General features: G+C 41.1%; 2 protein-coding genes across 2 annotated transcripts; both read left to right on the forward strand.

The window, feature by feature from the left end:
* The first annotated feature begins 11175 nt into the window (after nucleotides 1-11175).
* Nucleotides 11176-57799, forward strand: LOC117707204 (mitochondrial adenyl nucleotide antiporter SLC25A24-like). Its single transcript, XM_034500622.2, has 10 exons — nucleotides 11176-11486; nucleotides 16844-16970; nucleotides 25542-25629; nucleotides 35423-35534; nucleotides 42968-43126; nucleotides 47512-47664; nucleotides 50914-51021; nucleotides 51877-52044; nucleotides 52657-52804; nucleotides 56135-57799. Exons 1-10 carry the CDS (start codon nucleotides 11304-11306, stop codon nucleotides 56308-56310), a joined length of 1422 nt encoding a protein of 473 aa, XP_034356513.1. The 5' UTR covers nucleotides 11176-11303; the 3' UTR covers nucleotides 56311-57799.
* Nucleotides 57800-61652: 3853 nt separating this feature from the next.
* LOC117707566 (mitochondrial adenyl nucleotide antiporter SLC25A24) lies at nucleotides 61653-98158 on the forward strand. The gene is made up of 10 exons (XM_034500968.2): nucleotides 61653-61949; nucleotides 74316-74442; nucleotides 76979-77066; nucleotides 81873-81984; nucleotides 84014-84172; nucleotides 85733-85879; nucleotides 87551-87658; nucleotides 89373-89540; nucleotides 93685-93835; nucleotides 96314-98158. The coding sequence occupies exons 1-10, from the start codon at nucleotides 61767-61769 to the stop codon at nucleotides 96496-96498; spliced, it is 1428 nt and encodes a 475-aa protein (XP_034356859.1). The 5' UTR covers nucleotides 61653-61766; the 3' UTR covers nucleotides 96499-98158.
* The last annotated feature ends 23738 nt before the right edge of the window (nucleotides 98159-121896 follow it).

Genomic DNA, 121896 nt, shown 5'->3' on the forward strand with positions numbered 1-121896 from the left:
TATTTTCTCTTTTTGTTCATTCATTAATTAGTTAATTCATATTGTATCCTTATTGTACCCCCTCCCTCCCCTCCTCCCAGTCTCCCTTCCTTCCTCTCCCCCCCCCCCCCCCCCCCCCCCCCCCCCCCCCCCCCCCCCCCCCGACACCAGCCAGCCCAACCGGGCACATCAGGTGGCATCAGAGCTAAGCACATCCTCTCCCACTGAGGCTTGACAAGGCAGACCAACTAGGGGAAAGGATCCGAAGGCAGGCAACACAGTCTGAGTCAGACAGTCTCCGTTCCAATGTTAGGGACACACATGAAGACCCAGCCACACATCTACTACATATGTGTAGGGGACCTAGGTCAATCCCATGCACGGTTTTTGGCTGGTTGTTCAGTCTATGTGAACCCCAATGGGCCCAGGTTATTTGACTCTGTAGGTCTTCTTGTGGTGTCCTTGTCCTTTCTGGCTCCCTCAGTCCTTCCCCCTACTCGTCCACAAGACTCCTGAGCTCCACCTAATGTATGGCTGTGGGTCTCTGCATCTGTTTCCATCAGCTGCTGAATGAAGCTTCTCAGATGGCAGTTGTACTGGACTCCTGTCTGCAAGCACAGCAGAGTATCAATAATAGTGTCAGGGTTGGCTCTTTCCCACAGGTTGGATCTCAAGTTGGGCCAGTCATTGGTTGGCCATTCCCTAAATCTCTGCTCCATCTTTATCCCTGTGTATCTTGTAGGCAGAGCAGATTTGGGGTTGAAAGTTTTGTGGGTGGTTTGATGTTCCCCTCCCTCCACTGGAAGTCTTCCTTGGCTATAGGAGGTGGCCACTTCAGGCTGCATATCTCCTGCTGCTGGGAGTCTTACTTAGGGCCACCAGTTAGGATTATTTTCAACTCAGTGTATGATATAAATGGTAATTACCGGTCTATTTTTGTCATAGCTTATAAAACAAAGTAAAACATGCATTTGCTGGAAGACTTCTTGAGGCGTTCCCTGCCAGCCGTTTAATCAGGTAACGGTGAATTTTTATAGATGCAACTTTTTGAACTCTGCTTATTGAAAGGATTTTGCTGTATCTTCCTTTCTAACTGAGTCATTATTCCCCAGAGCTAATATAAAATATGCACTATTTGCAGACAATGAATAGCAATCATTTTATATTGTACACAACATATTAATTATTTTGTAAGATACTTGAGAACTTCTGAAGAACAGGCAACAAATAATATAAGCATAAGAGTTTGAAATAAAATTGAGTCTGAATGAGTGTGGTGGCAAATGGCTTTTATTCCATCACTTGGGGGCAGAGACAGGAAGAACTCTATGAATTTAGGGCCAGCCTGGACTAAACAGTGAGTTTAAGGTCAGCTAGGGATACACAGTGAAGTCCTTGTCTCAATAAGTAAATACATAAATAAAAATAAAAAAAATCCACTTATTTGAGTCTATGTTGCATCTATTCTGAAAATAAAACACTCAGGTGTCCATATTATTTCCATCAAGGACAGCATTAGTTTTCTCTTTTATTATTTCTTCAAAGGGATATAAAATAGTCTTACTTCTTGTGCTGGGCTAAATAAATAATGAGTTCCATCAATATTCATGTCTACCTGAAACCTTAGGATTTAATCTTACCTGAAAATAAAGCCTTGAAGGCATAATTGGTTAGGAGGAGGTGACGTGGATTCAAGGGAGCCTTAAATCCAGCAATGAGAGCGTGTGGAAGTCTTCTGAGGACAGCGACACACACAGGGTTAGCACCAGGGGTGATGAAGCAAAGGCTAGATAGAGTTAGGCAGCTATAACCCAAGGACAGCAGCATTTACGACAACCGTGGGAAACCAGGAAAACGTCTAGGGCTACAGTCTCCCTCAGAGATTCTAGCAGGAACTGATTCTGATTGCTTTGATTTTTTTCAATAACTTATTTTCCAAATTCGCTTTACATCCCAATCACAGCTCCCCCTCGCCCCCAGTCCCACCCTTACAAGTCCCTCTCCCCCATACCTCTACTACCTTGATTTTGATCTTCTGGCCTCCTGAACTCTGAGAGTAAATTTCTGTTGTTTTAAATCACCCATTTCTGGCAATTTACTGTAGCAACCTGAGAAAACTGCCCTAACTCAAACTTAAACACCCCCCCCCCCAAAACCACACAAAATCCAACTCTTTCTCTGAATATCCATAAACTCAGAGTCAACTGGGTGCACCACCAATGCCTGCAGTCGATGCACTTCCAAAGTGAAGGAGAGCAGGACTGGGGTTTCCACAAGTTTAAACAACAGGTGCTGATAAGGAAAGCTTCCTTTCTTCTCTCTGAATACAATAGTTTAACATAAAGCTGATGCAGCTGCATTTTGAAACTTTATGACCATGTGTATATCATCTGTATGAAAGGCCATCAAAGAAACTGATATAAATAAATAAGGCTTATCAATTTCCAAGCTGCAGAGATACACTGCTCACAGAGTAATAACATGGGGATTTTATTCTTTCAACAGCCGTAGTTGGCTTGGTGTTCCTAACACTGGGTTTTAACTTGATCATTAACTTGGAATGATAGTAGTAAAACTGACAAGCTACAACACTTGTGAGAAAACTGATCAATGAATTTCCTTGGTTGATCAATTTTCATGATATTATAACATAGAGGGAAAATATTAAAAAAGAATAATAAAACAGTAATAAATATTACTTTAAAAATGCACTTTGGCAAATCGTGAATGCATTTTAATCAGAACAGCTTTACATACGTTCCATAGTTATAACTAAGCTATGCCATTGATTCTGAGGGAAAGTCATTGAATGAACTATAGAAAAAAAGTCTGTGAGGTGGTCCACAAAGGAATCCTTAAGTTATCGTTCTGTTGCTTTGGTGCTCTCTAGTGTCCATAGTGCAAAATTACACCTAGTCTACCCTACCCTAAGTTGTTTCTAAAAGACAATAAAATTAAAAAACAAGATTGTTTATTTGCTAAATCTATAGAATCTGTTCACAAACAAAATAAATAATACTGCAACTAAGCATACACAAAATAGTGTCTCTGTGGTCTCTATAATGTTAGGGGCCTCTTGTTTATTCTTCATATCTCTATCAACAGCATTCTGCTTATAGTGTTTTATTTTTTAAGCCAGATTAATGAAATTGAGGCAATTTCTTCAACTGATTGTTCTCATTTTCCATCAAAAGCTGTTTATGCATTCTATGCGTTCATAAAAGTCAATGAAACATATTTTTAATAAATTGATTCCATTAAAAACACTACTGTTAATTTAGCAGTTTCAAATTCGTAATTCACAGTCATTTTGACTGTAATCTAACTTTTGTGATTCTCTGTTATTCTGGAGAGGTGTGCATTAATATTGGAGATTTTTCTTGGTTGGAATTGGGTTCATCCATGGGGGACAGAAAATACCAGGGGTTTAAAGTCTGAGCCTATCTGTCATACGTGCATGTGTTCAGTCTAGGGCTGAAGTGAGGCTTCCCTTGTCACCATGGTCCTCTGTCTTTCTGATGTACTGTTCCATAACATGAACTAAGTAGAATAAATAGGTGCAGAGCCTCCATGGAGTAGTTAGGGTGAGCGTGTGGAGCCGGCACTTGCATTTCTGACAGAAGGTCCTGATGTAGTGATCCATTACCACTATAGACTGATGGGTACATGTCCAAATCTGAGCTGCATCACGTTCTGAAAACTGATGTCCCATCAGTCCATTGCCACAAATTAGTATTCCTGGTGGCTGGTCATTTACCTGATTTCTTTTGTACCACAGCCTTCTCACTCTGCATAGTAACAGCCTCTGGGTCCTTCTGTCTTCAAACTTCTGGTCCTTGATTGCCATCCTTCTGATGCTCTGGGTTTTTTTTTTTTTTTTTTCTTTATTCTTCTCTGAAGACACAGAAGCCAATGGAATCGTCCTGTCTTCTACCATATTTACAAGCTCTTACTGGACCTTGCACCTGCTTCCTGGTTGTGTTGGAAGAGTGTCTATAGCTAATGACAATGGATTCTCAATAAATATGGAGAACCGAAGGTATGGTTTTGTCAAATGAGTAAAGAGATGGGAGAAGGGTCATGGAGTGAAGGGATGTGTAAGGCATTGATGAAGATGATGAAGGTAATACAGTGCAGAAGGGAGGGAGGAGGAATAAATAACACTAGAGAGGTTTGAAAATATGGTAGAGGATCATATTATTTTATGTTTACCCCAAAACTATATACATGTAAGTGTATGCGTATCTCATCTGCTGTAAAGCTGTGTCTTCCACGTATGACAGAAGCTGCACCCATAAACTTTCAACAATAGTGCAGTCTAGATGAGCTTTGAATGACATGGCCAGTTGACATGCAACGATGGCTGATGGAAATCCCAGCTCCTAGAGGAAGATTTGGAGGCAATTAATGACAGCTAAGAGGGAAGAGACAGCCTTCTCTGAGGATGAGCTCCTGATTGATTATCCAATACTAAGTGCTTGGCTCTAAAAATTGTGTCCATATAAGCAACACTAAATGGACTATTAATATAGCTCATTCTATATATGTAATAATAATAATAGTGAAAGAGAGGGAATGAACCTGGAACGGAGTCAAGGGGATTAGGAGGAAATGATGTGAACACTGTGTACTTATATGAAATTCAAGCTAAATGTTAGGATATTTGTCATGTTTCTCTACTTTTCTGTTAAATTGTGACACTTATAATTATATTCAGGTAGTTGGTAGGCAGAATTGTATAAAAAGTAACATTCATTAAATACTAATATATAGAAAAAGATGGGTCTTAGTGTCTTAGTTAGGGTTTCATTACTGTGAAGAGACACCATGACCAAGGCAACTCTTATAAAGGAAAGCATTTAATTGGGGCTGGCTTACAGTTTCAGAGGTTCAGTCCATTACCATCATGGCAGGAAGCTTGACAGTGTGTGGGCGGACATGGTGCTGGAGGAGCTGAGGGTTCTAGAGCTTTTATTCTTTTTAAATTCACTTTACATCTCTATTAATGCCCCCTCCCAATCACCCCCTCCCACGATCCTCTCCTTCTCCTCCTCCCCATCGCCTCCTCTGAGAGGATAGAGTCCTTCCCCCTCCCCTGCACATCAAGTCTCTGTGGGGCTAGGCAATCCTCTCCCTCTGAGGCCAGACAGGGCAGCCCAGCTAGAAGCACATACCCCATAGACAGGCAACAGCTTTTGGGATAGGCCCACTCTAGTTTGGGACTCGCATGAAGACCAAGCTGCACATCTGCTACATATGTGCTGGGGGCCCTAGGTCCAGCTGTGTATGCTCTTTGGTTGGTGGTCCAGTCTCTGAGAGCTCCAAAGATCCAGGTTAGTTGACCCTGTTGGTCTTCCTTTGGAGTTCCTATCTCCTTTGGGGCGCTCAGTCCTTCCCCTAACTCTTTCATAAGAATCCCCAAGCTCCATCCGTTGTTTGGCTGTGGGTCTCTGTCCTTCTGAGTCAGTGATTGGGTGGAGCCTCTCAAAGGACAGCCATGCTAAACTCATGTCTGCAAATGTAACAGAGTATCATTAATAGTGTCAGAAATTGATGCTTGCCCGTGGGATGGGTCTCTAGTTGGGCACGATACTTGGACATTCCCTCGGTCTCTGCTCATCTGCCATCCCTATATTTCTTGTAGACCAGATAAATTTTGAATTTAAAGTTTTGTGGGTGGGTTGGGGTTTTTATTGCTCCACTGGGGTTCCTGTCTCCCACAGGAGGTGGCCTCTTCAGGTTTCATATCCCCAATGCTGTGAGTCACAGCTGAGGTCACCCCCATTGATTCTTGGGCACTTCCCCTATCTCCAGATCTCTGTCATGTCCTTGGGATGGCCCCTCCCCACCTTACCACTCCAACCAGTTGCAGATTTCCATTCATTCTCATGGCCATCTGGCTCTCTCTCCTGTCCATCACCACACCTGATCCTGAATCCCCCTATCCCCTTCCTCATCCCTTCTCCCACCCAGTTTCCTCCCTCCATCTGCTTCTTATGACTATTTTATTCCCCCTTCTATGTGAAATTCAAGCATTCTCACTTGGGCCTTCCTTATTTAGCTTCTTTGGGTCTGTGGAGTGTGTGTGAGTATCCTATATTTTATAGGTGATATCCACTTATATTTGAGTATATGGCATGCATATTCTTTTGGGTCTGGGTTACCTCACTCAGGGTGATATTCTTAAATGCCATTCATTTGTCTGCAAAATTAGTGTTGTCTTTGTTTTTAATAGCTAAATAGTATTCCATTGTGTAGATGTACCACATTTTCTTTATCCATTCTTCAGTTGGGGGACATCTAGGTTGTTTCAAGTTTCTGGCTATTATGAGTAAAGCTGCTGTGGACATAGTTGAGCAGGTGTCTTTGTGGGATGGTGGAGCATCTTTTGAGTATATGCCCAGGGGTGGTAGAGCTGAGTCTTGAGGTAGAACTATTCCCAGTTTTCTGAGAAATTGCCAAATTGATTTCCAAAGTGGTTATACAAGTTTGTACTCTCACCAGCAATGGAGGAGTGTTCCTCTGGCTCCATATCCTCACCAGTATGTGCTGTGATTTGAGTTTTTGAGATTAGCCAAAATCTGATGGATGTGAGATGGAACCTTAGAGTTGTTTGGATTTCCATTTCCCTGCTAACTAAGGATTTTGAACATTTCTTTAAATGCTTCTCAGACATTCAAGAGTCATGTGTTGAAAATTCTCTGTTTGGCTCTGTACCCCACTTTTAAATTGTTTTTTTTTTGGGGGGGGGTTGTCGGTGTCTAACTTCTTAAGTTCTTTGTAAATTTTGGATATTAGCCTTCTGTCAGATGTAGGGTTGGTGAAGAGCCTTCCAAATCTGTGGGCTGATGTTTTGTCCTATTGGCAAGAACTTCAAGTAACTCAAGAAATGAATTGAGGAAGACCTCAGAAGTTGGGAAGATCTCTCATGCTCATGGATTGGTAGGATTAACAGTGAAAATGGCCATCTTACCAAAAGCAATCTACAGATTCTATGCAATTCCCATCAAAATTCCAAATCAATTCTTTACAGACATTGACAGAGCAATTCTCAACTTCATATGGAAAAACAAAACAACCCAGAATAGCTAAAACAACCCTAAACAATAAAAGAACTTTTGAAGATATCACTACCCCTGACCTCAAGCTGTACTACAGAGAAATAGTAATAAAAACTGTGTAGTATTGGAAACAGACAGGTGGCTCAATGGAATTGAATTGAAGACCCTGAAATAAACACACACACACACACCTACGGACACTTGATTCTTGACAAAGGAGGATAAAAAGTCATACAATGGAAAAAAGAAAACATCTTCAACAAATGGTGCTGGTCTAACTGGATGTCTGCATATAGGAAAATGCAAATAGATCCACATCTATCACCCTGTACAAAACTCAAGTCCAAGTGGATCAAAGATCTCAATATAAAACCAGATACACTAAACCTAATAGAACAGAAAGTGGGGAATAGACTTGGACTCATTGGTACAGAAGACAAGTCCCTGAACAGAACACCAATGGCTATAAGATCAACAATTGATGAATGGGACCTCATGAAACTGAGACCTCTACATCGTGTTCTGCTGGCAGCAGGCAGCAGGCAGCAGGCAGCAGGCAGCAAGGAGACCGCTTCACACTGGACGGAGCTTGAGCATAGGAGACCTCAAAGCCCACCCGCATGGAGACACCTTCCTCCAACAAAGCCACACCTACCTTAAAAAGGTCACACCTCCTAATAGTGCCACTCCCCATGGGCCAAACATATTCAAACACATGAATCTATGGGGGCCATACCTATTCAAGCCATCAAACTTAGGGATTTTAGTACAAGGCCCTCAGTTCAGTCCTAGGCACTAAGAAAAATTAAGTAGATGCTGGATCCTGTTAAGAAAGTTGGAGCAAAGTGTTTCCCTGAGGACATGATGGACTGAGCACTGTGGCTATATAGAAATATTAATTTGTAGGATATGTGGGTCCCTATTCAGATTGTTTACTTATTAGATCACTTGTCTTTTTCTTACTAACCTACAGAACTCTTTATGCTTTTGAAACACTCTACTATTTGTTATGTGTAAGGTCTGTAACTTTCATTTTGTTTGTGGCTTTTATCATTATCATCACCATCATCATCTTTTGCCTTACAGAAGCTTTCAGTTTCATGAGGTCTTGTTTATTAATTTTTGTTTTGTTTTTCGAGACAGGGTTTCTCTGTGTAGCCCTGGCTGTCCTGGAACTCACTCTGTAGACCAGGCTGGCCTCGAACTCAGAAATCCACCTGCCTCTGCCTCCCAAGTGCTGGGATTAAAGGCGTGCGCCACCACTGTTAGTGCCTGAGCTATTGGTGTTCTGTTCAGGGAGTTGTCTCCTTTGCCAATACATTCATGGATATTCTCCACTGATGTTTCATGCTTTCCTGACTTTTAGGGCTGCCATGGAAGACTGAATGTTATTCTGATGTGTTTGCTTTAGTAGGTGGAGTTCACTTTTCTCTTTAAGATTTCTGAATATTTTATAAATTACTCTCTGATTTCAAATTCTTAGTATGGCATTCAAAATCATATTATTTAATTTGCCCATATTTTGGTATTTCTATCTTTTTGTGATCAATCTCTAATGTAATTAATTCTATTGGAATCAGAGAGCATGCTCTGTGTAAGTTCAGTCATTTAAATGTATTCTCTTGTTTCATGTACCATTCATTATATGATCACAGTGATGTAAAAATATACACATATGAGTGTTTTCCCTGCATGTGTGTCTACACACTCTGTATATTCCCGGTGCCTGAGGAGGCCAGAAAAAAGTGTTAGATCCTCTGAAGCTGGAGTTATAGATGTTCAACTACCATGTGCTGGGAATCAAACCTGGAACCTCTGGAAGAGCAGCCAGTCCCTCTTAACCACCGAGGCGTTTTCTAGCCCCCATATAGTGTGACTTTTACATGTGTAACTGAAAGAAAAAATAGACATTCTGCTGTTGTTGCATGCAGTGATCTAGAAATCTTAATTGACTGATATTGTTATTGAAGTTTCCTATTTTCTTCTCCTTTTCTTCTTCCTCCTTCTTCCCTAGCCCCTCTCTGTTTTGACTGAATCTTAGAATTTCACTATGTAGCCCAGGCCACTCCTGAACTCATGGTCCTGCTCAGCCTCTTGATTTCTAGGATTAAAAGCGAGCCACCACACTAACTTATGTATTTTGAAAATACATACCACTTTGCATATAATGCAGAGTTTTTAGCCATATATGTTCACATTTTCCTTTACAACCTTTAATTGCTGCCATACATTTAGTTCTGACATGTTATAAACTACACAGTATGTTATTTATTTCTTACAATATCTTTTAAGGGAAAATTGTCTTTAATAATTATAAATGCCCACCACTTACATTTTGTATTGTTGACTTATGAATTTATCCAAGGAAATAATACGAATACACATTTTATGACATTTGGTTACATATTTATTATAGCACTTAGGATGCATTTCACTCTAAAGTGTATTAGATGTTGACTGTCTATGAGTGCTGTTTCAATGTTATGTTAGACTTTTAGCATTTAGAAAAACATACGGTAAAAACATGTATGAAATAAGTAACATAATAAAATACAGGTAAAATAGTGCTATTTTAAGAAATAAATGGCCGGGCAGTGGTGGCGCACGCCTTTAATCCTAGCACTTGGGAGGCAGAGGCAGGTGGATTTCTGAGTTCGAGGCTAGCCTGGTCTACCGAGTGAGTTCCAGGACAGCCAGGACTACACAGAGAAACCTTGTCTTTAAAAAAAAAAAAAAAAAAAAAAAAAAGAGCTTTATGATGTAAGATTTAGGCTTGAATGAGAAAAAAATAATTTATTTAAAAACACACGTGTCAACTCCCCCCACCCCCCCACCCCCGCAAACATGTCAGGGGTTGGAAAATGTATCCAGTTCTGGGTGCTCCCACATTATCTTCTGGCATGTGCTGGCATGCATGCGCGCACGCGCACACACACACACACACACACACACTAAACTTACACAGACAGTTACATATAAAAAGATAAAACTTTAAAAACAACCGGGGCCATTATACTCTGCTGCTAGCTCTCAAAGAACATGATCAAGAGTGCACAAAGCTTCACAGAAATAATAACTGAGCTATCTTTCTGTCCTAAAGTGTATCTGCAGCCATTCTGCAAGGCCTCGTGTTTAGAAGATCTTGGGCTCACAACGGAGCCAGGGTGTAAGAGAGAGAAAGAGAAGAGGCAGAAGTTCGTAGTATCCCAGAAGACAAAGGAGATGATGTCTCAGGATGAAGAGCATGGACAACAGCATGCAGTGAAGACCTGGGTAAATAAATCAAAGTATATTAAAGTACCCATTGAGTTTTGTGATATTCGGCGGTTCAATAGGCAGGTGGTGGTGGTAATGCATGAGCTCCCCCCTGCCCCCAAGGTTTCTCTGTGTAGCCCTGGCTGTCCTGGAACTAGCTCTGTAGACAAGGTTGGCCCTGAAGTCAGAGCTATGCCTGCCTCTGAGACTGCATTCTTTTAAGAAGAAAGTGAGAGACAAGGAAGAGGAAATGGGTTAGCTGCAAACCATTACTTCGAGACAGGTACAAGGACAAGCTCCTCCCTTCCTTCGTGGGACCAGGTAGGAGGTGTCTCCGATTGGTCCAGAAGCCTACATGCTGCTCTTCCTTGGCGTGAGGGGTGGCCTTAGGGCACTAGATACTAAAGGGAAAAGGTTCCATTTACTCACCCCTCCAGGCCTCAGAATGAGGCATAGATATTTCACTCAAGACCTAAGTGTGAGGAAACAGTAAACAGAGAACACAGTAACAATCATTCCCAGGGCCAAGCAGCAGCTACGGCACTGCAGATAATAGTTATTTTGAAAGAGTTGCCAATCTGTTTCACTGGGCTGTATTAAGGTGTAAAAGGTTGGGAGGAGAACCCCACCCTTTGACCTTTGTGAAGCTTCTCGGAAATTATGTGAGGAGATTCTGGAGGCCCATTTGCGCTTTCCATGCTTCCTGAGCAATGTGCTCTCCTTAGCTGTACTTCACAGGATTTGATACTCACTCGCTCTTCTGAGGATGCCTCTACCGTCTGGGTGGTCATAGTCTCAGGTGTCCCCGGAGTCCAACTTCCGGTGAGGGAGGCCAGGCTCGTGGCGCAGGGTGCCAGGTTTCCTCCCCGTAGTGTTCCCTGTTCTCAAGGTTCCACTGGGGAACCAAGGGGCTCGTGTCTCAGGCGGTTGGGGCTGGCAGACCTGTGGCCCTGAACATAAGTGGTGTGGGCCTCTAGGGTTGTGGTGGCCGCCATCTCCTGCTGGGTGATGCTACGCTGGCTGCAGGACTTCCTGCTGCCCTCCGAGGCCTGCCAGGGTGATTATGACCGCCTGGCCTATGAGATCCTCTTCGAAGACCTGGACCGTAATGGAGATGGCGTGGTGGATATCTCGGAGCTTAGGGATGGGCTGAAACACTGGAGTTCCTCATTTGGTGTAGACCCGGAGCAGGTGAGCCACTGAGAGAATGTGGCCCTGAGAATGTTGGAAAGAAGTTGCACAGATGCACAGAGCTCAGAGCCAACCTGCCGACCTGGCCCTTCCAGAAATTTCCAGAGCTTTTGGAGTAGGTGTGAAATTTCTTTCTGTAGGGTTCTTCATGCAGAATAACATAACCCAGTGAAATGCATTGTCAACACATTTATAGTTACGTTATAGTTACAGATACATAGTTATAGATAATGGCACAAAATAGTCATTATCTGTAGTGACAAGATCGTCTGGGCTTTTGCAGAAGATTCTGAGGTTCTGAACATTTCCTGTCCATAAGGGTCAGGACTGTGTTAACCTTTGTCTAAAGTAAACCTGCTTTTCCCAAGAGGCTTTCAGCCTAGGGAAAACTTGCCTCAAGATCTTCTACACACTATCTGGAGATGAGTATCCCAGAATTGGCATCTTTCTACTTAACAGTATACAAATCTATGGTGAGCCAACAGACTTACATTTTACTAATGTCTTTCATAATCTAGTATTGTCTTCCTTTTCTAGAATGGCCGCCACCCCAATGGCCTCTTTCTAGTTCCCTGGTCTATAGGTACTCCAAGTTAAACACACAAATGTAAAGATTTGCAGCTCTGATCCACATGTGTGAGAATGATCTTTCTGGTCTGGGTTAACAAAGTGTAATTTTATTTTAAAGTTCGGTCTATTTACCTGTGTAGTTCATGAGTTCACTCTTTATGGCCAAATAAAATTCAGTTGTGTATATATACTACATCTTCATTTTCCATTCATCAGTTGATGGACATTGAGGCTGTTTTCATTTTGTAGTTATTTTGAACAGAGAGCCAATGAACATGGCCAAACAAATATCTCTGTGGTTTAAGGATATACAGTCCTTTGTGGATATATACCTGTTAGTAGTATCACATGGTAGATCTGTTTCTAGCTTTTTGAAGTCCCCTCCCATGATACTGATTTGCATCCTGGTTCCTTCAGTTCCCACTCTTACAAATAACAAGTGAGGGCTCTCTTTTCTCTCACCGCCCACCGCCAGCAATTGTTACTTGCTTTCTCGATGACAAGTCATTCTGACTAGGGTACAATGAAATCTCAATGTCCTTTTAATTTCCATTTACTTGATAGATAAAGATGTTTAACATGAATGATTCCCTAGCTATGCACATTTCTTCTTTTAAGAACTCTCTGTTCAGTTCATTAGCCTATTTTTAAAGGGTTTGTTTGGTTTCTTGAGTTCTTCATGTATTATAGACACCAACCTATCAGATGTATAACTGGCAATGGTGGTTTTTCTTCTTTCTTTCGTGTAGGCTGCTTCTTTAGTTAACAGTTTGCAGTTCAATTTCATGAAGTCCTATTTGTCAGTCGATGGTCCAGTTTCCTTCATGAGAGATCCTATTCAGAAAGTCTGACTCTAGCCTATAGCCTTAGGTATGCTCCCAACTGTGTCTTCTAGAAGTTTCAGCTTCATATCTAACATTGAGATCTTTGATTCATTTGGAACTGCTTTGTGTGCGAGGTAAGAGATAAGGATCAAATTAAATTCTTCAGATAGATATTTATTGGAAGTACTGCTTCCTGAAGCAGGAAAGCCTGGTTCTGCGGAGTTTAAAACCAAGTAAGCAGTAGATATCCTCCTACAGGCCTTGTAAACTGACCAAGTATCTTAGTATCCTGATGTCAGCTTCTAACAACGTAGTCTTTTGCACATTGGCCCTAGAGCCTGCTGCCAGAAACACACCCAAGCCTGCAATCTACTGCGTGTCAGAACATGCTGGGCTGTTCCTCTTCCCACTCAGTTATCTGAAATTGAGCGAAGTGCTCTTATTCAAGGAAGTTACATCATGTCGAAGCAATGAGCAATTGAATCCTTCATATGATTTTAACCTAAAAGCTGTTAAGGTCTTCTACTTGGTATTTCCTAAATATCTGATCAAGGCATTAACTTACAACATTTTACTGTAATAATGCATTTCAGGATAATTTTGCATGCTTGGATAGCTGTTGACTCAATAGCATTGGACCCATGACTGTACAGAAATCACAGAGCCCCAAGGGAAACAGAATGGAGACCCTAGACTGGCACTGTGTGGTTTTCTGCTTGCTACTAGAATGTACAATGAGTGCCTGGTCCCCAATTCTTCATAATCCTTAATTCCTTGTATTGTGTGCTTGAGGAGGGAGTCCATTCATCTGGCCTTGTATTTTGTTGTGGTTATACACCTGCTGTTTAGTTTAGCTATGACTCTGGAATGACCAAGTGATGATTTGGTAAGTAGGGCTTTTTGCATGGTCTCTGCTAATTGTCTGTCTAATTGTTGCTAACTTTGTTCAGATGCTGGGTAGTGCTTCTAGAGTGGCTTCTAGTCTGATTGCCTATATATATACATATATATATATTATAGAATATAATATATATTATAGAATATATATTTAGGGAACATAATCTCTGGTCTCACCTGTCCCAAGAAGTGACTCATCCTAAGAGAACAGTCTAAGATTGTCCAATTCATCAAATTTCTTTTCTGGAGAATGCATACATACACACACACACACGCACACATATATGCATATACATTTATGTGTGTGTATGTATATACACATATACATCATGTATACATCTATACATCATATATACATGTGTACATCATATATACATATAACATATACACATACACACATATATGTATATACACACACAACATATATACATATATATGTATATATACAAAATTATAGTTATGAAGTAACTGTAATTTTATAGTTTGGGGCCACCACAACATGAGGAACTGAATTAAAGGATCATGGTAGGGAGGGTTGAGAACCACTGATGTAGAGTCAAATTAAGTTAAGCTTCATACTGTGTTTCTGAGGGCAGCCAGCTCAGTTTTACAAGTGGCCATAAAGTTGGCTAATGTCTCTGATTGGGTACCAAGCTTGGCGGGAGCAAAGAGATAATATCAAGATTTATGTATCAATCACTATACTCCTTGACCTATTTGCCCTTCTGGTTTCTGTCTGACTGCAAGGAGTGAACTGTATTGCTACTCCCAGTGGTCTGTGTGCAGTAAGACTTGGCTCGGCCTCTCAGCAACTGTGTTAGAATATTAGGGAGGCTGGCCTCTAGTTGTCTTTCGTCTTGTAGGAGCTTGGGCCTGAAGAGAGTCTATCTGGCCTTGTACTGACTTCAGAGAGTAGGGAGAGGCATCATGCTTTAAGTGAGACTGTTGTTCTCACTTTTATTATTCTGTTCTGCCAATTATAAAGGTGGTTTCAGGGTTGATTTTACATCTTAGGGATCTCAAAAGATGTTCTGTTCTTTGTATGATCACTATGCTTTCTGGTATGTGTGCCTCTGGTGGAGGGGAGCTTAAGACTTTTTATTTTGTGATATTGTTAATATCATTCCAAAAAAATGAAACATATATCTCTGCCATAGGTGGAAATCCAGTAGATTATAAATAACCGTAAAATGGGCATTTTAAAAGTTAATATTGTAAAACTCTGTTTAAATACTATATTATCTGGTAAAGTTGAGTCTTCCACTCCGATGTGTTTTTCTTTAAGAAGTTGGCAAGTTTTGAGGCATGTTAGAACACTACAGACATTCCCACGATATAATCAGGAACAAATGATGCTTGAAACAAAGGCTCATTTTCTCAAACTGTGATTTAATGTTGTTTGATGCTGCTTTCATGTGAGGACTGTATGTGTCCTACTCATTGGGAAGCAACCATTTGAACCATTAATTTGAGATAGTTTTTGCAGCATATAAATCTCCTCAGGATTTCTCTCCTCTTTAACTCATCTTCCATTTTCCTTTCATGCACTTTTGTCTTCAGCAAATCAGATAAAGATGAAATGAACTTAGATCCATAACTTGCTTAGAACTAAGCATCCAGGAAGTCTTGATTGTTATTATCACCATTTTTATTGCTGTATTTTTATAACACCTGTTCTACTTCCATGCAGACATTTCACATATTATTGAAATGCCCACTCTTGTTTTTCTGTCTAGCACATGTTTTTCCTTGTGAATCCAGGCTCAAGCAGTCTTCCTTTATGAAGCCTCTCTTGATTCTTTCTGCATTTTTACCTCACTTATTATCTGAAAGCTTACTTTCAGATAGAAAGGAATTACCTTGAATTAATAGCATTATTCCACCTAAAATATTGCCTTTGGTATATGTACTATCTCCAGTAGTTTATAATTTGCTTCATATTAGAGACTTTTAGCTTTTTTAGTTCCAACAGTGTGTGGTGTGTAGTTTGTGATGTACAGTGTGTGTTATGTAGTATGCAGTGTATGGTGTGTACCATGCACAGTGTGTGTGATGTGCACTGTGCAGTGTTCAGTGTGCAGTATGTGGTGTTTGCAGTGCTATGCAGTGTGCAGTGTGCAGTGTGTGGTGTGTGCCATGTAGTGCATGGTATGCAGTGTGGTGTGTGCTATGCAGTATGTTGTGTCTGGTGTGTGTTGTGCAGTGTGGTGTGTGCTATGCAGTGTATAGTGGGTGGTGTGCTATGCAGTGAGTGGTGTGTACAGTGTGGTGTGTGTTATGCAGTGTGCAGTGCGTGGTGTGTGCTATGCAGTGTGCAGTGCGTGGTGTGTGCTATGCAGTGTGCAGTCTATGGTGTGTGCAGTGTTCAGTGTGTGCTATGCAGTGTGATCCAGTTTTTAGCTCATAACATTTATTTTCAAACTCAATAAATACTAAGTATGAATTATCTAGTCTATTAAAGGCCTCTATATTTCATATTTTATGCTAGATATTGATGGTACAAAAATGAATAATATATAGCTAATGAGGTAAGAGTCTTCTGGGCTGGGAACATACAACATATTTTTACATATGCTTTTGAAATATTTATTTATTTTTACATGCATAAGTATTTCGCCTCACTTATATAAGTGCACTGGGCTTGTGTCTAGTGCCTGTGAAGTCCAAGGAGGGTCCTAGATCCGTTTAAACTGGAGCAACAGGTAGCTGAAAGCTGCCATGTGGGTGCTGGGAACTGAACCCAGATTTCCTGAAAGAGCAGCACGTGTTCTTAACTGCTGAGCTATCTTTCCACACCTATAGTGTTAATTTTTTTATCTTAAAAAAGCTTAAGGACTTAGTGAGACTTGAACATACATGATTACTTCACAAGGCTAGGTCTCAAAGCATTAATCTGGGGAATATATTAGAATTCTATGTTTATCACATTTAGTGGACAGATTTTTGTCTCTGACAGAAGAGGCTATATATCTTAGTATCTTTAAGCCCTAATGTTAACATGTACTAAGGTTAGCATGACATAGTGGCTCTACATATGACCGTTGCAATGAGTTTCTTCTCTTGTAGAAAATTTTGAAGGATGCAGATGCCAATGCTGACTCAGGACTGGACTTTGAAGAATTTGTGCAGTACCTTCAAGACCACGAGAAGAAAATGAAACTGGCATTCAAGAGTCTGGACAAAAATGATGATGGTGTGTGTATGTTTCATCCACAGCTTGATGTGACTAAGTGCTGGCACTGACGAGTACTTTTTCTGTCTGTCATGTGCTCCTGCTGTCAGATCCAATTTATTATCTAGAATAATCTTTAAATTACTAAGAATAATAGAATAGATGTCCTTGGGTCTCTATTGTGATGATGAAACATAACCAAAAGCAACTTGGGGAGCAAAGAGTTTATTTCTTCTTATGCTAGTAGGTAACAGTTGATCACTGAGGAAGTCTGGGCAGGAACGGAAGCAGAGGCCACAGAAGAGCACTGCTTACTGGCTTGATCCCCTGGCTTGTTCTGTTTGCTTTCTTATATACCCCAGGATGGCCAGCCCACAGATGGTGCTGCCTACCGTAGGCTTGTCCCTTCCACATCAATAATTAGTCAAGAAAATATCCCACAGGCTTGTTGTCTACAGGCATATATTGTGGGGGCATTTTCTCAATTGAGGTTTTCTTTTCTCAGAAGTCTCTGGCTTGTGTCAAGTTGACAAAAAACTAGCCAGCAATAGGTATTATAATTTCCCTAAATCATATGTGTGTATATACATGGTTTGTTTGTTTGCTCTGAGACTTAGGCTTACACTAATGACTAAACCCTATGTACCGGACAGTTATGGAAGCTATAATTACTAGTGAAATGTGCCAGGGCTAGCATGGCATGGTGGCTTTGCATATGATTATTGTGATGAGTTCCTTCACTTCTCTAGGAAATTCTTGATGCTGCAAATCGCACTTTGTAGCCCTGGCTGGCCTGGAACTTGCTATGTAGACCAAGCTGGCCTCAAACTCACAGAGATCTACCTGCCTCAGCTTCCTGAGTACTGGGATAAAGGTATGCACCATCATGTCTAGCACATTAAAACACACACACACACACACACACACACACACACACACACACACACACACACACACAATGAGTGTTTTGCCTGAATTGTATGTCTGTGTATCACATGTGTGTCAGGTGCTCATGGAAGCCAGAAGAGGTCATTGGATTCCCCAGGACTGGATTTATAACCAGTTATGAGCTGCCACAAGGGTGCAGGAATTCTGGGTCCTTTGGAAGAGCAGCCAGTGCTCTTAACCACTGAGTCATCTCTCCAGCCCAGTGGTTCTCAACCTTCCTTATGTTGCAACTCTTTAATACAGTTTCTTACGTTGTGGTGACCCCCAACGATAAAATTACTTTCATTGCTACTTCATAGCTATAATTTTGCTACTGTTATGATTCACAGTGTAAAAGTCTGTGTTTTTCAGTGATCTTAGGCGACCCCTGTGAAAAGGTTGTCTGAGCCCTAAAGGGGTTGTGACCCACGTGTTGAGAACCATTGCTCTAGCCCCTCTCTTAAAATTTAATTATTTACGTTTTAAGACAGAGTCTCACTGTGTAGCCCTAGCTGGCCTCGAACTCACTCTGCAGACAGTCTGGCCTCAAACTTACAGAGATCCATCTGCCTCTGCTTCTTGAATGCTGGGATTAAAGGCATGTACCACCACATCTGATACCTTATATTTTTAATAAAAATCAGTTTTGCAGGGGTCTCCTCTGAATTTAAAGCTTTGTGTATTGGGTAGTCTTTTTTTTTTTTTTTTTTTTTTTTTTTTTTGTAATAAATGGAAAGTGGGAGTTTAAAATTTGACATTTGTGGGCTGGCAGCATGGCTTTGTGGGTAGAAGTACTTTTCCACAAGCCAGGTAGTCCGAATTGATCTCTGAAACTAATATAACGGTACAAGGAGAGAGCCACTCTTGAAAGTTTTCCTTGGACCTTCACAAGTGTCCTATGACACATGTGCCTGACATCTCACCTCTCTCTCTCTCTCTCTCTCTCTCTCTCTCTCTCTGTCTCAAACATGACAATCTTGATGATTTTGAAAATATATTTGTTTCAGGAAATTTGGTTAATGCAAACTTCTGGAAGGAAATAAAAACTGCTTAGAATCCACTCTTAGTATTTTCTCATTGCTGAGATGAAATGCTTTGACAAAGCGAGGCCAGGGAGCCACCCGCCCTCACATCCGAACTGCTGCCGTTGCTCTTGTCTACCAGAAATGGGTGGTAAGAGTATTGCTAAAGACACGCCACGTTTTGGTCACAGAACATGGAGAAATCAAGCTGGTATTGACCTGGGAACATACCCCCTCCTGGCTAGCTTTTATAGTATAAGAAGGTATGCTGCAGGCTTCTGGGGGAGAAAAACCAACTCAGCTGTGACCTTTGAGAGCTACAGTAATGATTGGTCAGGCAAGATACATACATTGATGCAATAATATCATGAATGTTACAGGGTTAACTGCTTCCTGGTTGGATTTTTAGGTCTGCTGCAAAGGAGAGAAACCATGTTTGGTACTATAAACCTGTTCAAGAGCTGGTGGCCGGGAGATCATAGGGTCTCACGGGGAACCCATTATAGTTTTCCTAAGTCAACACGTGGTCATCCTGCTTTCTAAATACACGTTTACATCCAAAGATTAGTGCTGCTCTCCGCCTTTGTCAGAGAAGTTTTTCTTATTGCAGTAGGCAGTGGCTAATGCAGACTCATTGCCAAGAATAAGGGCTGGTGTAATGCTTGGCTGTTAGTAGGCCCTGTATATTATCTGCTCCAAGACTCAAGGGAACATTGTGGGAGACATAAGCAGAAAGAATGGAAAAGCTGGAGGAATTGGGAGATTTGTAGAATGACATTGTCATTACACTCATGAACTCACAATCGCTGTGGTTACCTGCACAAGAGCTGCACTTGATTGGGCCTGCCGACCTTCATCACGAGGCCCCACCCTCTTTAGGGACGAACTATGAGCAGTTGATGGTGGTGAAGGGAAGGTGTCACTGTTTTAAGTAATTTCTGACAAGCTGCCCATGCTCCAGAAAGTAACCTCTGACTCAGTCTCACAAAAAAAAAAAATAAATAAATAAAAAAAAAAAAAATTAAGAAGATGTAGAAATAGCGGAGGAAGTTTGGGGAAGGTAAAGGTTTCACTGGGAGATGGGGGATTAGAGAGGGTATAATGAGGTGTCAAAGTTACTAAAGTGTATTATGTGCATATAGAAAAGAGAACCGACCAGACCAAAGCAACTGAAGGGATAAAAGGCTTATTGTGATTCAGGGTTCAAAGGAGCAGCTCATCCTGGTGGGGAACTCAAAGTGGCGGGAGCTTGAAGCAGCTGGGTGACACAGAGAGATGATCTTTGAATGTGATCTCTTGCCAGAGCAGTGTTGCCAGTGTTGCTGGATTAAAATTCCTCTACATACAATGTTTCTAGTATCCCTGTTGTAGTGATTAATCTTGGTTATCAACTGGAATCAATTTGTAGTCTACTAAGAGATACACCTCTGGGCAAGTCTGTGAGGGTAGTTTTTGGAAGGATTAACTGAGGGTGGGGTGGGGGAAATGGGTGTGTGGTGTGTGGGGCGGGTTGGTGTGTGAGTAGACAGACTAGGGTAGGGAGACACTCCCCCAGCATGGAGAGCATTCTTCCGCAATGTCCTAATTAAATAGAGGTCTGAGGTAAAAGTAGTTCTATTTTTGCCTGCCAACTTTTACTCCTTACTTGTGAGTTCATCTACTCTTGTCACTGCTACGGCTATTGCCATTCTTTGCTGACACTGGAACCTAACTTCTTTGGCCTTTGAGTTGGTTTGAATGCAAATGGCTCCTATAAGGCTCATATGTGTAAATACTTGGTCCCCAGTTGGTGGAAGTGTTTGGGAAGGATTTGGAGGTGTGGTCTGGTTGGAGAAGGTGTGTTAGTGGTTATGAGCTTGAGGTTTCACAAGACTTGAGGCCTCATTCCCAGTGTGCTTTCTGGCTCTTACTTGTGGATCAAGATGTGAGCTCACAGCCATTCCTGCTGCCACACCTTTGCTCTACCATCATGGACTCTAACCCTCTGAAGTCATAAGCCTTATTAAACACTGTCTTTTGTAAGTTGCTATGGACAAAGTGTTTTATTACAGCAACAGAAAAGTAAGACAACCTTCAAAACTGAACCGAAGACCAATGACTGCAAGAATCAACAAGGCCTTTGGCTCTAAGATGGGACTTATGGGCTATTCAGCCTCATAGACTACGCATCTCTGAAGTTTTCAGCCTCTCCAGCATACAGACAACCTGTTTGACTACTCAGTCCATGTAGCGTGAAATATTAAAAAAGCAATCCACACTAAGCTGGCAGTGCACCGACGGGCTGTTCTCATCTCGTGGAGACTCTAACCTGGAGCTCTGAAATCTCTCCACCCATGTTAAGTTCCCACTGGCAGGTCGCTGCCACACCAGTCCCACTCTTCCAAATTCCCAAGACCTTTTGGGGTGCACTTCTTGCAAGCCCATGCTTTGCCTTCGTTGAGTTGCTGAGTGAAGGAAAACACTGCACAAACTTAGTTCAGAATCAACAGGTAACTCAATCCCTAGGCACAGCAACTAGCATCCTAATTTTGTAAGTTATACTAAATATAACTCCTCTGGTGGTGAGGCTTGGTGGACCCACCATCTAAACTGGGGGCCTCTTGTTAGCTACATTTTGGCCTCCACTTGTCTCCTGTCCAAAAGCCTGTATCTCTCTCTTCCTTCCCCTCTTCCTTTCTTTGACCTGGAAGTCCTGCCTACTCCTTTCCCAGTGATTGGTTCCCTGGAATCTTTATTCATTAGGAGAAGGTTCTGACACAAGCCCATATTGTGTAAACCAATGTAATCGATCCCTTTTGTAATATATGTTCATCCCATCAGCTTTGTTCCCTTATAGAACCTTAAGTAATATATCTATTAATACACCTTGGTAGTAGAAAAATGCTCCTGAGGTAAATATGTTTCACATGAAGGAGAAATCCTCAAGTTGATATATTAGTATCATACTAGGTCTTGATAAGTCAAGCTGGAATATTAACGCTCAGCCTCAGCCTTCAGAAATATCATTCTAGGAGCATTGCCATTTGTCTTCTACTGGCTTCGTTGCTTTGAGTAACCAGGTTGCAGCAGAAGATATAATTAGCATCAGGGATACTACCTACCATGCAGAGTTGCCCAGGCCCTGGCAAGCCATCGAAGGTGCTGCCTTGGTTGAGCTGCCTGCTTTTGTTGCCATCTTACTCCCTGTTACTGTGCATGTCGTGGTCATTCCCTTTGTGTAGAGTTTGACCAGGGTAGTTGAAGGTGAGAAAGAGAATACTGCACTTGTTATGGGCTGAGTTGTGTTCTTTACAATACTTCATTTTTATTCTGCTTATAACCCTTCAGGTAACATACATTTAGCACAATGTAATATACTTTATAGAAGTAGCAAGTGATAACTGGAGTTCCTAATATAAAATATTTTAAAACTATGAATACTTTCATACAAAATTGCCAAGTCCTTTGGGAGTTTATCAGCCTTTGAACTAGATTATATTTAGCATAGAGATTGTGCTGGGTAATATGCCAAGTTGACACAAGCTAAAGTCATCTGAGGAGGAACCTCAACTGAGAACATTCATTGATAAGATGGGGCTGCAATCAGGTTTGCAGGGCATTTTCTTAATTAGTGATTGATAGGAAAGGATCCAGCCCATGGTGGGTGGTGCCATCCATGGACTGGTGGTCTTGGGTTCTGTAAGAAAGGAGGCTGAACAAACCATGAGGAGCAAGTCAGTAAACAAGGCTTCTTTATGGCCTCTGCATCAGCTCTTGACTCCAGGTTCCTGCTCAGCTTGGGTTCCTGCCCTCACTGCTTTTGATGGTGAACTATGACATGGAACTGTGAGTGAAATAAACCCTTTCCTCCTCAAGTTGCTTTTGATCATGGTGCTTCGTCACAGCAGCAATAACCCTAGTGAAGATAGTGATTTACATAGCAGATTAACTATTTAAAATGACTGAACTTCACAGATGAGCAGCTGTTAAGTAAAGAGGTGTCATTTGGAGAAACATTGGTTCACAGGCTAGTGCACTCCCTTGTCTGGAGCCTGGGACACCTGAGTCATAAAAAATGTGACTCTGTATGAAAAAGTGCCTTTGTTGATGGAGTAATACCTCACATGTACATAGTTTCTCACACATAATTTCTATAAATGGTTTATGCAAATGAAAAGTATGACTAAATTTATGGTAACATTTTGATGGATTTTTAAGTTAGGAGACACTGAAGTTGATATAAAGAATGACATATATATATCAGGAATTATCAGGGCCAGTAAGATGGCTCAATGGGGAAAGGTGCTTGCTCTGCAAGTCTGACAACTTGAGTTTGATCCTTGATTCTACAGTGAAAGAATAGAACTGACTCTTGAAACTTATCTTTTTACTGTGGCAATTGGGTGTGCCTATGAACTCCAGCAATGACCAGCATGGCACAGTAACCTTAAGGGTACAATAGTGACACATACACCTTGGCGGTAAGCAATAACTCTCTTATTGGACTTAAGACCTGCTCCAAAAAAAAAAAAAAAAAAAAAAAAAAAAAAAAAAAAAAAAAAAAAAAAAAAAAAAGAGCAATCATGATTGGCACTGGAAACCTAGCCAACTGCCAAAGGCTAGTGAAGTCATGTATTCTGGAGAAGACCTGCAACTGCAACTTTACTAACTAGCATGATCCCTAGTTATATTCTAAATATTTGTCCTTACACTCACAGATAAGTGTAGTCCTTACTCCTCATCAAGGAAATTTCTCTTTGTAGCAGATGGAGACCATTACAGAAGATCACATGCAGAGCTGTGGAGCCAAGTCGCAACTGACAACTGCAACACAACTCCTGCACCTAAGATTCAGGGGGTCATTATTGAAGAGAGGGCAGAAAGTTATACCTATGAAGTCTCACCAACATGGCTGCCTAAACAAGGATAACACCAATACGCATACTAACGTGGAAGGAGGAAAAACAGTCTCAGGAAACCTCAACCTTAGACAAAGAGTGACAGGCGTCCAAGGAATCCTGAAAGCTAGATAAATAGTCTTCCACAGGGAAGAGCATACCAATTGGTTATCCAGTACCAAATAGTTAGTCTTAAAACATATACACACAAGTAATATTTCATGAACTTCTCAGGTTGTATTTATATATTTAAGAACATATACATATAAATAAGTAAACACTCAACACATCACAGCAATTAAAAAGAGGCCATGTAGTTGGGAGAAGGGGAAGTGTATAGGAAGGGTTGGAGGGAAGAAAAGGAAGGGTGAAATGATATAATTATATTACAATCATAAAAAATAGAAAAAGAGGGGGCTGAACAGTTGATTCAGTGGTTTAAAGCTGCTCTTGCAAAGGACCCAGGTTCAACTCCCAGCATCCATATGGTGGCTCTCAACTGCCTATAACTTCAGTTTCAGAGGGTCTGACACCCTTACACAGACAAATATGCAGGCAAGACACTAATGCATATAAAAATAAGAATAAATAATTAAAATGAAAAAATAGAAAAATATACAATTAAAGTAAAAAGAATCAATTTTTTTTTTTAATTTGGAAAATGATGTGTTACAGTTGTGTTTTAGAGTTTGATAAGAATATGGAATTTTAAATTTTTTCTTCACAACATTGAGTAATGTGTAAGTGAACTACATAGTAGGTATATGTCTTAGGGTTTCATTGTTGTGAAGAGTCACTATGACCAAGATAACTCTTATAAAAGAAGACATTTAGTTGGGGCTGGCTTACAGTTTCAGACATGGTTCAGGAGGATGAGATGTGAGTTCTACATATTGTTCTGAAGGCAGCCAGGAGGAGACTTGCTAGTTCCCTGGATGGACCTTAAGCATAGGACCTCAACGCCTACACCCACAGTGACACACTTTCTCCAACAAGGCTACACCTCCTAATAGTGCCACTTTCTATGGGCCAAGCATATTCAAACCACCACAGCACCCCCCCCACCCCCCCCACATACATAATATATACATATATGACACACATACCTTAGTGAAAACCAACAGCTCTTTTATTGGACTTAAGACCTACACACACATACACACACACACACACACACACACACACACACACACACACACACGTGTGTGTGTGTGTGTGTGTGTGTGTGTGTTATTTAATATAGTACATGTTTCTGTTAAAAGAGCTTGAGCTTGGTTGTATAAGGGTTTTGGATCTTTTACTTTATAAACACAATCCTTTATTCTTGTGCCCCTGAATCAGATTTTCAGCACTAACTTTTTCAACTCTTTTCAAATAGGACAATGGTCAAATGTGTTATAATCTATAGTCCTCAGGGCCAGTTGTTGTTTGAAATTTAGAATTTAGTTTATAGAAATGCAGTGTGCCTGTGATTTGTAATATTTCAAGTGATGTTTGAGTCATGAGCTATTCATAAATATTTTTGTCCTGAAACATGAATGTTCACGCCTGGACAAATAACTAGGTAAAGCAGTTCTTGTTTCAGTTTAAAGAGACTTCACTACCAAATGTGAACTTGGTGCCAACATTTCAGAGTTTTTAGGCTTTGAGTTTGGGAGCAAAGACCCACCAAACACAGACTTTTCAATCTAGTATAATCACATTCTAAGTGTATTTTGCTTTGTCATCTTTTCAGATTCTTAACTTGATATTTTCATGTTTTAAAGGTAAGATAGATGCTTCAGAAATAGCTGCTGCTGTGAGATCACTGGGAATCCACATTTCTCTCTCTCAGGCCAAGGACATATTAAAAAGGTCAGCCTGTGCTCTTGTCTTTGATAGCTTTGAGTCTTATAGTCTATGTCAGGAATTAACTGCGATACATGTGGCATTTCAGGTGCCATCTCTCTTTTTGTAGAGAGATTTAAAAAATTCAGAAAAATGTACATTTATGAGATGATTGAACATGTATTTCTTTAGTCTGTTATGTATTACCCATTTTTTCTTTATTAATTCATCTGTATTCCTTCCTGTGGCATTAACATTAACATTTTTTTCTCTTGGGGGTCTGGGGAAGATGGCTCAGTGGGTGACGTGCTTGTCGTGAAGCATTTGGACTTGAGCTGGGTTCCCAGGACCAAGCCCCATGTCCTGCTGTGTGTGTATGTGTGTGTGTGTGTGTGTGTGTGCACTCGCGAGCGCGTGTGTACACATGACACAAGCTAAAGTCAGCAGGAACCTCAACCGAGAAAATCCGTCCATTAGATTTCTTCTAGGCAGGTCACTGGGGGCATTTTCTTCATTAATGACTGATGAAGGTGGGCTCAGCCTCCTCAGGGGTGCAACCCTGGGCAGGTGGTCCTGAGTTGTAGAAGAAACTAATGTTCGAGCCACGCATGAGAACAAGCCACTAAGCAGTGTTTCCCCGTGGCCTCTGCTTCAGTTCTTGTCTCCAAGCTCCTGTCCTGAGCTCCTGCCTAAACCTCTTTACATGTATCTTCTTTGTAAAACACAAAATAGAAGTGGATTATTATCCTAGTGATGTCTCCTGTTGCTGGGATAAAATACCTTGACAAAACCAACTTGAGGGAGAAAAGGTTTATCTGACTCACAATTCCGGTGACAGTCCATCGCTGTGGGACGTCAAGGCGGTGGAGGTGAAGCGGCTGGGCACATCACATTCCCCCGTCAAGAGCAGAGCACAGGAACCAGTGCATGCTTGCTACTGCTCAGCTCACCCTTCACTCTCACAGTACAGCCCAGGCGTGACGCTACACACAGTGGGCGGGGCCTCCCACCTCAACCAACACCATCAAGATAATCCCCCAGAGACAATCACAGAGCCTAACTTTAGGCTAACCTTAGACAGTCCCTCAAGCTGTGGCTGGAGCCTTGTCTCTTAGGTGTTCATTTGACAATACCAATCATTACAGTTATCTGTTTCTTAAGGGCTTAAAAGAACTTACATAAAACTAGCCGAGTTTCCTGAGTCCTGTGTGTGAGGATTCTAACTAAATTTCATTAACAGTTATAGAACCACTCATGCCTTCAAGTCCTTAAGTCAGTTTTAAAAAGATGCGTTTTTAAAGCTGTGTGTGTGTGAGTGTGTGTGTTTTATGAAAAACAATCTACAGATTCAGTCCAATATTGTCAAAATTCTAACACTATTATCCATAGAAACAACAACAACAACAACAACAACAAAAACAACAGAACTTTATCTAGAAGCATAAAAGACCCTGTGTAGCCAAGGCAATATGGATTAAAAGAACAGTGCTGGAGGTATCACTGCCCGATTTCAAATTACACTACAGAGCTGTAGTAATAAAAACAGCTTGGTACTTGCACACAGAGAGATAAACAGAGCAGAATAGAGAACCCAGGTACCAGTCAGGCAACTACAGCCACCTGACTTTTGACAAAGATACCAAAACTACCACATTGGAGAAAACAGCCTCTTACTGCATTAGAAAACTGGATGTGCAGAGGTACAAACTGTGCATTCATTCAGAAGTAAATCCTTATCTTTTTTTAATTGGATATTTTCTTTATTTACATTTCAAATGTTATCCCCTTTCCTGGTCCCCCCTTCACTCCATCTTCCTCCCCTGCTTCTATGAGGGTGTTCCCACCCTTCACCCACTCCTGCCTCCCTGCCCTGAAATCCCCCTACACTGGGGCATCAAGCCTTCACAGGACCAAGGGTCTCTCCTCCCATTGATGCCCGGCAAGGCCATCCTCTTCTACACATGTGGCTGGAGCCATGGATCCCTCCATGTGTACTCCTTGGTTAATGGTTTAGAACCTGGGAGCTCTGGTTTGTTGGTTGATATTGTTGTTCTTCCTATGGGGTTGCCAACCCCTTCAGCTCTTTCAGTCCTTTCTCTAACTCCTACATTGTGGACCCCATGCTCAGTCTAGTGGTTGGCTGCAAGCATCTGCCTCTGTATTTGTCAGCCTCTGGCAGAACCTCTCAGGAGACAGCTATATCAGGCTCCTGTCAGCATGCACTTCTTGGCATCCACAATAGTGTCTGGGTTTGTTGACTGTATATGGAATGGATCCCCAGGTGGGGCAGTCTTTGGATGGCCTTTCCTTCAGTCTCTGCTCCACACTTTGCCTCTGTATTTGCTCCCATGAGTATTTTGTTCCCCCTTCTAAGAAGGACAGAGGCATCCACACTTTGGTCTTCCTTCTTCTTGAGCTTCATGTGGTCTGTGAAATGTATCTTGGGTATTCCAAGCATTTGGGCTAATATTCACTTATCAGTGAGTGTATACAATGTGTGTTCTTTTGTGATTGGGTTACCTCACTCAGGGTGATGTTTTCTAGTTCTATTCATTTGCCTAAGAATTTTATGAATTCATTGTTTTTAATAGCTTTTGGCAAAATGGCCATTTTTACTATATTAATCCTGCCAATCCATGAGCATGGGAGACCTTTCCATTTTCTGAAGTCATCTTCGATTTCTTTCTTCAGAGACTTGAAGTTTTTGTCATACAGATCTTTCACTTGCTTGGTTAGAGTCACACTAAAAAATTTTATATTATTTGTGACTATTATGAAGGGTGTCACTTCCCTAATTTCTTTTTCAGCCTGTTTATCATTTGAGTAGAGGAAGACTACTGATTTGTTAGACTTAGATTTATATCCAGCCACTTTGCTGAAGTTGTTTATCAGGTTTAGGAGTTCTCTGGTGGATTTTTTGGGGTCACTTAAGTATACTATTATATCATCTGCAAATAGTGTTATTTTGACTTCTTCCTTTCCAATTTGTATCCCTCTGACCTCCTTTTGTTGCCTAATTACTCTAGTTAGCACTTCAAGTACTATATTGAATAGATAGGGAGAGAGTAGGCAGCCTTGTCTAGTCCCTGTTTTTAATGGGATTACTTCAAGTTTCTCTCCATTTAGTTTGATGTTGGCTACTGGTTTGCTGTATATTGCTTTTACTATGTTTAGGTATGAAGCTTGAATTCCTGATCTTTCCAAGACTTTTAACGTGAAGGGATGTTGAATTTTGTCAAATGCTTTTTCAACATCTAATGAAATGATCATGTGTTTTTTTTTTCTTATATAGTGGATTACATTGATGGATTTCTGTAAATTGAACCATCCCTGCATCCCTGGGATGAAGCCTACTTGATCATGGTGAATGATTGTTTTGATGTGTTCTTGGATTTGGTTTGTGAGATTTTATTGAGTATTTTTGCATTGATGTTCATAAGGGAAATTGGTCTAAAGTTCACTTTCTTTGTTGGGTCTTTGTGTGGTATAAGTATAAGCGTAATTGTGGCTTCATAGAACAAATTGGGTAGTGTTCCTTCTGTTTCTATTTTGTGGAATAGTTTGAAGAGTATTGGTATTAGGTCTTTGAAGGTCTGATAGAATTCTGCACTAAACCCATCTGGTCCTGGTTTTTTTTTGGAGAGAGGTTTTTTTTTGGAGAGTTGGGAGACTTTTAATGACTGCTTCTATTTCTTTAGTGGTTATGAGACTGTTTAAATGGTTTATATGATCTTGATTTAACTTTGGCACCAGAATCTGTCTAGAAAATTGTCCATTTCATCCAAATTTTCCAATTTGGTTGAGTATAGGCTTTTGTAGTAGAATCTGATTTTTAAAAATTTTTCTCAATATCCCTTGTTATGTCTCCCTTTTCATTTCTGATTTTATTAATTTGGATATTGTCTCTGTGCCCTCTGGTTTGTTTAGCTACGGGTTTATCTATCTTGTTGATTTTCTCAAAGGAACAGCTCCTGGTTTTGTTGATTCTTTGTATAGCTCTTTTTGTTTCTACTTGGTTGATTTCAGCCCTGAGTTTGATTATTTCCTGCTTCTACTCCTCTTGGGTGTATTTACTTCTTTTTGTTCTAGAGCTTTCAGGTGTGTTGTCAAGCGGCTAGTGTATGCTTTCTCTAGTTTCTTTTTGAAGGAACTTAGAGCTATGCATTTTCCTCTTAGCACTGCTTTCATTGTGTCCCATACATTTTGGTATAATGTGTGCCTTCATTTTCATTAAATTATAAAAAGTCTTTAATTTCTTTTATTATTTTTTCCTTGACTAAGTTATCATTGAGTAGAGTGTTGTTCAGCTTTTGTATGTATGTGGACTTTCTGTTGTTTTTGTTGTTATTGAAGCCCAGCCTTAGTCTGTGGTGATCTGATAGCATGCAAGGGATTATTTCAGTCTTTTTGTATCTGTTGAGGCCTGTTTTGTGACCAATTATATGGTCAATTTTGGAGAAGGTGCTGAGAAGGAGGTATATTCTTTTGTTTTAGGATGACGTGTTCTATAAATATCTGTTAAATCCATTTGGCTCATAATTTCTGTTAGTTTCACTGTGTTTCTGTTTAGTTTCTGTTTCCATGAACTGTTCATTTCTGAGAGTGGGGTGTTGAAGTCTCCCACTATTATTGTGTGAGGTTTGTGTGCAATATGTGTTTTGAGCTTTAGTAAAGTTTCTTTTATGAATGTGGGTGTCCTTGCACTTGGAGCATAGATGTTCAGAATTGAGAGTTTATCTTGGTAAACTTTTCCTTTGATGTATATGAAGTGTCCTCCCTTATCTTTTTTGATAACTTTTGGTTGAAAGTCAATTTTATTCCATATTAGAATGGCTACTCCAGCTTGTTTCTTGGGATCTATTGCTTGGAAGATTTTTTTTTTTCCAGCCTTGTACTTTGAGGTAGTGTCTGTCTTTGTCACTGAGGTGCATTTCCTGCATGCAGCAAAATTCTGGGTCCTGTTTATGTATTCAGTCCGTTAGTCTATGTCTTTTTATTGGGGGAATTGAGTCCACTGATGTTAAGAGGTATTAAGGAAAAGTGATTGCTGCTTCCTGTTATTTTTGTTGTTAGAGGTGGAATTATGCTTGTGTGGCTATCTTCTTTTGGGTTTGTTGATAGAAGATTACTTTCTTGCTTTTTCTAGGGTGTAGTTTCCCTCTTTGTGTTGGGGTTTTCCATCTGTTATCCTTTGTATGGCTGGATTTGTGGAAAGATATTGTGTAAATTTCATTTTGTCATGGAATATCTTGGTTTCTCCATTTATGGTAATTGAGAGTTTTGCTGGGTATAGTAGCCTGGGCTGGCATTTGTGTTCTCTTAGGATATGTATGACATCTGTCCATAATCTTCTGGCTTTTATAGTTTCTGGTGAGAAGTTTTGTTTAATTTTGATAGATCTGCCTTTGTATGTTACTTGACCTTTTCCCTTTACTGCTTTTACTATTTTTTCTTGGTTTTGTGTATTTGGTGTTTTGATTATTATGTGACAGGAGGAATTTCTTTTCTGGTCCAGTCTGTTTGGAGTTCTGTAGGCTTCATGTACATTCATGGGCATCTCTTTCTTTAGGTTAGGGAAGTTTTCTTATAATTTTGTTGAAGCTATTTACTGGCCCTTTAAGTTGGGAATCTTCTCTCTCTTCTATGCCTATTATCCTTAGGTTTTGTCTTTTCATTGCGTCCTGAATTTCCTGGATGTTTTGATTTAGGAGCTTTTTGCTTTTTGCATTTTCTTGGACTGTTGTGTCAATGTTTTCTTTCTATGGTATCTCTACACCTGGGATTCTCTCTTCTATCTCTTGTATTCTATTGGTGATGCTTGCATCTATGACTCCTGATCTCTTTCCTAGGTTTTCAATATTCAGGGTTGTCTCCCTTTTGTGATTTAATTTTTGTTTCTATTTCCACTTTTAGATCCTGGATGGTCTTGTTCAATTTCTTCTCCTGTTTGGTTGTGTTTTCCTGTAATTCTTTAAGGGATTTTTGTGTTTCCTCTTTAAGGGCTTCTACCTGTTTACCTGTGTTCTCCTGTATTTTTTAAAGGAAGTTACTTATGTCCTTAAAGTCCTCTATCATCATCATTAGAAGTGATTTTAAATCTGAATCTCGCTTTTCCGGTGTGATGGGGTGTGTCCAGGACTTGCTATGGTGGGAGAACTGGGTTCTGATGATGCCAAGTAACCTTAACTTCTGTTGCTTATGTTCTTGTGCTTGCCTCTCACCATCTGGTTATCTCTAGTGCTACCTTCCCTTGCTGTCTCTGACTGAAGCCTATCCCTCCTGTGATCCTGGTTGTGTCAAAACTCCTCAGAGTTTAGCTGTCCCTGTAATCCTGTTATTCTGGGATCCTGTGATCCTGAGATCCTGGGAGTTAAGCTGCCTCTGGGATCCTGAAATCGTGGTGTGACCAAGCTTCTGAGATCCTGTGATCCTGGGTGTGTTAGAGCACCGTGGATTTGAGCTTCTTCTGGATGTTGTGGGACTAGGTGCAGAGCTAGTGTCCAAGGTCTGCTCAAGGCACTGGCTCAGACTGGAAGGAGATCCTTATCTTTTACCTGGGACAATAATAAACTTCAAGTGGATCAAAGACCTCGTGAGATGGCTGGAGCAAAAAGTGGAGAAAACACTCCAAGATATAGGTGTAGATAAAAACTTTCTAAATAGGACTCCAGTTGCTCCGTGAATAAGTGCAGCTATTTACAGATGAGACCACATGGAGTTAAAAAGCAGAGAGAATAGATAAGCCAGTGGAAAGTTGGAAAAAATCTTTACCAGCTGTATTTGACAGAGGGTTAATAGTCAAAATCTTTAAAGAGCTTAAAAGAAATGAAACAACACACAAAGAACTGAATCAAACACTGTCTGTGGGACTGGGGAAATGGCTCAGTGGGAAAAGCGCCAGCTCTATGGGCATAAAGACCAAATCTGTCCTCAGAACTCACATACAGCCGGCAGAATGGCTCATGCCTGTAACCCAACTGTGGAGGCAGAGACAGTCAGCTCTTGGGTGTTTGCTACCTGATAATCTAGCTGAAACACTGAAACACCTTGTCAGGGGCAGGTTTGCCCTATAGCTTTGCTGAGCAGCCCTTGGGCTCCACCTTCATGCTGACCTTTCTCTTGGTGGTCCTGCTGGTGCTAGGTAGGAGGCACATGTGATGTCTGTCATACAGCTGTGAAGTGGTAAGCCTCCACCACACTAACTGCTGCAACCTGCCATGTGACCTGGCACTGGGGTGGTGGGAGCAGTTCATCATAGTCTTATTATCTCTTTACTTCCCTTCAAATTGATACTTATTATTTTTTTTAACCGCAGTTTGTGTGCCTTTTGGGAAGAACATTTTGTCTGAAAAAATTTCAGACTTTATTTTAAAATTTTTACTATTTTTGTTTGTGTGTATACATATGTATGTATGTGGGTGGGTGGCACATGTCCAGTACCTGTGTTTGTAGAGGTCAAAAGAAAACCTGCAAGAGTTGTCTCTGTTGTATTTATGAAGTTGTATTATGTTGTATTTCTTTTGCTTAGTTTATTATTATTATAAGTTAAATTTGTTTAAAATATGTGTCCTTTATTTGTGTTTACAATTGTTATTACTAAATTGCTAAATTACACAATTAGTTCATCAATTTTCAGATTTCTGTTAGAAGTGAGAATAGAATTTTGGGTCTGGTGGTGGTACTGGGCATTGAACCTATGACCTCACACACACTGGGCAAGTTCTCTACCACTTACTTATAACCTCAGTAACAATAGTAGTGTTGCGAGTGCTTTTTATATGTTCTACAAGAGTTGGTGTGTAAATTGGTATTTTCCTTATTCCCTCTTCCTTCCTAACAGCTCAGCTACAGACTTTCCATTAAGTACACAGACCTTTAGTACTCTCTTTTGCTTTGTCTTTTGTTTGCTTGTTTGAGACAAAGTCTGGTAGCCAGCCTGTCCTAGAACTCACTCACTTTGTAGCTCATGATACCTTGAATTCACTGCTCTGTCTCAGCCTCCAGAATGCTGGAAATGCAAGTGTGAGCCAGCACATCCATAGTCATTTTATGGTGGGGGCTGATGAATCCTTTGTAACTTAGTATTTGACTGGTGCCACTTAAATACAGAATTTAACCATGAGTCCCTGCTCTCCAGAGTTGCACATCTGTTTTGCTCTCTGCTTAGGCTCCCACTTCCACATGCTACTGTTTGGAAACTATTCCCAGCTAGACTTCAGCATGGAAGGGAGCTTGGCTCATTTGTCAATCTTCTCCACACACGTCATGCTTCTGTTCACAGTGCCTCCGGACACTCATGTCCTGCATTTTGTCAGTTCATGGATGTTCACATGTTTCCCTGGTGTTCTGAACTGTACTAGGCTGCCTGTCAGGAGAATGCATTTTGTTTCACAAAGTTTTCGTTTAGAAAAATACTCTTAGAAATTCCCCCACTCACTTTACCTTTTACCTTGACATGAAGAGACATTTTTAAGGTGAGATTTTAATTTTTATTGGTGTGTGTGTGTGTGCAGGTGCATGTGTCATGTGTGAAAGGTGAAAGACAATGTTTAGGAGTCCATTCTCTCCTTCCGCTGTGGGTTTCAGGAATTGAACTCAGGTCATTAGACTTGTGCAGCAAGCCCTTTGACCCGCTCAGCCATCTTCTCTGGGGATGTTTGAAGGCAGAGTTAACACTCAGTTCTGCATGGTGAAATGGAACTTTAGTTATTAAAAAATGGAGTTTATGTATAAAAAGTTACATTAAAATTCATTTGAAAGCTGTAAACAAGGAAAAGAGAGTCAAAGGCAACAAGAATGCTAGAAGACCCACAAGATAGAAGGTCAGATTTACTGACTTAGTCATTCAATGCTGACTTACTGCTCAGTGCTAGAGAGATGCACACCAGTTTAAAATATTTTCTCTTCAAGAAATAATATAAAACTGTGAGGATTACATCAAATAAACAATTAAAGAAGCAACATGTAATAGATTTCAGTGGAGGGGCAGTCTACCAAACATCTGATGAGTACTCCAGTGTGTGTGTGTGTGTGTGTGTGTGTGTGTGTGTGTCCTCGTGCTTATGTATACTTGTGTATGTGGAGACCAGAGGACAAGCTCAAGTGTTGTTCCACAGGTTCCATCTACTGGTTTGTTTGATCGCTTTCTTTTGTTGGTGTCTCCCAGAGGCTAGAATGTCCAGTGTATGCTAAGTTGGCTGGCTAGTGAGCAGAGGGCCTGCAAGTTTTCATCTCCTTGTTTCTGCGTGGGTTCTGGGAACTGAACTCAGATCCCTGTGGTTGCAAGGCAAACATTTTACATGCTGGGCTGTCTCCCCAGCCCCTGGTCATCAGTACTCTTTGGAAATGTCAATATTGTTCAAAATAAGAAAAGTCTGAAAACTATTGTAGTTAGGAGGGCTTTAGGGAGACACGATAACAGAACAGAATGTCATATCTCAGTGTGATGCTGAAGAGAAAAAGAACATTAGTTTAAAATGAAGGACGGCTGAGTAAAGTATAAAATGTAGCTATGAATAATACGTCAACCATTAGTCAGGAGTTGTTACAAATAAACCACAATCATGTAAGATGTAACCAACATGAGAGCATAGGTGTGGGGATATATAAGAGTTGTCTATATGTTGTTGTCATCTCAACTTCTCTTGAAGTGTGATATTGATCTGAAAGTTCATTCTTTAAAAGGGGGACTGGAAACTACAATTATGCCCATGAAGTCAAAAGAAATGGCTTCAATAACAAATACTCCTTAAGTGTTTGAGTAATGTGAATAATGATGGTGTTATAAGTGTAATAAACACCATTTAAAATTTCATTTCAGCATGGATTCTGATGGGTCGATGACAATAGACTGGGATGAATGGAGAGACTTCTTTTTCTTCCACCCTGCAAAAAACGTTACTGACATTGTTCGTTTCTGGAAGCATTCTACTGTAAGGTTATTCTGCATTTAACTGCTTTTATTTTTTAATTTATTTTTTGTTATTGTGAATATCATTACATAGTTCTAGCCCCAGTGGCTAAGAATGTATTATTTCCTTTTAACAATATTCTACTAATTTCTGGAAGGAGAGGTAGTATTTTATATGAAAACATAGACACCTTAATTTGTTTTGTTAACACCTACATCTTACAACAGGTACCTACTAAAATGAACCACTCTATGTTATAAAGAATCATGTTGTTATGCATAGTTGGATGGTCCTAGAAAAGGGAAAAAAAGTGTTTTCCTTTCTTTTTTTTACATATGTGTCCTATGACTGAGAGGATCTTTAGGCATCAGAAATATAAAATTACATATTAAGATTTCAGAATTTAGAGTGAAAAAGCAACAAACGTACAAGCTATCTGCTCTTTTAATTTTTAGCTCCCGACCTAATGTTGTAAGGAGTTGTGGCTGTACCCGAATATCGTTACTCAAATCTACTGCACTGCCAGCGGTGGCAGTGGTGCTCCTCGATGCAGCTTTTAATATTTCATTGTTCTGTACAGGTGCCGTCAGGAGTTTCTCTTTTGGGCCAATCTGTTTGGTATTTTGTATGCTTCTTGTACCTTGATAGGTGCCTCTTTCCTTAGGTTAGGGACATTTTCATGTATCATTTTGTTGGAAATATTGTCTATGCCTTTGACACGCGTTTCTTTTTCCTTCCTCCATTCCCATAATTCTTAGTTTTGGTCTTTTCATAGTGTCTCAGAGATCTTGGATGTCTGTGCCCGGGTTTTAGATATAACATTTTCTTTGACTAGTGCATCCATTTCTTCTATCATGTCTTCAATACCTGAGAATCTCTCTTCTGTCTTTTGTATTCTATTGGTAAGGCTTGCCTCTGAGGTTTCTGCTTGAATTCCTAAATTTTTATTTTCCAATTGTCCCTCAGTTTGTGTTTTCTTTATTTAATTTTTTCTTGTAAGTCTTGAACTATTTTCTTCATTTTATTCCACAGTTTGTGTTTTCATAGGTATCATTAATAGATATATTCATATCTTTTAAGGGACCTCTAACATATTCAAAAAGGTTATTTGGAGTCATTGTCTTATAATTCATCTATATTGCATTTCTCAGTGCCTACCATAGTAGAGTTTCTAGGCCCCAGTGGAGACATATTGTCCTGCCTATTACTTATTGTGTTTTTATGCTGGTGCTTAGGAATTTGAGTTTGGGATGATTGCAGTTCTAGGTGCTATTATCTGATCTTGTCTTTACTGGATGGGTGTTCCATTCCATGAACTTTCAGAAGTTCAGGTAGGCTGCATCCTCCACTCACTCAATGCCCTCCCTCACCTTGTTCTCAGGACCCAACCTCCCAACTCAGTTGGAGACAACCTGCTCAACTATAGGCCCACTATGTTCATAGCAGCCTTATTTATAATAGTCAGAATCTGGAAAGAGCCCATATGTCCCTCAACAGAGGAATGGATACAAAAAATGTGGTACATTTACACAATGGAGTATTACTCAGCTATTAAAAATAATGAATTCAAGAAATTCTTTAGGTAAATGGATGGAACTAGAAAATATCATCCTGAGTGAGGTAACCCAATCACAAAAGAACACACATGGTAATCACTCACTGATAAGTGGATATTAGCCCAAAAGCTTGGAATAGTGAAGACTCAACTCACAGACCACATGAAGCTCATGAAGAAGGAAGACCAAGTGTGGGTGCTTCGGTCCTTCTTAGAAGGAGTAACAAAAATACTCAAGGGTGCAGTAATGTTTAATCATCTATTAACAAAGTTTAAACAAGCCAAGTCTATAGTAGCAAATTTTTCCCTACGATTGGTTGACAACAACTTATACTTACTAAGGAGCAACTCACCATTCTTACATCTTATTTTTGAAGTTCTAATTGGCTAACCTGGCTAGTCATCTGTTTTCTGTTCTTATATTAATAATTAAATCATTTGCTCTTTATTATAACCTTATTATTTCTTGGTATACATCAAAAACCTGTTACCTCATCTGTCTTAGTCAGTGTTTCTATTCCTGCACAAACATTATGACCAAGAAGCAAGTTGGGGAGGAAAGGGTTTATTCAGCTTACACTTCCACATTGCTGTTCATCACCAGAGGAAGTCAGGACTGGAACTTAAGCAGTTTAGGAAGCAGGAGCTGATGCAGAGGCCATGGAGGGATGTTACCACTGGCTTGCTTCCTCTGCCTTGCTCAGCTTGCTTTCTTATAGAGCCTAAGACTACCAGCCCAGGGATGGCACCACCCACAATGGGCCCTTCTCCCTTGATCCTTACAGCTGGATCTCATGGAGGCATTTCCTCAACTGAAGCTTCTTTCTCCGTGATAACTCCGGCTTGTGTCAAGTTGGCACACAAAACAAGCCAATATACTCATCCTAATATACATAATATCGAAGAAGTCAGGCCCAACCCAGAACGTACGCTTACTTTGACAATTAGCTTATCCTAAGCCGATTCTTCTTACCACTACAATTCTGTGTTTGTACTGCATGAATGCTCCCTGTACTTCTTTCTCTCACTTAAGCAGCCTTTGCCATCCCACCAGGAAAAGGCACACTTTATTCCTAATTCTAACCTAAAGCTTCTATTAACTGTCCTAATTTTCTAACTTTAAGTTTTTTATCAGCTACCCAAACTTCCCAAAATTATTTAAGTCAAACTAACCTTTTAAAAAAATACTTAAATCAACTCAGAAATAACATAAAATAATTAACTTATCTAGACAACATTATCTTATGAATTTTCATCTTCACGTTGATCTGCAAAAAGCTTGCCCAACAGAATGGCCCGTCACCCAGGAAGTAATTACACCAAATGATAGGCAAGGAGGGTCTCTTGGTGTCCACTTACACCAAGCTAAATGAATGAGGAGTGTGGCAATGACAAACATGAGAAAATACATCAGTAGCAAGAAGCAATCCTGGACAAAGTCTCTGGGGCCATGCTATACCAGAGCCCACCCATCAAAGCTGAGCAGGATGGTGGGCCATCTCAAAGTATCTCACTTGTCCATTGCAGCTCTTCTTGTATGGCATCTGACACAAACCTATGAATAATAGGGATATAGGGAGAAGATTCCCACCTCAAAGGCACAGAAAATATTTTAACAAAATCATAGAAGAAAATTTCCTAACTTAAAGAAGAACATGCCTATAAAGGTACAAGAAGCTTACATAACACCAAATAGAAAAGAAAGTCACACAACAATCAAAATACTAAACATCCAGAACAAAGAAAGAATAGTAAAAGCTGCAGGGGAAAAATACCAAGTAACATATAAGGACAGACTTATTAGAATTAAACCTGACTTCTTAATGGAGACTCTAAAAGCCTGAAGGGCCTGGACAAATATACTACAGACTCTAAGAGACCATGGATGCCAACTGAGACAACTATACCCAATAAAACTTTGATCACCATAGGAGAAAACAAGCTATTTTGTGAACTGACCCAAAAATTCCACCAGGGAATTCCTATAGCTGATAGACACTTTTAGTGTCTGGATACAAGATTAACTTAAAAATAAAAGTAGCCCTTCTACATACAAACAATTAATGGGTTCAGAAAGAAATCAGGTAACAACACCCTCCAAAATTCGACAAATAATATAAAAAATAATATAAATATAAAATAACCAAGCAAGTTAAAGACCTATATGATAAAATCTTCAAGTCTTTGAAGAAAGAAATTGAAGAGGTAACAGAAGATGGAAAAACCTCCCATGCTTATGGATCAGTAGGAGCAGCGTAGTAAAAATGGCCATCCTACCAAAAGGAATTGTGTTCAATGCACTCACCTTCAAAATCCCAACACAATTCTTTATAGAACTTGAAAGGACAAAACTTAACATCATATGGAAAACAAACATACATAAAAACATACATACATACATACATACATACATACATACATACAAAAACCAAGCAAACAACTCAGGTTAGCCAAACAATCCTGAACAATAAAAGAGCTACTGTTGGTAACCATCCTTGATTTCAAGATGTACCACAGAGCTATAGTACTGAAGGCCACATGATACTGGCATAAAAACAGACAAGTGGACCAGTGGAGTTGAAGCAAAGACTCAGACATAAATCCACACGCCTATGGATACCTGATTTTTGATAAAGAAGTCAGAAAGACTCAGCTGGCAACTCATGGGCTCAGATGCAGCCATCCAGCTGTTTTACAGCTTATTGATTAATTTTGATTTGAAGTCAATTTTGTTAGATATTAGGGTGACAACACCAGATCTTTTTACAGGTTGAGCATTATACATAGGCACTATGAAAGCAAAACCTGCCCTATCCTGCTCATGCAAGGTGATAGTAAAAGCGCAGTCTTTTAAGTCAATTTCTGTCATAGGCCATGCCTTAGGTAATAAAGAAGGTAAAGGAATCCCAGGCTGCAACCCATTGATTGAATTACTCTATTTGCCACTCTTAAGTCTGTTGACACTTTCCACTTTTCTGATTTCTTTTTATGACAAATACAGAGGAATTCCATGGGCTGATAGACTTTTCTATATGCTCAGTCTCCACCTGCTGTTGCACCAGCTGCTCAAGGGCCTGTAATTTTTCCCTTGAAATCTTCATTTATAATCCCCGGATGCACAGTAAAACCTTGGAAAGTCAATCCATTCCTTCCTAAGATCATCCCTACTGTCCCCAAGGGCAAAGGACCATAGCTCCAGTAGTTACTTTATAACATTGAGTTTTGGAGCATAAAATATTTATCTGTGGCCAAGTCTAGAGCAGTACTGCCTGCTATAGCATGCATTAAATCTCCAGTGCTGAGTGGAGCATTTATTTTCAGTCTGCCATGTTCCTTCATGACTGAAACTGCTCTTAATTTTTGTGGCAGGGCCCTGAGCCAGGCCTCACAGGCCATTTCCCAATAGTAAGAAATTACTTTGAATATCTCTTTTCCAATGACAGCCTTTGCCGTGTCACATACACAGCCTGGAAAACCTAGGTGTTCTTTCTGTTTGAGATGTAACATCAACCAGCTTTTGTTTTAGTGCCCTGAGTATCATAGAACCTTGGTATCATAAAAATAGCTTGCAAGTACTGGGAAGATATCACTCATTTTAAAAACCACAAGATCATATGTAGGCACAGAAAGACATGTTTAAAAAAAAAATAAAAGGGCAAACAAAAGTCAGTGAGATGACACTGCAGAATAAGGCAATGGCTGCCAAACCTGGCAACCTGAGTTCACTTTCCAGAACTTACACAGTGCAAAGAGAAAACTGGCTCTGGCCAGTGTCCTGCCACCTCCACCTGCACAATACTTACACTAGGTTTAATCTCTTTTTTAAAGGATTTATGTAATATTGGTTAGAAATCAGAAAGATTTATTCTTGAGGCCCTTACCTTTTAAATCTAGTTATGTCTTAGTGGATCCCCAACTCCACATAATCACCACCCTGTTATTGGTATTAAAGTTTATAAAATTGTGGGGGGAGGCCCCAATATCCATCCCATTGTGCTCTGCTCCTTGTTAAAAATTTCACATTGTTACATGCAAAATAAATTCCATTCTTTCTACAGCCTCTTTTTATAACTTGTTCCAGTATCAACTTAAAAGCCCAAGATAAGCCTTATCTCAACATCACTCAACCTGGGCACAGCTGTGAGTGAGTCTAGTTCATACTGCTGCCAGTTCCCAGGCATCCATCAGAGGGCAGCTCTTCTGTTTGCCTTATATGTTGCTTAAAACTACAGGAACTTCACAGGTAAATCAGAGTTTTCTGGTTTCTCTGGGAACATTAGAAGAACATATAGCCTCAGTGGACATTCCCACATAAGAACAATGATATAAAACTGGCTAAAATGAAGAGACAAATGTGTTCATTTCCTGGGGGCTTTCTCTGGATGCTGCATGAGACTTCTTGCCTAGCCTATAAAAGCACTTACATCTGTGGACCTTGGTTTATTATTTTGACTCCTTTGTTTTTCTCTCTTTCAGTCACCTCTGACTTTCATTTCCTTTCTAATTAGCTGATCTGTGATATCAGGTCATATTTAGACTGATCAACTTGATTTTGCACATGGAATTAAGCAATATAAACTCAAAACTTGATATTACTCCTTTGTTCTTAATAACCAACCTAGCAAAACAGTAACCATTTCAAACTCTTGATATGATTACTCTAGAATCTTTCTGATTTCTAACCAATATTACATAAATCCTTTAAAAAAGAGATTAAACCTAGTGTAAGTATTGTGCAGGTGGAGGTGGCAGGACACTGGCCAGAGCCAGTTTTCTCTTTGCACTGTGTAAGTTCTGGAAAGTGAACTCAGGTTGCCAGGTTTGGCAGCCATTGCCTTATTCTGCAGTGTCATCTCACTGACTTTTGTTTGCCCTTTTATTTTTTTTTAAACATGTCTTTCTGTGCCTACATATGATCTTGTGGTTTTTAAAATGAGTGATATCTTCAAGCATATCATTTTCATTGCTTATATATTTCATTGCTTATATGATTGGTGGTCTCTGAAGTCATGATGCCTGGATTCAAGCTGGGGCTTTGAGGCTTCTAAGATACTTTAACTATAAAACATTTACTTCTCTCTATACAGTAAATCTCACTTTCTTTTAAAGTTATTTTTAAATTTACAAGTTTTATTTCTAAAATATTATTTTTTTATTAGTTCTTTGAGATTTTGTGCAATGTGCTTAATGGAACGAGGGAAGCTAAGAGCAGTATCCTGCCTACCACATTGACAGTAATAAATAGAACCCTAGTCTTCAAGTCTAGTTTGACACACTTCACTGAAACATAATGCTTTAACACTTCAAAAATAGTCTTCAGAAAACAAAATATGATTGCTAAAGGTGAAATCACTACATATAAACTCATTGTAATACATATTTTAAAGAGAAAATTAGTCAACAGAAGATCACTGTGAAAATATCGAATTGAATTAAAAAAAAGATCACTGTGAGTAGTAAGTTGGAGCATATAAGATGCTGTTCTTGACTCCTGACTTAAGTTATATCTAAGAATTTGGGAAAAAGTGTGGGAATTTATTCAGTATTTATTCCTCACCCACTGTGTGGCAGATTTCATGTCAAGTGGTGTGTTACCTGCTCTCAGGTTTACATTGTTTTCATGGAAGAGATTATACAAATGGTTTGAGAATTATTTTAAAATAATACCAAATTTAATGAGTATTTTTAGTTTTAAAATCTTCATGTGAATGTATTATTCAAAATCATTCAAGTATAAGAACTGTGTACTAAGTAAATTGTCTATCTTCAGTATCAGCGGTGATCTGAAAAAGAAATGTTGAAGTTTTTGGTCTGTGTGAAAAGTGTTTCTTGATTTTTGTAGAAAGTTATGCTCTTACTGTTTACACTTCACTGTCTAATTATTTTTTGTTTCTATCAGATAATTGATATAGGAGAGAGTATAAGTATTCCGGATGAATTTACAGAACAAGAGAAGAGGTCCGGGGAATGGTGGAAGCGGTTAGTCGCAGCTGGAATAGCAAGTGCGATCACACGGACGTGCACAGCGCCATTGGACCGCTTGAAAATCATGATTCAGGTAGTCTGTACGCCTTACCCACTCCTGAATCAGGTAGTCTGTACGCCTTACCCACTCCTGAATCAGGTAGTCTGTACGCCTTACCCACTCCTGAAGAGCTGAGGTAACATGAAGAGTCCTTCATAAGTATAACACTGATTTTAAGTGCCTGGCAGATTTCTTAGTACCTTCTCATTGAAACATCAATGAAGTAAAAAATTGTAATTACAAATCAATACTTGCTAGTACTTTTAAAAATAAGAATATAAGAATCAAGAAAAATGTTCTGGAATTCATTATTTCTAATAGCTGAGTAATACTCCATTGTGTAAATGTACTACATTTTTTTGTATCCATTCCTCTGTTGAGGGACATCTTGGTTCTTTCCAGCTTCTGGCTATTATAAATAAGGCTGCTATGAACATAGTGGAGCATGTGTCCTTGTTATATGTTGGAGCATCTTCTGGGTATATGCCCAGGAGTGCTATAGCTGGATCCTCAGCTAATGCTATGTCCAGTTTTCTGAGGAACCACCAGACTGATTTCCAGAGTGGTTGTACCAGCTTGCAATCCCAACAACAATGGAGTAGTGTTCCTCTTTCTCCACATCCTCGCCAGCATCTACTATCACCTGAGTTTTTGATCTTAGCCATTCTGACTGGTGTGAGGTGGTATCTCAGGGTTGTTTTGATTTGCATTGCCCTGATGACTAAGGATATTGAAGTGCATGCTGACAAGAACATGATATAGCTGTCTCCTTAGAGGTCTGCCAGAAACTGACACATTCAGAGGATGATGCTCACTGTTAACCACTGACCTGATCAAGGGTTTCCCAATGGAGAACTTAGAGAGAAGACTGAAGGAGCAGAAAGGGTTTGTGACCCCATGAGGAGAGCAACAATACCAAACAACCAGAGCCCCCCAGGGTCTAAACCACCAGCCTGGGAGCACATAGGGAGGGACCCATGACTCCAGCGGTATATGTAGGGGAGGATGGCTTTTTTGGGCATAGGTGGCAGAGGAGATTCTTGGTCCCATGAAGGACGAACACAGAATGGGGGGGGGGAATGTGAGGGTGGGGAGGGTGGAGTGGGGGTGAGGGGGGTAGGTGGGGGCACAGCTTCATAGAAGCATGAGGAGTGGGGATGGGATAGGAGGTTTCTGGGTGGTGGGGGGAAGTGGGGTAAGGGGATAAAATCTGAAATGTAAATATAATACCCAATAAAAGAAGAAAAATGTTCTGAATTAAAATTTGTAATATTGTAAAAAACATATGATTGTTTTATTGTCCTTTGTTGTTTTGGTGATATTGGTAGCCTTTGGTGCTAAATTAAGAATGGTTATAATATAGCATGATAATTGTGTAAAACTATAATGTTACCTAATTAAGAACTTTGTAAATTATCTGTAATTATTCTTTGTTCTTTCAAAACCTGTAACTCTGCTTAGATATTGAATTTATATGGCATTTTAAGAAAGTACCATATGTTAAAAGGATTAAGAGAGCTTCATTTATTCATTCCATACATATTTAGCAGGTATGTTATGCATTAGGTACTACAGTGGGTTAGACACACATTTGCCATTAGAGGAATTTCATACATCAGGGAAAATAATTAGATAATAAATATTAAAACACCATTATATAGCCAGACAAAAACCACACTAGTGCTGTGGGAATACCAAGAAAGAATATATACCATTTATTTCTCCTGTAGATATATAATGATATCTTAGTTAATTTATCTAATGGAAATAAAGGCTTTAGTTTAATAATCTAAATATAGAGAATATACATTAGTATATTACATTACATTATACATTAGTATATGGTAATGGGACAACTAACCCATTTCCTTCTTGTTTAACTCCATATGTGACCCATATTCTATTCAACCAGGAAGCGAAATGTGGACCATTGTTAGAAAAGGAAAGTTGAAAATATTCTGGAGCACAATTGAGGACTCAGTTTCCCAAGTAACTGGACCTGTAAGACAATATAAAAATTACATGTAAAAGAAAAACATATGGACATGTACAGCAGTACACAAGTGGATTCATGTACAGTGTCATACAGATGGAGACATGTGCAGTAATACACTGATGGACACATGTGCGGCAGTACACAGATGGACACATGTGCAGTAATACACAGATGGACACGTGCAGCAGTACACAGATGGACACATGTGCAGTAATACACAGATGGACACATGTGCAGCTCTATACAGGTGGACAAGTGTGGCAGTACATAGATGGACAAGTGTGGCAGTACACAGATGGACAAGTGTGGCAGTACATAGATGGACACATGTGCAGCAGCAGACCAATAGAAAATCAGGCCAGCTAAAATTCCAGCATGGACATTGGAGGCTCTTTCATGAATTTCTCCAAGGATGTGAGCCCCGAGAGGCTGCCTGTGCTGCAGGAAATGATCCCACAGCCACCCGCACGCATGCAGCATCAAGTAGACATAAAAAGTACATGAAACGGAGTGGGAAAAGTGATGGAGGGGTCAGGAGAGGAGATGGAGGGGAGGAAACAGGCAGATCTGATCAAAACACAATATATATGAAATTATCAAATAATAAAGAAATCTTAAAACTATGGACCAAATGTAGGGTAATAAAAAGAATGAAAAGCAGAAAGGAATAAAGCAGATAGACTAGGAAAAGGATGTGAAAGAGAGAAGGAAACTTTAGAAAAAAAAAGTTGAGAATAAAGAGGGATAGTAAATGTGAAGTGAATTAAAGCCAGGTGTGGTCACACATTTCTGTAACATCAGCACTGAGGAAGCGGAGGCAGGAGGTCAGCGGTCTATGATCATCCTCAGTCACATACCAGGTATTAAGCCAGTCCCTCCCTCCCTCCCTCCCTCCCTCCCTCCCTCCCTCCCTCCCTCCCTCCCTTCCTTCCTCCCTCCCTCTCTTCTTCCATCCCTCCCTCCCTTCTCCCACTTCCCCCCTCCCTCCCTCCCTCCCTCCCTCTCCCTCTCCCTCTCCCGCTCCCTCTCCCTCTCCCTCTCCCTCTCCCTCTCCCTCTCCCTCTCACACTCCCACTCTATCTCTCTTTCACTATAACACAACGCGCAAGCGCACACACACACACACACACACACACACACACACACACACTTCTTTTTACAAAAGACACAAAAGACGAAAAGACATAAAAACACAAGAAACACAGAAGAGCACAGAGGAAGACATTTACAGATATTACAGTGCTAGAGCCTGCAGACCAATCAAGTACCCAGCAGGGCTGGCTCCTCTGACATCACTTAGGGGGTCTGCTCTGGGTGTCTCTCCTTGACTTGGATATGGCCATCTCCCCTGTCACTTCTCATTGCCTTCCTTTAGGTCTCAGTGTCCAAATTTCCTTTTATAAAAATAAAGGTCATATCAGTTTAACTTTATTTTATCTACAAAGACCCTATTTAAATAAGACCATACCACGAGGGCTGTGGACTTGTAAGTTAGGACTTCAACAAATGCATTTTGAGAGCTGCAATTCAAGCCACAATACCTTGAAACCTCAATATATTCACCATTGAAAGATTCATATATTTACATCTAATTCTGTTTTCAGGGCATATTTCAATGTGCTCTTTAATAATCTTTGGGTATTATTGCTAAAACTTTCTGATAATTGCATTATTTCTAACTTTCATAACTTGTCTTTATTTTTCTTTGATGTTTTAGGAAAATTTCCCATTAGTTAACTTATACTATAGATAATAATAAACCTTAGACTACTGTATTTTATCATATACATACATACATACACATGATAAAATTTAATTTATAAATTAAGCATAATAAGAGATTACCAACAGTAATACTAAGGTAGTACAGTCATGAACATAGACTCTAATGCACGTTACATGGTTTCATCCTGTCTGTTAAGGAAGCACTTTGTCACCTCTGGCATATGCACATTGTAAATATCACTACTGCTGAGCTTTGGGGCCTTAATGAAATGAAATGAGGAATCCTGGAACATAAGTCCTGTGGTAACACTGGAGTAGTAGATCTGAGAACTGAGGTGGCTCCTAATGGATTATTGGGTAGGTAGCCTTTACAGCATAGCTACAGTGCACAGAAAGGCAAAGTGGAGTTAGAGTGTAGGTGACTTCACCATCTATGCCGAGTAGCATGCAAGGTCAAACATGGAATGTTTATTTCTGTGATTCAACTTTATATCAAAAACAATGGATAGAGGGAAGATTACTTGATTTTTATGTGTAACTGGGGGCAAGAAAAATACTAACATTGATTTTATATGACTGAAGGAAAATGAAACTGCTGTTGAAACCTACGAGGTATATAGTATAATTGTTTCACCAGCGATGAAATTATTTTATATTACTGGCAAAATAGATTGATGAATTTGCTGGTTCCTTCTAGGTTCAAAGTTTAAAAGTGAGTAAAATGGGATTGGTTCATGTGTTCAAGCAGATGGTAAAGGAAGGAGGCTTTTTTTCTCTTTGGCGAGGAAATGGTGTAAATATTTTTAAAATTGCACCAGAGACAGCAATCAAGATTGGGGCCTATGAACAGGTGAGGTGTTGACTTAATCATGCTTTAAACTTAATTTTTAAAAGTTTAGACTTTTGCAAAAGAGAACACACATATGTATAAGCAGTAGTTGTCGGTGTAAACATTACTGCGTTTGTTTGCATCTGGTTTCTTGTGCTTTTTTATGATAAGTGTGCCTCTATAGGTTACATTGTAGTATTACCACAGGTCTGTGAGTAGTTCTCTTCATTGTTAGAGCATACGAGGTGTCCACAAAGCACTTTTTTCCTAGAACCATTTGAGTGTTTTTTTCAGATGCCTCTGCCTCTGCCCCTGCCCCTGCCCCTGCCCCTGCCCCTGCCCCTGCCCCTGCCCCTGCCCCTGCCCCTGCCCCTGCCCCTGCCCCTGCCCCTGCCCCTGCCCCTGCCCCTGCCCCTGCCCCTGCCCCTGCCCCTGCCCCTGCCCCTGCCCCTGCCCCTGCCCCTGCCCCTGCCCCTGCCCCTGCCCCTGCCCCTGCCTCCCAAGTGCTGAGATGAAAGATGTGTGACACCAATGCTGGGCCTGATTAGAACTCTTAATAGGACCTTGAGCAGAAATGATAAGAGTGAGAGTTTTTGTCTTAACCTGGGTCTTGGAGAACACTTTCACTTTTCCCCATTGACTGTAAGGTTTCTTTTAGTCTATCTACACCCATCTTATGCTTCTATAACAGCTGTGAGACACTCAGTAATTTATAAAGAAAAAAGGTACGTGTCTAAGGGTTCTAGAGGCTGTGAAGTTCAGGTCTACTAACTCTTTGAGAGTCTTCAAGCTACACAATCATATGGTGGAAGATGGGAGGTCAAAAGAATGCATGTAAAAGAGTAAGAGGCAAGAAGGGCTAGCTGGTTTCATTATACTCCTGTAGCAGTAAGCTTTGATCTCTTCCTGTGAGAATTAGGTCATCACACCACTGAAAAGAGAGGGGGCCCTGTTGCCTAATCACTTCATAACGGTCCTACTTGTTAATAATGCTACTGTGTGTGATGGTTATTTATGATACATGGTGTGATGGTTAATTTTCTAGGGCAATTTGCCACAAGTTAGAATCATCTCAATTGTGAAGAAAGTCTCAGCAAGAGAGTGTATAGGTTGCGTGGTCTCTGGGCATTTCTATGGAGGATTCTCTTCATTACCTTAATCAATTTGGGAAGACTCAGCTTGAAAATGGGCGGCAACATTCCTTGGTTTGGGGCCCCGTATTAAGAGTAGAGAAAGCTAGCTGCATACTAAGCACGAATGCATTTCCCCCCCTCTTTCTGATCTTTCCTGTGGATGTTACTGGCTGCTGCTACAAGCTCCTGCTATTTTGACTTCCCTACTATGAGGGACTGTACCCTTGAAAAATGAGCTCAAATACACTTTCTCCACTCAGTTGCTTCTTCTCACAGCAATAGAAATGAAACTAGAACAAATAGCAACTAAATTCCATCATGAGTGGATAAGGGAGGGACCACTCCAGCCACCGTGTTGGGAGGGTGTTTCTGGTTTGACCTTTACCGAGTGGAGATAAGTTCCTTCAATACGCATTTGAAAAAAATTCCCCAGGGCTTTAATCATGAATGAATGTTGGCTTTTTCTGTCTATTTAGATGATAATGTCTTTTTCCTTGTATCCAAGTGTTGTCCCACATTGATGTTTGTGAGGATGCTGAGCCTTTATCTTTGATAAAGATCCTCAGGCCTACTATCTGATCTTTTAAGTGTGCTGTTAAGTTTGGTTTGCTAGTGTTCTCTTGGGGATTTTTCCAAATATATCCATTGAAGATACTGTTTTGTCTTATTGTGTCTTTGACTTAGAGTAAGTGTGATGCTGGCCTCCTAGTAGGAGTGTTCTTTTCATTCTTAAAAAAGTTGAGAGTGACATCAGTTCTATAAACTAAAGCAATCTGATCATTGATTTCCTTTTGTTTGGAGATTTTTGGTTGGCGATCCTGTCTCCTTATTTGTTAATGGTCTGTTCAGGCTTTCTTTTTCTCCTTAATGAAGGTAGTGACTATTTTTTGGGGGAAAGGTTATGCAGGTTATTGGCATATAGCTCTTCATACTAGGCTCTTATAATCATGTATACTTCTCTAATACAACTGCAATATCCCCTTTTTCTAATTTTAGTTTTTAAAAAGACTTTTACCCCCCCTTCCCATTTTTTAAAAAACTGAGATACAGTCTTGCTATGTTTTGAGGCTGCCCCAGCACCTCAGCAGCTGGGGTTATCAGCACACACCATGGCATTTACCTACATGGCTCCTTTTTAATGGCACTGATCTTTAAGTAACTTTGCCATGTGCCCCCTTTTTATAGACAGTATGTAGATCTTTTAAATCTTTCTGCTCTGCTCAGACCCTACTCTCTGCCCCTTTTCTCATGATATATCTGGCTAAAAGTGGCCAACACATGCTGCAGCTTGGATGCTTTACTGCTTTGAAATTTTTCCTGCCAAATAAACCATTCTGTCACCTTTAAAATCCCAGGGCACAAACAACATGCGTCCTAAGGCTTTTACACATGTATGCATGTTTTGTCTGCAAGCATGTATGTGCATTCTGTGTATGTGCCTACTGCCTGCAGAAGTCAGAAGAGAGTGTACTAGATCCCCTGGAACTGGAGTTGAGAGTGGTTGTAGGCCTCCAAGTAGGTGCTGGGATCTGAACTAAGGTCCTCTGCAAGAGCAGCAAATGCTCTTAATCACTGAACCATCTCTTCATTTCTTTTATATTTAATTCTCTTTACACCCTAATTCTTTTATACAGTTAACAAGGGTTGCCTGTAGGTTAATTCCCAGTAGAGTCCCCATAAGCTTTACTGTCGTGATACTCTTTACCATATTCCTAGTAACAGAGTCTGTCCTGTTACGTTTGTAACTATCTGTCATTGATCATGTTGTCTTCCATGTGTAAAGCAGGATGCTAAAAAGAGATCAAAATACAACTTTTGTTTATATTATTTGCATGCTCCTTATGATGATGTAACAGATTCAAGAATAGACTTAAGTAATTTAACATTGCAATTGAATTATTCCACAGGAAAAAAAATAAAAGAAAAAAGCAGAATAGAAATCTTTAAATCATCTATTACATAGAAACTAAAATTTAGTATTATATTAGGTATTTAGTATTATATTAGGTTGTGCTAATTTTAGGCACCTGATATAAATTTTAGTATTATATAATTTTGCACTATTAGTTACTGTTATAAAACTTGAGAGGCATATATTTCAGTAATATTATGCATTTCAATATTTTTATTTATACAGTATAAGAGACTTCTTAGTTTTGATGATGCTCATTTAGGGGTTCTTCAAAGATTTATAGCTGGTTCCATGGCTGGTGTAACTTCCCAAACCTGTGTTTATCCCCTGGAGGTATGTATTGTAACATTTTAATTAAAATTATGCTATTAAGGCAACTAACAATCCGAAATGATTTCTAGATCGCTATAACAACTTTGTAAAGATTTTAACCTTGTATAAAGTGTCAATCTCAATAGACTATTGTTGTTTTAGACAAATGATATTGTAGATAGACCAAGAAAATACAGTTATTTATTTAGTCACTTGTTAGGCAAATATGGATTGTATGCATGCAAAGTTTAAGGCACTTTGCTAGGTATCATGTGGGATCCAAGGGAGACTCAGATGGAGATTTTGGTCACCATGTATTCCATGATCTAGAAGGGAAAATAAAAAAAAAAACTACAATGATATTAATGATCCAAAATTTAAAAGAGTTCTAGAAGATAGCTTAATATATAGTGCTGTGGAAACTCAAAGGGGAACATTTATTTATGTCTAGTTAAGAACTCCATGAAAGATATGAATACAGGGCGTAGGCTTTGAACATAAGGGATTATGAAAAAGACATTTTAGGGGAAAATAACCAGTTGAACAAGTGTAGTTTAATAAGTAGACATTTAATATAAGACTTTTTTGTGTTTTTATTGCTGTTGTTTGTGGGGTATTTTTTTTTTTTTTTTTTGAGACAGTGTCTTGCTCTGTAGCCCATGTAGGCCTGGAAGTCACTATTCAGCCCAGGCTGACATCGGGAGTGTAGGAATCCTCTTGCCTGGTCTTCCAGGTGTTGAGACTACAGGTGTAAGCAAACCACCAGGAATTTTATGATTTCTAATATATATATATATTAGATATAGCAGACCTAGATTGGGACATGCGTTAGGCAAATCTAATCAATATGTTTTTATTCCATTCGTTCGCACCTAGGTGCTAAAGACCAGGCTGAATTTAGGTAAAACTGGAGAGTATTCTGGGATTATTGATTGTGGCAGGAAACTTCTGAAGAGAGAGGGTATTCAGGCCTTCAGCAAAGGTTATGTTCCCAACCTGTTGGGCATCATACCATATGCAGGCTTAGATCTCACCATCTTTGAGGTGAGTTCATTCTCAGAAGTCCAACATTATGCATTATATTTGAAAAGGGGGCACAATATTTCTGTTGTAAAATATAGATATGGCTTTGCATAGAATAGCTTTTGATCAAGAATCAAACTGAGTATTTTTATTTGCCTTTCACTTAGACATCTGTAATCTAGTAATTTTGTTGTTGTTTTTTTTTTAAAACTCACTTCTTGACCATGATGATTATAGACATAACTTCTCATAAAATAGTAGTTTTCAGCCCTGGATATGCATCAGAATCACCCACTTGTAGATCTTTAAAAGAATAGATTCTCTTAGCCACATCCTGAGGTATTCTGATGGTGTGATGTTATCAGTTAAGGTCTTGGCATTTCATGGTCATGACCATGTTATCTGTCTCAGGACAGATTTGATGTTGGCATAAAAATGGTATTGAGTTAATTCCTGTGAGACTATCCAGAGTTTTTGCTCTGGTCTTTAAACCCAAAACAATAAAAGAAAAACAAAAAGCAAAGCCAGGCAAAGAGAACATAAGATAAACCTACAAACACAGACTGTGAACTCAGTTGCTAAACTTTATTCTACTTACTGTTGCAAGATCAAAGGTCCTTTCTTCTCTACCAGCTTCTGAAGAATTACTGGCTAGAACACTATGCAGAAAACTCTGTGAATCCTGGGATAGCAATTGTGCTGGGTTGTAGCACACTGTCACACACTGTCGGCCAGTTAGCCAGTTTCCCAATGAACCTTCTTAGAACTCGCATGCAGGCTGGTGAGTTTTTATTATTATTATTATTATTATTATTATTATTATTATTATTATTATTATTTTAGTTTAATGAAGTCATCACTGAGGTAAGAAATATGTTTTAAATAAGTATGAATTGATAATTTTAAAGGCATAAAACTCATACAATTGAAAACTGAAGCTAACCAATTTAAAGCACTTTTAAGGATTTATTTAAGTGTATGAAAGGGTTGCTTGCATGTATCTACATGTACTACATACAAGCAGTGCCCGAAGTAGCCAGAAGAGGGCAGGAGATCCCCAGGAACTGCAGTTATAGATGGTCATGTGCCTCCACATGGGTGCTGGGAACTGAACCTGGGTCCTCTGAAAGAACAATAAGTGCTCTTAACCACTGAGCCATCTCTCTTACAACTTTTTGTAAGTTTCAGTTTTCTTCTTCCACAGTTCTGTCTGGGGCCCTCCACATTTGCTTCAGTTATTTCTTTAAGGAGATTTTAATTAGGAAGGGTCATAGAGAACAAAAGAAAAAAATTGCATTCTTTAAATCAAATCAATAGCTAATGCACACCATCTTTGGTTTTGTTGTCACTGCAGTAAGCTGCTTCAGGATTCTCGCTCTTCAGTCTGTTCAGGGAGGTAATGGCAAACACTATGTGTTCTGTTTATCTGGGTGAAATGTTAGGAACTTAAATTTTAACAGTTTTTTTTTTTAATCACTTTTTAAAGATGAAAAAAGCAGCACAATGCTATTGTCTTCCCGAGTAAATCAAGGGTCTCACGGTGGGTAATATGCGTTTACTCTCTCCCACTCTTTCTCAATTAGGCTTTGGGTTTAATTTACACTACACTTGAGATGGAGAATTTCTCTCTCCACTATCATTCATAACTTATATTAAACTACCCTTCAGTCTTACTTCCAATGCCTCTGTGAAGTCTCTCATGAAAGACTTGTAAGTTGTTCCAAGGAACTTTCTGTAGAAACGGAAATCATTTATATCTGTTCTCCCTTGTATAGTAGCCACACATGGTATCCACACATATCAGGCATTTGAAATGTACTAGTATTACTGAGGAGTGAAAATTCAATTTAATTTAAATTAAATTTAAATAGCCACGTCTATAGTCACTACATGCGGTGATTTGAATAAAACATCCATCATAGACCCATAGGAAATGGCACTATTAGGAAGTGTGGCTTGATTGGAGTAGGTGTGGCTTGATTGGAGTAGGTGTGGCTTTGTCGGAGGAAGTGTATAACAAGTGGGTGGGGTTTGAGGTCTCAGAAGTGCATGCCAGGTCTAGTAGATCACAATCTCTTCCTGTTGCCTGTGGATCCAGATGTAGAACTGCTCCTTCTCCAGCACTGTGTTTGCTTGCATTCACCATGCTTTCCATCATGACCATAATAGACTAAATCTATGAAATATAAGACAGCTCTAATTGTTTTTCTTTGTAAGAGTTTCTGTGATCATGTTGTCTCACAGAGATAGAAATCCTAAGACAGAAGTTGGTACCAGGAGTGGGGTATTGCTGTGATAGGCCTGACCTTTTGTTTGGAGGAATGTGTACTTTTATTATTTATTTATTTATTTTTTTACACTCCAGATTTTATTCCCCTCCCCCTGTCCACCCTCCAACTATTCTACATCCCATACCTCCAACTCACCGTCTGTCTCCACGATGCTGTCCCTACACCCTACCTCCCACCCCAACTGACCTCTAAACTCCCTGGGGCCTCCAGTCTCTTGAGGGTTAGGTGCATCAGCTCTGATTGAACACAGACCCAGCAGTCCTCTGCTGTATATGTGTTGGGGTACTCATATCAGCTGGTGTATGCTGCTGTTTTGGTGGTCCAGTGTTTGAGAGATCTCAGGGATTCAGATAGGAATGTATACTTTTGATTTGAAAAGCAGTCGAACACTTTAAATGGGCCTTAATGGGCCATACTAGTAGGAACATGGAAACCAGTGGTGCTGATGTTGATTTGAACCACGGGAGCCTGACTCAAGAGGTTTCAGAGAAGAATGTTACTATGTGGCCTAAAGATGCTTGTGATATTTTGGTGAAGAATGTGGCTGCTTTCTGCCCTTGTCAAAAAAAATTATATGCGGGCAGTGTCATCTGGCCATTAGTGGCCACACTTGTGCAAATCTATAATGAAAAAGAGCAGACTGAACAAGGAAAGGTACAAAAATGTACAATTTGAGGAGAAAGAGGGCATCAAGAAGTGGAATGGAGCTAAGTCCTGTGTTCAAGGAGGTAAACAGATTAAAGAAAATTCTGATGTTTAATGGAAAAAAGGCAGTGGTGACTTCAGAGCAAGAGCCCACCCAGCTAAGCTTTCAATTGTGAAAAGGAATTAAAGAAGAGATTAGAGCTTCGATGTGGTGTTGCAATGCCTGTAATCTCAGTACTCTAGAGGCAGGCACTGGCAGATCTCTTGAGTTTGAGGCCAGCCTACTCTACAGATTGAGTTTCAGGACAGCCAAGCTTAGGTAGTGAAGGAAACCATTGAAAGCACAAAGCTGGTGAAGATAGAATTGAACAAGGAGGCCATGTCGCAGCCCCAGTGAGCAGCAGAACTTGGCAGCTTTGGCCATGTGGTTCTGTCTTTAGAGTCAAGGATAGAAGAAAGGGGTTATGGAATCTTCCTCTGAGACTAAGAAAAACAAACCAGGCATGTGTCAGGCATGTTCCTTTATGGAGGCCCAGAGAGGCCACTGTGTGATGCTGTGAAGATGTAGCCTGGGTTGCCTTGGAGACTCCAAGATGCTGGAGAAGCCAGGGCTGTGGGATACCTGCTGAGGAAGCTGCTAACAGGGAGTGGAGCCAGCCCAAGAGAAAGGGTGTGTTGCAGACAGTATACATGAAAGGAGCTGGAGATCTGAAGACCGTTTTGACATCTGACATGGAGATGCAGAGTTTGGAGTCTGGCCAGCTGGTTTTCGTCAGTACTCCCTCACTGTGTTCCCTTTTGGAATTGAACTGTGTATCTTGGGCCTGGAAGTATGTGATGCCTTTTGATTTTGATGTTATTTTTTATAGGAGATTACAGTTAAGAGATTGTATGAATTTCCAAAGAGACTTTGAACTTTGGACTTTTAAACAATTTTGCCGTTGTTATAAACTATGGGGACTTTTTGAAGTTGTACTAAATGCCTTTTACATTATGATACGGCTACAAACCTATGGGGGCAGGGAGTGGACTGTGGACATTACCCTATTGATGTATAGCTTATATATGAGTATCCTGTGAAATGATTTTAATTTCTATAAGTTCTTATTATCTTTGGGCTAGATTATATGTAAATATTAAATACTGAGCTATACTGTTTCTTTTTAAATTTATAGACAAGCTGGAAAAGAAAACAGTCCGAATGATACAGCTCATCCGGGAGATACACACTAAGGAAGGGAAGAAGGGGTTTTACAGGGGTCTCACCCCTAGTTTCCTCAAGCTGCTTCCTGCCGTGGGCATTGGCTGTGTAGCTCACGAGCTGGTGAAGGTGATTTTTGGATTAACCTAGAAGTGGAATACCAAACTGTCATCATTGTCATAATCACTGAGGTATAAGATAATATCTGGGTTATAAGGAGATCTTACTTCTTTCTAAAAAGGAAGAAACATCAACTACTTGTACAAAATTACTTTGTCTTTATTTATTATAAAATACACAAATTAAATGGTAGTTTTGGTAAAAAATTATTCAATAACTTAAAATCCCTTATTATCCACAGGAGTCTTATTGTACATTTCCTGTTACCTTTTCCAAAATCCTAAAACTAGTTTTTGATTGGATGATAAAACATTTGCTAAGCTACACAAGAGTTCCTGTTAGAAATTCTCTTTAAGTTAAGCTTGAACGTGTTTTATATAGTAAAGCAAAAATCAGTGCACTTAAACTTAACGTTACAGTTAATTTCTTCAGCAAAATAAGCAAGCCACTTAATAATTCCATTTAGAGTGTTATGAGTCAGTTCCCTTGCTAGCCCTGGGTCCCCTTCAGTTTCTGCACATTGGATCCCCCTCACCCCATGAAGACGGTTTTATCTTTCTAGGCATCTTTGTAGACAAGAGCTGCCTCCCTTCCCTCACCTGGGGTAACTCCTGTATACAGTTTTCACAGACGCTGGAGTGCTTCACTCAGGGTAACAGCTTCTCTTTCCCTCCATTATGAGAAAGGCTGGCTATCATTTCTTAATTCTTTCTGTTTGTGCACCTATCTCAGCCCTCTTAGGTAATCTGACTGAAACTGGCTGGTGGAGCTGGAGGTGGGGCAGCTTCAGGTGTGTGACTCAGAGCTGTAGGTTATCTCTAAAGCTCGTCTTCCGAGTCATTACTTTTTATTTGCAGTGTGAATGGGAGCCGCAGGAGTCATGAAACTGACTGAGCAGTAATGCTGTTATAGCCTAAGATCCCACTGTTACAATGACATGACTGTTGTCGGAACTCTGCTAATAGTTCTGTATTAACTTTTTTACTTCATTAGCAAATATGAACTGTACAAGATGAACATTTCCTCCGTGTCATTTTCATACATTATACTATTCATTGTGATCACATTCAACAACAAACTCTGGTTTAAAGTGAGCAAAGGATTTGGATAGACATTTCCCCAAAGAGAATGTACAAGCGACACAGATAAGCAAAGAAAACCTGCTTGGCATTCCTGGTCACAGGGAAAAGCAACTTCAAACCTCAAGGACGTCCCATCTCACACCGCTGTGAAGGCTGTCATTAAGAAACCAGCCAGTGTTGGTGAGGACTCGGAGAAACTGGAACCCTGTGTGTGGTTGACGGAGCACAGTGTCATGGAGAAGTGTTCCTCAGCAGACCTCACACAACCAAAGTAGAATGTATGACCCAGCACTTACACTATTTCAGAAACAATTCAGAGTAGGCTCTCAAGGAGCAGTGTGCTCATCTATGCTCATATCAGCATTGCTTGCAAGAACCAAAATGTGTGAGCAACCTGGATGTCCATTTACATGTGAATAAACTGTGGTATATGCATACATCGGAATGCTGTTTCTCCTTTGAAAGAAATCCTGATGCATATTACATATGGATGAACCTGGACGGTGTTACCTTAAGGGAAGTGAACTGGTCACAAAGGATAAACATATGAGGTGCCCTAGTGTGGTTAGACTCATAGAGGCAGGTAGAAGGGTGGTTGCCAGAGGCTTGGGAGGGAGAGGTGGCAACTGGAGGTACAGATGGTTGTGAGCTGCCATGTAGGTGCTGGATACAAACCCGGGTCCTCTGGAAGAGCAGACAGAGCTCTTCACTGCTAAGTCATACCTCCAGCCCCCATCCCAAATTTCTTATAGTGTTAGAACCCTTAAGAAACCGTTATGTTGTTTTCTGTCTCCCTGGACTGGAAGATAGGCTCCATGAACACAGGGCTTCAGGTCATTTTCTTCCTTGTTGTCTTTGCTATTTGGAGGTCTTTAGGTGACACATAGCAGGCACTCAATGAATATTAAATATTAAAACATGTATGGGAAGGAACATCTGTTTACCCTTGTTTTGTATTTGGTAGAGGGCAAGGTTTTTTTTTCCCCCCACCTCTTGTTACCAGTCTTTTTTCAACCTTAATTCTGGCCTTTTCTTATCAGAATGTTGAATATTACAATATAGTACCTAACTCTAAGATAATTCAGGGAGAGCCTCTGTATAAAATAATGATATTGTAGCTTTCCTGCCACCTTTTGTGTATTTGTGTGTGTGTGTTCATATGAGTGGGTGTGCAGGTGGAGCCAGGAGGTTGACATCAGGCATCTTTCTTAATCTCTCCCTACCTCTCATACACAAGCAAGTGCTAAGGCATGCGCATGGAGGTCAGAAGTCAGTTGCTGGGGGTCAGTTCTTTCTCACCCTGTGGGTCCCAAAGGTTGAACTCAGGTCAATAGGATTAACTACAGGTATCTTTACTTCCTGAGCCATCCCTGTAGCCCTCCACCTTATTTATTTATTTATTTATTTATTTATTTATTTATTTATTTTTGATACAGGGTCTCTTGTAACCCTGGAGCTTCCCTATTCAGTCAAGATTGGTTGGGTAGCAAAGATCTAGAGATGCCCCATCCTGGCTTTTCCAGCGCTAGGATTCTAGGTGTGCACTGCCACGTTCACTTTGTTGTTTTAGATGTAGGTACTAGGGTCTCGACTCTGGTCCTCATGCTTACAAAGCACTTTACTGACTGAGACATCTTTCCAGCTCTCTCCACGCCTAACCCTGTATTGCATTATAACTTAATGTGCTTTTAATTTACCTTCTAAAACAATGAACCTTCCTAGGAACTCTGTTTTCAGTAGCTTAACACGTGTCACTCTCCTGTGCTGTAATAAACCTCTAGCTAAGAGTTTTGTTTTCCTCTAGCCTGTGGTCACTTCTATCATTGAGCCTGGTGTAAACGTCCCAATGGCCCTCTGAACTGTATTTACTTTGAACTTTCTCTCCTGCTGGAAGTGTATTTACTTTGAACTTTCCCTCCTGCAGGAAGGTAGGAAAGCAAGCAGAAGGAAGGTAGGAAAGAGTTAGGATGGTAAACAAAGTGAATGAAGATCAGGTTGCAGTGCAGTACATTGGCAGCCCTGAGAATGCCATCCTCTTACATGATTGCTGTGGGCCCTGTGTTGCAAAGAGAAAAGCAGCCAAGCTTTGTCACATACAGGGTATCTTAAAGAGAATTATTTTATACTGGGCAAGTTTTGAACCTGTGTGAACTTATTCAGTAGAACATATTCTGCAGGTAAGAAAAAAATTAATTATTATGTGTCTTTTGTGTACATCATGACTTGCCTTCAATACTTGTGTGAAGTATCTCCAACATAAAAATGGAGAAATGTATTTGTTTATTTTATCCTCATGTTTAGTTTATCCTCATGGCTGATAGAAGATTCATGAAGGTTAAAATATATGGAGGCTTAGTGAAACCTCTCACCTTGTGAAGATGGTCGCATGAACACCCTCAGCATGCATTTCCTTTACCCTGATAGACCTCTGGGTGTGTAGACCAACCTCCGCCTTCACTCACCTCTTCATGCTAGCTAGCTTCCTAGCCAAATCCCAACCTCCCATCTCTGATGCCACAAACATTGTAGGAGAACGCAGGCAGGTAAGTTCTCGGCTGTAGCCTCAATGCTGGCGGTCAAACCAAGCACCAGCGACTGTGTTTCTTCCACCATCATATGGATGGCTTTTACTTTACTGCACTGCCCATCTGTGAAGGAGGGGCACGTTTGTTTGTTTGTTTGTTTGTTTGAAGAGTATCAGGGCTTTGCTCACTCCAAAAGCCAGTTCACAGAATTTGCAAGCCCACGCAACATGGAAAAGTAGCAGCTGATGTGTGCTCACTCACAGATTCCAGCCGAGCTTTGCCTACTCTCCAGAGTGGCGATATCCTTTCAGGTCACTCGCTGAACTTCGCTTACTTCCTGCCTTCTTCAACCAAAACATTGTTTCAACCATTCCTCCACTTTCATTATCTTTACAAATGTAAAGGTTACAGACGGTGGAAGATTCTGTTTTGGTGTATCTGACAGTTCGCCATAGTTACACTTGTGCTTCTGGTTTTCTCCTCTGGGGAACTCCTCGCTCATCAGTCAGCGCAGGGCTCCACCACCTTTCCTTTCTACTACACAGCTTGTCTTACTCAGACCTGCCTGGTGGCTTTAACTGTAAGGAAGATAGGAAAGAAAAAAGAAGGAGAGGTGCGGGGAGGGAAAGAGGGATGTTAAGAAGAAAGCATGGAGGGTTAGAGATGGCGAGGAGGAGGGGCTAACGGAAGGAGAGAGGAAGAAGGAAGGGGAGAGAAACTCCCAGTGTTTTATATATAAAATAGAAATATACAATATTGATCAATTCCCTATGATTACTGTTATTAAAAATGATTCAATTTTTTACACTCAAATATAGTTTTCAGGACGCAACTTAAATAAATGTTGGAACACTGAAGGTTTTTTTTCCCATTAATTAATTTATTTATTCACTGTACATCCAAATCACAACTCCCCTCTCCTCCCAGGCCCTCCTGACACGGCCCATCCACCCAGATACACTGAAGTCTTAACAGAGCTTTTAAATAGTTTCCATTTTAAATACCCGAAGGCAACAACAGGACATTACCACAGTTTCTGCTAAGCAGCAGTGATTGAATTGAGAATATTCCAGAGAAGGACATTTCCCCTGATGGCAAAGCAGCTGTTCACATTCTACTTTACTGATAGAAGGCTATCCAGGAATTACATATCCGAAGGATCAGGTATCGAAGTCTCTGTAGTTCCAATGTTCCTTCAGTTATCCCAGAAACTGCGTCTCACCTTAACTATAAACCGCAAACCTCAGGACCACACTTTTCTTGAAGGGAAGGAGCTGAAGTTTCTTTGCGTGCTGTGGGAAGGCACCCACTGTGCTCCATCTCCCCTCTAGGGTCTCCCGGGTGGCTGATGCTGTTCTCAGAAAAAGGTCCCAGGCCCCTTTTCTCTCCCTTTGGTCTGGCATCCCTTTCCACATTTGACTCGCAGTCCCGGGTACTCACCCACTGCTGTCTTTCTGGTGAACTCAAACAGCAATTGTCTAAGTCTTCCAGCCCAACGGGCCTTTGAGGTTGAGCTGCCCGTCAAACTACCTCTGCACCTCAAGGTTTAATCTGTCCGTGAGGCTTCCGGCTTTGGACAGCAGAAACCCTCCCTGGGTCCCTAGCACTCTATCCTACCTGCCTGCAGGTTCTGGAGGCTGGAAGCTGGAGGCTGGCTCATCCCCTCCCAGCCGCCAGCCCAGGCCTGGGCCAGCTCCGCCCCGAGCAGCTGCTGGGCGGCCACACCCTTTGCCGAGCCCGGTTCCTGTGAGCCAGAAGCCTCGCCCCCCCTCCCCCCCACCGACGACACTCCAGACGCCCTACCGCCGCCGCCCTACCCCTCCAGGCCTTAGCACTCGGATCGCGCCCGGCCAGTTCACCGTGACTTCTCCCCGGGACCATGCTGCGCTGGCTGCGGGCTTTCGTGCTGCCCACCGTGGCCTGCCAGGACGCCGAGCCGCCCACGCGCTACGAGACGCTCTTCCGGGCGCTGGACCGCAATGGGGACGGCGTGGTGGACATTGGAGAGCTGCAGCAGGGGTTGCAGAGCCTGGGCATCCCTCTGGGCCAGGACGCCGAGGAGGTGGGTCGCTGTGGGGTGCTGGAGTGGCCGCAGGCGCTGCAGGGACACTGCCAGGTCCTGGGAGGGCGGTGGCCTGAGGCCAGGCAAGAAGGCAGGAGGAACTATGCCGGCCAGCCCGCTGGAAGAGCTCCAGAGAATTGGATCTGGAAGGCTGCGGGTATTTTCCCCAGATAAATTAGTGTTGCACACTTAAAACTGTCAACGCTTTCGTTCTTAGAGCATCTCTGGTTCTTGGTTTATCATCTGTCTGGTCCTTTGCAAACTTCTCATGATTGTCCTGCTGTAGACTTTAGTGAGTCTCAACTTGAATCAGCTTTGTTACAACTAGAGTTTATTGTTTCTAAAAGGGGTTAAAACTGGCCTTGCTCCCAGCTGTTGGTTGAGGTAGAAAGGCCACATTCCGTTTTTATGACATTCTAAGTTAGTGCCGAGAGTGCACACATTGATCTGAAGGGTTGACCTGTTGCAAAGCAATTGGACTTTCTCTGAGTCATATGAATTGTGCCCCTGACATCCAGGCCCCTTAGCAGGGTGGGGACACTAGATCTGGAACTTGTCCAGCCCGCTGTCTTACAAGAGGACGCTGGCTTTTCTATCTTAAGAGGAACGTGCTTGAGTTACTGAGTGGGCCACCAACTGTTCTGTACCTATATTTAAAACTCCTCTTTCAGTCACTGTCAGTGTCATTAATAGAGGCCTCTTCACTTTAGTCTGTCCTCTTAGTAAGTTACAACTTTATTTTTTTTTTTTGGAAACTACCAATTTTGCCCCAGGGCATTATTATGTATAACTTTACAGAACTTCTGTCTCTTCAGGGTCCCCTTTTCATTCCTGATCTTAGTTCTTCTCCCATCTTTGCTCTGGCTGTAGATTTGCCTATTCAATACACTTTTCGAAAGAACCAAGTTTGAGTGCGTCTCTTCTACTTGCTCTGGGGTGATTCATTTCCTCCCATTTCTTGAATCAAAGGCCTGCCTGGCTACTTCTGAATGATAGCATCTCTTCAGGCACCCCATGGCTGCATCTCAAAGGCATGTTTCTGGTTATTTGTTGTTTTTATTATTCTCTTCCAAGTGTTTTCTAATCACTGACACCATTTCTTTAACTCATGTATCATTAAATATACTAGTACATTTTTGTTCTTTGAAAATATGAATGAAGTAGACAACGCATCTGGTGCATGCCTACAATCCCAGGGCTCTGGGAGCTGAGGCTGGGGAACTGTCACAAGTTACAGGTCAGCTTGGGCTCTGTCCTCTCCTTATCTAAGTCAAACTGTAGTGAACAGAAACAAAGAGCAACAACAGACCTCAAGACCCCCAACCCCACAATAACAACAACCCCACAATAACAACAACCCCCAGACAACTCAGAGTCAGAGGGAAAGTTTGTAATTTAAAATATTACTTATAAAATGAATTATGTAAAAAATATGTATATAAACATATAGAACAGAGCAGTTCTATATGTTCATGTTCATCACTAATAAATATATATATTTTGCATGTGCATGCACATGTGCACACGTACGCACATGTGCACACACAGACATATATAATATTTTGTTCAGATGTGTAGCGTCACTACTGGCATGATCAACTATTCTCAACATTAACACATTCTTCTACAGAAGGTTAGTAATGCTTACTTCTCAATGGTAAGAGTTTTTGTACTTTTTTCTTTACAACATTTGTAGTACAATTAAGGGAAAGTTTTGACTGACAGTCACCTCCTCTGTGGTATGTCTTCCTAGACTATCTTCTAGAGATGAGCTAACTGCATACTGCCGTGGGTGGCTTCCTCACCTCATATGTCACTACTGTTAGAATTCTTGAGTGATATTACTTATTTAATCATTGTGCCCTCCAATAAGATCACACTCATTGGATCAACATGATACGAAAGGATTTAGAGCAAGCACATGAAATACACTGACACGGCAGTGACTTGTCCTTTAATAATAATAATAATAATAATAATAATAATAATAATAATAATAATAATAGAACTTTAAATCAGTTGTGTTACCTTTACACACTTGTTTATTTGTGTATGTGTGTGTTTGTGTACATGTGTGCATGCGTGCACACATGCATGCATGGGAGCCATCGTGTGTGGAGGTCAGAGGACAAGTCACACAGTCACTTCTCTCCTTTTACAGGTGAGCACCAGGATGGATCTCAGGCTTTGGTGGCAAGCGCCTTTACCCTCTGAGTTGCCCTGTAGGCCCAGTTGTTAGTGCTTCTGTTTTCATTGGAAGTAGGACAAGCTAGCCAAAACCATGCTGGGGGAAATTGGGTAAACATGTGGTATGTGATATGACAGGGAATTCCTTGGGCATGGGCCAACTTGTACATCATATTATCTGTCATCTGGACATATATTTCCTGCCTATGTTTCCACTTCAGGCCATTTCTCCTCACATAAGCAGTGAATCCCCCGTCCCCCAACACATTCTAGAAAGATTTTTTTTTTTTTTTGTCTTCTCTTCGCTTTCCCAAGGCTGGAATATGGCAGCTCAAACACCCAGTGATCCTTAGTTAACCAAGCTCCAGCTTTTCCTCCTCATTTGTGCAGGAGTGGGATTTGAAAGAAAGAGCTTCATACAACACAGAAGTTCCTAGAAAGTCTAGGCCAGTCCCATAGGGAATTAGCCAAATGGTATTGACAAGGGGACACTTGTGTTGGGGAGGAGTGGCCTAGCTTGAAGCTTGAGCTCCCCACAGACTCCAGTCATTGCCTGGAACAACCCAGGGAAAAGATGGCCTTGCAGTATAACGGAAGGTGCCGTGGCTGGAGGCCAGAGGATAGTCAGCTGTGCCCCTGTGTAGGGTTCCTTGAAAAGAAATAATTCCACCCTCCCTGGGCCATCATTTTCACAATACACAAAAACTTTCTTCAAGATTCTAAAAGGACCTTGAGACCAGAGAGGCTGTTAATCCCTGCCACACGGTATTTTGAATGATTGTATGAAATGTATGACATCATGTTTATAATATATCACCAATACCCTGATTGCCATTAGCTTATCAATAGTTTCAAAATAAGGTAATTACAACATTTCTCCCCTTCCCCCTTCCTGTTCAGTCCTCCTTGCTTGCCTATAAATTCAAGGGCACTTTCTTCATTGTTACACACACACACACACACACACACACACACACACACACACGCGCGCGCGCGGCTCTGAGCAGTCTGTCTACTGCTACTTGTATGCATGGTTTCAGGATTGACTATTTGGTATTGGACAACTAATTTTGTGCTGTTCCCTGGGGAAGACAGTCTCTCCCACTTTGAGCATTCCTTATTGGCTTGTGTAGGGCTGAGGCCTCATGAGATTTTCTCCATCCAGTTTGGCACATCTATTGGTGTGATCCTTGTTCAGCTCACGTTTGGGCAGTCATTATGACTTCAGGGATGAGATTTTGGTTAGACTCTATGGATGTTGTTTCTGACATTACTAGGAGACACGGTCTCACAGTAGACTCCCCTATCCTTTGGCTCTTATAATCTCCCCATCTTGTCTACAATGTTCCCTGAACCATAGGTTTGGGAGTGTATTGTAGATGTGTCCATAAAGACTGGGTTCCACAACTCTGCATTTTGATTGATTTTGTCTGTTGCAAAGAGAAGTTTCCTTGATGAGGGGTGAACACCACCCCTATCTGTAGGTATATCTTAGTCAGGGTTCCTATTCCTCTAGAAAATATCACTACTGAGAAGCACGTTGGGGAGGAAAGGGTTTATTCAGCTTACACTTCCACATTACTGTTCATCACCAAAGGAAGTCAGGACAGGAACTCACACAGGCTAGGAACCTGGAGGCAGGAGCTGGTGGAGAGGCCATGGAGGAATGCTGCTTACTGACTTGTTTCCCCTGGCTTGCTCAGCTTGTCTTCTTATAAAACCCAGGACTACCAGCCCAGGGATGGTACCACTTACAAGGGGGCTTCCCCTCTTGATCACTAATTGAGAAAATGCCTTACAGCTGGATCTCATGGAGGCATTTCCTCAATGAAGGCTCCTTTCTCTGTAATAACTTTAACTTGTGTCAAGTTAAAGAAATCAGGCAGTACAAGGTATAAGGATGAATGTTTAGATTGTTAGTAGGGATTATGCTGATTTAGTAAATTAGTGGCTACAGATTGTCCTCTAATAGCCATGGCTTCACTAGCGCTGGTAGTTAGCTAGGTTTCCTGTGCCAGATATGTTTTCCCTCTTGTTGAGAGGGTCTTAAATTTACTTTGAGAGTGGTTGGTTACCACCAATATGTGTGAAACTACTGAACCCTTTAGGTTGTTCTGCCATTCTGGTTGTTATTGTGGTTCCTCTGTGTTATGGCTAGATCAGGTCAGTTCTAGCTCAGGGGCCTCCCGGCTCTGTTTCTGAAGTACCTGGGCAACCAAGGGCAACACAATAGGTTGTACAGCTTGGAAGTCTTTTTGATGGCACTGGCCAACAACTCAAAAGAGGGCTTCTCGGGTCTGCTTAGGTAGTTTTTGGTTCTTTGAGGGAGCATTGCATCCCAGATGAGAAATGTTCATTAAAGCTATAAATGCATATTTACACACAGAATTACGTGTATTAGAGTTATTTTTAGGTAAATAATTAATAGTATGATGGCCTTTGCAGGCATCTTTACTGTTAATTTACCGTCTTTGTCCCTCTGTATTTACCTTTTCCTGCCTCCGCCTCCCAATCCCTTTCACATATCCTCATCAGATCACATGTATCCTAAAATTTCTCTTTATCTCTTCCCTCCTTCTCCTGTGTTTACCTCTCTCCTCCTCCCTAATGAACACCCTTCCCCCCTCCCCCAGACCACTAGCACCCTGGTATCCATCCCCCTTCCATTGCTCCTCAATACCTCTCTCCTGGCAACGGTCCTGATTTCCTCTCCTAGTTTCTGTTGTTATTCCAGGCTATGTACTCATATCTGAAGATTTGGAAGTAGGAGCCCCCGAGGAGAGGAAACATGGATGCTGGTCTTTCTGGGTCTGATTGTTTCCAGTCCATTTACCTGCAAACTCTGTGATTTTACTCTCCCTTACAGATGAACAGTATTGCATGGTGCATGTGCACTACATTTTCATTGTCATAGGATGGATACATTTTGAGAAATGGAAATTATGAAGTCTGAGGATTATGCATATAAATTCAGTTGTGTATTTCTTTGAAGAAACTTGGTTTTCCCTGCACTCTGTGCTGACTGACAGTATGCACGTTTCCAATCCCATCCACTTGGAATGCCAGCTTTTATAATGTTCTCATTCTGAGAGATAAATTCCTTTATAGTTTTACTTTCTTGTTCTGTTCTGTGGACTGGCATATGCCTTCACACACAGTCTATTGGTTCTAATGCTAATCTCTTCCAAAATTACTTACAGACACATCCAAGAATGTCTTTATTGGCTACCTGGATATCGTTTTTTATACTAATCAAGTTAGTCCATAAAGCTCACCATTATATCTGGGAAACTGGGGCCAATAAAATGCTTCAATTTGATGACTCAGTCAAAAGATATTGACCAAGGCATGGTCAAGCGTTGTTACATTGTCAAGGACTGAAGAGATGGTTTATTCGAGGGGTAAGAACTATGGATGACTTCAAGTTCCAAGATAATAGTTTGCCCCTAAGACAGATGTTTACCTTGAAGGGAAATCCCTGTAGATTTTCACCTAATTTTACCTCTTCCTCAAATTTCCAAGCTTTTAGAATAAATTTAGTACATAGAAGACAGCAAATGACTTTTTAAGTTTTTTGGATTTTATACTTTTTTTTTACATTTATTTATTATGTATACAAACCTGTATTCCATGGTGCACTGGTGGAGATCAGAGGACAACTTGTAGGAGGCAGTTCTCTCTCTGGGGAGGGAACCCAGGTTGTGAGGATTGGTGGCAAGTACCTTTACTGTCTTGCCTGCTCTAGTGTCTTTATATTTTGGTAAAATATATAACAAAAAATGCCTGAGTAGAATGTAGAAAGCTGACATAAAGTGCACAGCAGTGAACCATTGGTAGGCATCCCAGAATTACTAGTGGAAGAGAAAAGACTATGGCAGGCAGTCCTGAGACAAAATCAGGAGCCCGCCTGCTATGAAGTTGCTGCGCTACACTTTTGATGCTATGACCTCTGCTTTCTCTTTTTAAAAATTTATTCTTTGAAAATTTCATACATGGATACGATGCATCTTAGCCATATCCACCTCCGCTTCCTCTCTTCTACTTTCCTTAGCCTCCGCCCCCTTCAGCTTCCTCTTTTGTTTAATTAATTAACAAACACAGCCCATATGTGAATGACTGTGGGGTCATCCACTGGCATGGACAACATCCCGGTGGCCACCCCACTAAAGACAGCAGCTATCAAAAGCTCCTCAGCTAGGGGTGGAGTGTCAGGAGCACGTCCCACTCTGTGCACATGTGTTTTAAACTGGCTTGGTGTTACATAGGCTTTGTGCAGCTAATCACAGCTGCTGTGAGTTTATGTGTGCAACAAACACATCATGTCTGGAGGATGGAATTTCTCAGCACTCCTTGCTACCTCTGGCCCTTACAGTGTTCTTTGTGCCCCTGCTTCCCTGATGTGTCTTTAACCCTTTACTATGATGTTAAGAGGGAAAATTCATATAAGTTCTCCTAGTACTCAGGCTTATGAACTCAGGTCTCCTGCAAAAGCAACTAGTAACTCTTAACTTCTGAGCCATCTCTCGAGCCCCACAAAAGAGGGCTTTATCGCTCATGGAGAACAGTTTAAGTATACGGCAGAGGATGTGGAGTCACACCTGACATGTTCAAGTAGAGAATACACCTCTATAGGTGGTACCCCCGTGACCACACAGAAAAGACCCAAGTTATGACCAAGATAATGAGGAAAGCCAGCTGATAGCATTTTCAAGATTGATAGGGAAGAATGAACCGCAAGGCTGATAGTATCGGGCTATAATATGCAAGTATTTTATCAAACTTCACTTTTCACTTCTGGAAATTGCCCTGATCATTGTTTGCTTATTGATTTTTATGTACCAAACTAATGAATACACAGCAACAGTTCCTTTTGACCTTGTGCACTGCTGTACCTCCAGCTTAATGAACATTGTCTTACACTGTTCAGTGACTGCAGCTAAATAAAATTTTTTACACTGTTTGGGGGATTTTTCTGATCATTGACTCTTTATATTTGAAGCCTCTAAGAATTAAATAACTTGACCAAGACTCTGAATCTAGCAACTAGTATTTGAACCCTCATCTGGCTCCATAGCCCATAATATACCACGAGGAGCTAATGCATCTGAGACGACGAGCTACACTTACAGTGAACATCATTCAACTTCTGACAGCAAACCCTTTTGCTGTTTTCCTAAATCCAATCAGAGAATTCTACTTCACTGTTTAGAAAGTCAAATTTCTGAACTCAGAGTGAACAAGGGAGGTTAAGTAGCATCTTACAGAATGTTGCTTTGTGGAAGCTTACTTATCGATATGTGTAATAACTAGGAAAAAATTATAAATAGATAATTCTGGATTGGTTAGGGCAAAAGAGAGGAGGTCCTTCATGCAACAATCATAGTAATTTGCCTGGAAGAATGGGAGAAATCCGAGGCAGAGAAAATGAAATGAAGAGATAAACATAGAGGTAAAGAGAGAAACTTGCTGTAGCAAGGTCAGGGGACTCAGGCTGCATCCTCACGGAGGCTAAGTGATACACACATCCTCTCCATACAGTGATCTTCTCAAGCTTCAGAGGAAGACCGGGAAATCATGGCAAACAACTTCATCTTAAAAATTCCTGGAACTTCTTACGATAACTGAGTGCATTTCTTAAATCTCTGGCCCTGAACCTGAGTTAGAGAACATTTTACTCTCTCTTGCCCCATTCCCTCTTTCTCTTCCATACACTTATAAAATATTGCCACAGAGTAAGTGTGGACTAAAGAAAGCCCTCCTTCCCCCAAATGTAAATTCATCCTGGTGTACTCCCCCTTTTAACTGTCATTGCTTTGTTTGTAAGTCCAAATTTCGGAAGTAGACGAGTACTGTGCTTCTCAGTCTTCTAAGCGAAACCATGAACAAGCACACGTCCACCTAACTCTTCTTTCATCAGTATTGCACTATGTTCCTCAAAACCTCTATGTCAAAACACGAACTTTCAGATGATTTCCTACATCTCCAGTGTCTTGTGACTATTGTTTTCATCAGATAATACGTAAATATTGGGGCCCTCTCTTAAAAAATTCTAGTATAACCTTTGACTTAAAAACAAAACAAAAACACCAGAAAGAGGTTGCAGAAGAGGGCAGAGGAGAATACAGTGACATTAAATGTGGCAGAGATGAGAGGTTTATGGGAAATGAATAGTCACAAAACACTGTCCCCTGTTCCTCAGACCACCATGGCCCACGGTTGTCTATAACACCAATTCCAGGGGACCCTATACCCTTTACTGACCTCCTTCAGCACCAGCATGCATGAAACGCACATGAATACATGTGCAGGCAAAACACTCTCAAACATACACACACAAAATAAAAGCTTCTAAATTAAAATAAAATCCTTTTTTGTGGGATAATTCATTCATGATTGGGCCACAAAAGGTTTTGTGAAAGAGTTTTACATGTTAGCCCCTGCTCAACAGCTCTTGGGAAAGTGTCTATTGCGTAGTTTACAGCAGTACCTATGCCTGGCTGTGGTGCAATCTCCTCCTTGAGGGGCTCTGCCCAGGACATGTGATGGTCTTTGTCCAGCTCTTTGTATTTAGTGTGATGAAGAATAGAGCCAAAGTTAACACAGAATGGCAGAATTAACATTACTTTTGTGATTTTTAATATCTAATTCAAATGTTTATTTATTCATTTATTTTTGAGTGAAGGTCTCATTATTGCTTTAGCTTGCATTGGCCCAAGCACCTTGGGATCCTCCTAGCTGATCCTCAAGTGTTAGGTGTGTGCTATCTCACTGGTCGATATTCAACTTTTCTTTTTTCACTATTAAAAGTATTCAGTTTGAAAAATAAGTTACATAAAAGCAGGGAGTTTTCCTGTGAAACCGAATTTGCATATTTTTACTGGAGCAGGAAGGATAAGGGGCCACAGATAAACAAATAAGGGGTTCAGGGCATCCCATGGCTCTGGAGGGTGAGGATTAAAATAAAAACCACAGATATTAATACTTATATCTCCTGCCATCTCCTTGGAGTCCAGCTGCCCTAATTTCTGGCCATTTGGGGATTATCCTCTCGGTGCCTCTCAGCAGGTGCCTGGACAGAGCAGTTTGCCCTCAGAGTCACTATAGATTTTGGGTGAAAATAAAAGATAAGAAAAACTGGGTGTAAGAGGTAGAGATGGAGGGAACACAGAAGAAAAGGCCCATCCAGGCTATTTCTCTCTCTGTTTTTAGTCTTTATGATGGTCACTCTGTGAGCCTCACCCCGAGAAGAGCATCCCTGGGCAGGTGTAACCTTCCTATTGACTCAGACCTGCAGCTTAGCTGTGGAGTGATTAGTGATTTTCCAGCATGTGCATGTTTTAACATTCCTTCCCCAGCACCACAGGAAACAACAATAACAACAAGCCACAAAACACACCCAATCTTCCAAAAGTCGTCTGGCAACTTCTACTACTGTTAGCGGCTTACAGCGCAGTAGCTGAAACTCTACTAATGCATTTTTCAAAACCAAGACAAAACACAAGCATCCTTTTTTGGATGAAAAAAAAAAAAAAAAAGGCAGAAGAGAAGGGTAGGGGAGCTGGGCATGGCTGGCTCTGTCTTGCTCTTGTGGAGTCTCTGGTGGAGGCAGGACCTCTGTGGACTGGTGGGCAGAATCCCTCTCCCTGAGTAGCCCACTGGTTCTTGTGCCCCCTGCATTCCCAGAACAGTTAGGATGAGAGCTCCTTCAGGTACAATGACCCCTGCAGGTGCTTTGCCTTTGGCCCTTCTTCCTCCTCATGGGCATTTGGTCCCATCCCTGGGACTTCTGTCTCCAGGGAACTCAGAAGGCCACAGCAGGGGTTATTCTGGCCACAGGAGACATCACAGATAGACAGCCTTTACGTTTTTTGGTATCTGGACCACGATGAAAGATGGAACTGTGGACATCATTGAGCTTAGGAATGCCTGACAGATTTAAGGGTTCATCCAGCCTCTGGAGGATGACCAGGTGAGCTTCATAAAGCTCAGATTGGTGTCGGGCCTAGGACCTCTAGAGAGGCCTCCTGAAGCCCATTGAGGCCAAATCTATGTGTTCGTAAACTTGATCCAGGCTTTTTGAGTTGTTGCTTGTTTAGCACTGCTTTTGTTTGTTACGAATAATCCAGGGGCTACTGATGTCACTAGTCAATAGAGTATTCGATTAAGCCACCAGAACCACTTATACCATTGTGGTGGTGCAGGCCTTTAATCCGAGCAGGGAGAATGTGGAGGCAGAAGGTCATCCTCATAGCTAACTTCCTCAAGAATACTTCTGAGTTTTCTTCATGGCTATGACAAAATTTCTGATTGCTTTTGCTCTTGGCTATAATTTTGTGCTTTGGAAATTGCATGAGCTTTTGAAACCTTAAAGCCCATGAAGGCAACACTTCCTAATTATTCCCAAACAGTGTGGACCCAGCATTCAAACACATGAGCCTATGGGGGCCATTCGTATTCAAACCGACATAGGCTCTGGGCCCAAGATATGCCACGTATTTAGAGATCTGGAACACTTACCCCACATGCGTTTGGAGCTCAGTAGTAGTTGGGAACAGTTATGTTTTGCTTCTGCTTTTAAGGGGGTGGAGTTAGTAAGTCATCCACACACTCATCCTCTTTGCTGTGTAGACTGTAGAGGCTCTGAGTTTCTGCTTGTTTGTTGACCAGTTGTCTTTAAAGTTGATTGCATATGTCAAGCACTGCCCTGTTGTTTCTTTGCCTTTTGCTATGGTTGGGATAAAGGTTTCTCAAAGGTGGTCCTTTTAATGACATGGCACCCAGCTCCAGATCTATTGTGAGGTGGTGGTGGAACTCCTCAGAGATGTGTTTTAAAGAGTTGGGAATCTTCCATTTGGAGGTGGATGCTGGGACCCTGGTCTCTCTTCTCTCATATATGATGTGCATTCTTCCACTTGGAGGTGGATACTGGGACCCTGGTCTCTTCTCTCACATATGATGTGCATTTGCTTATTTGAGATCCGTTAGCCTTGCAGAAGGAATCCTGGACTTTGTCATAAACAAGTTAAGTCTTCTGAAACCCACTTATTCCTTTTCAAGGTTTTATTTTCCTGAAAATCTTCTTGGCAAAAGGCATGAGGTTTTGCATATCCATTGATTGTGGATGAGGGGGTCAATTGTCAAAACTAAGAGGGAGCCATTCGCACAGGGCTCTGTACCAACCACACGGAACATTTTAAAAGAACTCCTGGGCCTTTCCTCACATAAAGATCACATCTCCTAAGCAATTCTGTTGGGTCGGTTCTCATATGTCTGTAGCAGAAATTTCATTCATGTGGACCTAGAATTCAATTAATTTTCTAAAGTAGAAGTTAACCTTGTATAACATGGTACAAAAGATATCTTTTTATTATGAAAAATGATACATTTTAAGTAATGGTTTGTATTGTTATTCTATAAATTGGAGAGACTGAATACACAAAGAGATAATGGCCAGGCCATAAATTAAAATAGATGTTGACTCAGCTCCTCCAGCCAGGAAACCTGGTCTTCAGAAATGACAAGCTTGGAGGGACATAGTTGATGTTTCTAGTGACAATACAGGAAATGACATACTAGCTCCTGTAAGAATCCCCCCCCCCCAAGTGGCTAGGACTTGATTAATCAATACTTCTTAAGTTAACACTAACAGTTCTCCTAATTTTTGTCTCCATTTTCAATTTTGGATTAACTAAAGACAGCTATGTCTCCCCACCTCTCCTCATACAACCACACTGGATCCTCTGTTCCCAGTTAGCTAGACTGTGCTCACCTGTTCTCATGACAAACCTCCTCTTTTCTACTACAAGGCTTCCTGTACTCTGCCCATCTTTGGGTCTATATCAGAACATAGATGACAGCAGTAAGCTCACAAGAAATGGCCCTTGTTTTGCCTTTATTTCCACAGAGGGAATTATAAGACAATTCAAAAGAGAAGTCTTAGCCTTCATATAAGTGTTAAGTTGGCACCATCCACAGCTTGTGAAACTCAGGGAGTATTTTCTTACCACAGGAAAGGCTGTAGATCTATGTCATAATGCAAAGTAACACATTTAGTCCAAACTAGTATTATAGTGTGAAAGAAAAGCAGCTAGTCTACTTCCGGTATATACACAGTTAGTTCAGTACTTTAGCCTATGCTAACAATAAAATATCTTCAATTTGTTTTTTTTTTTCTTGTAGAAAATTTTCACCACTGGTGATGTCAACAAAGATGGGAAGCTGGATTTTGAAGAATTTATGAAATACCTGAAAGACCATGAGAAGAAAATGAAATTGGCATTTAAAAGTTTGGACAAGAATAACGATGGTGTGTCCTATATCAGTTCTTATGAAAAGCCCTCTTTATGCTTTCGAGGCTAAGATAATTCTAGGTGATTGTTATTTGTGCCAATTGCTACTTATTTATTAATGTGATTGAGAGTTTATATTTTCATTCATCTATTTTTTAAGACTTTATTTTATTTTTAGGTGTTTGTGTGTGTGTGTGTGTGTGTGTGGTTATGAGCACATGAGTATAGGTGTCTACAGAGACTGTAAGAGGGCATCAGATCCCTTGGAGCTGGAGTTGTATGTGGTCTGTGATCTGTGAATCAGATCTGTGAATCAGATTCTGTGACACTTGATTCACCCAGCATGGGTTCTAGGACCATAGCTTGGGGCCTCCGTGAGACACTGAGACATCTCTCCAGCCTTAAGAGTTCATAGTGAAGAAAATCTATAGGTAGCTTTGTCTGCTGGATTAAAAATCTATAGGTAGCTTTGTCTACTGAATTACAAATTGCCACAAAATGTTAACTATTGAGATTATGCTGATCCTACTTATAGTCATGGCTTAAACAATAATTACTTTCTTGTTTTTACAATAGGAGGTATTATTTTTTTTCATATATGGGCATGACTATTGTATATTGTAAAATTCAAAAGATTCATATCTTATACTTGGCAATCTTTTTGAAGGATTAATTTAGAAAAAAAATAGTCTCTGGTCCTTAAAAGGATAATAGCACAGTGTGAGTCTGTACCTTCTGGCTGGGGTGGCATTTTCTCCGTTTAAAGTAGCAGCTTGGGAATGGAGTCCCCGTTAAATAGGAAGAAAATCAGCAATGGCCACGAGGAAAAGTACTAGACCCTGTGTCCAGAGGCAACCGCTGGCAGGAAGAATGAATTGATAAAGATTGTAACACAGTGCTAGCTACACCTTTCCTGACTTAATGTCACTCACTCACAGAGTTGCTATTCAAGAAAGAAGTTGAACAATAGATTGAAAAAAAAAAACATTGATCTTTTCAAGGGTTGGTTTGCAAGTTTTTAATAAAAAAATCTAGATAGTAAACATTTTTTTTTTTTAAAAATCATATTATTATTTTATTTATTTATTTTTGAATTATTTATTTACTTTAGGTACGAGTACACTGTAGTTGTCCTCAGACACACCAGAAGAGGGCATCAGATACATTTACAGGTGGTCGGAGCCATCATGGGGTTGCTGGGAATTGAACTCAGGACTTCAGGAAGAGCAGTCAGTGCTCTTAGCCTCTGAGCCGTCTCTCCAGCCCCGAGAGTAAACATTTTAACATGCAGACCATGTAGTCTGAGTTGTGGCTGTATCTCAGCTAAAGAGTGTATGTAGGCAAATTGTATGGATGTGTTCAAATAAAGTCAACAGGCCTTATTTGGAGAGACAGTTATAGTGTATTAGCTACTGATTTAGGCTGAACCCTAACTTAAGAGATTAAATTCCTTCATATAACCAAACTTTTTGGATGGTTTCATTGATGGTTCAGAACAGCAAAGAGCTGAGCGTGTGGTGGAGGCAGAGGTGCGAACACCAGTAAACTTCACATGATTCGTCAAGTCTAACTTGAGTCCAATCCTCAGGCAAAATTCGGTTTTTAAAATTAACTTTCCTTCCTCCACACAAAGTTTTGGTGGTTTTGTGGTTGCTAATTCAGTATCTATGGTAACCTCACAGAATGTGGCTGCTTCACATAATAAGAGTGGATGACTAAGTCTTTGAGTGTGGCCCAGGAGAATTCTGGGAGGCATCCAAAGTGCTTCACTGCCTAAGATAACACCACCACCCCCTATCCCCACCACATTCTCCAGATTCTCTGCTATTTTCCTATCTCCCCACACCATCATTTCTTTAGGTCTGTCTCTCAGAGGACATCATCTTCCCTTCCTCTTGTCCTTTGTATGGTGTTCCCCCTCCCCCATCCCTGTCCCCCTCTCCCAGGATGTGAGCCACTTGGGGAAGAGCAGGCATGTTTGTGCTATGTGTGCAGTCTGTTTCCACTCTCTCCTTTTCTCCTGATTTGTTCCCTCGGCCATGTGTTCAGATTTTCCTCCTATTACGTTTTTCTCTCCCATTGTTTTTCTGCTACTACTGTATATTTTTACTGCCAGATTTCTCAGAGGATCCTGTTCTCTTTGGCTCAATTTCTTCATTTCTTACTCCCTTTCGCCTGGTCACATGACTCCACGCATAGTAAATGGCCCTTTACTTAGGAAGATGTGGATGTGAGTATTTTTAAATGAGTGGCCCTAGCTAGCAGGTTTAGAGCTGTCTCCCGTTGCTTCTTACTCTCGCTGCTTAACAAGGCCATGGGAGCTTTTGGACTCCTATGTGGAGAAATATCACTGTATATCTACTGTGCTTCATGATTACCTAATCAAACAATACATGTACATTTGTTTAAGGAATTGTGAAAATTTTGAGTATTAACGCTGCAGTATGTGTTTAAGCTAATCGCTGCCTTACCTAAATGCTTAGCTTCACCTTAGTCATTCAGAAGTGTTCTCAGAGTCTGAGCCTGACCTTATGCTGTTTTCATTGTCTGAAGGGAAAATCGAGCCTTCTGAAATTGTCCAGTCTCTCCAGATGCTGGGTTTACATATTTCCGAAAAGCAAGCAGAGTTGATTCTTCAAAGGTAAGCCCTCCATCAAATGGACAAACTACTTTTGAATTTTACAGTTATATCTTGTTTTCAATGGTGGTTTCTACGTGCCACTTTAAAATGGCTCCTTCCATCTCAGCGTACCTCATTGCACCTGCCTGCTATGGTTCCTCCTTTCCTTTTTTCCCTCCTATGTCTACATGAACACACATTATCCACAGTGCAGGGGTGGGAGAGGGATGCTCAAGCCAGTCTAGTTGTTTGTCAAAAGTCCTCAGGGGCACTAGGGCAGCAGCCTGTCACGGTCTAGAGATAGGGGCTAAGGGTTTCAGTGTTACTTCAAACATTTACTTTATTTTGTGTGTAAGGGGTGTTTTGTGTGTTTATACGTCCATGCTTCACTTGCATGCTTGGTGCCTGTGGAACACAGAAGGGTATGAGGTCCCCTGGAACTGGAGTTACATATGGTTGTGAACCATCATGTATGTGCTGGGACCCGAACCCAGGTCCCCTGCAAGAGTACTTGGTGCTTTTAGTCTCTGAGTCATCTCTCCAGCTCCTGGCTATTACTATTTAAATCAACTTGTTTTCTTCCTTGTTTTAAATCAAGCACTAGCACGAGTTAACTCTTTAAGGTAAGCTATGACATTTCCCTGGAACGTACCAGTCACATTCACCTCTCCAACAAACCCTCATCTCGTTTCCTTCCTGATGGCCTCCGTCACCCAAAAAGTTCCCCTTCAAGTTACATCTTTAAAATTTATCTTGATTCTACATGAGAGAAAACATGTAATATTTGTTTTTCTTATTGTGATTATTTCCAGTTCTATCCATTTCCCTATAGATAACATAATTCCTCGCTTCTTTATAGTGGCCAATTCTCTGATCTCTCTCTCTCTCTCTCTGTATATGTATATGAGTATGTATGTGTGTATGTGTGTGTATATATATATATATATATGTGTGTGTGTGTATGTATAATATACATACACACACACACACACACATATATATTGCAGCTATTGAGAATGAGACTGTTCTGTTCTTACTATGCTTGCTATTGGTATATAGAAAGGCTACTGGATTCTATATGTTACTTTTATACCTCACAACTCTACAGAAAGTGTCACCAGATCATAGTGTCTTCTGGTAGAATCTTTAGGGTCTTTTAAATGTGGGATCATATTATCTGGAAATAAGGGTAATTTCTCTTGTTCCCTTTGTATTTGTATCTCTTTGATTTCCTTGCCTTATTATTCTTGGCAATGCTTCAGACACTGTACTAAATAGTGGAAATACTGAACACCGTAGCCTTGATCTTAGAGGTAATTCTTTCATTTTACACTATTCAATATAAAGTTGTGTAAAGGTTTGTCACAGGTAGCTTTTATTGGGTTGAGATATGATCCTTCTGCTCCTAGCTTTTTGGGACTTTTATCGTAGCGAGATGAAAAATTTTGTCAAATGTTTTTTTCTATTGAGACAATCATGTGATTTCTGTCCTTGGCTCTACTATGAGCTATATTTACTTTATTGGCTTGTGTATGTTGAACCATTTAAATATTTTATGTGTATGAATGTTTGGCTGGTAAGTGTGTGTGTGTGTGTGTGTGTGTGTGTGTGTGTGTGTACCACGTGCATGCAGTACCCACAGAGGTGAGAACAGGGTGTCAGATCCTTTTGAACTGCAGTTATAGACAGTCTAAGCTACCATGTAGTGTCCGGCTGTGAGTCTGTCTTGCAGTTGAGGTGCTTGAGTGCCTGTCGGCAAGCCACTCAGGGGAGGCAGAACACAGTCTAAAATAGGGGTTTCAGCCTGTGTTCTTCCTGTTGCGAAACAGTGGGATCTGGAATGGATGCTGTGGTTCCCGAACTCCGGTGTATCCAGATGCTGCTGGGGACCTCTGGGAGTTGGGAACTGGGGTGTACCAGACAGGAAGAGGATAATTGAGCCCAGGACCAGGGTGGAATCTGGTTTGGTTCTGAGTGAGTGCAGTACAGAGCGCCTGGAAGAGAGAAGGGAAATATAGGAGGGGCTCCTTATGACAAAGGCCTACCTCCACTCTCTCCTTGATGAAGGAGAGGGTCCTTGCTTGTCCAAATTGCTTTATTTGATGATGGATGTGTGTTGAAGTAGTATTTAAAATGGCGGCACCCGATCTGGCTTGTAGTTACGAAACCGCCATCATCCCAACTAGGCAAGGCCTGAGGCCACGAGCTTGGTATGTTCTCCTTGGTGGCTCAAGCCGCTGGCTCAGGTGGGCCAGAAGCCAAGCTCTCCACAGCTGGAAGTGGCCAGAGGCCACGGGCATGCCACAGCTAGAAACGGCCAGCCAGAAACACCAGCGCTATACCCATGAGCAGCCAGAGTGTGAGATGGCTCTGCCAATCTTACATACTGCCTCCACAAGGCTGGGCTAAGCCCAGACCATCTACACGGTAGCCGGTAGAAATGAGACTCTAATGTTTAAAGATTAACCAAAAAGCTTTATAAGTTTGGTAATGCTCAAATTAACAATATGTCCACACAATTGGAGGTGCTACCCAATTAACTAATCTAGATATAAGTTGTTATCCAGGACTGCTCTCGGTACATGCGTGGTCATCCACGGCGCCTACATCTGTCTCCTTTGATCCTCCTCTTTCTTCCCCTTCTTCTTCTCTTTACTCCTCTTCCTCTTCTTACTCCTCCCACCTTAGCTTCTCCCAACTTGCTTGTGGGAAAATATGCTGCTACAGATGTGAAAACATACACTTTACTCAGAGTGAACCAGGAATTAAACACCTTTTGTGGGAAGGAATGCCCAGGAAGAGAAAGAAGCTCACTGGCTGAACACTTGGGGCCTTTCTAGATACCTCATTAGCATGGAGAACTCTAGATTTTTATGCTATACTGACTGGTTGCCATGGTCCTCTCAGTGGAGTGATGTGGTTATGTGTTCTACATCAGGTAGGTTGGCAGGGAGCTGGCCTCAGCCTACTGTTCTCAATTCTGAGACATCCCAGGGTTTAGGCTGGCTCAGTTTTACCAGTTCTGTCTAGTGGCATGGTCCACTTGCCCCATGATGTAGGTGCTGGATTGAACCCAGATCCTCTGGAGGAGCAGCTAGTGCTCTAGCTCCTGAGCTTCTCTCCAGTCCCTGTTTCTTACATCCTTGGAATGAAACAGTCTTGATATAAAATCTTTTCAATGTCCTATTGTCTTCAGTTTATGTGCAAATATTTTATTAAGAATTTTTTGTGTCATAATGAGACAAAGGGTTAGTTCTTTGAAAAAGCAAAGATTGACAAACCCTTAGATGGACAGAGTACGTGTTTCCCCTCCTGTCTTGTTTAAGGCCAGAAATCATTTTCTCTTACTTCCTTTAACAGCATTAGGAATAAAGCAAATTCTAACTCCGGGCTTTACAAGAGATCTAGTGCATTACCAGTCAGCATGTGTGCTGCATAACCAACACCCAGATGGACACATGCTTCCCCACGACATGGGCCAGAGTAGAAACTCAGCCATATTTTGACTGGAAAATAGTAAAGTTATGGGATATTTTGCAGGTAACATTTGCCTATTAGAACATACTCATGAAAGGGAAGTTGGGATTAGGTGCTAAATCATTGCACAGAGACAGAAAATACTGATAAAATCAAAGCTGCTAATACTGCAACCCAGAATACATTTTAAGCACAGCAATGAGTGGGATTCTCAGCACATCGGAGTGTCAACACCCTTGCATTAGGACAAGTAAAAGCTGAACTATAACTTCGTATATAAGCACATCAAAACAGAAAACTGCACTGAAAGCATAATAATAAGTATCTGAAAATTTCATTTTTGTATGCCGCCTGCATGTGTCACTGTCATATAAACTATAGAATAAAATGTGGGGAAACACCAAAACATTTTTTTACCAGACATTTTAATTCAGTATATAACCAACCTCCTTGAGCATGTCTGGTATGATTTTGCATTGTTTATAGGAAAATCTTATAGAATGGGCTTTCTGTCATGAAGCTTGTTAAAACAACAACAACAATAACGCCCAGAGTTTGTTACCACTTACACCTGTAAGATGAGAGCATGATAAGTTTAGAATTGAAAATGAGGATTTCAAAACATCAGGCATTTAGAATTAGATTTTTAGAATCACTGCTTATTTTATTTCCTTTAAAAAAAATCATCTGTCTGTCTGTCTATCCATCCATCTATCCACCCACCTACCTACTTATCTAGTTTTGTTTTTTGTGTTTTTTTGTTGTTGTTTGTTTTTTTTTTGTTGTTTGTTTTTTGTTGTTGTTTTTTTTTTTTTTAAATTTTTTTGAGACAGGATTTCTTTGTATCCCTGGCTGTCCTGGAATTCACTTCATATACCAGGCTAGCCTCAAACTCAGACATCTGCCTGCCTCTGCCTCCTAAGTGCTGGGATTAGAGATATGTGCCGCCATGCTCAGTATGCTAATTTTCTGTCATTGATAAAAGTTGGAGAAGAAAATTGATTGTCTTTTAGCCTAGTGACTTTGAGTTTAACAGAATGCTAAAGGTAATCTGCAGTGGGCTCTCTGTAATATTTGGATCCAGTTTTCTCCAAATAGTGAAAATGACTGGAAAAAACCATAATACATAGATTCTACTTCTAGCAATGTATAATTGCAAGTAGTGTATTTTTCTTGAAGATGGAATCCAGGGCCTCATACCTGCTAACAAAACGCCCTGTCACTGAACCTCTTAAAACTGCCAAAGGTTTTTAAAATTCAGTATGAATGTTAAGTTGGAAAGCAGATTTTCCTCCTATAAAGTGGGCAATAGTGTTATCTTGTTCTTTAATCATCTTTTTAAACTTTCAGCATTGACTCTGACGGGACGATGACCGTGGACTGGAATGAATGGAGGGATTACTTTTTATTTAACCCTGTGACAGACATTGAGGAAATTATCCGTTTCTGGAAACACTCTACTGTAAGTCAGCTTTATGTATCTGCAGCTCTGAGCCACAGGTATAGTGTGGATGCAGGAGACACAGCTCTCGCCTTAAGGGAGACAGAGAGAATTTATTCTATATCTAAATGAGGGACCCTGGCCTGGGAACATAGATTCGGGTTACCCTAAATTCAGTGTTCTAACAAGGAAATAGTTCCATGAGGTTTTGTTTTTGTTTTGTTTATTAGTAACAGGGCGAGGAAAATCATAAATCAGGACACTTTTCAAATACATTGGTAGAAGCATCAGATCGATGGCTTACAACAAAGTAGGGAAATTTCTACTGTGGACCTCAGATGCTGTGTAATGAGATGTTCTCAGGCCTTGTGTTGGTGGAATCTAGGGGTCATTCATTTCTTCCAAAGTGTTTACCTAATAGTCACAAGGATGTTAGGTCACATACAAAGGTGGGGAATAAATAAAAATTAAGGGAGATAAAGACAGTTAAGATAAGTTGGCTCTAGACTTGCAACATAGCAACCTTTCCACATCACGGAAGTTCTGATCAGGCTGTTAGTCTTCACAGTCTCTTATCCCTTCATGGAACTCTGGTTCACCCAAGAGCACCATAACATCCTTGGAAGGGGGCCAAGTCTCAAGAGAGTCCCAGAATATATTTGATTTCTACAGTTCTGTTTATTCTGTTAGGCACAGATTTTTAGAGTATCTTTAAGGCCCCCCAAGATGGCATAAATACAGCTTTTCTCAAAACTTGGAGGAAGTCCCACTTTGATGAACAAGCTGTCTGGGTCTCATTGGCATGTGCTGCTTCTGTCACAGGGATGTCTGGTAGTCAGAAGATATTTATTACTGAAATCATCCCTGTGCTTCCAGATTGCTAAAGATGATGTGGCCTTGAGTCCCTCCTGAACCTCTGCTTATTTAGGCAGGCTGCCTAGATTTATTGCTGTCATAAGCTATTGCATTACTCATTGAATGCTAGGGAATAACTTTGACTCATGTGGTTGGCATTTCCTACCAGTTTATACTTCACAAAATTTTATTGTGATTGTTTCATTTTAACAATCTGCTAAAATATATTGGTATAAATTCAGTTTGTCATGCCGTCTGTTCCTTGAAGCACTTGGGGACTTTTTACAGGATCTCCCAACCCTCAACCTGTGAATTTGTCTTCTATACTTGGAGAGAAGTACCTTTGACTCTCATTCAATACTCTGAGGGTTCATGTTGTCACTAGTAACAATGTCTAAGTTTGCACAGAACATCATAAAGTCAATTATGACTGTATATTTTACACTGTGAACTTTGTATTATATCTTTGGGGATCGTTGATAACATTTGGTGTTATAATCATAAATTCATTTTATTGGGAACAAATGGAAGAAGAGAGCATTACTACCAGTGTGGTTTATTACCTTTCATTCTTGCCCATAAAGTTTATGCCAAGGTCATTTTTCGTGTGTGGTGCATGCTAGGAAATGCTCTATGACTTAGGTATACCCACCACAGCATTCAGATAATTAGGTTGCAAAAATAAATATTATAGTGATAAAACTGTTCTCAACTGTATAGAAGATGAGGAGTATAGAACTACTGAGGTACATGCTTTAGTTTTTAAATTTTTATATATATATCTCATGGCATGGAGTATAATGGGCCATAACTACTATGACAGAGTGTCTGAAGTACTGGCTAAGTAGTTTGTCAAAGCTGTCACAAACCGTGTGGTTTCTAGCATTGTGAAAAGGGATTCATGAGGATTCACTATATGTGGTAAACCTTACCCTTTCAATAACAGTCACCCAACTTGGAAAAAGGAGAAAGCTGTGACCGTGGCCCTGGGACTTTGTAACTGACTGTTCCCAGTCTTGTCTGATGATTCCGTGTTGCGTTCAGTGTGACTAGACTCTTACTGATGTGCACTCAGCTTGTTTTGCTGTCAATCCCAAGGAAGAACCTCGGTCCTAACAGCTCCGACACAAAAAGAAAGTTTTGGGCTCATCTGTTTGTGACTGAAGAACTGTGGGATCTCTTTCCATTTTACCAGGGTATTGACATAGGGGATAGTTTAACTATTCCGGATGAATTCACAGAAGATGAGAAAAAATCAGGACAGTGGTGGAGGCAGCTCCTGGCAGGAGGCGTGGCGGGTGCGGTCTCTAGAACGAGCACCGCTCCTTTGGATCGACTCAAGGTCATGATGCAGGTGAGCCTCGTGTTGCATGTCTCCTTTATATCTTAGAAAATTGTATTCTTCTACCATTAAGCCGCAGAGTAGGCACGGGTCTAAGTATTTGGTGCTTTCCCACTAACCTGTAAATTGTTAATACTTGTATGCAATGAAATATTAGTCTTTGGTATTCCACGACTTTAAATGTTTAATTAAAAAAAACCCTTCACTGTTATTATAGGGTTCTCATTATATTACTTATATTTTCTTTGATGTTTATGACTTGAGAAAGCAGAGGATTTCTCAAGTCTAGAATCTTGGTGACAAGAATGTAATTTCTAAAGTGATTCTAGAGCTAAAATTCTCAGAAAAAGCCTGGGTTTCTAGACAGACTTGGCTACTTACAGTCATTGGGCTGGCCATGTGGAGAGAAGAGAAAAGACAGGCTATCCATTTGTGCACAAGATGGGCACCCATTTAATATTCACGGCAGCTGGCAGGGCAGGTGGTATGGCTTCATTTTACATCTGAGGAAACTGAGGGTGTAAGAATTAAAACTGCCTTTACGAACAAGAGTAGATGAAGCATGACAGAGCTTAAAGGACAGAGCCTCGATTCCTGATCTGCACTTGACCTCTGAGATCTCATGTTTCCTCCATCCCACAGTGAGCACAGTGTCTAACAAGGATGGCTCTAATGTTTAGCTTATATAAGCACCAGCATGTGTCCTAGAAGAACACAGTGGCTGCCTAAGAATGTTTTTCTTTCATTTTATGTGTATGGGCATTTATCCCAGACGTATGTATGTGCACCACATGCATGCAATGCCTATGGATCCCCTGATACTGGAGCTACAGAGGGTTGTAAGATGCTGTGAGCATGCTGGGAACCAAACCTGTTTCCTGGAAAAGCAGCTCATACTCTTAACCACTGGACCACCCTACAGTTCCCTAAAGTGTTTTTTAAGGCTGTGCTTGTCAGACCTACAGGTGGCACTCTTTTTATTTTTAAATTGTTTGAACAAAGTACTTCTGACAGTATTTCTAATGTATCCAATTCCAAAATGTATTTAGGGATAAGTGCTTTATAAAGAATGGGAAGATTTTGATAAAGGCTGTTTCCTTTAGTAAACTGACTTCGAGAAAGCGCACATTTTCCTTTGTCATATGTTATCATGAAGTTTATTATTTAAAATAAAATGGATCTATTAGGATTGTAATTTCTACACATCTGAAGGCCTGTCAAAAGGCTCCTTCAGGTTTAATACTTCACTAGATGGCCTTATAAAAATACAGACTCATGGTCTTGGTTTATTACCAGGAAGAAATAAGGATTCAAATCAGTCAAGGATAGGAAGCCCAGGGGCGGAATCCAGGAAAGTACCAAGTGCAGGACTGCTTTTGTCTATGCCTAGTGCAGCACTAGTGCCTTTCTTTCCTGGTGTTGACAGAGTATCAGGACACTGCAGCCCATCAGAGACACTCACTGTAGGCCTTAGCATCCAGTACCCCATGTTTGTATTTGGCTCAGACCTACTTTAGGAATAGTACCAACAATATGCAGAACTATCCCATGACACTTTGCTTTCACTTTTAGGTTCATGGTTCCAAATCAATGAATATATTTGGAGGCTTCCGGCAGATGGTAAAGGAAGGAGGAATCCGTTCCCTTTGGAGAGGAAATGGCACTAATGTCATTAAGATAGCTCCCGAAACAGCTGTGAAGTTTTGGGCTTATGAACAGGTAATTGTTATCATCCGTGGAAATGACTAACAAAAGGAGCTAGCTAACTAACTCAGTAAAGATCAGCATGCAGTGCCTTCATTCCTAATACTTCACAAAGAAATTCCTTTTGGGAGCCTAGAATTAGATAAACTCAGTGACTCACACAGCTGAATTCTGGGATTTTGGATGCTGTAATACCATTTATAGAGGGAGGCTTTCCCTTAGCCCCTTTTCTAAGTAGGTCTTCAAGGCATGATCTTAGGTGACTCATCTTGACTTCCTAGTGGACAGTGAACTTAATCTAAGCTTTACAATAGTACCTCTGGAAAGAAAATTGTTCAGATGAATTCCTCTGTGTGAATGAAATAGTGTTTAGTTTAAAAATAATTCCGAGAAAGCAGGGGTCTGGCTTCTCCCTGCACGTCAGTGCCCAGGCAGAGGACAGGACAGTTGAAGTACTGTTTGTTGAGCGAATGAATTAGATAGTAAATGAGGCATTTGCCTTCCTGTCAGCATCCCTGTTGACAAGATTAAAACACAGGCGTGGGTTTGGAGGTTGGGTTCCCCTACAGTTATTCGAAGAACCACTGGAGCTCCTGTAAAGTTAATTTCTGTCTTTTCTTCCATTATTGTTTATCATGGTTTATATGAGCCTCAAAACTTCAACTCCACACTGTAGTTTCTTATTCGAGTAAGTATAATGTTATTTTGGAGAGTTTGTATTGGAGAAGTACAATTCTTTTGCGATGACCAGGGTTAATGGTGTCCATTCCTTGATTTGGAAAAGAGAGAAGCAAAGAGCAGCTGGCCTCAGTCTTCACATGGAGACCATTCTGGGGGAAATAAATTTTCCTGATGCAAATGCCAGAACATTCAACTTATGACTGATTTTATGGTAGGAATGCCAGCGCCTAAGACACATGTTGAAAAATAATGATTTTTTTTCCTGTTATTTCAATATGAGGAAATTCAGTATGTCTTAAAGCTCACCCACAGCACACTTTTGCGGTTTGTCAGATTCTTATCCTGGCTACTCCAACAGCCTTCCTCCCTTTCTCCCCTTCCACCCCCCTTTTAAATGATGCTGGAATCTGAACTTAAGGTACTACATGTGCCAGGCAAGAGCTCTACCATTGAGCTCTACTGCCAGTCCCATGGAAACCCAATTTGAAAACCTACTGCCCAAGAGACGCAGTCAGCGTAAGCCCCACTTTTCTGCTAGGACTATTAAGGTAGAGGGTACATCTTGAGGCATCTTATCCCACCGTAAGCGAACAGATTCCAAGGATCTGATTCGTGTTTTGCCACCACAAAATACCACTGAAGGTGTGGTTTAAACAATAGAAATTTTTATCTCACAGTTCTCAAGCTTAAGGAGAGTCCGATCAAGGGACCAGGCAGGGGAGACCCTTCTCCTGGCTTCCTCCTCTACAGTCATATGGCCTTGGTGCATGATTTGGCAGAGTGTAAGCAGGGTATATCTTCTGATAGGATGCTAGCTCTATCCTGAGGCCTCAGTACCTCTTCTAAGCATTATTGTCTCCAAAGACGTCATCTCCTAACACCATAGCAATGGTGGTTAGGGTTTAACATAAGAATTTGGGAGGAGCACAATTACCCTAAAGTAGATATTAATATGCATCTTCAATTCTCTCTTCCTCTCTCTCTTCTTCCTTTTTTTTTTTTCAGTACAAGAAGTTGCTTACCGAGGAAGGACAAAAATTAGGCACCTTTGAGAGGTTTATCTCTGGTTCCATGGCTGGAGCAACTGCACAGACTTTTATTTATCCCATGGAGGCAAGTACCATTACAGTCTGACTGCTGTATGATGGTGGTGTATGAACCTGCTAGTTGTATTTGTGTACTGATGTTGACCCAAACTCAACAGTTTAATCAAGTCTTTACCATCTCACAGTTTGGCAACGGGGAGTCTGGGTTTCCCTGGCTCCAGGTTTTTGACCACCTCAGCGTGTCAGCCAGGGCTGCCGTTCTCTAGAGGCTAACCCCTGGCGTGGCTCTGCTTTCATGCTCACTCTTATGCCAGGCCTCACTGGCTGTTGGCTGGAAACTCGTGCAAGCCTTTGTAGATGGTCTGTGTGTCTTCACAGCCTGGTCCTTCCTTCCTTTATAGTCAGCACTATGAGCAGAAGAGAGAAAGATGGCAAGGGATGAAAACTGCTGTCTGTTGTCACTTCCACTGTACCCTGCTGTCTACACAGACTAACCCTGGTACTGGTACCGTATGGGAGAGGACTGTGCAAAGCAGAGCATCCCTGGAGACAGGACCCGCAGGGGACATCTCAGAGGCTGGCTGTCACAGTGCTGATACAGAATATTATTCTCATTCCTCTCCAGGGAGCTTTTGTACCCCAGTAATGGGAGGACAGTAATCCCAACTAGTCACCATTGCAGTGAAGCATGGGCTGGCTAGCAAATCGCGGGCCACTTGAGGACTGCTGCGTACAGCCTCGGCTGTTGCTACTACTGAAGGAGTCAGGGAGAAAGCAAAAGAAAAGCAAACGATGTAACAGACCTTACATTTGAGTCTTACAAAGACTGAAATAGTTACTACTTTGCCTTTACAGAAAGTGTTCACCAATTCCTGCTTTAGAGCAAAACTAACACTGTAGATGTGGATACTTTTATGGATACAACTAGCACTTTGTAATAACTGATTAAGACCTAAGCAACATATACCCTTAACTTGAACCTCTTTGTCATGTGTGTATATGTGTGTGTACATGTGTGTATATGTGTGTGCATGTGTGTATATGTGTGTGCATGTGTGTATATGTATGTGTGCATGTGTGTGTGTGTGCATGTGTACATGTTTGTGTGGGTGCACATGCACGTGCATGTGCCTGTGGAGGCCAGAGGTCAACCCAGGTGTCATTCATCAGGAGACACTGTGTACCTTGTTTTTGAGACTGGGTGTCTCATTGGCCTAAGCTCAGTGTTACAGTCTCGGTTGATTGGCTCAGAGATGTGCCTGTCTTACCTCCCCAGGGATCTCATCCATTCCCACGCCTGGCTTCTTATGTGGGTTTTGCGAGTCAAACTCAAGTCCTCATGTTGGTGTTGTAGTGCTTTGTAGACTGAGCTACCCCCGAGTCTCTAGAGATTACTCCACACACCCTTCATTTCAACTAAAACTTCCCACCTCTCCACCTTCTGTCCTGTGCTTCAAGCTGAAGTCACCAGAATTGTCCCTAATGCTACCATTCACCATCCTTGCCAACTAATTTTATTAATGACAAGAAAATGATTATCTGGGCCACATTGATTATTTTATTTTTTGGCAAAGCCCTCCTTCAGACTCTCTATGAAATAATTGGCCCTTCCTGGCTCTAATTTTAGCTTCTCAGTAGAAATAATACCCGAGGGAGAGTCTATCAGCAGGCTAGACATTCTCTTGAGAGATAGAATTTGCTAGTGCTTTATAAAAATCAATATTTTCAAATTGTTTGATGTTAAGTGAGAATGAGATTGTGTTGCATTCTTTGGTATCTAGGTTTTGAAAACCCGGCTAGCTGTAGCCAAAACTGGACAATACTCTGGAATATATGGTTGTGCCAAGAAGATTTTGAAACACGAAGGCTTTGGCGCTTTTTACAAAGGCTACGTTCCCAATTTACTAGGCATTATTCCCTACGCAGGCATTGATCTCGCAGTGTACGAGGTGAGTGAGGGGACAGCCATGCTTCAGTGTGCACGGTAGGTGGGTAGCTGGTTGCCATGGACTCTGACTTTGTGTCAAGGCTGGGAGAGTGGAGAAGAAGGATTGGGGGCTGGACTGTCCGTGAGCAGGTGTGTTCTTTGATCTCTCCAGCCCCCTGATTGGGAGACCACCAATGTATTAAGTGGTCTTTGTATTAGATTTGCTAGCATAGTTATTTTTGTTCAGCATGAATATGAATTCAAATTCAGCCTGGAAGCTGGCATGAGGAACAGGACGGTGCACAGAAAAAAATGAGCAGACGTTTATTAGAATCACTAAAACTTGCACTGCTAAAGCCAAGTGGGTGATGTCATCTAGCAGTCTCCAGGGCTGGGGGCGGGGCATGGAGAATGCAGTTCGACCTGTGAAGTGCAGCACACGCAGGGAGATTTGAGTTCAGACAACTCAGAACACGAACCACGGATCCCTCCTGCCCCTCACTCAGGTCAACAAACTATGGGTCACCCCTGCCACACAGGTCACTTAATAAACATAGGAATCTGACAGACATTTATTGAACACACACTCTATTCAAACCATTGCATTAGATACTGGAGTGAAAGAAGGGCTCAGGGCTTTTAAGAACCCCAGGTTCTGGTGGGGAGATGGGTAAGGCCACAGACGACGCTAAGCCTTGTTAGTAGTGCCGTGGCAGATGCGAGCCAGCACACACAGCAGGAGGGGCTGAGCCTTTGCTCCAGAGGGAAGATGTGTATGGTACAAAATTTACTTTGATTTCACATTTAGGGTTTTCTTTGGTACGAGCTTCTTATTGACATAAAAATGAGATGAATATTGATACTCTCATAGGCATTGTGCCTATATAACACATTTAGGAATACAAGGCCTAGACCTAGTCCTTCTTTAACTTTTTCAACTGATTTGAGATAGTTAGCCTGTGAGTTAAGGGACTATAGCAAATTCATGGCTTGGAGTTTATTGTTAGGGTGTTTTCTATATTTTATTTAGAAATAGCTGAGTGGAGTTAACAGACAGCAGTCCAGATTACCTTACATGGATAATTGGTTTTCAAAACATCAGAAGTCCACAGAATTGATGTTACAAACATTTCTGTATTAACGTTAATTTTGATTAGAGACCTGTCTGCTCCTGACAGCTTCCTGTCTTGGATTCTAAGAAGAAATTGAGCATCTTTGGAGTTACTCCACTTGTGGTGAGACAGCCACTAGGCAAGAATTGCCTCTTTCCATCTACGGACACATTACTGTCCAGAAAAGGACACACTTACAGAATAGTTGACTGATTATATCTGCCTAGACAGAGTAATCAGCCCTTAATAATTCTGCAGCACTAAGGTCTGTCAGATGCTCCAGAAGGCTGAAGATCAGATGCTCCAACGTTTTGTAGTATAGGGAGTGTCCAGGTGTTCAGCAGTCTCTATAAATTGGCAAAGTTTTAGAAGCTATGCTTTGTGCTTCCCATAATTTCAGTTAACTCAGTCATTCTGGATTTCTGACGGGGTTGAAAACTTATAGTCTCATAGCCAATCCTGGCTATTTACTTTGAGAGAAAAGATTTGAGTGGATGGTTTTCAGCTGACATTCATTCTAAAACCAAGAAAAAAGCCAGGTTCAGAACTAAGTGTTTTAGTTAGGAGAGATGACAGAGGTTCTGGTTAGTCAACAAAATGATGGACTGGGTATTAGGACTATCTTGTACCTCACTGGTACAAATTGGCATAATTATGCTCTAATTGTATTTTGAGAGAAAAGTTTTTTTTTTTTAAACCGGAAGGGTGATATGTAGGAGGAGCTAAGGTGGGAGGAGTACCGAGAGAAAGAGAAGGAGTAAGGAGAGGAGGAGAAGGAGAGGAGAAGCTAAGTGATGAGAGAGAGAAAGAGAGAGAAAGAGAGGGAGGGATATGGAGGCAGTTGTTCACGTGTCTCCACCAGTCAAAGATAGTTGATATATCTAGGTTGGTATTAGGTTACACTTCTGATTGAGCATTACCAAACTTATAAAGCCTTTGATTAACATTTTAAAAAAGTGTATAAATGCAAAAAGGAAAAGGAGGCATGGGATAGGGGTTTTCTGGGGGGGGGGGGGCAGAATGGGGAAAGGGGATGGCATCTGAAATGTAAATAAAATATCCAAAAAAATGTTTGTGTAAGAGTTAAAAAAAGAGAAAGCAACCCAGAAGGTTTCCTTTATTATATATTCATATTATCCTTAGCTTTACTTTTCTATAGATCCCCTCCATAATAACTTCATTTTAGTTTGAACAGTTTTATTGAGATACAATTCCCACATCATGAATTTTACCCACTTAAAATGTACAATTTAAAGACGTTTGGACTATCACATTGTTAACTTTGGAAATTATGAGAAAACAGAACTGAAAACTCCCTTTTTAAACTATGAAATTCAGTAATGTTAGTTATATTTGCTCTAGTGTGAAGCCATCACTACTGTAAATCTCTAACTATTTTTTTATCAACCCAAACTATTATGCAGTAACCCTCTACCTCATCTTCCCCTCAACCCCAGAACCTCTAATTTACCCCCGTCTCTATGAATGTATGTATCTTAGGTGTTTCATTAGTGGAGTGAGACATATTATGTGAGTCTGACTTACCTCACTTAACATAATGCCTTCAAGGTTCATCCATGCCTCATTCTCTACTCTTCTTACTGGTTCAATAATAATCCATCACATAAGATGTGCAATCATGTGCCACATAATAATGTTTGGGCCAATGAGAGGCCACTTATATATGATGCGGTCGCTGCAGATTATAACGGAGCTGAAAAATAGGTGTTACTTGGTGATATTTAAACATCAGGAGCTCAAGGCATGGTGATGATGTCGGTGTAAAGAAACCGACTATGAAGCCTGTTGAAGACTGACAGTCACGTGCATGAGACTGCAACAGTGATCAACAATTGCTGCTGATTCCTTATTCTCTGGATTGAACTTTTCATATAAAATTTATTTTAAAAAGTAGGAACAGAGGTAGCATTCCCAAATGCCGCCTACTAAATCAGCATCCCTCCAATATAAAAGTCTTGATATTGTAACAATCTATGTCAAGTCAACTACAATTACATATAAAGCCCACTCTGTCACACCTCTGGGTACCCCTGTCCTGTTTTGATGATGAGCAGAATGTCTTTTACAGTGTGTCCCCTAACATGGGTTTACAATGAATTCTCGGCCTTTTGAAAACTATACTAGATTTCAAAGCTATTTACATACCCACATTACAATATCATAAGGCTGTCATTTTCTTTTTATTCACTTTCACGGTAGACTTTCTGTGTTTTCTTCTGCTGCCCATTGCCGTTCTGTTTCAGACTGAAGGATGCCTTTGTCATCTCTTGCAGGTCTGGTACATTCTTCAGATTTGTCCGCGGAGATCTTAATTTCTTCTTTCTATTCAGAAGACAGTTTTGTCTATGTACTGTATTTGGTTGCCAGCATCCTTTGTTGTTTAAACTTAGCACTTTGATTATAACACCCTGACTCCTTCCAACCCACAAGGTTTCCATTGAGAAATACAATACTATCAAACAAACAAACAAGTAAAAAAAAAAAAAAACTTAAAATATTTAAACTTAAAAAGGTATTGGTTATATATTTTTTTCATAGATGTTCTGGCAAGATGCCACAACCGAGGAACTTATGAGAAAGTGTTTATTTGGGGCTTACATTTTCAGAGTGTGAGTCTATGTCCATCATGGCAGGGAACATGGCAGCAGCCAGGCAGGCAGACATGGCACTGGAGCAGTAGCTGAGAGCTTACATCCTTAGCCACAAGTAAGAGTCAGAGAGATCGAGCTAGCTGGGAGTGGGTGGGTTTGTAAGCCTCAAAGCCTGCAGTGACATACTTCCTCCCAGACAATTCTACTAACTGGGGGCCAAGTCTTCAAACCTATGAGCCTATGGGGACCATTCTCATTCAAACCACTACAAATGTGTGTGTGTGTGTGTGTGTCTGTGTTTGTATATATTAGCATATATTTTTATGCTCAAAAATTGACTTTTAAAGAGTTGACTGATTACACGAAACAGCCTCGAAGATGTTCACGTTAGCCCAGTGGCTGAATGTCTCCTTTGTTGATTTCGTCTTTGTTTCTGGTGCAGCTTTTGAAGTCTTATTGGCTGGACAACTTTGCAAAAGACTCTGTTAACCCTGGCGTGGTGGTGCTGCTGGGCTGTGGAGCCCTGTCCAGCACCTGTGGGCAGCTGGCCAGCTACCCCCTGGCTTTGGTGAGGACTCGGATGCAGGCACAAGGTGAGTTTGGGTTCCAGAATGGCCATGATGTCACTGACATGCTTTTGGAACACACATACTCTCCCTCCCTCCCTCCCTCCCTCCCTCCCTCCCTCCCTCCCTCCCTCCCTCCCTCCGTGTGTGTGTGTGTGTGTGTGTGTGTGTGTGTGTGCGCGCACGCGCGCGTGTTCTTGTTACTCCTTTATAGAAATAGTTCATGTTTTAAGATCCTAAGGTTTAACATCCAGCAGACTTGTGCTCAGGTCTCCTCTGCCCTCTCCCGACCTTCGTGTTGTCTTCCATGAATAGGGATTAAAAATTTAGCGGCAGTATGTGTAAAGAACTTGGGATTTGCTAAACTCTCAAAGTAGGTGGTGGCCTGACTGCTTGTCGGTGTTGTTCAGACCCCAGGCTTGGCACTGAGTCCTTCTCTCTGTGACATTCTCTCCGCTGGCTCCCAGGCTGTGCTACCCCTGCCCTCCTGACACTTCCTGACTACTGTCTTCCTGCTGTTTCTGGCTGCCTGCCCCATGGAAACATGCACTCCTTGTCTTTCTTTTCCACTCTTCTTTTTCCCTTGCCATATTCACCCACTGTAACTTCTCTTATGAAAGCACACCAATGCAACCATCCCTCCTTCAACCAAGCAGTCACTCAGTGACACTCTTCTCGAGACACACTGTCAGATGGATGCTAGGGTTAGAGAATGCAGCAATTCAGGTGTGAAACAGTCCCTGTGGAGTGGAAAAGACATGGGTGTGACCAGAAAGTAGCCCTTTAAAACACCCCATGGCAGCAGATCTAGCCTAACCTCAGCCAAAGCCGTGGACTGCAGTGCAGGAGCTAGCTGGACACAGGCCTGCAGTGGCGTATTTGCGGAGCTGAGAGCCAATTGTGTCTGTAGAGAGGAATGCAAACTAGCAAACTAACTGTGTGTAGTCTCTCAGTTAGCCAGGGTGACCACTTTTGGAGTTTGATGCTAATATCATCCATATTTGGCAAATGACTAACAAGCAAGAAAAGTTAAGCAATGTCCACAATGTTGAATTTGAGCTGGAGTCGAGCTGGAGTTCAGACCCACTCAGGAATTTAAACTGATGCACAGTGAGCCCCCCATCCCCCTCCTCCTCCCCATCAGCTCCAGTTCTGGCCTAGCATGGTTGCCAAGATCTGCCGTTTTCCATCAAGGCCCAAACATTTTGTGTCTCTTCAGACATTTTTTGTTACTTTTCAGAGTTTTCAGAATAAATTCCAAAGTTCTCAGTGGGGGTTTCGAAGTCTTTAGTACTCATAGGATGCTTCTGCTTTAGCTCTGCCTCTGTTCTCTGACCCCCACTATGCTGTGTGACTTTTCCAGATGTCTGTCTGTTCACCCAGATAGGGCAAGGACAGACCAAAGAAACAGGCCCACCCATGTCTAGCGTAGTGTATCAGTGAGTTTGGGGTGGGGGGTGGTTCTTACTGGAGCTTGGGTGTTAGCTCCTTACAGGAGCTTGAACAACTCAAAGACAGCTACATCACCAGCTACCCATCACCCCTCAGCCTGCAGCCATCGCAAGCCACCACCCACAGAAGCTGAATCACTGGAGCTCCCCGCATAACCTGCAAGAGACTTGTGCTGGAGCTTCCTGCCCACAGGAAGTTATAACTGCTCATGTAACCCCAGGGATCGGGGAGTGGTCTTGTGAATCATCCAGTTTCAGAAGCTGTCTGAGCTTGGCAAGTTTTGTTGACTTCCTTAGTCTTAGGGGGTCTCTCTAGCCCATGGAAATGCTTCAACTTGTAGGAAATAGACAAATAATTTAACCTGTGGGCATCTCCAGCTCCTTGATACTCTATGGGCGATGACCACATGTAACAATCACCGTGTCCCCTCACCCATGCCTGTTCCTGTTGTACCAACAGTTCAGGGTTACTTCCTCCTTTCCCCACTTCCTTCATTTTTCTTCTCCTCCTTTCTTCACTCCCTTCTCTTCTATTGAGATAATTACAAGGCCCAGGTCTCTATACTCTTTCTGAACATCTCCAAATCTCCTCTTTCCTGTCATGTAGAATTTAACCATTCTAGTCAGTACTTCGGGGGTCGTGGTAGAGTATTGGGCTTCAGTGTCACCAAACACAGGTTCTTGGTTTTGCTAACTAAGGAGTCAGGAGAAAAGCTCCTTGTCTTTCCAGGTTTTCAGTTCCCCGTGTATGTATTTGTCCTGGAGGGTTGGCACAGAGAGTAATTAACCTAGCACATTCCTTTTTCATAATTAACCTAGTATCTAGCATATTCTTCATTCATAATGAGCTGCTGTGTCTGTCATTGTAACTCACTGGTGGGTGCTTTGCAAAGAGAGTTGCTTTTGGAACTGTTTTTTTAATTGGTTCTTTGTGTTCTAGACCCCATGGTAAATCCCCAACTGTCTGTTGTAACAATGATTCATGCTTAAATATTGGATTAGCCTGGTTCTCCCCTTTTTAATTTATTTTGTTGTCTGCTTATCTGTTTGCTAGCCACGGTAGAAGGAGCCCCGCAGCTGAGCATGGTTGGCCTTTTTCAGCGAATAGTCTCCAAAGAAGGAGTGTCAGGACTTTACAGAGGCATCACCCCAAACTTCATGAAAGTGCTCCCCGCTGTGGGCATCAGCTATGTGGTGTATGAAAACATGAAGCAGACGCTGGGAGTAGCTCAGAAGTGACCAATCCAGGCCTTTGCTTTTCCCTGATGACCAAGATTGTCAGTGCTCTCCAGTGACTTCTGGGATTGCAGCAAGTCCATCACAAAAGAAGCTGTTCTCCCCGCTAAAAGGAAGAGTGTAGCCGTGATCACTTCAAGCCTTTGGGTTTGGTTTTATACCTTCAGTAATGTTCTGAATCATGTTTCAGTAAGTGAAGAAACCACAAAATTGTACTTTATTTTTGCTGATAGAGATCTCTGCCCTGCACCCTAAATCTGAAAATGTACTGGCTTGAGCTGAAATTATTTTGTATGGTAGGATTATAAATCACTAACCCTTGTTTTGATTTGTTCAAGCTCATGTCAGTTTGTTTTTACCCAGATTTTTAAAAAATCCAAAATGATAAGAAAGCCTCAGGGCTTAAATTGTTTTATACATTTTTTGGGATGTCTTTACAGATGTAAAATTCCCTGACAGAGGCATTAGTTAAAAAAAAATCATTGTATTTAACATCTACCTTGCACAGTTCATCTCTTCATCTGTAAGCAGAATAGGAATGAATTATAGAAGCCACATTCAGTGGACGGGGGCCATGAGGTAATGGCACCCTCGTTTCCCTCTTACTGTTCAAGTCTTTGAACCTGTGCTTCTCAGATGGAGTGGCGCAAGGTTAAGGCACCAGCACATTTTAATAGCAGCATATGTTCGTCTTACCTGTTTTAATGAAAGACTCAATCTGTATACACATGCATCTACTTACTCACTTGCCTCAAGATTTAGGAAGATGACAGAAAGTTTTTAATATGTAAAATCATTTCAATCTTTTAAAACTAAAGCAGATTTTGTAGTCAATTATTTTTTATGGTTTGTTTTAAAACTTAGAAAAATCTTATTTCTTCTATAAGATGTCCAACAGTCTTAGCCTGGCAGTATTGGCACATGTCTTTAGTCCCAGAACTCAGGAGGCAGAGGTGGGCATATTTGTGAGTTCCAGGCCAGCCTGGTCTACAGAGAGAGTTCCAGGGCAGCCAGGGCTACACAGAGAAACCCTGTCTCCAAAACAAAAACCAAACCAACCAAACAAAACAGATAGTTTTAACATTTTAAGATTTAGTCTATGTGCTCATTTGGTTTTTTTGGCAATTTCTGTTATAGTTGCTTTCTGAAAAGTCTAGTGGATGTCTTTGCCTTTAACCTACCTACCTCTTTTATTTTTTGAACCAAAGAGAAAGATGGCCTTGTGTTTATGAAACTTATTCTAAAACATTCTAAGCTTGATGTGTATAACCGATGCCTGCTATTGTCTTGGTATTTTTGTACTACGTAAGGAAAGAAAGGGACTCCACTTCCTCTTCAGGGTTATTGTACTTTTGATTAGTACATAGAATGACAATATTAAGGAACATGATTCACACCATTTTTACACATAACAATTATGGAAATGCATATTTCTGTTAATGTCTTTGGAATTTTAAGTTGATAACAACTATGAAAGTAGCTATACTTCATTATGAAATTAAAGTGCCCCCAGTGAACATATGTAAGGTATGACTGATTTATCCGTACATCTTCTATCTTTTTTGGGGAAAAAAAACCCTCCTATTGAACACAGTTTATTCTGATATTGCTACATAGTTACTGCTCATTTGTATTAAAGATATTTGTCTGTTTTTAAAATGAATTGTTTTCTAATTGTCCCAGTCTGCTCTCTGTTGCTGTGACAAAACACTCTCAGTAAAAGCAACTTAGGGAGGAAAGGGCTATCTCACCTTACCAGAGGACATCCGGATATACATCTCTGAGAGAAGTCAGAGCAGGAAGAAATAGGAACCACATGGGTGAAGACAATGGCCCCCACAGACACCCACAGGCACACCCACAGACACGCCCACAGGCATGCCCACAGGCACACCCACAGGCCAGTTTGAGCTGGGCAGTCCCTCAGGTGAGACTCCCATCTTAGGTGACTCTTTGCTTTGACAGTTGACAGAACTAACTACGACATTTTGAAAAGAATTTATAAATAATATTTTTGTTTTTGGTGTCATGAATTTATACCACTGACAAGGAGTTGAAACAATGCTTTTCAGTCTGGCTCTGGAGAGTCTTTCTCAACCTTTTGCCTCTCCTGAGTGGCTATAGGTATTATGCATTTAGACACAAGACACTTTCACATGCTATTCAAAGTCTGTATTTAAGAGCAAGGATTCTAGTTCAAGGGTTTTCCAGTACCAAGAAGATGACAAGGTTGCAAGATTAGCATGGCACATTTTGGTCGGTAGGGAGTGTTTTTACCTTGAAATTGTGGGAAACAACACCAGTAAGTTTACTAGTAAGTAATTGAGAACAGTTCCTTGGAGATGTTCCCTAAACAAGACCCAAATGTCTTTACACTGGGGTTTTGTTATGGGAAATGGTGGGTAAAGGCCTGATTATGATAAACATGTTTCCATAGCAGGCAGGGTCCCTTGATGGCCTATTCCCTGGGTAGTCTCTCCATCTCCAAGAAGTAGGTAACTTTTTAAAGAGAATTTTAGAGACATTAAAAACTACACTTCCCCTTACAAATCACAGAGACTTTGGCTTGTAGAGTTTCATGGGACTATAGCTGTCCTTGCCGATTGCTTTGGATCTGCCCTCAGTTCGTTGGTTTTTTTTTTTTTTTTTTTTTTTCCACACAAAGTTTGCAGTATTGGGAACAAGTTTTTCATTCCCTTATTCTAAGTTTGACCTTGTCCTGTTTTGAGCTGACATCCACAAAGACAATAACAAACAAGGGGTGCTATTTTGTCATTCATGTGGGCAGGGTTGGAGTGGAACAGTTCAAGGATTTTGAGGTTCTGAGATACCCTTCAAACCAAGCCTGTCCCAGACTCATAGCATTTCCTGGACATCAATGTCTTCTGACGAGTTACCTGTGGCTCAGAGGAGGTTAGTTTGAGTTCTGCCTATAAGTTTTCCTGCATCCCCCAGCCAGCCTATGTCATCTTGAAGCAGGTGCCCACATGAATCTTGGTGTGTGACACTGAAATGTAATCAATCTAAATCTATCAGGAGACTCCCGTATCATTTAACAACCGAAGCAGTGGCGTGGGGATCTTGGCCTCTCTGGACGGCAGCCACTGTCCACATTGGTCAAGAAACCTTTTATCCCAGCATCCACGTATCTGATTCCAGCCATTGTGCCATGCTTGGAATGGGCTCAGTTGAGATGACAAAGGACTAGAACCCGTCTCCTTCCCTATCACTGGGTTCCACACTTGTCTCTGTGATGTTGAGAGGTTTTCTCTGCTCACTTCTCTGGGACCCTGACATCTACTCTACTGACAGTGTATGTGTGTCTGAAGACAGAAGAGCCTTTCACTGAAAATGACTTCTGTTTTCACATTTGCACGTCACAGAAGGGGAGGAAATGCTAACTCATGGCTCGAGATGAGAGAAGAAGGAACATATAAAGAGACCAAATCTCATACTGTCTCTAGGTTGATGCGCTGTGCCTCAGGATGGCGCCTCTGGCGCCACACGGCATGGAGCTCTGAGTTCCGAAGGGGTCCTTACTGTCATTTGTTTAACATAAGCAACAGGTCATTCTATCCACGAAGTGTCCAAATCCCCCAGCATTCCTGGTATGCGGCCATGTGGGTTCACAGCGGACCTCTCAATAGACAGCATCCAGGTAGAAGACGCAATGGAGGAAGAGTCCACCCCCACCCATAACCCGTCTATTAGAGCTGCAACTAGAAAGCAAGCCTAGAGTCGGGAAGGGATGCGTCTGGGCTGAGCTACAAATATTTACGATGCCTGTATCGTTTTAATAGAAATTAATAGCAATCATTTAGTACAACTTGGAAAAAAATTACAACAAATGAAATGACAAGAAGAAAGCAGGAACAGCCAGATGGGCTCTAGCTCTGACCTCATCGATTTCACGGGACCATTATCAGTCATTTCCAAAAGACAATATACGTTGTTTATTGCATAGATGTGACAAGTTAGAGAGTACTCTTTGCATGAGAGTTTACAACATTTCATCATCATGACAGTCTAAGTATACACCCTACCTCACACTGTTTCTATTCAAAGGGAAAAAAGCACTCAGGATACACAGCTTGCTGTCAAATTGAAAGGGCTGTCAAATAAAAACACTCCACTTTACACAACAGCGCTTTACAAGGAGGCTTCTACGTGGTGGTACTGCTCGGTTTCCATTAGTAGAAAAGAACATTTTGTTACTTGGCTTTGAATTCCACCACCACCTGGTGGTGCACTATTTATTCTATTAATCTACCCGGCATTAACAGAAGTTTGGACCATGAAGCTCTGTTATATTTGGCTGTAGAAACGCTTTTTTTTTTAAAGCTTGTTATTTAAAAACAACACTCAGTCTTTGTACATATTTATGGGATCAAATGTGGACTCCACAGTTATTCCTTGAGCCACACTGCGTCAGTGGCTTCTATGTTCCACTAGGTGGCAGACTTCTCCCAGCGAGGGCCAGAGCCTGTTGGTACCTGGGAGAGGACAAAGCCTTCCAACTTTGCTTTTTCCCTTTGCTTTGACCTGGAAAATCACTGGGCTACCTCAGAGGCCGGATTTAGATTTTCTGCTCAAACCACCGTTACCCTATTTAGAGGAGTGAAATTAGGGTCAGCCTGTTACCATTCCAGGAAAGGAGACGACAGAGAAGCCTTTCATGTGTTCCTCTGAAGAGAAGAGCTTGTTCCTGCTTTTAACGACATTTTCCCCAGACCAGAAAGATGCCATATTTTAAAAGTGAAATTAAACACGATCGAAAGAACAAACAAGGCTGCTGATGTAGCGAGCTGTGGGTGCATGTTCACAACCTGGAAAATATTGCCGGGATATTTATGTGGGTAAATATTTTTTTTTTTCATTTCCTGAAATCATTTGAGAAGTGTCATTGTAACTCAAGCTTATGACACAAGTGTGGAAATAAAAATAAAATAAGCAATTAATAAACTGATCCCAAAATTTAGTTTTTTTCTGATCCTTTTGGGGGGTGGGGTGGGATTTTCTTTTTGTTCTACAGAAGTTGTCATCATTGATTTTGTGGAGTACTGTGGTCGATATGTTTTACAAGAAATTAAACTGAGGAGCCAGGGAATGGCTCAGTTGGTAAAGTGCCTACTGTGTAAACATGAGGACCTGAGCCCAGATACCCAGCACCCAGGCATAGCTGCCCAGTGCTAGACATGGGCAGATTGCTGGGGCTTGCTGGCTAGCCAGTTCAGCGGACTCCTTGAGCTCCAGGTCCAGTGAGAGACTCTGTTTCAAAACCTAAGGTGAAGAGCAGTCGAGGAAGACGTCCAGTGTTGACTTCTGGCCTCCACACATGTGCACACACATGCAAGTGCACCCACACCCCGTGCTCCCATAACCACTGTGAAATAAAAGAGGGATTTCTCATTAGTAGATACTTGCTGTGTACCTGGAACAGTAAAGCTCAGAGGAGAAATTCAGTCGGAAAATCACACAATTCAAATCATGTCATGTCATTAGCCTGGAATTCCTTTTGGTTCAAGAATCGCGTAGAAATAGAAATTCCGGTAGCTAGGTGCGGACGGGCAGGCTGCAACCCAAGTCCTTAGGAGTAGGAGACAGAGAGATTAGGAATTCAAGGTCATTTTTGCTAGGTAGTTTGTGGCCAACCAATGATATAAACCGGTAACTACAAATAACAATAACAGACAAACAAATGAACAAACACCCCATAAACCCCTTTGCTGCCACATAGACGTTTTGATCAGAAGGAGAAAACAACAACAACAACAACAAAAAAAACAAAAACAAAAACAAAAACCAGAAATTAGGGCATGAAGGAGAAATGTCAGGTTCTGACATCATGATGTGTTTGACACCAGGTTGACCACCCAGGTTTCTTACCCAGCTCCCTTCCAAAGACAGGAATGGAGGAAGGTGTAGGTGTGGGTGTGTGCCTGTTTGTTCCTCCTTCCCCTGATTCTGCTGTTTTGACTTTTAATTTTAAGGCCTGGGTATTAGACCTAGGGGACTTGTGCCTGTCAGGCAAGCAGTCTACCACAGAGCTACAGCCCCATGCATCTTTCTTCCTCCCTCTTTCCCCAACTCCTGAGCCCCCCACCCCCAATCTGATGTGTTTATAAAAAGATAAGAGATAAAGAGAGTATGTTCTGTGGGTGTGTGGTAAGGTATGGGGGAAGGGGATGTCTCTTCCTCCTGAGGGAGGGACCAGCCACACACTATTCTAGTATAGAATAGAGTTTATTCAGGGCATGGGGAGGGGAGCCAGGAAGATAGTAGAGGCAGAGAGAGGGAGAGGGAGAGGGAGAGGGAGAGGGAGAGGGAGAGGGAGAGGGAGAGGGAGAGGGAGAGGGAGAGGGAGAGGGAGAGGGAGAGGGAGAGGGAGAGGGAGAGGGAGAGGGAGAGGGAGAGGGAGAGGGAGAGGGAGAGGGAGAGGGAGAGGGAGAGGGAGAAGAGGCTGGCCATGAGCACGTGGAGAGAGTAGGGGGAGGGGAGAAGGGGTGAGAGGACAGAGGGATCAAGAGAGCAACAGATCAAGAGAGAGGGGAGAGGACAAGCAGCCCCCTTTTTTAGTGGGCCAGTCCTACCTGGCTGTTACCAGGTAACTGTAGGGAGGAGCATACCTAGCTGTAGCCAGGTAACTGTGGGGGTGGAGTTTAAACAGAATGCTCTGGTCTCATTACAGAGATCAACCTGGCCTTCAACTCTCCATCCTCCCAACTCCACCTCCCAAGTGCTAGAATTAAAGTATCAGCCACTGTGCCACGGACTGGAAGGTCTCTTTCCACTTGTCTGTTAAGTAAATGTTGCAACTTTCAAATTCGTCTCTCCATGAAAATGCTGAGGCCTGAGTATTCTGGAGGAAAAAGACCCAAATTCAAAGAGAAAGCCAGTAGGTCTGGTGCCTGTAGGTTGTGACACCTCCTCAGCCCTGCCATGTTTTCAGTTTTAATTCACAAGGGAAAAAAAAAATCTGTTCTTGAAATGGAACTACCCAGAGGGGTGGGAGTGGAGAATGATCACGTTTCTGTAGTGGGAAGATATTCTCGGCAAAAGATCAACATCTAAAAGTCATAAAAGATTTTAATCAACGTGAGAAATCAAAGATTAGAAAAGATTAAAGTGATGGCTTGCAAAGAGGCTAGGGTATATTTATATACATCACAGTTTTAAATATTATTTACTTTAATATTACAATATTGTCTTTGTGTATGATACCCAAACTGCTTAACATTTAAACGTTGATTAATACTAATTATTTTTAACTTCCTAGCACAGTGGTCTGAAAACTTGACCACACAAGAACTACCTGGGGTGGTTTTAAAAACAACAACAACAGCAACAACACCACCTAGCTAAGGTAGCCGAGGTTGGTGGGAATACTCAAACACCCAATCAAATACTCAATCCAATGCTCAATCCTCATGTGTCAGCACCCCACCCCCAATGTTCTGGGATTATTGGCAAGTGACACCACACCCATCTGGTGGCAGGTAGCTTTTAAAACTCTTTACTCATATCACAGAGCAAAGGGATCTGAGGGTGGACAGCAACGTGATGCCTCAGGTGATTCCCAGGTTTAGCCTGGGAGGAGCGTCCCTAAAAATTGCTTTCTCTCTGGACGTTGTGTGCACATATTTGTAGTTTGGATCAAATAACTGTAAACGAAGCACAGTGTTTTCCAGTGTCCTTCTAGACAGCAGACTAGTTAGCTAGGGAAGAGCAATTGTTGAATTAAGGGTGAGTCTAGGCTCTTGACCCAAGAAAGAATGGAAACGTTACCTATCGTGTAGATGGAGAGGCAGTGTGACTAATAAGGTGGTTAGAGCTGAGAGCCTGAATTGGTTTGTGTGTATGTATACACACATACGTATACATACATATATACATATATATATATATATATACGTGCACACACACATATGCGTGTATATATATATGTGTGTGTATAATATATATGTATATATGTGTATATGTGTATATATATACACACAGATATATACACAGATATACACACATATACACATGTATATATCTATACATACATATATATATGTGTACACACACACACGCACACACACACACACACACACACACATAATTGAGGCTGAAGCAGGAGTATTGAGAGGCTGAAACCAATCTAGGCTATATAGCTAGCTCACTTCCTTTCCTTCTTTCTTTTTTTTTTAAAATGGCACCTCCAGGTGGTTCTTAAGCAATCAAGTTTGGAGCTACTGTGTTAGGGATTAAAAAAAGAGAAAAAATCTGGTAAAAATCATTAGAAATTCAGGTCAAGATTTCGTTCCAGCAGTTGTGGAGTTCTAAATGCACCATTTGGCAGCCATGAGCATCGAAATGCTACTTAAAGCCACGAAGTCAGACGATCCCCTAAGGAGTAAGTAGAGGTGGTGGGTAAGGATGATGATTGGTCTCTAGTAGGAGGTGAGAGAGTGGGGAAGAAGGAGTTAGGCAAAGAGGGGCAGCTGAGGCATCGCTCCCTCTAGGTGAGGACAGAGAACAAGTCTGGCCTTGCGCCCCCTGGAGGCCGCTAGGAGAAGATGGCGGGAGTGGGTGGGCGAGAGTTCTCTGCTCCAGCATCTCTGGGGAAACCACAAAGAGAGAAGGTGCTGGGTTAACCCAGGCTTTCACTAGGCAGTTGCTGGCAAAGCCAGACAGGAAAAGGCTTTGGAATTCTGGGAAGGGACTGTGAAGTGAGGTCCAGCGAGTCAGAGTAGAGAGACGGGGAACTGCACACATAAGTGTGTGGGCCCATGAGTCAGAGGTCCCAGAGAACAAGGGTACTGGGAACGGTTGGCAGGTAAATCGACAGGAAAGAGTTGGGTCAGGAAGAAAGTTTGAGCTATAAATATAACAGAGAAATAGTTTGGGGTGAAGACATTTTTGGGAGTGGTGGTGGCGTAATGTTAGGGACAGAATACAGAGCTTTGCGAATAGTAGGTAAGTGCTCTACCATTGAGCTACACCCTCTGCCCCAGTTATAACAGTGTCTGTTGTTCTGGGTATCTAATATCTTCAATGAAGGTGAAGAGGTGGATGGGTAATTCCAAGGGACAATATCGTCAGCAGGGTAAGGCACAGTCAGATGGCAGAAACTCTGGTGGAGCAGGGATTTTATAGACAGTTACCTGTGGGGCAATTGTCTAAAAGGAGAGTGGGCATTGGGGTATCCGCCTCCCACCTCTCCTTTGTATGGGGCAGGTGTATTTTCACAGGAGATAGTATTACAATAGGGAAGGCATACTGTGCAGACTGCTATGAAGCAAAGGCTTGATGAAAAAAATCGGATGGAGAGTTTGGAACACCAAGGACCAGTTGAACTTGGAATGTGTAGGTAGCATAAATCCCATCAGCCCCCTCTCCTTCCAGACCTGGGCTTATTAAGGCTGTGTTCCCAGGGTGATTCTCTGTGGTCCAAAAACAGACCACTGGTGGCCAGTGGCCAGTGGGTGAACAGCAAGACGGTAGCTCTGAAAACCCCATCCTGGAAGAACACTCAGGTCAGCTCTTGGAGATCCCTGACTGAATCGACCATTTAGGATTCCGTGTTACCAGGAGACCACAGAAAGCCATACACAGCCCCAAACATGAAAGAATGGAGCGGTGATTCAGGTCTCCTGCATATCAGATATCTACATTTCTATTTATATCACTAGCAAAATTATAGTTATGAAGGAGCATCAAAATAATTTTATGGTTGGAGGGGGTCACCACAACATGAGGAGCTGTATTAAAGAGTCACAGCATCAGAAAGGTTGAGAACCACTGGCGTAGAGGCATCTCAAGCACCAAGTGGGAGACATAGTGGGGTGGGCAGGCAGCAGGAGCCTCCAAGTACTCTGGAGGCAGAGTGATGACCTATATTTCTTTGTGACAACTTTAACTCAGTCTCAATGAAGTCTAGTGTGGGTGGGCACGGTTCTTTTCAAAGGACAGGAATAGGATGAGCGGAAGACACACTTTTCAAAGAGGGCTGTGTAGAAATCACTGTACAATGACACACTTGGGAAGAATGAAAGGAAATTCAGCATTGTAAAACACAGAGGTTGTGCCTTTTAAATGAAAAAAAAATAACCAATTAAATGGTTATGTAATATCTCATTAGTCATTGAATTACCTCTGGTTGTATGTACCGTTGCCCTAAAGTTAATCTTTATGCCATTTATGAAGGAATGAATCAAATTTCATGAAAAGAAAGCTGGCCTCTTTATTTAAATGCACAGGAAGAGGAGTTTGGACCAAGAGTCTTTCTGTGGCTCAGTATTTTTCAGTTTCAGCTTAATAAAGAGGAGCCTGAGGGATGAGAAAAGAGGTCAGGTTTCTTTTTTTCTGTTCCATTTGAGGTCCATAAATAGCCTAGAAATAAGTAGCCAGAGGTAGACAATTGTAAAGAAGCAACCCAGAAAATCCTCTGTTGCTGAGGACAGGTTACAGCAAGTATTCATGGTGCCAACAACAATGTAGCCATTAACTGGAAAATAACTGAACGCTGGAGATTCTCAAGGCATTAGCAAGCCCAGGGTGGTTACATATCACACTGGTTTGTTCCTAGAGATCATTTACTAGGAAGGCTGAGAGGAAGGGGGACTAATTTAATATAAAGACGTGACAGGAGCTGGAACATGCTGGTGAGCTCCGAGAACAGGATGCAGGAGGTGTGAACAAGGCATCATGAGGGACACGGACATTCTGTTTGGTCTTAGAAAGAAGGAGAGAATGTTTTATACCCAGAAGATATGTAAAAACAAAACGTGCATTCTGGGAAACCACAGTTGTAGTGTGTGGCTCACTTGAGGGAGTGGCAACAACTTTCCTTAGACAGATAGACTAAGATGGATCGATGACTCAGTGGTTAAGTGCCTGCCCATAGCATTCTTATAAAGGACCTGGGTTCAGTTCCCAATACTCAGGGTTTCATAACCACCTGTAACTTCAGTTCCTGGGGTTCCGACCTTCTCTTCTGGACACTATAGGCACCCACACTCATGTGCACATACCCACCTCCTCCCAAGGGAAAGAGAAGCTGGAGGGGGTGGCTGGCATTAATGCTTGCCCTTGCTGTCTGTTGTAATGCCAAGCGCATTTCTCCAAGACCTGGAGTCTGCCCATAGACCCAAGTGATGGCTTTGTAACTCTGCCTCCAAGTTATTTCTAGTTGGTAAATAAAGATGCCAACAGCTAATCGCTAGGCAGAAGAGACATAGGTGGGGTTTAGGATTCCCAGGCTTGGGGTCAAGGAAAACCACTAGGGGAAAAGAAGGTGGAGGAGGAAGGTGAAGCTACATGTGTTAAGTGAGCCATAAAAACGTGGCTCTGAGGGCTGGTCAATTGGAGTTAAGAGCAGCCTAGATAAAACATAGTAAGTAATAATTTGGGGTTATTGATAGGTAAGTAGATCCTAATATCATAGAGGGTAGGTATCGGCACAGCTCTAATGCTGGTTGAGGCTCACTGTAAACATAAAGGTTGTATGTGTCTTTTATCTGGGAACTGAGTGAAGAAGACACGGCAGAAACCCTGGGTCAGGATTAAATAAATTCTACAACAGGCTGGAGGCAGGACAGAAAGAAAGCAGCTTCCGTCCTCCCCTCTCTCATAGCAATGTCTTAAGTATAGCAAGCACATTACCTGGTACATAACATGTCAAATAGGTACTGAGTGAATAACTGAAGGAAGAAAACCCAAGACTTCTGCATTAGGATGATGGCTGCAGCATCTTGGTGGTACGAGATACCTGTGCCTCTCTTTTGTTCCTCATCAGATCAGCCAACTCAGTCCTCCGGGCTTCACTGTTCATAGCTCACAAATTCAAAGTGCCAGCTACAAAGACTGAGCAGGAAAGATACACTGAATGAGCTTGTATCACATTGTCAAGGAATGAGTTAGCAGACATGTCTGCAAAACACAGGCTCCTTTGGTTTTCCCAGGGCTGAGAACTTGAGTGACTTCCAAAGCAGTTGAGTGGAGTGGCGGCCGCAGGCTCCAGATGGCAGTGGACTGAGGAATAAAGGCGAGGAAGCAAGAGCCGATGCTGAGGGGAGACAGTCTTTCAATAGTGTTTTGGATATGAAGGAAAGAGAGAGAGAGGAGAGCTTGAGAGGGAGGCCTGATCCAAGAAGGGAGTGTGTGTCTGAAGGGTGGCAGATTTATAAGCTTTAGAAAAACCAGTCAAGGAGAGAGGGTGAAGCCAGATAAAGCAACAGAGGGAGTTAGATAGAGTTAGAATTTAGAGACAATTCTTGCTCTTTTGTTGTTGTTTGCTTTTTTTTTTTTTTTTTAAAGACAGACATAGAGGGATGGATTGGAGAGTGTAGGTCCCTTGGGTCCCTGTGCTGCCACTGATGACACTCATATAGGTGAGATTCATTGAAATGATTTCATTCAGCAATAAAATTCTATACATTCAGAGATGCACATTTAAAAAACAAGACTCTTCCCAAGGCACACTTTGCCTTGTGTATAGCTTAGTTTTTAGTCCGTTTCTCGAATCCCTGTTATCTCTAAGAATGAAAGAGATGAGCACACAAGAAAGAGTGTTAGTGATGTAAAGGGTGAAGCCATATGAAAGCCATCTTCCCTCTCGTTCCTAAGCACATTGATACTCCCAACCCAGAGACCAGGCATGTTTTCCATATTTTGTATATATTACCCTGGAGTATGAAATGTTAGCATGAGGGGAAGCAAAATTAAATTAGTTCCTTATCTAAGGCTTTTAGATGCTCTGGCACAAACCCCTCAAGAATAACACACTGATCACTTCCCCGTGGATGGTGAAATTACAGTTTGCATAATTATTTCCTCATGATTTAATTGAAAACATTGACGATTAAGCACACGGATGCCAGAGACTCTAATGCAGGGCAACACATTTCCAGCTTTTATCTCTGCAGCAGTTTCAGCCTGTTGAGTTTAAACAGACATGTTTGGGGATGATAGGGTGAGTTTGGATGCGGGCTTGAGCCACTGTGTGCTGTATTCAGGACTTCATCCCTGGCTTCTGAAGTGGACAGCTCAGTTCCTGGGGAAAGCAGAGGTTAGCCATTGCCCTCTCCCACTGCTCACTTCTTAATTCTGCCATTCACCATCACCCTACAGGCTCTGGCGATTACCCTCAGTTTTCCAGCCCTCAGTCTGGCAGCTCAGAACTGCAGGCTTCCTATTACCCGGGTCTTATGAATACCTCAGCTCTCCCTTCTGGTCCATGTTGCCACTCCACTTGCTGAACTCTTACAGACGCAGCCACTTACACACCAGGGACCTGCTGGCTATCCTTGGTGCTGTGTCTTTTTTCCCTGTTACCTGAGTATGTCCTCTTTCTTGACCTCCTTCTACTTTCTGACGCTCTTACTCATTGCTCTAACTCCGGGAGAGCGGTGGCCTCTGCTTCCCACTTCCTCTGTTATCCCCAGGCCAGGGAGAAGCTCTAGAAGCATCCAAGGCCCTTCCAGTTTGGTCCAGTCTTGCCTCTGGAGTCTTTTTTCCTGTCTTGTCTATCCTTACAACCAGATTCTTGGCAAAGATACAGCCCCCTACCTCTTCCCTCTGCCAGTGCTTGCCTGTACTGTCCTTGCCCTGAGCCTTCTCTGTCTCTCAGGAATCACTGCCCCTTTCCCTTTGATGATTTTCCAGCTAGACTCTCTCATTAATGAGAGGAAGAAGTAATTTCACTGACCTACTCTTCCTGTGGTGTAGATTAGAGGTTTGGCTTCAGCTACTTTCACAATAAGATTCTGGGCAACCGAAGGCCAGGGAGATAGGTCTTATTCAAGTTTGTGTCTGGGTGTCTAGCAAGAATACCTTTTAACTATATATCCCAGCTAGTTTTATGCCAGTGTGATCCAAGCTATTGTCATCTAAAAGGAGGGAACCTCAATTGAGAAAATGCCTCCATAAGATCCACTTGTGGGGCATTTCTTAGTGATTGATGGGGGTGGGCCCAGCCCACTGTAGGTGGAATCATCCTTGGGCTGGTGGTCCTAGGTTCTTTCTATAGTAGACTGATCAAGCCATGGGAGCCAGCCAGTAAACAGCACATCTCCACGGCTTCTGCATCAGCTCGTGCACTTCCAGGTTCCTGCTGTGTTTGAGTTCCTGTTCCGACTTTGTTCAGTGATGGACTACAATGTGGAACTGTAAGCCAAATAAACCCTTTCCTCCCCATCTTGCCTTTTTGGTCACAGTGTTTCAGTTCAGCAATAGAAACCTACCTAAGACAATAAGTGTGTGTTAAGTGGAACTTGTTCTTATCTTTCTTTACCAATGAACACTGGCACTTTTATTTTCATACATTCCGAGTTGAATAGAACACCTTTTCTTTGACTTTCTTTTATTCGTCTTGTGATGATGATGATGATGATGATGGCTGTTTATAATCGTTGAGTACTTTCCAAAGATCAGAGACTGTGTTCTAGAGCCTCATATGTATAATTTCCTTTATTCCCCATATTTACTTTTCTGTTGCTGTGTATATGTGAGGGTCAGAGGACGACTTGAGGTCCTATTCTCTCCTTCTTTGTGGATGACATGAACTCATGTCACCAGGCTTAAAGACAAGCCCTTCAATGCACAGAGCCATCTCTCTGGCCCATGGAAGTTTAATTAGAGATGTTAAGTTGGCCAAATTAATAGATAAGTAAAAATATTTAAAAAAGACAACTAGGACTGGTTTGCATCAAAGAAATATGGCTGGATATGTCACAACAGCATCCTTTTAAGGAAATGAATGGGAACATGGTGTCTGAGAGTTCACAGCAGGTGTTGGGAGCCTCTCAGGTATTAGAAGCAGCTAGTTACTAAGCTACTCAGGTCATAATGGGTGCTGAGTGAAGGACCGGGGGAGTCTTTTTGTTCCAAATGTACAAGTCCAGCATTTCCACTCATTAAATTTCTTTTGGTTAAACGGTAACCTGGCCTTAGGGTTCAATGCATTAATTTCTTTCTTAATATGAAATTCAGGGCTTGAAAAACAACCTTATTCCTAATCCCAGAGAAGATAACACTGGAAACCACTGAGAATTTGAACTGAGAATGTGTCTGTGTATGTATGTGTGTATGTGTGTGTGTATGTGTATATGTATGTGTGTATGTTTGTGTATGAGTGTGTATGCATGTGTGTATATTTGTGTGTGTATATTTGTATATGTGTGTATATGTGTCTATGTGTCTGTGTATGTGTATGTATGTGTTTATGTGTGTATGTGTGTGTATGTGTGTGTATGTGTTTATGTGTGTGTGTATGTATGTATGTATGTGTGTATGTATGTGTATATTTATATATGTGTGTGTATGTGTATATTTGTATATGTGTGTGTATGTGTATATTTATATATGTGTGTGTATGTGTGTGTATATGTATGTGTGTATGTATGTGTCTGTGTATGTATGTATGTGTATGTTTATTGTGGGTATATATGTGTGTATGTATGTGTATATTTGTATATGTGTGTGTTATGTGTATGTATGTGTATGTGTGTATGTGTGTGTATGTGACATGAAGGTAGATGTGGGATTATAAGAAGGGAAAGGAGGGTCTAAAGGGAGGAGCAGGGCATCAAGAGAGGGTAATTGAGGGAAGAAAGATATTTATACCTAGACTTAAATATCTATATCTCTATATATTTATGTCTCTTTTGTGTATTTATGTTTAATACAAAAGTAAAGAATTAACCATTTGGGGGCAAAGAGGCTTGCAAAATGGGGAAGAGGAAGTATGAGGGAGGGCAGCTTGATGGGAGAATTTGCATCTGATGAAAAGTTGTATATTTGTGAAATGTCACAATAAAGCCCATTTGTCTTATTACTTTTCTATCGTTGAAAAGAGACACCCTGAGCAAGGCAGCTTATGGAGGAAAGCGCTTATTAGGGTTTCGTGTTGTAGAGGGTTAGTCTTTGACCATCATGGAGAGGAGCATGGCAGCAGGAAGGTAGGCATGGTGTTGGAGCAGTAACTGAGAGCTTACATTCTTGCTGTACAAGCAAAAGGTGGAGAGGGTAACAGAGAGAACACAGAGGGTAACTGTGAATGGAACATGCTTTTGAAACCTTAAAGCCCATGTATCCCTAGTGACATACCTCTTCCAACAAGACAAACTTTCTAATCCTTCCCAAACAGTTCCACTAACTGGAGTCCAAATGTGCAAGTCTGTGTCATTCAAATTACCACACCTTTTAGTACACTAACATCACTGTTGTTATCTATGCCAGTGACTCATCTTCCTCCCTGCTCTGAAGGCACCTTTTCACTGACCCTGGAGAAAACTCTCAAGCTCTGTCACGCTACTCAAGTCTAGTGAAAGAATTAGGTTCCCGCATTCTGTTTTGGTGTAGATACAAGCTAAATGCCAAAAATTATGCTGAGCTATTCTCTCAGATAGGGTATTTTTAATTAACAATGATTTCTGCAAATACAATTAGGCATGCTAATAAGACATTAAGTGAAACACAAGCCAGGCTGAAATCTCAGAAAGGTTTTTGCTAATAACTTCATTAAACATATATGAGGAAGTGAGTCAACCATTTCAGCTGAAAGAAAATCCAGTGGACAATAAGCAGGGAAGAAAGGGAAACCCATCAGGGCTTAAAGATATACTAACATGGGAAGTATAGTCTGAAGATGAGAATTACTGGCTTTGGCTTGGTGGAGTGCCATTATAAAGAATTAATGAGATCTGGTTTATTCATTAATTTTTCCTGTATCAGGTACTTTGACAAGACAATGGAACAGGATGTGGAAAAAGACCAACCCCCTGGTCATCACAAGTCTAAAAAGCTAACATTAATCAGGAATTTTCAAGACAACATAGGCTATTTGGCAGTTTGAGAAAATCATTTACTAATAATTTTAATAATTTTATTTAAACAATCTCTTATTTCTCCCTCCCTCCGTCCCTTGCTCCCTCTTTTTCCTCCTCTTCCTCCTCTTCTTCTTCCTCCTCCTCCTTCTCCACCTCCTTCTTCTTCTTACCTGTAGTGTTAAGAATTGAACTGAAGTCTTTACACAAGAGAGGCAAATGCTCTACCACTGAGCTATAGTCCCAGGCTCCAAATTTCTGTTTTTTAAAAATGTATAGTCAAAACTGTATAAAATTAACTGTACAGTTTAATAAAAAATAGAATGAATGACTACATCCTCATGCTTCAGCTTAAGAAATAGAACATTATAAAAACTTAGAAGTGTCCTAGGAACCTTCTCCTGATTACCCCACTCCCCAGTGGTAACCACCCTAAAATTTGAACTAATCCATTGTTTTCTATGATTATTTTCTTGTTGTATGTTTATCTGTACATTTTTGAAAACCGCAAGTCTCTATGTGAGTCTAAGTTTATGATGTATTAAATCTTTCTATCCATGACTACAGGACACATCTTAACTTGGTCGGGTCTTTTATAAATTCTTAAACAAAGTTTTATATTTATTATGTAAAGTTTTTTGTTTGTTTTTGTTTTTCGAGACAGGGTTTCTCTGTGTAGCTCTGGCTGTCCTGGAACTCACTCTGTAGACCAGGCTGGCCTCGAACTCAGAAATCCGCCTGCCTCTGCCTCCCAAGTGCTGGTAAAAGGTTTTATGTTTACCTTCTCATCTAGTTGTGTATCTTTTGTAAAAAAAAAAAAAAGTCTTAAATGTATATTTTAAAACTGTGATTTCTGACTGAGTGTTGAGAGTATAGAACAACCTAACTGACATTTTTATGTGAACTTCATGAATATCAATTGCTAAATTCTGTTAATAACCCTAAAAAGTAACATAAACTAAAAATGTATTTGTATATGTCACAGATATTTTACAAATATTGACATGTTTTTTCCTTTCAAATCCTTACTATATGTTATTTTTGCATACATTTTATTTATTTTATTGAAAATAGATATTTTCCATAGAATATATTTTGATTACAGTTCCCTCTTCCCCAGCTCCTCCCTGATGCCCTCCTCACCTCCCTGCCCTCCCAAATTCACACCTGTTCTCCCTCTCATTAGAAAACAGGAATCTAAAATAATAATAATAACAAACCAGTATACGTATTTTGAATTTTTTTTTATTGTACAGACTAAATGTTTCATAAAGTGTTCAGCAAAAGTGCTTAATGGATAGCAGTGTGTTTGGTGCCATACAGTTGCCTACAGATATGCAGAAATCCTTCCTTTCAAGGAAGAAGTTTGTCGTTGGTTGTTTTCTATGCATTTTAATAAGTTAGAGACTCCGTTTCTAGCTTGTTGAGGCTAAATTTTTTTTCCTAAAAAATAATAAATGGGCAGGGATATTCAAAATACTTTTCTTATATGTATGCTGAATCAGTGCTTAATTTCGAATTGAAATTTCATCCCTGAGATTGAAAACCACTTGCTGTGGATTATTATTTTACCTCTGGGGTTTTATGGTTTGACGTTTTCCTTAGGATCTTTATGTGTGTATCCCTGAGGGGGCCCAGCTTGGATGATGCATCTCCTTCCTTCTCATGATGCCTTCTGGTTTGAGTATGGAATTATAATAGCCTCTTAATTAGAATTGAAGAATATTTCTTTTTCTATTCTCTTCGAAAAATTTATAATAGTCTACACTGTGAATTATACATATTGTCAACTTGAATGTTTGATAGAATTGGCAAGTTAAGTTCTCTGAGTCTGATTTTCTTCATGAGAGGGGGTTCAAACGATTTTTCATTAAATCTATTTAATGCTTATAAGAACATCTAGATTATTTTTATTTCTTCAGTTATCACATATTGATATGTTTCAAGTGATGTTCACATTTGTAAAAAAATGTTTTTAATAGCCTTTCAGTATATTTATATTCCATGTTTCAGACTAGAAATCATCTGTATCTCTAAGGAACTGAATTGTATTTGGTGCATTATATTATTTGGAGACCATAATCAAGGGTCAAATAGTGTTACTGCTACCAAATTATTATTGCCTTGGGGTGATTTTTAAAGACACAGCTAAGAAAAATTGATATTTGAAAATAAAACAAAAGTAGGAGTCATATTGATAATCTCTTTCTTCTATTTCTTTTCCTATTCATGTATCTTTATTCATTGTTAATTTAAATTGGAAGTAACTAAGGTTTCCATCACAGATAAGTGAATAAACACTGTGCTGTATCCATGCTTTGGAGCTACTGTTCATCCACACAAAGTGCCTTATTGAGTCAGGAAAAGACATAGATAGTTGGGCTGAGTTGTGAGTTGTGGTTCCCGCATGTCTGCCACGGCTCAGGGAGGCAAAAGCGGGTGGAAATTTTGACTGAGTTCACTCCTCAGTGCCAGGTGGGTGCTACGGGGCCCCACCGTGGGTGCAGGGAAATCTCAGTCTAAAGTTGGGGGAGCGCTCTTGATTGGACACGGAGGTTGGTGGTCTTCGTTCTTGGTCTCCCAGACGCCGCTGGGGAATGCAGAAATACAGAGACTATGGGCATGCAGGTGGGACTGGTCTGCAGCTGAGAGAAATGAGGGAGAGAGAAGGAAGCCCCGACAGTGCCCTGAGGGAAAGAGACTCTTTGGTTGCTCTACTCGCTTGGCGCCCAGCTAGCTTGCTTGAATGGATGGTCTCCATGGCTGGAACGCAGAGAAGTCCTTGACAGGAGATTAGGCAGCTGCAGCGAAGGTGGCAGCGACAAAGGCTCATTAAAGGCCTTCTCCAAGGTTCCCCATGGCAGGACCCCAAAGACACAAGGGAGTCCATGGTTCCAAAAGGGTTTATTGTCATGGCGGGAAATAGATGGATCTGGCTGCACCCACCGAAACTCAGGGCAGACCTGAGTTAAATAGGAAGGGAGGAGGGACTGGGAAAGAATGCTTAATTGGCTACGCCCTCTGGCCTTTAGGTATCTCATTAATGTGGAAATCTCTTGAGGGCCTGAAGCCTGTAGTCATGCCCTCTACCTGTGGAGGGGCACAAACCTCTCTTTGGGAGGGGCTGTATTGCTCTACGTGACTGAATGGCGTGGGTCAATGGAGGTCTTTGGCAGCGTGTCAGGAGTCTGGAATCTGGGAGTGTGGTGAGATATGTGCCATTCCTCACAGGCATGGACACCTGTTGGGTCTCTGGCTATCTCTAAACCAGTGAGTGCTCTACCAGAAACCAAGCCATCCTTTCACGGTCCCACACCACACTCTGTATAATTCTAACTATACGTCATTTGGATGAAGACTCCACATCCTGTATAATTCTAACTATATGTCATTTAGAGGAAGCAAAGATACAGAGACAGTAAAAGACCAGGAGTTTCCTGAGAATGAAAGTGGAAAAAAGGGACGAGTATGTAAAAGACAGTGGGTTATGAAGCAATTCTATATGGAAGGGTAAGACAAACATGACTGTGACTTATCAAAGTCTACAACACAAAGAATGCCACTCTAATGTCAATTGGATTATAGGGAATAGAACTGCTAAGAGGAATCGAGCAGGGAAGGGTGAGGGTATAGAATGGGTGTGTGCACCTCTCCATGTTAGCTGTTCAATTATCTTGTGGATCTAACCTTATACTATAAAATGTAATTCCATTACATTTATATGCTGGGCAATGGTGATGCACACCTTTAATCCCAGCACTTGGGAGGCAGAGGCAGGCAGGATCTCTGAGTTTGAGACCAGCCTGATCAACATAGAGAAACCCTGTCTTAAAATTCCCCCTCACCCCAAAAAAGAGACTAGAAAATCTTCTTGATTTTAACTCCAAAGGTAACATGCATGCCTTTATGTAAGTGATTAAAAATAAATTCATATATGGAAAATATTAAATTTTTATTATATTATACTTTGCTACGCTTCTTGACTTTAATACAATATTATATACAAAACAAGGTTCAGTTTGTAAACAATAGAACATATTTCACTAAAATTTCATCCATGAGCACTTCCCTGTCCATAGAAGGTAGCAGATTATATGCTTTCTTTGAAATGTCATGTCAGCTATTTTTTTTGTCTCTGACCCATATTTTCTAATGTTTTGGCCTTACCAATCTTGCTCTATGGGATTATCTGTGATGCTCTTGTATATAAATAAATTATTTTTTCACCTCTAGTCTTCTCAGAAGTGTAGATGTCTGTTTGAATCGTAAGAGCAAGAATTAGCTTCATAGATTTGTACAGAAACACAACTAGGACAAGTGACATCAGGACGACAAAACGTGAGACATTAAGACCACCCCTGTGTAGGCCTTCACTGATTTCCCGAAGTCTAGTTGACATTGGTCCACTTATACTACTTGAAAACTGTGGTCTACAAAACACATACCTGGCAGAAAAAAAAGTGATGTTAGAAAAATATATGCATGGCTCTTAACAAATTCTACTGAATCTCTTGCCCGGGGATATTATGATGGACGATGTCTTCAGTCAACAGACTCATTCGCACACAAGGATTAGGTGGAAAGGCGATGAATAGCTCGTATATGAGGTCACGTTCTGAAATTTAACAACATGGCATTTATGTGATGGTTCTGTGACACAGAAAGTGTTCCGGGTTCATCTTCAGGACTCTATAGAGCCAGCTGGCCATTATATGTCTTTGCCCAAGATTTTGGGGTAGAAAACACACAACTTTATGACAAGCACAATGAGATTCCTGATTAACAAAGGCAGGAAGTCATATTTCTTCCTCACTGTCTTTTCTTCTTGGCTTTCTGCTTTGGTGGACTTAGAAGAAATTTGGAAACTCCAGATAAATGCTTGAGAACCTCTTTCACTAACAGCTTTCCTGTGTTATAGTTACCTGACTGTCCCTGTTAATTCATTTTATTAGTTCAAGTCCACAAGAAGGAGGTGTTTTTTTCACTAGCATGATACAATCTCACACAGGTTAGGACTGGCGTGTTTGATGCCTTTTACACATTTTTACACTGAGTGTCCCAGCTTGGCATAGGTGAAGGTGTTGCATGATGTTTTCTATAAGCACATGGTTTTCCGTCTGCCCCCAAGCTACCAGAAATAATGACTATGGGACTCAACTATATTTACAAATACCTAGGCCATATAGCTAGGCATGTTCCCTGACCGGCTCATAACTTAATATCCCATTTATTCTAATCTAATCTCTGTTACGTGGCTAGTTACCTTTGCTCAGTTTTCACATGTCTGTTTCCATCAACATTCTAGAGTTTCAGTTCTGCCTGCCAGATATTTCTTCCTTCTATTCTATCCTTTTCTACATGTCATAGGCTTTTTTTTTTTTTTTTTTTTTGGACAGGTGATTTATCCATACAGTACACAAGAGTCTCTCTACATGGAGTCTTTCTTACTGAATAAAGAATGTTGTCATTCCTGGCTACTGTGGGGCAGATATGCAAGAGAGTATACCTGTGCTCTAACATGAAGCCAGGGATCATGTGAGTCAAACTGATATTTTCAATTCCAATTTAACATCCAGGGTTGATTAATTTTTTTAAAAAGTATTACCAAGAGAATTTTTGTGAAAGTATTAACATAAGACCTTATTTGCTTTATTCTGTATGAGTATATTAATTGGTTTCAAAATAATAAGAGCAATATTATATTGAAAAATAAGACTACTGAATAAGATTTGGCTTTTACAACTTGATTCTTATCTCTAGAATACACTCCACCAGATAGTTATTAAAAGATTCTATTGGCCAGGCAGTGGTGGCGCATGCCTTTAATCTCAGCACTTGGGAGGCAGAGGCGGGTGGATTTCTGAGTTCGAGGCCAGCCTGGTCTACAGAGTGAGTTCCAGGACAGCCAGGGCTACACAGAGAAATCCTGTCTCGAAAAACAAAAATAAAAAACAAAACAAAACAAAACAAAACAAAACAAAACAAAACAAAACAAAAGACACTACACCCAACTGGATGAATACTGTTCTTTCCCTAATCATCTTATGGTTATATAAAGTGCTTATACAACCAACTTGATATACATCAAATTCATTTGTCTTATTCATGTTCATTTTCTAGTTTTTAAAAACTTAATTATGTATCTTAGAGAACATAAAGCAATATGATTGAAACATTAAGCCATGAAATAACTTATGTTGAAATAAATCTTGCTTCTAATACTATCACTTCTTCCCTCCAACAAGTGCCTTATTTTTAGTAAAACATACAAATGTATATGTTTGTCTTATATGTGTATATGAGCAGAGATGGGTATTTGCATTTTTAAAAAATATCCTCCAAATCACAGACATGACATGATATTTTTTGTTGAGTTAATTTCCCAGTGAAAACACTTGCTGATTATCACATTACTAACTCAATATCTACTCCTGCTGCTACCTTAATCAGTTTGGAGGTACGGCGCTCTGAACATATGCCCATATTCTTAACTGAATTTTTGTCGTAAAGCCAAGTTTTAATTATCCTTCGCTGTGCTCCAACTTCCTTAGTGTTTCATTTTGAACTGAACTCTTTGGAGTTGAGAAACATTTGCCTTCTGCACTGTATGAGGTCTTGAAATTGTGGACTCTGCTTTCTCTCTTTCCCGTGAAAGGATCAACTATTCTGAGCTCATTTCAGCCCTCTGGCTCCATGTTCGAAGCAGCCAGCTGTAACAAAAACATACAGCTAACATTTTGTTTTCTGAACTCTTCACTAAGGCGTATACATTCACTTGACAGGTGATCTGCCTTCCAGGTTACTATAGTGACAGCTTTACCCAGTGCTTCTCATTGTGTAAAATGGATGGCCATTTCAACCTCTGAGTACAGCTTCTCTTTTGCTGACCCACAGACCTCCAAGCCAGTGCCACATCTTCTGTGATTTTTGTTGCAGCAGAATCCCACTTCTGGGACCAATTTTTATGTTCACCAAAGTCGACCTAAGATGTATTCTTTCAAATATTTGATGGTTTAAACACATTGTTATGGGTTCATTCAAGGTCAACAGAAGCCATGTTCATAATTTTTCCATGTTAAGAGCTTCTCTGATTGTACGTAGCTAAGGAAAAATCTATGGCTATCTTGGTCATTTTCCTAATTGACATGAACTTATCTTTATCCCTTCTCTTCCTTACTGTATAATGCAAGAGGTGGATATTCAGTAAGCTTGTTTCCTAAGTTCCTACATCAGCTGAATACTTGGGTTGCTAGTGGGAGGCACTGGAGGAAAATCAGGGAAAATCTTTAAGACTGGAAATGATGGGGACAAGTATAGTACAGCAGCAGTTGTACCAAGCTTGACTATTCTGAGGTTTTCTCTCCACCCTTCCAGTTGTCCTCAGGGTTACTTTCCAAGTCCCACCTGAGTGGGTCTTCTTTTGGTGTTGAGTATTTGTCAACTTTTTTTTTAACTCAAGGACAATTTTATCAGCATTAAAAAAACAACAACAAAAAAACCCTGCAAGGCAAGCAAATTGTAAATTTCAGCAGCTTCCAGGAAAATGGGGATGGAGGACAGAAGAAAAGAAATCTATTTAAGTGGACATGGAGGTTAGACGCATGGCAGACAGGCAGCCACATGATGGGAGGGGAAACTTCAGAGAAAGAATAAAGAGCCAAAAGTACCAAAGAAAGCAACCTGAGGTTCCCGCCAGTGTCTGGAAGAGAGACAGAAGCATTTTAGATTGTTAGCTTGGGTTTTTAGGGTAAGTCTGGGAGTTTCGGTAACTCCACCCCATTGCCATCACTCACTTCGAGGAAGTCCTTGGAGAAACCTCACATTTTCTTTGTGAGATCCTGGGTCATAAAGTTTGGGTGAATTTAGACTGTGATCCTCTGTGGCTGTGAAGTCTCAGGAGAGGCTAGATTTCCTTCTATATCAGCGTCAGGCACAGGCACACACTCTCTTTCTGCAGAGAGGGAGGCATTTGTTCCCCGTCTCCTTTATTCTGAGCGTGGTTGAGATTTCCGTTGTGTGCAGGGCTCTTCATGTGACTCTCTGTTGTGAAGGATCCTGGCTTTGCTTTTCTTTCCTGGGCATTGTGAGTTTTACTCCATTTGTCTCCAGGGCACTGTAAACTTCCTGCATGGTGTGGTCCCTGCTTCCCTTGGTGGATTCTTGTTTTCAGCTCAATTTAAACTTCCTTTGTACCATCTCTGGGATGGATCCATAGCAGTTCTTTGTAACTGCATGTTTTATTTTGTGTTTTAGATGATGATTCATTTGGGAAGGTTGTTTATGGTGACTAATGCCGAGATGACACATGGAAACCCATGTCTCATTTCTCTTTTTGTAGCAGAGGAAATAAAACAAACTCAGAAGACAATATTCATTTTAAAATGAATGAGTGTAACAAACTGATGTGGGAAATAGAAAAGATGCTTAGTTACAGATAACTGGGTGGGCACTGATTATTAGCTAGTTAAGAAATTGGCTATACTTATCTTTTTGCTTGCATTAAATTTCCCAGTTCACCTTGGCTGCTGGGATGTAAAAAGACATGTTTAATGAATCTAAATAAATTGGCTTGAAACCCCATATCAAATAA

This window comes from Arvicanthis niloticus, chromosome 4, assembly GCF_011762505.2.
Source record: "Arvicanthis niloticus isolate mArvNil1 chromosome 4, mArvNil1.pat.X, whole genome shotgun sequence".
NCBI classification, from domain to species: domain Eukaryota; kingdom Metazoa; phylum Chordata; class Mammalia; order Rodentia; family Muridae; genus Arvicanthis; species Arvicanthis niloticus.

Bases quoted from the DNA above. Each gene is read 5' to 3' on its own strand.
- LOC117707204 (XM_034500622.2), top strand. From the start codon at position 11,304: ATGCTACGCTGGCTGCAGGACTTCCTGCTGCCCTCCGAGGCCTGCCAG. The intron at 43,127-47,511 runs GTAGTCTGTACG...GGTTCCTTCTAG, and splicing joins GCTTGAAAATCATGATTCAG to GTTCAAAGTTTAAAAGTGAG. The intron at 52,045-52,656 runs GTGAGTTCATTC...CTTCTCTACCAG, and splicing joins TAGATCTCACCATCTTTGAG to CTTCTGAAGAATTACTGGCT.
- LOC117707566 (XM_034500968.2), top strand. From the start codon at position 61,767: ATGCTGCGCTGGCTGCGGGCTTTCGTGCTGCCCACCGTGGCCTGCCAG. The intron at 61,950-74,315 runs GTGGGTCGCTGT...TTTTTCTTGTAG, and splicing joins TGGGCCAGGACGCCGAGGAG to AAAATTTTCACCACTGGTGA. The intron at 84,173-85,732 runs GTGAGCCTCGTG...TTTCACTTTTAG, and splicing joins GACTCAAGGTCATGATGCAG to GTTCATGGTTCCAAATCAAT.